Below are 109633 nucleotides of genomic sequence, written 5' to 3'. Positions count from 1 at the left end.
AACTTCATCATTACAAATGTATAATTACAAAATTATTTATTTAAATATGTGACTTAAAATTTTGATTAGAAATGATTAGAAAATTAAATAATTAATATAAATCCATGTATTACAATGATGTACTTAAGTTCTACTTAAGTGGGTCAGATAAATAACTCTAAATTCAGCTAATTACATTTAATGTTAATTTAAACCGTAATGTTTCATTTAATTGCAAATAACATGCAGTTAAGTGTCTGAAAACATTACATTCAGTTCACACTTAAGTATATTAAGTACTCTTTTTAAAAGTATGCTAACGTGTACTTCTTTTTCACAAGGGAAAATGTAATTTTATTGGCCACTTTTACTGAATTTTATCTTAGACTGCAATTCAGAGCTGTACCAGCGTTACTCAATATATGGTCTGCAATCTTTCAGACTGACCATCTGACTATCTAATGATTACTGTGATTAGATTACATAAACGCAGTAATGGTCATGGGTAATGATTATGGGAAGTGCAAAATGGGTCTTATGGATTTTGTGCATTGTCCTGATCTGCCAGTGAGCTAAAGTCCAATAAGTTAATTTCTGTGCCAAAGACTCAATAAAACATACAATTCATTAAGAAATAAGACATGTGTATACACATTGATGTTCTGAACTTGCACCCAATTGTTGAAAATGTATTATGATTGCATTAACATTTATATTACAGCTTAAAAATGTGTGTAACCTTCCACTGCAAATTCTGATATTGTCCAAAAATGATAACATTGAAAAGGGAGTAATTGTGTCCAATTGTGCAATACAATGCTTTCTGTACTGTATGTGTGCTGTGCATTTCTAAATGTCTCGTTTCTGTTCACTTTTTCAATATCGTAAAGCTCCTGGAACAAAGATGTGTAATTATTTTTGTTACATAGAGAATTAAATATGTGGACGTCTACTGAATTATCTCCGGCTGTGTTTTGTTTCTCGTGCTTACTGATTAGGTAAATGCAAAACTTATCACTTCTCTCTCTCTCTTTCTCTCTCTCATTGTAATGCACACAAATATTTCATATGCAGACCTGTGCAGTATGAGTCACCCTAGGGAGGTGATGTCATGATAAATGCTGTTGTCATGGCAGCAGGGCTGTAGCACATCTGAAGTGTGATGGGAGAATTGCATAAATGTAGACGTTCCATCAGGGACACACAATTCACATGCAATTTCCCAACAAAATGATACACTCCACCTTTTTAAACTAGCTCTTAGCCATCGGTCTCTTTCTGCCTACCTCATCTCACTCATTACAGCACTGCTGAAGTTGATTTCAACCAACCTAAGGATGGTGTGGTCTGGTCTGCTGATTTTACGACCATGTTTGAACGCAAATACATAATGTTCACATTACACAGACCCTAGAGAAATAAATGCTGGTAGTGGTAGCTTTTTTTTTTTATCATTCATGGTTGCTGAAATAAGTAAATAAAAGCAACATATTTTTACATACAAATACAAAATAAATATCAACAATACACACAATAGTCAAATACTCTTTGATCACGTCTTAACTCGGGTAGATTTTTTTTTTTCAGCGCATACCAGTAGAGCCACACATAACTGTTACTGTTCAAGGCCATTACTATATTAGCAGCTAACAACAGTCAAAGCGATTCGGTTGTGCATTCTAGAACAAAGCTAACGTTACATTATGAATAGCAGCAGAGGATATCTGGGTTAGACATGTAAATGATTAAACACCTTACTTTTAAGAGACAATTTTTTTTACAGTCTATGATCTATACTAGATGTCAGACTAATTGTCTCATGAATATTAATCCTGCGTTCGCCCACTGTGATTTGCTGAAATTAAAACGATAGGTTAGCTTGAGCCAATAACATTACAACTTTTACGTTAGCCCCGCCCACCGGTGAAAAAAAACAGCTGGCAAGGCTTCTATTTTGTTTTCCCTTGAATTTTCTGCAAATGAATCTGCTTAAATGTAATTGATTTTCCTAAAAGCGCAGGGACAAATTAAAAAATATATATGTCTCCCCAGTTTTGACGGTTGAGAGAGAGTAGGCAGATGAAAATAAACACCAGCAATATCTCTCCTTTACTGGTGATAGACTCATTAATTCATGTTTAACGTTATATCCAATACATTTTGTTCGTTTTGTCAACGTTTAAGAATAAATAATAAACCAAATAATAAATCAATACATTTAAATGGCAACAAACCAGGTCGATAATAGACGAACAAACAAATATATACACTTTCGGATTTAGATTTGTAGTTTTATTTTGAAATCGCAGTTTAGTTGCAGAACGTGACATCACTTCCTGCCAAAGCAACGTCTGGGATTAGCTAGCTGCTCAGCTAGCATGTCCCTATAGCTGTTGTGTAGGATAAAATTATAATTAAACACTTAAATCGCCGAACTGCCACAATTGTCTCTTAAAAGTAAGGTGTTTAATCTTTTACATTTCTAACCCAGATATACTCTGCTGCTATTCATAATGTAACGTTAGCTTTTTTCTAGAATGCACAACCGAGTCGCTTTGACTGTTAGCTGCTTATATAGTAATGGTCTTGAACAGTAAAAGTTGTGTGGCTCTACTGGTCATATATAGATCAGGCGTCGCTATTTTGTTTATACACGGTATTAAAATATGGCTTGTGTTTATTTTACGGTTGTTATGATGTCCGTTATCAGTACTGTTACCATAGACTGTATCAAACCCCAGCGTTACTATGGAGACAAAACGAGACGCTCGTGTTATAATGACAGAAGCAGCACTGCAACTATATTATGTTTCATAATACGCGGTAAAACTAGACTATTTTATTAAAATAAGGTCTGATTTATTTTTGCTGCCAGTGTAGATGATATAACTCATAGAGGTTAATTGCTAATACTAGTCCTTGTAATAATTTTTGGAAGCTTTCTAAATCTTCTCGCCTTTTTAAAGAAACTCTGGAGTCATGGAGGAACCAGGAGCCGTAGAGGTGACCGTGAAGACTCTGGACTCCCAGAGCAGGACGTTCACCGTCAGGGGAGAGGTGTGTGTCTGTGTGCTCTGTCATGATATTATCAGTCACATCATGTGAGGAATTTGTTTGTGCTTTGATTATTTTGTATGTAGCTAGCTAATTCAACAAAGTATAAACCAGACCACTATAACAAAAGGCTGTTAAATGTACTTTAAAATTGATAAACCAATTAAGTTTGTCTGTGTAATCTGATTGCCACCTCTTTTACTTTCACTCAGTGGACCGTGAAGCAGTTTAAAGAGCACATCGCTTCTGCTGTTGAGATCCCGGTGGACAAGCAGAGGTTGATCTACCAGGGTAAAGTGCTGCAGGATGAGAGGACACTCACAGATTACAGTGAGACACTTCTTTGTTTATGTTTTTTGGCACTGGGGGACTGTTAACTGTTTCTATATTACTCTGCATGTCAGTTTTTGGTGCATTCCAGCCAGGAGGTGGTGACGAGGGACTGTTTTTCTTAGTGAGTCATTGAAACGTTCACTCAACCGTTTTGTTCAAAACACAAATTCATTCAGGAACTGAACGAGTGGCTGTTGGTGAATTCGGAACAGCATGCTACTCTTTCTATGTTTGACCATATGTTTCTAAAGCCCCTTTCACACTGCGATTCAGGCAAATACACGGTGTCCTGGCAATTGTTCCCGGGTCGCTTGATTTTGCACTTTCACACTGCCAGTGATTACCCGGAATATGTGCGTGCGTTTCACACACAACCCGCAAAGGTCCCGTAATGACACAAGACATCAGGGCGTGACGTGTAATGTACGATTCGAAAAAGCTAGGCACTTTATACTTTCACTGAAGCTAGCAAATGATCTCAGTGTCAGTGTGGAAAGTGAGGAACTAACTGATCTCTGTTTCATTACAGTTTGCATATATCTGTTTCTTCTCAAACGTTGATCTGCCTTCAAAACACCTGGTAAAAGAGTCGCGCGATAACGTGCGTCATCTTGTTCACACAAAGCTCGTTCCGAGACTGAACCCGGCAATGTTACTAAGTCCCCGCCCCGGGACCAATCCCGGAATCAATCCCGGGATGTATTTGCTTTCACACAGAAGGTGACCCGGCAATGTTCCAGCAATTTTCCGGGTCCAACATGCAGTGTGAATAGTAAAAGCTGTATGCGGTTCTTAATTCAGAATGTCTAAATAAGTCATTGATTTATTAATTAGAATGCTGATTGATTCATGAATTAAAATTTGTAAATATTTTCATTGGCAAAAGTAAGACAAAGTATAATCCATGATTACTTGTACTTTAATCAGGATAAGGGCTGTCACTAACAATTATTTTGGTAATAGAGTAATTTTAAAACCACTTAAAATGAATGTATAATAACAATTAGGCAATAATAATTAATTCAAATAAAGTATCAAAAGCAAGTAATCTTAAAATTTTATTGAACAAAACTGTTAAAATACATAAGGTATTGCAAACAACAGTGCTAATGTTAGCGTAGGTTTATAAATGGTTACAGATCTTCATGCACCAAGAGCTTGTAACACTCCAAAGCGAAAGGAAAAATTTAAATCGCATCATATGAACAGTCTTTTTTGAGATCTGTCATAACTGTAGTCAAAAGTTTTTTGTTTTTTTGTTTGTTATTAATGATAAAAACATCTTCTTTTTTTTTCTTTTCAAACTTCTTTTCAAAACATGCTTTTTTTTTCAGATGTTGATGGGAAGGTCATTCATCTCGTGGAGCGAGCACCTCCCCAGAGCAGTCAGTCTGGGGGTGGAGGATGTGGAGTTTCAGGCTCCTCAGGTACAACGGATGGGGGATCCACCTCCTCTCAGTCCTCCACTTTTCCAGGAACTCCACATGACCGTAATGCCAACAACTATGTAATGCTGGGCACTTTTAACCTGCCTGTGAACATCATGGACCAACAGCAAATACAGGTTGCAGTGCTTTCCTAATGTGAAGAGACGGCTTAACCTCAGATGGCCATTGTAATTCATATGTTAAAGGTCTTGTTATTAAAGGAAATGTGCATTTCACCTCTCTAGATGTCAGTGCAGCAGATGCTGGCTGGTGTTGGAGAAATGGGGCGTAATGTCAGAGTGAGCACCAGCACAGGAGTGAGTCATCCTTGCGTCCTCTAACTTCACCAACCATACTTGCATAATTATGAACATTATAAGCAGTGTACTGAATGTTTGAATTAGAAGCACTTATGCTTTGTCTGGTCACAGTCTGTTGTTTAAAATGAAAGGTTATCTCTGGACACATCTACAGTAATTTATTTCCTCTCTCACAGAGCAGTGGCTCTGTGGATGTCGATATCAACGTGGAGCAATCAGTGCAGAGTGAGCCCAGGATGAGGCTCCAGCTGGCTGAAAGCCTCCTGCGAGAGACACAGACTCTAATCCACAGACTTGAGGTGCAGAACAAATATTTACATCCAACAAATAAAAATATCTTTCTGGATTTCTTATTTATATATCAAATGTCATTTGGCTTGATGCATTTTTCCAGGTAAAAGTAACTTTAACTTTTTGTTTCAGGGTCAGTCAAGTGAACCATCATCTCAGCAAGAGAACCCACATCCTCAGCCATCATCATCATCATTCTCAGCAGAACCAATGGACAGCTCCCCACCTCCAGCCTCCTCCTCATCCTCAGCTTCACAGACAGATGGAGCAACTCACTCTGGACCCAAGTAAGAGAAAATATTAGGATCTAAGACAAATAATATTGCCCATGATGTGGAAAAAGCTTTTAACAATCTAGGTAAAAAGCACGCACCAGGCTCTTAGAAATGTATTTCTGGTATTCATGTTGATTTTATATGCTTTATAGAAAATTGTCTACAATCTGCAAGGATATTTAGATTTAATAGCTCTAAAAATGTCATTTGGTGTAACCATTAAAGGGATAGTTCACACAAAAATGAAAAAAAATTACTCTTAAAGCTGCAGTAGGTAACTTTTGTAAAAATATATTTTTTACATATTTGTTAAACCTGTCATTATGTCCTGACAGTAGAATATGAGACAGATAATATGTGAAAAAATCAGGCTCCTCTGGCTCCTCCCAGTGGTCCTATTGCCATTTGCAGAAATTCATCCGCTCCCGGTAAGAAACAACCAATCAGAGCTGCGGTCCGTAACTTTGTTTGTGTTCAAAATGTAGAAAAATGTATATAATAAGGGAGTACATCATGAATCCATTTTCCAAATCGTGTTTTTAGCCTGTCCTGAATCACTACGGTGCACCTATAATAAGTGTTTATATTCGGACTATTTTAGATTGCTTCGGGGGTACCGCGGTGGAGTAACCCAGTACCTTTGTGATTCTTCATAGACATAAACAGAGAGAAGTAGTTCCGGCTACGATGTTCTTCCGCAAGACGCAAGCAGTTCTGTTTATTAACCGCTAGAGCGTCAAAAGTTCCCTACCGCAGCTTTAATTTACTCACACTCCATCCATTCTGGATGCACAATAAGTTATTTTATTTTTTCCCTAGTAGAACAATAAAAAATATTTTTATAGACGATATATTATGTCTTATGAAGTGAAATACCCGGACTGTGCTAGAAACTGAACCTTTCTTACATAATTACCTGAATTACCTGAACTACATTAAGAGCAAATTAACCATCCCTCTAAGTAAAAAGTCTATGTATTTTCCTTAAACCTTGAATACACGATACAAACTTCAATATTTTTCAAGATAAGTAATTAAAAATTTTTATATCATGATTATTCGTAATATTATTTTGGGGGAGACATTGATGTTTTATAACCTGAATCTTGCCTTGCCATAAAAATATAAAATCATGTTATATGCACTACCGTACAAGTTTGATGTAAGTTTTCATATTTTCGAATGTCTCTTATGATCATTAAGGCTTCATTTAGTTGATAAAAAGTACAGTAAAACGCTAATATTGTGGAATATTATTAAATTTTAATATACTTTTTAAAATATAATTTTAATACAAGTTTTACTGCTCAGGAAGTATTATTAAGTGTTGAAAACAGTTCAATATTGTATGTGGAAACCAAAATAAAAAAAAAAATCTGGATTCTTTGACGAATCTAAATTTTTTATACAAAAGTTTATAATGTCACTTTTGATATGTGTCCTTGCTAAAAAAAAAAAAACCTAATTGTCCCTGACCGTTGAACGGTAGTTTATCGTCATGTCTTTGGCCCATTAATTTTTTTTACATGTACAAGTCTAACTTCTTTCCATGTCTCAACAGTCACCCCAGCCCTTTGGAGTTGGTGGAGGTTTTGTCAGAGGTGCGAAGGGTGGAGGAGCGCCTCCGTCCATTCATGGAGAGAACACATTCCATCCTTGGGGCGGCCAGTTCTGCTGACTACAATAACAATGTATGCCCTAGATAGTTTAATGTTACATAATTGTCATACGTGCTGTAAGGCTTGTTCATTTTCTGAAAATGTATTTCTTGGACAGACTCAAGAACGAGAGGAGGATCAGCACACTCTCAATTTGATTGGAGAGTCACTCCATCTCCTTGGAAACACATTGGTGGCTCTGAGTGACCTCCGATGCAATTTATCATCTCAGCCACCCCGCCACTTACATGTGGTGCGGCCCATGTCACACTACACCTCCCCTGTTGTGCTGCAGAGTGGACCGCCCCATATTCCCATTCCAGTGAGCTAACCAACTACACATACAAAACTACTTTCATACTATTAGTATCAAACAGTCAGCCTCAAAATATATGTCATCTTCTAGATGAACCTGGGCTCCACTGTGACCATGATGGCAAACAGCAGACAGACAAGCGAGGGTCAGGCCCAAACCTCACAGTCCAGCAACCAATCAGAGCCTCAGGGTCAGGCACCTCCTCCTCCACCGAATGGAGTCAGTCAACAGATGGGTCACGGTCAGGGGTCTCCAAGAGTGATCAGAATCACTCACCAGACCATGGAGCCAGTGGTCATGATGCAGATGAACCTGGATGGTATGTCACCAATCTACCCAATCAGAAGCCCAGTGTTCTTAGCACTGTGATTTAGCCATGCTGCCCATTCCTGGTCTGCTGCACTTCACAATATTCCAAACACTTCTTCATCAAGATATGATTTTACAATTTAAAATAGTTGCTTTCAAAAAAGTAAACTGCCGACCACTGATTCAGACAGTGGAGCACAGGGCCAAAGGCAACAGAACCCCAGTGCTGCTGGAGAGACCGGTTAGTTTCCACCTGTCTCTAAAGCCAGTAAATCAGCCGTGCACACAGTAATGTGATAGTGTCTTAAAGAGAAAAATGTACTCAAAAAATACGCCCTCTTTACATGCACTCATGTGGTTCAAAACCAGTTTGACTTACTGTTTTACACTGAACACAAAACAATAAATGTTTTCCAGGTAACAAATTCACCATATACGTTATAGTCTTAAACGTGGGTTACCCATGGGCAGGGCTTAAAGTTCTCCGGCCCCATGCCGGATCTCCAGCGTGCAGTGTTTGGCTGCGGAAAAACAATAATCCTACCTAAAAAAATATTTTAACCGCAAATTAGCAAAAAAATACAGAGATATGAATTTTTGCCCATATTGCCCAGCCCTATACAGAAGTGTACTGGAGTTTTTTTTTTTTTCTTTCTTTTTTTTTTTTAATAGCATTAACAAAAAAATTGCAAAAATTAACTAAACAGTTATAGTAAACAATAAAAAAAAAATTGTAAATATATATATTTTTTGATATCGTTTTTATTTTAGTTAATGGTCATTGTAATACCTCAAATTAAAATTAATTTTAATTACCAAAAAGTTACATTTTACAGCAGTATTAGTAGTCAGCTTTCACTGACTTCTGTGCATCTGTTGTCTGAAGGCACCACAGCACCCATCCATGTACCAGGACTACCACCAGAGTTCATGCAGGCCATCATGCATCAGATCTCCCAGCAGGCTGTCGCCATGGCAACCGCAGCCTCTGCCGGACCCCAGGGGCAGCAGCAGGGCACTGCAGGCACAGGTGCCCAGAGTACAGACAGCCAGGCTCCTCCGCCACCTCAGGCCAGGGTGGTCATCACACGGCCCACATTATCTCCACGCATCCCCCAACCTATGAGCACCAGAGGGACCACCATCAACCTGCGGGCAGTGCCCCCCTCAGCAGGGCAACAGACTAACCAAGTATGAAGTTTTACGATAAAATATTGTGTTTTGGAGAGGCATAAAACCAAAGTCCCTTTCAAGGAAAGTTGGTGGCTATGTTTGCAACACCTCTCTAAAATCCTGAAATCTCAAAAACTGCTTGCCACATTCAAGATTTGTATTTGACAAATACACAGTTATATAGAGAATATAATTCATATTTAAATTACATATTTCAAATCAGTAACAAAAGCTGACATGAACTGTCCCCGTTAGTGTTGTTTCTTATGCTCAAATGTTGTTTAAAAAAGCTTATATTTCATTGATGTGATGGTTTTACCATTTACCATATCTAATCTCTTTGCATAAAACTAAATTTTTGTTCTTCGATCAAGGGCAACCCTATGACGTCCTCTCCTCTCACACAGATGGTCAGTGGTTTGGTAGGGCAGCTTTTGATGCCATTGCACACAGGTGAGTGGTCTTTACCTATTCGGTTCCTGTTCAAGATCCAACATTACACAGCTTATAAACCTTCCATGTTTTCCATCATCAGGCGCCCAGACGTCCACTACCTCATCGTCCCATTCCTTCTCTTTCTCTACCTCCACAGCTACCCCTTCCTCCTCCTCTATCTCCTCCTCCATCGCTCCTCCATCCTCAGCCAACACATCCGGTCAGACGTCCACCCACACCACCAGTACGGCGTCCGTGGGTCAGTCCCATGAGGGCGGCCCAGGAGATAACCTAGCTCAGCTGCTGGGCTCACTTTTGGGAGGTGCTGGTGGAGGGGTGTCCGGGGCTCCTCCCTCCATTACAGTGACTGTTCCAGGTGTCCCTGCATTTATCCAGGGCCTGTCTGAGTTCATTCAGGTTGGTGCCTTTCAAAAGCAAATGGGGTTTTGTAGTCTGATTTTACCAAATGTGTTCATTTCAACGTCCTGTTTTCTTTGCAGTCAGGCCAGCCTGTGTTTTCTCCACCAAACCAGCAGCCTCCACCCTCACAAGCCACGCCCTCTGCCCCTTCAGGAGCCGCCCACACTACCGCCCCTCAGCCTCCCGGTGGAGGCGGAGAGACCCTCAGCCCCGAGCTTTTCACAGGCATCGTGCAAGGCGTCCTGTCCACAATGATGGGCTCTCTGGGTGCTGGTCAAGGCAATACTGAGAGCATCGCCCAGTTTATTCAGAGACTTTCCCAGACCACCAACCTCTTCACTCCTGGAACTGGAGATGCAGTGGGTCAGTTTCTGAGTTTCATTGGCTCACCTCAAAGTTGCATTTGATGTACTTGTTAGGGATGCACAATAAAGATCGACTGATATATAATACACATCAGCCGATATTTATCGTGGATCCCTAGTACTTGTACTGACTCGCTGTCTGTGTTTGTTTGGCAGGGTTCTTTGGAGATCTGCTGTCTCTGGTGTGTCAGAGTTTCTCAATGGTAGACATGGTTTTGCTGCTACATGGTAATCCTCAGCCTCTGAGCCGCATCCAGCCCCAGCTCACGGCCTTCTTCGTTGAGCACTATCTGCGAGGCCGAGAGCCCACCGATGCCAACATAGCTGTGAGTCTGAGCTCACACTGCTTTCATACATGAGTTTCATCCTCAATTGACATACTCAGTAATTTGGTCCAATTATGAAATTATCGTTGACTATACATATTACACACTAGTGTTCATTTTGTCAGGCATTTTTAATGTAGTCTTGGTCCTGTGTCAAATGTACTTTTTAGTTATCATATTTATCAACCTTGGTCTGTTTTTATTTAGTGAAGTTTTATTCAACTAAATGTCTGAGCATTTTAGTCCAGTTTTAGTCAATTAAATCTTAGTCACACTTTCATCATGGTTAAACTGATTAAAAATCAGAAAGACCATAGCCAGAGATATTGTCAAAAACATCAGTTATTGGCAACATTATGCGTATTGCGTTGGGCTAACTCAGACTTATCATAGCACTTTTGTTTAATTGCTCTTTTGTTGATTTGATTGCTTCTTTTGTCCTCATTTGTAAGTCGCTTTGTATAAAAGCAACAGATAAATGACTAAATGTTAAGGTAAATACTGTCACTGTACTAGTGTTTGCTCATGATACTAATGGAATGGTTTTTGTTGTTTAGAGTGCTGCTGAGGATCTGATCAATGGACTAGAGGAGTACATTGCAGAGAGTTTTGTGAGTCTTGTTTGCACCTGATTTATCCTGTACCATCTGTTCATCATAGCCGCTAACTAAGTCTCTGTGCTGTATCTGTTTCAGTCCACTGTGACTGTTCGCGAGGGAGTGGACATCATCCAAACCAACATGTCCTTCCTGAGACAACAGTTTACTCGCATTGCTACGCACATTCTGCGCTGTACAGGTGACCACCATACTGTCCACGCAAACACAGAGCCAAAAACTGCTCTGACCCCAGTATTTCAATTACACATCTTTATTCCTTATTTGGGGCATTTTTATATTAATAAATTCAATCAAGAATTCAAAAGAGATGATACAAAGGGCAAATGGGAACTGTTTTGTGGAATGGAAACATTAACTTTTTTTTTTAAATAATAATAAAAGATCTATTTTCTATTGACTTTTTCAGTGTCATTTTATTAGTATTAATTTTTAGTATATTATCATTTGTAATATTTTTGTTAACATTTGCTCTGTTTTCTTGTGTCTTTCCAGATAACACATTTGGCCAGCGCTTGCTGTATATGTGCACCCAGGGTCTATTTGAGTGTTTGGCTCTCAATCTCTACTGCTTAAGAGGAGAGCAAAGAGCTTTAACCACGGTCATCAACCACCGAATTGTAAGATTCATTGACTCATCCTCATGAAGGTTGCTTGGTGATGCACTGAATGCATGTTTTGACACGTTCATGTTTTCCTCCTCACTCAGAGGAGGATGTCAGCTGAAGTGAACCCCAGTCTGGTGAACTGGTTGACCAGTATGATGTCTATGAGGCTGCATGTGATTTTAGAGCACAATCCAGTCACTGAAGAGCAGATCCAGCATTATGTCATCAATGCGCAGGTATTCACTCTCTCTTCAGGATTCACTCCCAAACTGAACCACAGAATACAGAAATGAATATGCTTCTATTATTCTTTTCACGTACAGAGCGGGTCGTCTCAAAGAACAGAGTCAGATGCACATGCAAGCCAGCAGTCCGATAACACGAGTGTTGAGGTGCGTTTTAACTGAACGATATTGAGTCTAGTTTACTGGGGCATAGAAGAATGATTATTTCTAAATGAGCTGATAAAAACATATCAGCTTAAAACATATCAGCACATAAGTTTATTCACTACCATTCAGAAGTTTTAGATTGGTAAGACTTTTTTTAAAAAAATGTTTTTAAAAGACACTTGTATTTTGCTCACCATAACTGTATTTATCCAAAATACAGCAAAAAGCAGGAACATTGTGAAATATTATAACAATAAAAAATGATTTGATATATTTTAAAATGCAATTTATTCCTGTGTTGGCAAAGCTGAATTCTCAGCTTCATTACTCCAGTATTCAGTGTGAGGAAAAAAAAAAAATTATAATAGAAAATTCAAAAGAGCAGAACTTATTTAGAAAATATAATAATGTTTATTGACCTGCAAACCAGCATATTGGAATGAAAATTCCAACACAGTAATAAAGTGCATTTTAAAATGTATTCAAATAGAAAAATTATTTTAAATTGTAATTATTCACTATATATATATATATATATATATATATATATATATATATATATATATATATATATATATATATATATATATATGTGTATATGTATTTCGGATCATATAAATACAGCCTTGGTGAGCAGAAAAGCCTTTAAACAAAAAGCATAACTTATCTAAAACTTATGAATTTTCTGTTTTATTTAAAAAAATCATTGTTATTTTTACTTATTTTTTGTGCTTTTCTTTTGATCATTATTAATAATATATATATATTTTTTTTTAGTTCTGTTATTTTTTTTTGTAGTCTTCATATTTCTTATAATTGCTATTAAAGTTTCAAAAATATATTAGTCTAGTTAACAATAACACACACACATCATAAGCAACTGGCCTTTGTGTACATCCTATCCCTTAGGCCTTGAACACATCTGGATGTTTGTCTGCACTATAAACTGTATGTCATAAGAGTAATAAGTGATTTTATATTACAGATGGAAGAGGGTCTGTCCCCTGCTCCTGCCACCACTGCAGAGGAAGTCATGGCATCCTCAGGAGACACTGCTGATGGTGATGAGCCACCTGGCAGGCCATCATTAGAGGAGACTCGAGGCGCAGTAGCCATGGCACCTGTAGACAGGGAGGAGTCTGCTGGAGAGGCGGAGCCATGGGCAGCAACTGTTCCACCTGTGAGACTCCATTGTCTGTTGTGATTTAGTGGATATGCTAATTGTTTATTTTATTAACTTTTTCTAGTACACTGACAAAGTTGACAGCAAAAATAAACGAACAACTGATATTGTGTATAGTAATAATGTGTGTTTTTTTAATATGTTAATCAGGAGTGGGTACCCATCATAAGACATGACATGTTGACCCAGAGGAAGATGAAAGCGCAGCCGCCTCTGTCTGATGCGTATCTGCATGGGATGCCAGCTAAGAGGAGGAAGGTCTGTGTGTCATCTACATTCACTTAAAACTAGAACGCTGCCAAAGATCACCAATGCAAAATGAACCATTCAGCTAGAACTGCTTTCCTCCCTTCACAGACCACACAGGGGGAGGGTCCTCACCTCTCTCTCGCTGAGGCTGTTAGTCGAGCTGCCAGGACATCTGGTGTGCATCCAGTTACTGCCCCTGATAGCCTACAGGGGGAGCTAGAGGCACCAGAGCTGCAGGAAGCTTACACACAACAGGTAAGAAACTAAAATCACACCTGATCTGCCCTGAGACACCTGCGTGGACCAGTGTTATTCAGGAGGCTTAAATAGTCCTTATTTGCCCTCGGGCGAGTGCGAGCCAGTGCTTTAAACGAGCCGGGTGGGGCTAATAGCCTGGGATCCATTCTATATTTTCTAAAAATACGATCTGAGTAGCAGAGGGAGCTCCCGAAAAAAAAAACATTAAAACATTATTATATTTTTATGACATATACTGAGCTAAAGTTGTAAGATGAGACTTATCAAATATGTTACTAAATAAATACACAGTTGTGATAGAAAATGAGAAGATGACGTCTGATTTCTTCAAGTGGTCGTATCTACAATGTTTACTATGGTAAAGTTAATGGCTAGCATGGTAGTCTTTTGCATCGCGTATAAATATTTTTGCCTGACCTGCTCCGTGTGTAGATAGAGGAGATGCCAAGATCGATGTTTACAATCTCCAGACATGTTGAACGTGATTAGATGTAAAGCTGTGGCATGAAACGTTGCATGATCAGCAAAAGAATGATATCTTCCACAGTATTTTTGTCTCATTTTCCAGTACAAATATCCTTAAATCAAGACACCAGATGCAGAATGAACATGAACCTTTCTTGTTCTCTTTTTTTATGAGATACATTTTTTGCAATTTTCAGATTTATCAGGATAGGACTGATCAGAACTGACAGGAAATGAAGTGTGAGAGAGATAGGGACGAGATCGGGAAAGGTCCCTGAGCTCGGGACACCCATAGTGCACGTTGACCCATAGGGCTATTGGTCCTGACAAGTTAATTTATTCTTACAACAACAAAATATCAGAACAAATATCTCTTGGTAGGGTATGAAAACTTGTTTTGCATTTTTATTGAGTTCATAATTCTAAGCTCATAAGCAGATTTTATTTCAATATTTGGAGTTGAAAACAAGACAAAATTACTAAAGAACATCATCGCTTTTTGCAGCGTGATCAAACGGTACAGTAACGGGTATTTCTAACTATTTTATATTCTTTTTGAGCTAATATGACTTTGAAGTGTTGCTAATACAACTCATTTTGTTCTCCCTAGACATTTACATTTTGACATTGTTTTCCATTTAATCTATTCGGTGCTTTTGCCTTTATTTATATTTAATAATTATATTTAACTTTATTTTTATTTTATTTAAGTACTTAGCAACTAACTTATTTTAATTGCCATGACAGCATGTATCTCTCTATATATATTTTCATGGAATATTTATATTTTATAATATTTCAGCTTTATTTCAGTTAAATAAAACAACTTAAAGTTTTCCACACTGTTCCTGTGAGTTTCAAAGTTTTCCCAACGAATTTGAATATGTACACCAGGGGTGGCTAACTCTGACCCTAGAGAGTCTGCAGAGCACGGCTCCAACCCTCATTAAAACTCACCTGCCTGGAACTTTTTTTTTGTAACCCTACAGACCTTGATTAGCTTATTTAGATGTTTGATTAGGAAGAAGCAAAACTCTGCAGTACTGTGTCTCTCCAGGAATGACATTAGCCACCCCATATACACACACTCAGCTTAGGTACTTATCTCCACAATCCCACATTATTATTGCATAATCATAGCTACAAATTTAGACCACACCACACAGACCACACAGATTGTGATCTTGCTCTCTGAATTGCATTGGACTTTTTGAAACCTTTTGCATCCTTCATTGTCTTCCAGGTGAAGAGTGATATAAAGAAACGACTGAGTGATGATCCAGACTACAACCACCAGCGGTTTCCCAACACGCACAGGGCTTTTTCTGAGGACTCCTAACACATCAGCTCTGTTTACTCTGTCATGTCATCTGTCAAACATAGTCATGACCATGACGTCTCGAAGGATCGGCCAATAGTGTCTCGTGCATTGAGGGGTTCCAGCTGTTTTGAAATCGGCGAATGACACACATCTCAGATGTCTGCCATTGTCAAATGTGTGGATAGTGGCTTAATATGGAGCCGGTGAACTAGACCGGCCATGAAGGCAGGAGAAACTAAACTTTCTTTCCACTACGTGGCATCCATTTGTCGAAAACAGCATCTTATAATCTTAGTAGATCTGTAGACTCTGACAGGATTCATATATATGCCCCTGTCCATTGTAAATTAGCTGTACATTGTTGTAATAAGTTGTTTTAATAATGACAGTAATAGCAGGCACATAAACATGAAGAAAACCTAAATTTGTTCCAGCTTGACCTGCTCCGTGTGTAGATAGAGGAGATGCCAAGATCGATGTTTACAAGCTCCAGACATGTTGAACGTGATTAGATGTACAGAGCTGCACATTCATCACTGAGGACTGGAAGAGTTCGTCATAGTCATGCCATACAGCTGTTATTTGTATTTCTTGCATGCCAAAAACATCTTGTTTGGCTCCATCATCTTGTTCATGAATGTTGCTGTTACAAAATAAAAGGATAAAGTCTAGAATTACTTCTAGTTTTAAAGAAACGGCTGCCTCTGCCTCCATGTGTTTGGCCATTTACATTAAAGAAACTCCTTTGCTATGGTTTAGTTTTTAAAACAAACACAATGACTTCCATGTGGTTACAAATTGGTATCTCATTACTTTAAGATAGAAAACTGCGATACCCAGGAAATTAAATAATTTGGAGAATGAAAAATGTAGCATTAATTAATATTGTTTCTTCCATGTTTAAAAAAAAAAAAAATCTATGTTGGTTTTTGTTATCAAGAACTATAAACCTGCATTTGTCCTAAGTGCTAGCTGAACAATGATTTAATTTATGATCAATTTCCAACCCTGCTACCCATATTTTACTGATATTATTTCATCTATATTCAGCTCAAACTTTGGTGAAATGGCTGAATTGTAAAAAATAAAACTAGTATAAAATAAATAGAACATTTTAATAAATATTTAAAAAATAATCATTTAAAAGTTTATGGTCAGTAAGATTATTTTTATGTTTTTGTCTCAAATGCTTACCAAGGCTCCATTAATTGATCAAAATTACATTTAAAACTCTATAAACATATAAAATGTTATTAACATCTTAAATAACTATTTTCTATTTTTTAAAAAAAATTCAAAATGTTATTTATTCCTGTGATGCAACGCTGCCATTACACCAGTTTTCAGTCTTACGATTTTTAGAAATATTTCTAATATGCAGCTTTGCATTTTTTGTATTATCAATGTTGAAAACAGTTGTGCTAATTAATGTGGAAACCATGGTACATTTTTTAAATATAAAGTTCAAAGAAACAGGATATGTGAAAAAAAAAGAAAAAAAAAATTATTAAGCCTTTATTATAACTGTTGATCAAAATAATGCATCTTTGCTGTTATAAAAAAAAAAAATATATATATATATATATATTTTGGAGACTATTCAAATACCTATATGAAAGTGGATAAATCAGAAGAACAGGGACCAAAAATATCAATGTCATTATGCATTTATTTGTCACACGACATGTTCAACACAGGTTTTTGGGTAATTAGCACAGAAATGATCACCAGAACAATTACTGAGCCATGTTTTATATGGATCTGCTTTTACAGGTTCTGACCTTTCAGCTTTGAAATGCAGACAGTGGAGTGATAGTGTTTCATGCTTTTACTGTCCATTTAAAAGCGCAAGCACTTGACACAGATGTGTTCTGACTACTTTGTGACACAGGAAGTCCATTAAAGTGTTCGGCCTATGTCTTCACCACAGGAAGCTGGAGCAGTTGTTCATATGGGTGGAGAGCATGTGCTATCACACTAAATTCACTGAGCTAAAATGACCCATTAAACTGCAGAAAAATAGCCCACGCTTTGCTCTGCAGATGAAAATATACTTCTGAATATACTTCAATGGGAAAGAATATGAAAGCTTGTGTCTTTCAAATAAGAGTGCTTAATTTACATGGACGGCGTGGCAAGACCAGTGCAGATTTGGCAATATAATTATGCAGGGAGCCATATTGGCTGATAACTTCTATGTGACTTGCACATTGAAAGCAATTCAAGCATGGAAAGTAAGGGCAAACAAGAACAAGTCCAGACAGAAAACTAAACTCTCCATGCTCAAAGGCAGTCTCTGACATCACTTTCCCTTAAAGATCACTCAAAAAGGCTGCAACCCTGCACTGCTACTAAATGAAACCGCTGGTTTTCACGTACCATTAAACCAATGCAACTGATGAGAACTCCAATTAATATAGAAATACAAAATTTAAGCTGATCAATATTTAAATATCATGACCAGTTCCTCTGCTGATTCAAATCTGTGAATGTGAGCTGAACCGTCTTCACCTTTTATCTGGCATGTGCTTTAAAAGCCAGTTTTACAGCTGAACTGCCTAAATGTATTTACACAGATAGAATTGAATGTACCTGTACGGTACTGGGTCATCAAAACCTGCCTGTTAACAGCTGTGTTAGTTAACTTCCTAGGCCTCATGTAATAGATAGTCTCTGAAACCAGTTTGGTGATATTCGAACAATGGAAATTAAAGACCGCACAAAGAAGTTTGTTTCAAGTGAGAACAGATTTCCGATTTCCCCCCAAAAAACTAGTTTTCATTATCTCATTCACTCAACCTACACAATACAGTGCTGCATCTTTTTCAGTCTTTTTAATGGCTCTGGTCCTGCTCTGCGGCCCAGGCTCGGGTCTGTCGGAGGGAGGACAGCAGGAGTGGGAGCAGGTTGAGAGCGGGCCGGTGCTCCTGAATGCCCAGCGCCACCAGAGCCCCGGCCAGCACTGAGGTCACTTTGGGCAGCAAGGGAGGACGAGCCTCCATAACCTACCAACAGAGACAAAACACTACGATTAAACCAGAGATGACACGGTAACATCTTGTTTTTGAATCAGAGGGTCTCAGGAGATATCCAAGGGGGCTGCAGGATGGCTTAAATGGACAGTTCACCAAAAAATGTACATTCTGTCATTTACTAACTCTCAGTTGTTGTTTTTTTTTTTTTCTTGGAACATAGAAGATATTCTGAAGAATGTTGGTAAACAAAGTTTCTGATATTATTGAATTTTTGTCCATATTATGGAAGTAAATGGGACCAAATCAACACTGAATTTTATGTTGGTCTTCCAAGTCAAAATGGTTGATAAATGCCACAATTAATTGACAAGCGTTAAAGTTATGATACTTGTTAACCCGACTTTAAATAAAGGGGGGTACTTCAAGTTTAGGGAACTTCCACTCACAATAATTTAAACAAATCATTTCAAATAATAAGAATGCACTGCAAAAAAAAATCCTTATTTGTCCGTTTAATTGAAAGAGCTGGACATTTTCCAACATTATCCATATTTATCTTCAGTGTCGGGGAGTAACTAGTTACATAAAAAGCAATTACGTAATTTAACTACAAAATAAATTTCACTGTAATCAGTTACAGTTACTCCGAAAAAATGTGTAATTAAATTACAGCTACTAATGAAAATGTTAACGATTACGAAGAGGGTTACATCTGAATATTTTCACACACACACATACACAGATTTAATTGATTTCTTTCCCAAATTGCACTGACTACTCTAAAATATAAGACACCAATGTTTCAGGAGGTTAGGACATGTTCATTCAATAACGGTTTTATTTGCTATTTTTTATTTGAGTTTATGTATATGCTTAATTTTTTTAAGATTGACTGTTTGATGCTTGTGTTTCCTGTCACAGCGATGCAAAAATCTGATTTCAAAAACAGTATCACAGCTATTAAACTATTTCTTGTTAGGGTGAATCTGTAAATAACCTCAGAATGATCTCAAAGTAAAACAGGTGCTAAAGTCGGATTTTGTAGGCTGTGCCTTAAAAATAAATGACAATCTTAATTCAAACGATGAAAGAATCTGGAAGTCTGACAGTAATCAGTGTTGAGTAAATATTTGAAAATTGTGACTGCTTTAAAACATTCATTAGAAATTTAGAAAAAAAAATCAAACGGTTACATTAAAGTAATTAAAATAATTATACAACTGATTAGATTTAAAATATTTTAAAATGGGGTGATTTGTAAGCTGTAACCTATTAGATTTCCAAAGTAACCTTCCCAACACTGTTTATCTGTCAGGAATATAATCTAAAGCTTGCTATCTTAATGCGACATTAGTTTTAACAGATTATCTGTTACAAAATCTATTTTTAGTCCTCTAGATGTGTGCTGTTCCCCCTGATTATTTTCTTTATCTTTGTATTTCACTATATTAATATGAAAAGACAACAGATACTGTGCAGATGTGGTCTACTACTATTATCTCCAAATCCTCACTCACATATCATTCTGGGTTTTTCCACACAGCTTTAAAACAAAACTGCCCCCCCCCCCCTTTTTTTTTTTTTTTTTTACGTCTAATCCCCTTTGTTTTACTCATAAATCTGGAAAATTCAGCTTTTTCTGCTCAAAATGAGGGAAATCACTCTGATATATCCATCAGTGTTCCAGTTAAGGAGGGAAAAGTTTCTATTAATAAAAATAAAATAAAAACATGCGGACACCGAACTTATAAACAGGAATGTAATATGACTCTGAAAAAAAAAAAAAAAGATTTAGTTGCAAGCAAACCTCACCTTTTCGACTTTATGCCGGTGTATCCGTCCATCAGAGCCAACATAGAAGGTGGAGAATGCATCATATGTTCTGAACAGAAAAAAATAATTAAGAATACACAAAGACGAGCACAGAGCAAGGTTTTGATGACCGGTCACAGCATGTCTCACCTGTAGAGGTGGCTCTTGTCTTTCTTGTAGAAGAAGATCAGAACGGAGTGGAAGGGCAGGCCTTTGACTCTCCAGCGAGCTTTGATGGAGCCGTCTTCTGGATGCTTGGTCAGCTTCAGCACTTCCAGCTGAGCCTCCGCATAGTAACACAGACACATCAATCGCCAAAGCGTCAGAGTCAGCTGGTACGCTACACGACCCCTTTAAAGATAGAAGAACAGGCTTTATAGCAGTCAGCCATGCAGTTTCAAATATACCGGTATTTTGGTAAAAAGCCAAAACCATCGTTTTGAAACATGAGGGTCACTACTTGTCACTGTGGAATTAGAAAAGCCACCAATCATTTGTTTTCCTCTAAACATACTAAGATCTAAAACATTTTGCTTGCCAATTTTTTTTTGCATTTGAAAACATTTTGCTTGGTAAAACTTTGCAAGCAAAATGTTTTGCAACAAAAGAAAAAGTTTTGAGATGCAACAAACATTGTTTATTTTGCCTGAAAACCTTTAATGTCTTTGAAAAAAAAAAACAAAGAAAAGAAAAAGATTGCAATCAAAAAGAAAGAAGAAAATTCAAAAAGAAAAGACAAAACGTAGCAATCAAAACATCTTGAGATAACAAAACTTGATAGTTTTGCTTGCAAAAACCTCAGCCAAAATTAAAATATTATTTTATTATTAGTTTTTTTTATTGTGTTGTTGACCTGTCTATCAGCTGTAAAGACAATTTGTTATCATTTTCTGAGTTTACCACACCCTTTTACTGGCAATGTGTGACCAGCGGAGTTTGAACAACAACAGTCTTAACCTACTTTGAGGCCTAAAAACCAGTATAACACGCACCTAGAAACCCTTTACCTTGTTTTGGTGTTCAGAAGACCATTTATGAACTCAACATCTTCAGAGTATATACTGTAGTCATGATTTTTCACAAAGAAACTGGGAAGCTGAAACACAATGCAGAACCTTAACAATGAAGCAAGATTACATTGCGATAACAGTAATCAAAAATACAATCTGACAACAAATCTATCATAAATGTAACGTATTTTTCGGACTATAAGTCTCACCCAAGTATAAGTTGCATCAGTCCAAAAATACGTCATAACGAGGAAAAAAAACATATAAGTCACGCTGGACTATAGGTCGCATTTATTTAGAACCAAGAACCAAGAGAAAACATTACCGTCTACAGCCGCGAGAGGGCGCTCTATGCTGCTCAGTGTAGACTACAGGAGCACTGAGCAGCATCTCTGGCAGCATTAGAGCGCCCTCTGGCGGCTGGAGATGGTAATGTTTTCTCTTGGTTCATTTCTCTCGGTTCATGTCAAATTAATTTTGATAAATAAGTCGCACCTGACTATAAGTCGCAGGACCAGCCAAACTATGAAAAAAATGTGAATTATAGTCCGGAAAGTACAGTAATATTTTTAGCTGGAGGCTGTAGGACTTCTTTTCCCACAGCCTCCATATTAAGCATTTTTTCTCCCATTCACTTTTCTACGAGTGGTCCATCCATCTTACCTCCACCCTCAGCTTTTCATGCATCAGGGCCAGTTTCTCCTCATCCTCCACGTCTCTCTGGCTGGAGCTCTTGTCCACTCTCTCAGTCTCAGCATGGCTATAATGTGTGACACTGAGGGCCGGACAGAAGCTCTGCTCGTCCTGTCCCTTTACTGCTTTATCCACAATCTCCGAAACAGACTCCATCCCGGGGCAGTGAAAGCAAAAGAAGCGAGATCCCAAAGTAAAAGGTGCAGGACATCCCTCTGTCTCAAACAGACTCCTGAAGGAGCCTCTCTCCATCAGCTGGTTTTCCTCAGTCCCTAACTTTCCGGTAATGCTAATATCATCCTCTCTGCTTCCATCAACAGTGGTTAAAGGAAAAAGCAAGTCAAAGGGTCTGTTGGCTCCCAAAGCAAGGAGCTCACTTAGTTTGGCCGGCCCGAGAAAGGGCACTTCCACCACAATGTGCTGCTCATCGGTCTCTCCAGGTTTGAGCAGGACAGGCAAACTGATGGCCTCCTCCCATTCCTCCTCCTCTAGGCTGGCCGCTGGGTTCGGCTGGCACGCGTGGTGGAAGGGATGGGACAGGGATGGCTGTTTAATGGACAGGTAATGCAGACTGTTCGGAGGAGCCAAGGCCCATGATGCACTGCTCAGGGTCCTACAGTTGTCATTCAAGTGAAATTCGGTTGTCTGCAAATCAGACAGAATCTGATTAGATATTAGACAAGTCTAATTGGTCAAAGCTTTTGATTTTGATTCATCGAAGAAAAAAAATGTACACTAGTGGATTTATTTACACTTTGAAAATATTTGGGTGTACAGATGTGAATGGGATAGGTTACCTAAAAATGAAAATTACCCCGTGATTTACTCACCCTTATGCCATCCTAGGTGTATATGACTTTCTTACTTAAGAAGAAAATAATCAGTTATATTAAAAAATATCCAAGCTTTATAATGGCAATAAATGGTGGTAGATTTTTCAAGTCCAATAAAGTGCGTCCATTCATCATAAAAAGTGCTCCACATGACCCCAGGGGGTGAATAAAAGCCTCCTGAAGTGAATCGATGCATTTGTGTACGAAAAATATTTATATTTAAAAATGTACAAGCCGTAATCTCCAGCTTTTGCTGAGTGTCATACACGTGTTCATGAGTCATCGTGTGGATGACATGGGCATTTTTATGATGGATTGATGCGCTTGTTAGGGCTTCAAAATCACGGCCCCCATTCACTGCCATCATAAAGCCTGAAGAGCCAGGACATTTTTTATAGTACTCCGAAGCCCCTTTCACACTGCACGTCGGACCCAGAAAATAGCTGGAAAATTGCCGGGTCACCTTCTGTGTGAAAGCAAACACGTCCCGGGATTGATCCTGGGCCTGATCCCTGGTCGGGGGAGCAGAGGTCACTTAGTTCCTCACTTCCCGCACTGATGCCGAGATCGTTCGCCCGCTTCAGTGAAAGTTAACGTGCCTAACATTTTCGACTCGTTCATTACGTCACGCCCTGATGTCTTGTGTCATTACAGGACCTTTGTGGGCTGTGTGTGAACGTACGCACATATTCCGGGTAATCACTGGCAGTGTGAAAGTGCAAAATCTAGTGACCCGGGAATCAATTTCCAGGACACTTTACCCCTGTATTTTATGGAATCGCAGTGTGAAAGAGGCTCGATTGTATTCGTCTGAAAGAAGAAAGTCATATACTCAAAGAATGGCTTGAGGGTGAGTAAATCATGGGCTAATTTTAATTTTTAGGTGAACTAACCCTTTAACCCTTATTTTCAAAATTATCTTTAAATACATTTTTCATGGTAAAAAGTGTCACAATGTGTACCTGGCATAAATTCCAGCACTGTTTCATCATCTGTTGCCTGCCGCCATGGTTCCTGACACACCCCACCCAAAGAGAGACACCCCCTCTACAGACAGCCATTCAAGTCAGGGTGCCGAGGTGACCTCGAAGGAGTCTCAGTAAGAGGACATCATCAAGCTGCTCAAAGAGGACGAAGCATGAACTCTCCCATCCACCGATGCCTCTGATTTATCACTCATCAGCAAAGAAACGTCTGTCCTTCAAAACCTAACCTGGGCCAGAAAAATAAAACTAAAAACATTTAAATCAATCTGTGATGAATAGAAGGTTCAAAAGAACAGCTTTTATTTGAAACATAGATCGTTTGTAATATTATAAATGTCTTTATTGTCATCATCCTTGCTGATAGTGATAGGAGTGTGCAACACATTTAGATGTCTGAGCAGACAGGTCACTAAAGAGTGTGTGGCAGCAACAAACGTGAGGCAGAAAAGGGGCAAAAACTGAACAAGACAGTGTCTCAAAACCTAGTGAATTACCAATATAAATAGCATTTTGGTACCTATGATGCATTTCTGGATGCACAAAAACTTTGAACAAGACCTTAATTCTTGTAATAAAAAAGAACGGGTTTTAGTGTTTAATAAATTGCTCAATCATCCGTTTGAATTTAAAAAATCCTCGTACCCATGTTTTAGAGCAGACAAGTATTGTATAGTAGTAGGGCAGTATTTACAGTGATCAGACACATGCACGTCACGCTTTGGTCACACTTTACAAATCAACATCACTTTCACTCTGAGCTGAAAAAAACTAACAAATACTACCAATTCTCTCCGAAACAAAGTAACGTTACACGATTAAAAAAAGATAGGGCTTCTACTGAAAGCGATTGGGAACCATAGGTGTCCTGTGTGATTAGGCAGGACAAATAAGTTAATAGTTTGTTAATTTTTCATATCTATACATGCAGTCAGTTGTTGGCTGTCCCGCTTGTGAGCCTGAAACGCATAACGTTACCCGTCCTCCGTGAGTCTGATGAAATGCTGTGGAGCGTCAGATGCGAGAGGGGATCCAAATCTGACTGACGCTAATTTCTGTGTGATTTAGAAAGAATGTGAATCCGTTGTCAACGTTACAGAAATGTCACTCTCCTTATGTCCTTGCCCAGTGGTAGTCTGCTCTGCGCCACTGCGCATGCGTCCGCCGCCTTCTAGAAGCGGCATCTGTCCGCTACAGCGGCATCTAGCGGCGAACACGACCTACTGCAAGACGCTCTCGCCCCTGGAGAGACATGAGGGCCTTCTCTTTACAAAATAAAAGTCTTAAACGCACGGTCTACAGCAGGGTTCCTCAAATCTTGCCCTGGAGGGCCAATGCGCTGCAGAGTTTGGCTCCAAACCTGGTCAAACTCATCTACCTGTGATTTTCAGATGATCCTGAAGACACTGATCAGCATGCTCAGGTGTGTTTGATTCGGGATAACGCTAAACTCTGCAGGAAATTGGATCTCGTAAGCCAGATTTGATCTACATTATCATGAAAGAGCCATGGATAGGGCTCAAATGTAATGTAATTTAAATTAATTGAATTCAATTTAATTACTCATATTTATTTATTAATATATTTATTATATACTTAATATATTTAGTATTTATCTAACACACACTTAGTCTACACTTCAAATTTGCTAATAATTTACCTGTACATACAAAACTATCTATTGGAATATACCTGCACATATGATTGAAAATTTGCAAATTGTTATTCCTGTTTTGTTTTTTTTGTTATTTACTCACATTCAACCTGTTTGCACATTCTCCTCTTGTACATTCCTGCTCATCTTAATATTTAGTGTATAGTATACTGTCCTGCCCATTTTATTTTATAAGCTTTTTATTTTATTCTTATTTTTTTCTTACTTTTTCCATATCTTATTATTTTGTATAATTGTCTTGTGTTTGTATTCTTTAATAATTGCACTGTCCATGCTCTCCATATAACAATGTAACGTTATGGGACAAATAAAAAGCTTGAATCTTGAATCTACTTGTACTCTCTATCTCTCTCTCTCTCTCTCTCTCTCTCTCTGTGTGTGTGGTTGTTTGTTCTGTCGCTGTCATACTGTTGCACTGTGGAAGCTTCTGTCATGAAAACAAATTAGGGATGCACGATATTGGATTTTGGCCGATATTCGATATGCCGATATTTTCAAAATAATTTTGGCCGATGCCGATACCGATATCGATATATATAAACAAATATATACTGATATATTTAAACTTTAATTTTACTGAAGAGAAATCCATGTATCTCTTCTGTACTGATTCTACCATAAATGTATTATTTTACAAGACATTCACATCTGAAAAACAGGTCAATTATTTCACTTGGAGAATATCGGTTTGGCTCATCGGCAGAAATATTAATATCGGCCGATACCGATGATGGTCATTTTAAGCTTTTATCGGCCGATACCGATGTTGTGCCGATATTATTGTGCATCCCTAAAACAAATTCCTCTTATGTGTAAACATACTTGTCAGTAAAGCTAATTCTGAATCTGATATATTATATTATATTATATTATATTATATTATATTATATTATATTATATTATATTAATCTACAGGTTCTACTGCTTTTTCTTTGAAGTCAGCGGTTTTAGGCAGCGCCAGTGCAGTACCTCGGGCGGCCTGAGTGAGGGTGTGGCGCTGTCGTGAACCGAGCTCCCGGCGTTTGTGCGTCCGTAGCAGTGCGGATGGGCCTCATGTGATCTTCCTGAGCTACAGTGTGCTCGTGTGCGTTGTCAGCTGAGTTGTGATACATCCCTGAGTCTCATTTAACTTACCGTGTTTTCATTCCTTGGCACAGAAAAGGTTTAGCAGAAAAATGCCAAAAAAATCAAAAGAAGTAGCTGAGTGGGAGGGTGATGACCCACAAACAACAGGTAAGATTATGCGTTTCTATTACACCACAATCTGTTAATACTACCCACATTAATATAATTATTGAACAAGTTTACATGATGACAACTCTTTATATATTGTATCTTTATTTATTATATCTTATCTTTATTTATTATATAGTTGTCATATTTTGATTAGCCTGCGACAGAAGCGAGTTTAGGCGCCTGCGGAGTTTGAATGTATTTATGTGTACAAAAGTGCTTAACATGATCATTTTTCTTTGTTTAGACAAACATGTCAAAAAAGGAAAGAAGGATAAGAGGGGGAAGAAGACCGTAAGTTTTTATTTGTGTTAATACATGACTGTGATCTGTGTTAACTTTCATTATAAACACCATTATGCTTGAAATCAAGAGTTCATTCAAGGTAGAAAATCGAAACTATTTTTTATCTTAGCATTATATGATGTTTTATTTCTAGTTACCCTTATAAATATTTAATTCATATTTGTTGAATATTATTTCCTGAGTTGCACCAGCTCTATCAGCTCTATCAACACAATTGCAAAAAAAGAATTTTATTTTAAAACCAATACATCTGAGTCTGACATATTTCTGCATTTTTACATTTTTATTTCAATCTTGACAGTTTTTCGAGGAGCTGACATCAGATGCTAAACCAGAAAAAGCAGAGCAGCCGCCAGTGAAAGAGGCACAGGGGAAACAGGTGCATTATTTTAATGATTTCCAATGTTTATAAATACATTATATAAAGTTAAAAAATATATATTTGGTTGCACTTTATTTTAAAGTGTCCTTGTTACAGTGTATATAATATTATACATTTCAGTACTGAGTACTAATTAACTACATGTACTTACTATATGGTTACTTGCATGTAATTATGCATAATTTATTGTTATTATAATAGTACATTTAATGTGTAACATGTAAACCTTAAAATGAAGTGTTACCATATATTTAAAAAAAATTGAAAGTACATTTAATTACGGTCAAATGTGTTATGTTTTCTGATTGTTTTTTTATTTGCTGTTAGCCTCAGAAGAAGAAGAAAGACAGGCGGAAGGGGAAACCAGGAGACGATGATGAGGATGATGATGATGAGGCAGAGGTCATGAAGCGCCTCAAGAAACTGTCAGTCCAGCCCAGTGATGAAGAGGAAGAAGAGGGTAATGTCAAAAACCTGGTTTGTGCCAGTATGCCACACATCACACCACGTATTTAACATCGTGGTTTATTTTTATTTTGCAGTAGTTGCACCAGTCAAAGGAGGAAAGAAAAACAAAGTGAGTTGCTTAGATATACTCTCTTCACTTGGATGCACTTTGTGGACAGAATAATTTTCCTCCTGCTGCACAGTGTATAGAAGAGTGCAGTTTAAGTCATGTGATCCAGTCCACAGAGCTTATTAATGCTGTACTTCTCTTTCTCTCAGGGTGGCAACATATTTGCTGCTCTGAGTCAGGGCCAAAGTGACGACGATGATGATGTTGATGATGATGATGATGATGATGATGATGTTGATGAGAAGCCCCAAAGCAAGAAGAGCTCAAAGGTACATGCTTCCAGTTTCACTGTCATTCACTATGTATCAGTTTTAGTTTATATGTATAGACTTATATACACGTTTATGTTTAGTTTTATGGGAAATTATTCTTTTTATACATTACAGTAGGGCTGTGCAAATTGTTTTTGTGTAGCTTGTCAGTGAACTATGGCTCTGTGTAGTAAAGGCCAACCAGTGTTGCCAAGTCTGCGGTTGTTTTTCATGTCTGCAGGTTGAAGCGACACCAATACAAATAATGTGATGTTTAGCCCCTAAAATGTGCTTTTTACCAAGGCAATTTTATTATATAATTTTATTTTATATAATAAAATTACGGGGTTTCCTCTTGATTCATTTCTCTTGGTTCATGTCAAATTAATTTTGATAAATAAGTCGCACCTGACTATAAGTCTCAGGACCACCCAAACTATGAAACAAAAGTGCTACTTATAGTCCGGAAAATACGGTAGTTAGTTTTAAAATAAAATTTTTTAAAAGTACAAATATAGTACGGAATGTAATAATTAATTTTAAGTCCTAAAAAGAATTTGTAGCAACTAGGAACTAATTTAATTGCCAAAATGCTGTTTAAAATAGGAGTACATATATGGAGTACAATAGTTTTTCTAAAAGTTTATAAGAATAAACATTTCAATTACTACTATAAACTGCTAAACTACTGCTATGGCATGCAATACTTTGTTTCAATACAAATTCATATTTGTATATGGTTTCAAAAGTTTAAGTGGCTATCTGTACTATCACTGCTCATGATATTATATTTACAGCATCATCAGATTTCATATACCTGACCATATACATATGCATCACACAACACATAACTCATAATATCAACTCTAATATTGTGTTTATTCCTCTTTCAGCCAGTCCATTGTGTCCTCTCTCTCTCTCTCTCTTCCAGTGGAATTCATCCCATTTGCATTCATTAACTTCTTTTCCCGATCAGTGCCAGCACAGTCATTGTTTCAGTCATTAAAAGTGAAGTATAGTTAAAGTGAAGTGAATCATGTACTATTGGCATTTGGCACTCATCCGTCATCCGTCTTAATTCAGGATATCATTTCAAATCATTCCAGTAATCAAGACTGCATGCAGTCACATTGTTTGTTATACAGAAGGGAGGATTTGGAATATCTCTACATTCATAAGCACATGTGCCTCTGTCTGTATGTGTATGTATGTGATTCAGGAAGTTGAGAAGGTAACCAAGGGCAAGAAAAAAGATAAGGCTAAACCTAAGTTAACGAAGGTGGGTACATGGGATTGTTTCTATGTATTCTTATTCACTTTTCTTCCAAATTCACATCTTCTGTCTTTCTCCCACCTTGCAGTTTTTTTCTTTATTGCTGCATGACGGAAGTGCGTCACTCATCACGGAAACTAACCCTTTTCTGTACATTCCTGTCTGTCTTACTAACACTATGTCTGATTGACGAGCGGCGCTCTGATTTTTCCCATAGGATCTTTGGTTTACTCTCTTCTCTCAAACACAGGAAGCCTCAGAGGATGAAGAGATGGAGAAGAAAGATGAGAATGAAAAGAAAGGAGTGAAGAAGGGCAAGAAAGTCGCTGCTAAACCACCTAAGGTGTGTGACTCAGGTTTTGATGGATCCGATTTGTTTTGAAAAGCCAGTAAAAAAAAAATCCAAGTGTATGCAACATAAAGAGCATTTAATGTTGACAGGAGGAAGATGAAATTGAAGAGAAAGAACCAGAGAAGAAAGGCAAGAAAGAACAGCCCAAGGTCAGTTTATTATATTTTTGCATTAAAATGTGCATACATACTCTTTTTGATCTGGAATCTCATAGTTGAGTAATATTACCATTTCAAATGTTTTCTATTTGAATATATTTTAAAATTTTATTTATTTCGGTGATGCAAAGCTGAATTTTCAGCATCATTGCTCCAGTCTTCAGTGTCACATGATCTTTCAGAAATTATCCGAAAATGTTGATTTGCTGCTCAAAAATGTTTTATATTATTATGTTATTGAAAGCTGTTGTGCTGCTTAATGTTTTTGTAGACTCCATGATCCTTTTTTTGATGAATAGAAAGTTTAAAATAACGGTGTTTATTTGAAATACAAATATTTTGCAACATTGTAAGGCACTTTTGATTTAAACAAGTATTAATTTCCTTACTAAAAAAGCCAACAACACTTAATGTAAAATGTTCCAAGTTAAATATGTTTGTCATAATCTTTTCTATAACTTTTAGAAAGGGAAGCCTGCTCGCCCTCCACCTAGTGATGATGATGATGATGAAGAGGAAAATAGTGATGGAAATGACACAATGATGGTACAAGAACTTTCTCTTTTTGTATTCCAAATATTCATGATTTCCAAGTGTTCATTCATCCACTTTCTATCTCTTTGTCCTTTATTTTCTTGATATTCTGCTTCATGTCCCGTAGAGTGCCGAGGATGTCCTCGCAGCTGAGCAGGCCAAAGAGAAACAAAAGGACGACTCTTCTGCAAACTTGACTAAAAAAGAGAAGAAGAAGGAAAAGAAAAGGGTAGCGTATGCACATTTTGAATACTATAATGTATGTTATAAAAGTGTTATTTTTATATATTGTTGTTGTATTTATTTATACATCGATAATGAACGCGGTATTGCGTAGCTTGTCAGTTATCCACAGCTCTGTCTATTAAATGGCACTCCATTTGAAAGTAGGTGATGGTGATTTAGAGGTAATCACTGAACCAGATTTACTGACTAGATTCACATGATCATATCATTAGATATATCACCCAGCCCTTGCAGTGACATTAATTTTGTGTTTTGCAAAGTTTTCTGCTTCAGTATTTGTAGATAATTTATGATCTAAATTTCATATCATGATATTTCACACTGCCCAGGAGATATCAATATTTTATTATGATATGAGGGAGAAAAAAAAAACAATTTTTTTATTGTGCCATTTTAGTTTTTCTCAAAAAGTGCAAATGTTCAACATGAGGTTGGACCGTATGAATTAAATTAAAAATACAATATTGTATGTTTGAGGAGTAGACGATTAGTGCTCTATAAATGTGGTCAGTTACGATGCTCAGGGTTTGATTACTAATGCCTGTGTAGTACGGCGTTGCACACAAGACAAAAATGTTCAGCCTCGATTCTTTATCGTCATTTGTGCTAAAATTTGCTAAGCTTATCAAACTGAACAAAACTATATAAATGGTAAATTTGACTTTCACGGTAAAGCTAAATCCATATCATGGAATAACATAATGCTGGTAGTCGCGTTCACCTCTAGTTAGGGATGGGCGATACCTCTTATTTTAAATCCGATACCTATATTCTCAAGCCCAGCATCGTCGAAACCAATACCTCTAAACTAAACTGATCTTTTAATTTAGTAAAATAATATAATCAGTAATTATACTCACTTAATATTAGATTTTAATGCCATGTTTTTAACTTTTCAAAAGCCTTTTTTTGTTTACATGGTCAGAAATAAAATATACTATAATTGTATTTAAGCCTTTTACTGGGGCAGTAACCTCAAAGATGCAACTGTACCCCTAAAAGGGGAGCATATTAGTACCATACAAGTATTCATGCTTGAAGGGTAGAAAAGATACAAAAGTGCAACTTTGAGGGTACCTCATGAAAAATAAATATTTTTTTACATAAAAGTACTAGAATGTATTATTATTATTACCATGGTAAAGTTGTGGTTACTGCAGTTTTACGACAAATACTGTGGTTACTTTAATAAAACCATTGTTAATTTTTGTAAAAGGCTGCCAGGCTGTTGTACCCCTAAAGGTGAAACTTTAGCTTTTTTTTTCTGACAGATTTATTAACAGCAATTACAGAACATAACACAATCCATTTGAACTTTTAACAACCAATTTAAATAAATGTACTTGCACAGACTAGCCAATTTAAATAAATATTATATGTATACAAAAGTTCGGTTATATTACAAAAGAGTACAAAGAAAAGACACAGTAAGATGAAATATTTGTTTTAAGTCTCATGCTCGCCAAGGCTGCACTTATTTGAAGAAAAAAGCAGTAAAAGCCGCAGTATTGTGAAATATAACAATTAAAAATAACTTTTCTATTTTAATATATTTTGAAATGTAATTTAAAAGTGCATCAGAGATCAAAGCTGAATTTTCAGCATCATTACTTCAGTCTTCAGTGTCACATGATCCTTCAGAGATCATTCTAATATAGTATTATTAATAAACATTTATTATTATAGCTGCTTCATAATTGTGTGGAATTGTGTTGATTTTTTTCATAATTAAGTTTATATATATTAACAATGTAATGTAATAATGTGGCAATGGTTTCTTGAGGTCTACTTATGCTTGTTATGCTTTTGGGAAACGCAGCCCTATTTGGAAAAACACTGATGCGTCTGCAGCAAACTCTGTCTGTGATCGATTGGTTCTGTCTTTCAGCATTTGCATGTTCCGATTGGAGAAATTGTTCTATCCATTCCATCCATTTAGGCTGGATTTTTTGATAAATAAATCAAATCAATTGTTAAAAAACTTCAGAATCTATATTTTTATGTGAGGATTGATCCTTTCACTACAACATCAGTGTCGAAAGTATCGATACTTAAGGCTCGATCCGCCCTGGTAGCTGACTCCTCTGAAAGAGACAGTCCTGCCGCTTGCTGGACACTCTGGGACGTCCTGAAGACTTCTTCACTGCAGTCGAACCTCTCTCCTTAAAGTTATTGGTGATCCGGTTAATGGTTCTGTTGGGTGCAATATTTTTTGTAGCAATTTCCTCGCATGTGAAGCCATTTTGATGCAATTATTTAAAATGCATCTGATCAGTCTACACAATAATCCAGAAACAATGTGAATGAACACCACAACTTCATAAGCAGCAAACTTTGTAAAACACAAAATGTATATCACTGCCAAAACTTTCGGCCATTTATATATATATTTTTTTACTAACCAAAGAATAGTTTTAGTGGACAATAACAACACTGATTGTAGACACTTCCTCTTGTGCTGTGCAGAAGGAGTATGAGCGGCAGGTGGCTAGTTTACGAGCTCAGGACGCCATCGAGGGAGACTTCTCCATCTCTCAGGCTGAGCTGTCCTCTCGACAGGCCATGCTGGAAAACGCTTCAGACATCAAGGTTAGATGATTGGGAGATGATTGAGACATTTGAAAATATTTTGTACTATGTACTTATTTCTATTTCATGTTTATAGTTGGAAAGATTCAGCATTTCAGCTCATGGTAAAGAGCTGTTTGTTAACGCAGACCTTCTGGTTGTTGCTGGGAGACGATATGGTCTGGTTGGACCAAATGGGTGGGTTGATGGTTTAAATTTAACATTACTACGTTGCACATAAGATTTTGTTCAGTTTGGAAATGTTATGATAGTGAAACCTGTTTCCATACCCCTGTTTGAATCAGGAAAGGGAAGACCACTTTACTAAAGCACATCGCCAACAGAGCTCTAAGCATTCCTCCCAATATTGATGTGCTGCTTTGTGAGCAAGGTACAGTACAACCCTGTGATATCTTAGTATAATCAAGATATTATTATAGGTTTTATTAATAAATATATATATATATATATATATATATATATATATATATACATATATATATATATATATATATATATATATATATATATATATATATATATATATATATACATATATATACATACATATAATATGTATATAATTATTATAATTGTTTTCATTTTAATGAGTTAATATTTTTGTAATTTTGTTGTTTGTAATTTTAAAAATTTTTTTTTTTTTACATGTTGAGATTTGGACTTACTCATTTTTGTTTCCTTTTTAGTTATGTTAGTACATCAGGTTATACTGAGCTATATCAAATAAGATAAGTTTACTTTTTTATATTTATTTCAGTTAAAGGGTTAGTTCACCCAAAAATGAAAATTAGCCCATAAATGACTCGCCTTAAAGTCATCCAGGGTGAATATGACTTTCTTCTTTCAGACGAATCCAGTCAGAGTTATTAAAAAAATTGTCTTTGATCTTTCAAGCAGTATAATGACACCCAGCTGGTGTTGAAGCGCTTCAGTCCAAAAGAAGTTAAATAAAAAGCGCCCATTCTTAATAGAAAGTGTCTCGCATGGCTCCATGGGGTGAAAAAGGCCTTCTGTTGCGGATCGATGTGTTTTTTTTAGAAAAATGCGCAGTTTAGTCTCGTGAAAACAAATGTTTGTTAACAGGAGCAAAGGAAGCAAAATGTCCTTACTTTAGCAAAGGGAAACCAGTCTCCTCTTTGCTTATATCGAAATCCTCTGACATTCTTCTTACATACGTCATTCCCCCCGAACTGTTTCGTTTACAGCTTTGAGCACAAGCTAGATATAACACCGACTGGATTCGTCTGAAAGAAAGTCATATATATATATATCTAGGATGCATTTAGGATGAGTAATTTATGGGTTGATTTTCATTTTTGGGTGAAATAACCCTTTAATGTTTCTTTTTTGTATTAAAGTTTTAGTAGCTGTAATAAACATTTTTTTTTCTCGATGGAAGTTGTGGTTCATGATTATGAAGAAAATACATTGGACAACTAAACAAAATCACACAAACAAAAAACAAAAAAAATGAAATTAATGCTTAAATGTCTCACTCAAGATGCACTTACTGGAATTACTGGAAGAATCTGCTTTCTCGAACGAATCTCTTGTATGATTCAAAGACAAAATACATTTCACCACCTAAAGGCGTAACAATGTAGTCAATAAATCTTCATTTGAAGTGTCAAATTACTTTCAAAAGGTAATTTACTCTATTTGCTGCCATACACATCACACACAGTTTATATCTTAACTATAAATTCTTATCCCAGTACTTCTGTGATTTGTATGTTTGTACACGAAATAATGATACTGTGTGGCTAAAAAGACTGAAGCTGTTTCATTGATGAAAGACAGCTACTCTCTTTAGGTCAGTGACAGTGTGAATGCAGATTTAAATGTTCAAATCAAACTGAGTGATCTTACTCTGCACCGATTAACCAAATGATCACAACATTGATTGCACACGTCAAAGTCTGAGGAATGAAACCGACCAATATTTGTGATTTAGGAATAGAATAACGTTGGTGTTTGAATCATGTCTTTAATGATCTATTAAATTAAAGTTCTTTGTCATGTTGGTGGTGACACCTCTCTTGCAACATGTTTAGCTATCACAGATATTATACTTCGCTTTTTTGGCTTTTGATCGCGAATGTAGCCAAATTTTGGAGCACTTAAATTAGCTATAAATCCAGCTGTACGGATCCCTGACTTCTCTCTCTGTGTCGCTCTTCAGAGGTGGTGGCGGACAACACTCCTGCAGTTCAGGCGGTGCTGAAGGCCGACACGCGCAGACTGAAGCTCCTGGAGGAGGAACGGCAGCTACAGAGTCAGCTGGAGAAAGGAGACGACGGCGTGTCTGAGAGACTGGACAAGGTCAGATGAGAGCAGCTCGCTGAGGTCCTCTTAATACACTGATCCATGGAGTAGAGGAGGATAACTCTGTGTGTGTGTTTGTGTGTAATTCGCAGGTTTATGAAGAGTTGAGGGCGATTGGAGCCGCGGCGGCGGAGGCAAAAGCTCGTAGGATCTTGGCTGGTCTGTCTTTTACCCCAGAGATGCAGAACAGACCCACTAAGAAGTTCTCTGGTGGTTGGAGGATGAGAGTGTCCCTGGCTAGGTGGGCACATTGAGGATGCATTAATTTCTGAGTTAATTTAATGAATGTAAAATAAAATTTGTTCTGACATGAGAAATGAGAAAAGTTGTCTTTCTTCCAGAGCATTGTTCATGGAGCCCACGCTGCTGATGTTGGATGAGCCCACAAACCACTTGGACCTTAACGCTGTCATCTGGCTTAACAAGTAATAACTTTTTCTTTAAGCAATGCTATTAAGGAAACAAACTCATGTAGTTGATGTATTTACATTTCAGGCAAATTATAAATGGCCTCCTTTGAAATGTTCCCAGTTGGTGGTATGTTTTGATTGTATTAAGTGGAGGTGGAGATTGTCAGGCTCCTGTGCTTTTAATCTTGTGTGTGCTACATTCTTCGGATGAATCACCATTTCATATTTTATTCTTTAGCTACTTACAGAGCTGGAAGAAAACGCTTCTAATTGTGTCCCACGACCAGAGTTTCTTAGATGACGTCTGTACAGATATCATTCACCTGGACAACCAGAAACTCTACTACTACAGGGGCAACTACCGTGAGTTCAATCTCTGAACAGCATCGCTGATGAAATCTTATGACAGACATTTAATCATCTTACTGTAGTTTATGTTTGCTTGATGTTTCTTAGTGACGTTTAAGAAGATGTACGTGCAGAAACAGAAGGAACTGCTGAAGCAGTACGAGAAACAAGAGAAAAAGCTCAAAGACCTGAAGGCTGGAGGAAAATCCACCAAACAAGCTGTAAGTCCTTGACTTTTTACTCGATTTCTTCACAGTCCTAGTCTTCTCAAACCCTTCCACTAATTCTCCATCATTCATTTCCAGGAGAAACAGACGAAAGAGGTCCTGACGAGGAAACAGCAGAAGGGGAAGAAGAGCCAACATGAAGAGGAGAGCCGTGAGGCCACAGAGCTCCTCAAGAGGCCGAGAGAATATACCGTCAAATTCACCTTCCCCAACCCTCCTCCACTCTCACCGCCGATTCTCGGCCTGCACAGTGAGGCTTTTAGTGGCGTTTTTTTTTTTTCTTTTTATCAGACTTGTTGGGTGGTTGATGACCAGCTTGGTTTCTTTTCTCTTTCTTAATCACAGGTGTTGACTTTGGTTATGAAAGCCAAAAGCCTCTGTTCAGAAATGTGGACTTTGGTATAGACATGGAGTCCAGAAGTAAGTCACACATGTCTGTAGAAATCATGACTAGTAGTTTAATTATAGTGAAAAATATACACAAGAGAATGTTGACCATTTTCTCTGTTTCAGTATGTATTGTTGGGCCCAATGGAGTTGGAAAAAGTACACTTCTACTGCTTTTGACTGGAAAATTAAATCCTGTAAGTACATGTTATCTTTATTAAGTATTACTATTTGCTAAAAAAAAAAAAAAAAAAAAAAAAAAGATTTTATATTAATACAAATCCTTGTGCACTCATTTTGTCCCCTGATGTTTGTTGATTTGTTTTTCCTTCATGGTGATAATTATGATGCTTTTTCATTTTAGACAAAAGGAGAGATGAGGAAGAACCATCGATTGGTATGGCAGATGTTTAAAATCATTGTTTTTGTTTTACCTTAACCTGACTTTGGCTAATTGGTTCATTTTCTGCCTGTAGAAAGTAGGTTTCTTCAACCAGCAGTATGCTGATCAGCTGAACATGGAGGAGTCCCCTACAGAGTACCTCCAGAGGAACTTCAACCTCCAGTACCAGGACGCCAGGAAGTGCCTGGGTCGATTCGGCTTGGAGAGCCACGCTCACACCATCCAGATCTCCAAACTGTCCGGTTAGCACTATAGGAATCCATTCATGCATGGTTTTCAAAGTCATCTGTTCTCCGTTGACTCTTTTTTTTTTTTTTTTTTTTCTCTGAATGTTTCAGGTGGTCAGAAAGCAAGAGTGGTATTTGCTGAACTTGCTTGTCGGCAACCTGATGTCCTCATTTTGGTAAGGAGTAAAGGTTTTAAATGTCTCAATTAAATGAAAATTAGTACTTTATAACATTTGTTTCCCCCCATACAAATGTACAGGATGAGCCCACAAATAACTTGGACATTGAGTCGATTGATGCATTGTCAGAAGCCATCAATGAATACAAAGGAGGTATGTTTTTTTCCATTCATTTTATGTTGTGCCGAATGATCTTGTGTGCATGTAAATACATTCAGATGTTTTTTAAACCATATACAATGATTGATACTAGTAGAAACCAGGGGTTAAGTCTTTTATTATAAATATTTTAGCTGTGATAATTGTGAGCCACGATGCCAGGCTGATCACGGAGACCCAGTGCCAGCTGTGGGTGGTTGAGGACCAGTCGATCAACAATATCGATGGAGACTTTGAAGACTACAAGAGAGAAGTGCTGGAGGCTCTCGGAGAAATCCTGGTCAACAAGCCTAAAGAATGAACAACAGCTGCTGTTCATAAGCGTGTCAAACTACATCACTGAAGGGCTTTAGGTTGCATATGCATTGCTCATTTTTAAAGCCTCAGTACTAAAATAAATTCTTCTTGGTAAATTGACAGATTGTGCTGAGCACCTGCATGCGAATTGTGTAGGATGATATACACAAACCCTAAAATACCAGGATGGGTTTTTCATGTCTTTTACTTTTAAAGCAGGTGAAGACCGATTAAAGATCTGTATTTTTACTTGCTGACAACTTGTACTGCAGGTACAGCTCTTGTTCTTTAGTCATGATGTCTGACATTCTTGTATTATGCTTAGCTTCTGGCCGTATCATTACCAACTCTGTTCATCCATGTGATGCAATGCTCTAAAACACACAATGTCACCATCAAATGTGAACAGATGGGGTTAAAAGGGTGCAGTTTGATGATGATGTCTGATGCATATATTTAGTATTAAACTGCCTTTGTAGAATGAGCGCTTGGGTTCAGGTCATTAAAGCTCACATTCAGAACAAGCTCCTAGTTGTTTAGCCTATGTAAATATTCATACAGTGATGCTTCCTGTAGCTCATCTGTGTTGAATAATGAAATAAACTATTGACTGACTTGATTTGAATATAAAGTATGCATCCAAAAAAATTTATTTTCTTTTTTTTTGCAACAGTTAACTTTATTAGAGATTTTGTATATTATGCTTGGACAAAATGTAACAACATGAATGGAAAATGCTCGTGAACGTACTATTATGGAAACATCATTTGGATCAAACTTCCAATTTAAATGTAGCTTAGTCGCGGTAACACAATATGTCATTTCTGACAGGAATGAAAATGAGTTTGTGAGGGAGAGAAGTACACTGCGTTTAATCAGTTCTGCTGTTTGACAAAATACAGATTTTTCATTTGATTAAATGTTTTTCCAAAAATTCTTACAGTAGACATAACGCCATAAATGAGTTTTAAAATTAAGGATCTGCCATTGTGGAAGTCTATTCCTAACTGCCTGTCTCTCATGTCAAATACACAGCAACTGCTCTGACTAAGGTCTTTTACAACAGGATTTAAATGTTTGGTTTCAGGTAGTCTTTGTAGATCCACTTCACCAAAGGAGGAGGAAAAAGAACATTACATTAAGTGCATGTGCAGCATATAACGAGTTAGATTTTTTTTTTTTTTTAATAGAAGGACCTGTTTATGCACATTGGCACTTAAACCAATAAAAAGAAGAAAAAAAGTGTCTGTTTACCACAATCTCTAGCAGTTTCAATGGCCTTGTTAAGTAGTTTCTGTTGTTTCATACACACCTGAAGAAACAATTAAAGGTGAAAAGAGCTAATCAGATTATGATCGTACCAGAAATGTGACTCTTTAATGTATTCAAAGTAAAGAAACGAATCACCGGTTTGAGTGGAATCATACACTATTCCTGTTTGAGGACTAATGAACTGCTGCAACAGGTTCACATTCTGCAGAGAAAAAGTATATTAAAGCAAACAAATTGTCCTCACACAATAAAAAAAAAGTCAGAATCAAAAAACAGACCTTTTAATGGACAATGATGTTTGGATCACGACAGATGGGACACGGCGGCATATATTACCACCTCTCTATGACAAGACACAAACTTAATGGACTGAGAAAAAAAATCATCTGAAAAATCAATTAAAATTAAAAACAAATGTGTCCTACTTAAGATACAGGTCTTTATTGTGTTTTGAGGAGGGACACCCCCCTTATGGTTCCTCCTTTAGTTAGACTACACAGGCTTTGATCCATATCGCTCAGTGTACTCTAAACAGAGATTTGAGCAACATTACACTCATGCAATCAACTCAATCATCTAATCAATCATATTTACCTTTAATTTCTATGTATTCCCATGGTCTGTCTGAATATCTAGACAGCACATCTGTGTCATCAGCAGATGATGAAGATGATAAAGCACGAACATTCAGACCCAGCACTGGAGCAGTTATTTTAAAATCACAGATCTCTGCAATATAAAACGAGTAATGTGTCCTTTATGTTGAGGATGTTTGGACGCGAAATGAGTGGACAACAGCATGTATGTTTACTTATACAGGATATATAAATTAAAATATTTTGTCTGCAACCAACCAACATGTGATTGAATATTTCGATGTAAGCAGATAATTATTTCAATGCGTTTTAAGGAGGCTGCCATTTCGTCTTTGTATCATAGGAAGTTGTTGAGAGAGGTTAAAGTGCAGTACTGTCACGGAAGTGCGCGTTCACGGGTCTCACTTTTTTCATTTTTAAAAGAGATCGTTTTAAATGAATTCATACAGTTTACCAAGTCAAACATTTCAAGACAGAAATCAATGTAAAATGTATTTTTATGGGAAACGTTTCCAGAAAGAAATGAACCCTCGTGTTGGCAGCTAGTTCTTGCATTGTGTCCCAATGTTTTGTATTTTTGTCATAGGTATATCACTTATTGTTCTATAAATGATCGTTTAAATGAATGAATGTTACATTTGAACCCACACTTTAAACATAACAGCGTGACAGTGATTTACATAAAGGCTGAATCTGTCTTACAATAACTAGTTCTTGAATTTGCATAAACGAATAGGGCTAGATTATTGTACAGTGATGTAGATGGAATTCTTACGTCATTTTCATTAAAAAAAATCCTATAGATTAATGATTAGCTTTGCATAGAAATCACGTAAAGTAACCGGAAACCGGAGTGGGGGATGGGCTCGTCCTTGAACACACACAAAAGGTCGTTTCTAGAAGACCGCGTGATCTTCAACTCCATTTTGTGTAAGTACACGCGCAAGCGCGAGCCCGAGGTGACGCGAAAAACGTCAGAACTATATAAACCGAGTCCCACCCTTTCCAGAGCATTCCTGGATTTGTCTGAGGTAAGTGTTATGTCGGAGGACGGTTCTCCACCTTTTTGCGATTTAAAAGCTACCACATCAGTTTTTATCGGCAGAAACAACTTTTTGCTCGTTGTCTGGATTTCCGCCGCCAAACAGTCACCTTTCTCTAACGTTTCTTTGTGCTGTTGTTTCGTTTCAGGTCTCATTGAAGATCTGGCGTCGAGGATTTTTCAACTGTGCGAAGATCAAAGCCCAAAAAACTCATTTTTTTCTACTCGAGTAACGGACATTCTCTTACTACTTTTTTGCTCCAGATTGTTCAAGAAGGAAAAGCTCAATTTCAGCCACCATAATCCCGCCCATTATGCCATTTTTCAGCCAATAATGCTAAAGTCATGACAGTTTACGTTCTTCTAAACTGTTAAAAAGCTGAAAATTAAGCACAATATATTAATAGCAGCCCGAGACGCAGAGGAGAGGTTTTAATAGTAAGTGTTCTTTCAAACCAATTTGAATCGAAACTGCGTAACAGTTGTCTGTTGAAAATGATTCCAGATATAAATAGAGATGAAAGATGAAAGATTCCTAGCTATATCGAGCCTGGCGAGCTAACTGCGCCACGGTGTCTAGAAGCAGACAGCATGCTGAGATAAAGCGAGACTAGAGTATGAGCTCACACCGCAAAGACCGAGCAGCGGCTCCAACGCCCTGCTTCTCTTTGTGTGTGAGACGGAGCAATCCTAATGATTTCTACAGAAGCGATAGATAAATCATCGAATAATAAGCTAGCCATCGCTAGTCATAAGCAATCTGTACATAAAGATTGCCATAGGCAGAGCCAGGAAGTGACTGCATTCAATTGGGGCTTTTTATAAACTGCATTCTTTTCAGAGGAGAGCTCACTGGAACAATCAACGCAATCTGCACATAAAGATTGCCAAGTGGCGCCTGTGGATTTAGCCGAACGGGAAAAAAAGACTGAAATGCAACATTTTGTTCATAATAATGTCGATAGGTGTTGTTAGTTTGCGGAACTTGATACCCGTTGAGCTAGTTTGGTTAAATAAACATCCCTAGGCAATTATAACTTATAAAAATGCATAGCAGTCTGAATATAAAGATTGCATTTTTTGTTTTGTGTGCTTGACGAGTGCGTAACGTTAGGTTAGGATATCTGTCTTGTCGATTTTGCTTTATAATGGCGGACGGGTTGTGCTTTGCTCGGATCACTCGAGGCAATGGTGGCTTTGTTTTTCTGACTGGATCTACGGGAAATGCTGTAGCTCGGAACGACTGTCTCGTGTCGCCATCATCCCCATATACGGCTCGAGGTATCGTCTTATATCCGTGGGTCGCTAGCGGGGTAAATATAGTAGCATTTTGTAAACGAGCGAGACTAATGCCAGGCGGAGGAGAACATAGCCGTTGTGTTTTTTTAAAGCTTGTTGGAATTCAAAGATGGCGACCGGGCAACTGTTCACGAAGACAAGCGGTTAAAGATAGAGGGCGTGGTGTACCGCAGACTTCAGCCAATCAGAGGAGGCGCTGTCAGCTGCTATATGAGAGAGGGAGACTTCTACAGATGAATCAAATCCCCCTGTGGCCACGAGCAGATGCATGAATTCATAAATACTGGCCTTTAGTCAGAACAACACTGGATGCTTTGTGTTGACGAGTTCCAACACAAAACCATCATGCTATTTGCTTAAAGATGCCAGCTGTCTATGCTACTCTCGATTAAAAAGTTAAAGTAGGTTACATGGGGTTGAACTTGATCTATAGTGCTGCAGTCTTATATAGGACAGGGTGTAATGTAACTGTAAAAGTTAAAACATTGTGTTTCTCCACATCTGCATTCCATCAGAAACCTGACATACAATGTTAAAAGCTTTTTTCTTTCCAGTGAATGTACACTCTTGTTGACTTTTTCTTGTTTGTTATGACAAACTGACGTTTCCAGGAGTTGTGTGTATTGTTCCGTGTAAAAGGAGTTCGCTTGTGACTATAAAAAGTTCTTCAACAACAGTGTTGCGGGTAAGACAAAACCTGATTTCTCACACGATCAAAATTGAGTAAGTTCTTTTTTTCGACATTAGTAACGTTAGACCTTTTTCACCTTGTCTTGGAAATGACGTAGAACATGAATTCAAACGTTGCTAAACACTTGCATGCTTAACAGTCGTAAAAATCTAGAGACAGTCGGTGTATATATTTCTCTTTGATGTGTAATTCACCTCGTTGTTCATTTTCAGCAGTAGTTAGTCAGCTGGTGTTGCCGGTGTACCGTCGAGTGTGCTGTAGTGAGAGGAACTGAAGGAGAAATACTCGCTGCTGCTCCGCGTGGGCGGGGCGAATCACGTGACTCTCTCTGTCTCTCTCTCTCTCTGTGTGTGACTCGCTCAGTCTCTCTCTCTCTTTGTGTCTCTCGCTCACACTCGGCCAGAAACACTGCCATCTCCCGAATTTTTTGTAATTAACTACGTCACTTCACATATTACACTTGTTTCTGTATTTTAATATATTTTGATCAAATTTGATAGTTGCATTTCTTATTGCTGCGTGACAGATACACTGTTTCTATATTTGTGTATATTTAGAAATAACCACATGGTGGCGACATACAACTCACAAAGTCTTGTGCTCAGTCGCACAAAACCCCTTAAGTTATGATAATACACTTATTTACTTAAGGAGTTTATTGCAACTGGATATTGATCCACAAGAGTAAAGTCTTGTCTTTCAGAGTCTAATTCCTTCATTATTTATTCCTGATTTTTTTTTTTTTTTTTAATTCACATTACATTATATAATTTTTTTTTTGTGGCCAAAATATGAAAAGATTGCCACAACTGGCAACATTATTGGGGTAATATGTATTTAATATGTAATATTGCAATTTTAAAATGTAGCTCAAATGCAGATACAATTCTAATGAGGAAATGGAAATAGTCTCTCAAAGCCCATAAGGAACTTAAAAAAAATCATTTTGTGTATTATTTCGCCCCACCTGGTTGTTCTAGACTTCTGTATGCATAAAACATACTGAATTCATGAAAACATAAATAAAATATCAATTTAATGTACTGAGATTTTAAAACCTGCAGTATTATTGGGATATATTTAAAAATTACTTTTTAATATTAGTATACATGTTGGTCACACTTTATATCTGGTGTGTTTAACTACTATGCACTTGCAGCAAAATATAAATATATATTATTATTTGTGCATTTATTTGGTGCATTGTACTTATTGTGTATTGCAATGCATTAAGGTGAGAAGGTTAGGTCAGGATGGGTTCGTGGGTAGGTTCTATTAAAAAATAATTACATGCAGGTATTTTAAAAATGTAAGTACAGTGTAAAAACAATTATGTACACAATAAGAGCATTGTATCAAGTTAGTATTTAAAGTTTTACAATTAAATTTAAAGACGCTAGAGTGGGTCCTACACATTTTATATCCATCAACCTCATAGCAGTGACAATTGTGGATATGGGTAAAGTCTGTTTTTTCATGTTTTCAGTTTTTATAATCAGTGTTACTTATTGTAAATGTTTTGGTTTGTAAGTGTCTACAATCATCTCATTTTACTATAGGATCTTTTATCTATTGATGTTAAGTTATAGACAGATGGATCACAGCAGTGTCTAACACGGAAATATGATATTAATGCTGGAGTCCCTGTGTGCTCTACAGCTGAGGTGTGACGATGCTTTTCTGATAAACAAGAAAATCCAGTCAATCATTTGAACACTTCTACTGTGCCCTCCCTAGTTTCTCTTGAAATGGTATTAGTTGTGCTACGATTGAACTTCTGGAGGATAACAAGGGTCATCCCTATAAAACTACTTTATTGCTAATAAAATAAATTGTAAAAACTATGTTTAACTCTTAAGTGCATTCTCAAATTTAATTTTGCATTTTTTTATTTCTTCTCTTGTATAATTCTTATTTAAATTATATGATAATCTGAATGCACATTACTGATCACAGCCATTATATTCTTTTACAAGTCCTTTGCACCTGTGATGTTTACTTTGGGTAATGTACAGTGTGTATAAAAAGCAGGTGGGTTTATGACAGTGACATGACACATGTAATATAACATTTAACTTTTATGCTTCTCTTTGATCATTTCGAATTATGAACTACATTATGCAGCGCTCACATAACCAGTCATCCAGTTTGAGTTTCTCGTATAATTAAATAAGTGACAGACTTATTCAATAATTCTAGAAGATTGGTTTACGTGAACGCTGTATAATTCAGTCTGAAGTCAGATGTTAAACTATAACAGTTGTAGCAGCTGCCCCTTTCTAGTAAGTCTAGTAAATATTGACTTCCCACCAGACATATTATATATTAAACACTGTATTTGACAGGAAGGATTCTTTGTAGACAGCTGGGAGTATTATATTTATTTATACTTGTTATCCCAACAGTTTTGGTACTCTAGAAATAATCTAAATCCCACCTTATTTTACAATAACATAATTTTCTAAAAGATGAAACCAACATGAATTTGAAAACCAACTGTTGTTTGAAGTAGTGATTTAATAATGAAGACAATTCTTTTACACACAGCTTGTTCTGTGGTCATGATTGCATTGTGAAGTGTGAGCCAGAAAACTGATAAGACATCCGCATCTGATTAAGTACAATATATAAAACATTCAGAAGTTTCTATCCGTTCTTTGAATGCATACATGCAGCGTTAAGCGCAGCTGTTCTGTGATGTCTTTGGTAGTCATGTGACCATTTTCGTTCCCACTGTCTTCAGAATTTGTTGTTTCGAGGTTATTTCAGATCCGCAGTCGCCTTCGTAAATGTACAATACTACAAACTTTGTCCTTGTGCTGTTCCAGTGAGCTCTCCTGAAGTGCCGTGATCTTATTATTTCAGTATTGACTGGGTGATTTCAGGCCATATCCCAGATTCTCTCCAGTGGCACAAGCACAAGAATAACCCGTGTTTTCTCTCCCTCTGTCAGTAAGCAGCTATGGCCGTGGGCCCGGTGGACCCCAGAGAGGTGCTGAAAGGAGTGGAAGCTATGCTGGGGAAAGATGGAGAGCTACGAAGCCTTGAGGGAGTTGCTAAAGTCTTCAGGTGAGAAACTGTACCTTTCAATTTCTTTAAAAAACAAACAAACATTCCTTTACCAATAGTATTTCTAACATATTTTCCTCTTTTCAAACAGTCTCATGAAGGCCTCGCATAAAATGGTCAGCAGATGCATGTATCTGAACATCTTACTGCAGACAAAGTCACATGATGTACTTAATCGGTAAGAATAATAGCCATCGGAAGAAACATTTCAAACCTTTTTGTTCTTAAGGTTATGTTTAACTCTTATCTCTTCTGCTCAGGTTTATTCGAGTCGGAGGCTACAAGTTGCTGAACTCTTGGCTCACCTACTCAAAGACCACCACCAACACCCCCCTGCTGCAGCTCATACTGCTCACCCTGCAGAAACTCCCCCTGACTGTGGACCACCTCAAACAGGTAGTGCACCACACCACGGCCCATAAAACTCACACACACGCAGGCCCTGCAGTCTTCTAACACCTGCTCTCTCTTCTGCTAGAACAACACAGCCAAGCTTGTGAAACATCTGAGCAAGAGCGGCGAGACAGAAGGTAAGAGCACGTGTTCCATGAATCAATGCTGGACAGACTGTCTTCCAGAGCTCAGGTTTAAACTCTCTCTCTCTCTCTCTCTCTCAGAGCTGAGGAAGCTGGCGTCTGTGCTGGTGGAAGGCTGGATGGCTATTATCCGCTCTCAGAGCGTCTCCAGTGGAGTGTCACCCAATGGTAGGGTTTCCAGTTTACATCGTCAACTATGTCAGTCTGTTTGTGTTAAAGTAGACTTAATGCACTTTTAACTTGAATTATTGGAAAGTGGGGTTCCTGCTATTGGCGCATAACCCAACTCTTTTTTTTTTTCATTAGACAAGAAACGGAAAAAGGAGGATGGAAAAGTGCGTCCAGATGTGAAGCCCCGAGAAAAAGTAGCAGAGGAGGAGAAGAAAGAAAAACCAAAAGCTTATGCCCCAAGTCATGCAAAGATCCGCTCTACAGGTTAGACACCAGTGCTATTTTAGTATAATTTATATATTATTAGAGTATTTAGTTATATTTGTGGTCTTAATAATTGTATGTTTCAAGTATTTATTCATTATTTAAAAAAAAAAGTTCCTAGTCAACTTTTTTTGTTTTGGTTCTAGTACTTCAAATTTATTTCAGTTAGTTGCCAAGAATGAAACATTTATATTTTTTACATATATATTTAAAATGCTATATGTATGTTTAATTTTATTAACTAAATCAAAAACCATTTTGTTTAAATTGTTTATGTCTCGGTAACACATTAAAAAAAATATTCTGTTTGCGTTAACTCTAAACATTGTGTCTTCAGGTTTGGAGGTAGAGAGTCCAGCTCCAGTTCCTGTAAAGAAACCCCCTCCTGCACCACAACTTGGAGACAAATACAACATCAAGCCTGCTCTTCTCAAAAGACCAAGGTAAGTGGACGCTCTATTTCCTTCTTGCAAGTAATGAACAGGTACATATAATCCAGGACTGGCCCCTTATCATCTGATTGAAGATTTGAATGAATTTGAAAGCAGTTTTACTTCGGTGGCTTTGAAAATGAATCATTAATCTCTGACCCTGCTGTTTATTCAGCACATCGCTGACTGACACACCACCAGTGGAGAAGAAGTACAAGCCCCTTAACACCACTCCCAACTCTACCAAAGAGATCAAAGTCAAAATTATACCTGCACAGCGTGAGTATGCCCATTCAGCACCTGCCATATGATTATGATCATCTGCAAAAAAGGAGAGTAGGGCTTCCTCTCCGATTGGTGTTTCATTTTCATTTCTCTTCCTTGTAGCGATGGAAGCCACTGGATTTTTGGATGCCCTCAACTCCGCTCCAGTGCCTGGCATCAAGATCAAGAAAAAGAAACCAAAAGCAGTTTCCCCTACCACTAACAAGGTGTGCCACATCAGACAACCATCATTTGTGTTTGTGCTTCATGGAGTTTAATTTCCCACAGACCCACTAACTGTGTTTTGTTCCTCTCATCTCTCATGTGCCCCACAGCCCTGTCCGTTTGACAGCAGGCCGCAGTCATACTCGGGCACACAGGCCAAACCCTCTTCCCCTGAGGCAGCCTCGTCTCAGACACCCCCTCATGAGAACCCAGACCTGGAGCAGCCCGGCACACCCGTGCCCACCGAGGACCCTGACGCAATGGAAACCGGTGAGTCCTGCTGCACAGAACAGGGCCACAGCCTCACTTTGAGAGCCGTATGAAAGAATGTGCTGAATTTAAAATGCCTTATTTCCTGTTTTAAGGTGAAAAACCCAATGCTCTGGCTGAACCTCGCGGTGAGGAGGAGGCTCTGACTAAGAAAGGAAAGAAAAAGAAAAGTGTTCGGTGGGCGGAAGAGGATCATCTCAAAGAGTACTTCTACTTTGATCTGGATGAGACTGAGAGAGGTAAAGCAGCACTTTCTTTACTTACACTGCGGTTTGTAAGGTTTTTCAGTTTGTAAGTCTAGTCAATTAAAAAATACAGTAAAATGAATCCTATTATTACAATATAAAACTATTAAAACCTGAAAATACTTGTGGGATTTGTTCAGTAATAATCCTCACTCCTTTTCTCTCTGTCTCAGTGAACGTTAATAAAATTAAGGACTTCGGCGAGGCGGCCAAACGGGAGCTGATGATGGACAGGCAGACGTTTGAAATGGCTCGTCGTCATTCTCACGATGCCATGGAGGAGAGGGTGCCCTGGACTCCTCCTCGACCTTTGACCCTCATAGGCAGTCTGGTCATTCCTGCTTCCAGCAGCAGAGAGAAGATGATCCAGAGAGACCGAGAGATGGGCATTCTGCAGGAGATCTTCCTCAGCAAAGAGAGGTAAGACAACGCATGAAACAACATTCGCAAGACATTTAATGACCACAATATAGTGTATATAGTCAAAAATAGGTTTATAATATTATATATTATTTTAGCTTTAACGAAAAAAGTTTTTAATAGATGCTTAAATAAAACCTTGCACGAATGAATGATCCACACTGGTGAATGAAGTAAACAGGGTTAATTGTGTTCAGGAGCTTTGAATGGACTTATATGGCTTGTTTCCTTTCTCTCTGCAGTGTTCCAGACAGTCCTCATGAGCCCGACCCTGAGCCGTATGAGCCCATGCCTCCTCGTCTCATCCCACTGGACGAAGTAAGACAGCCAGTGACCTTTTCATATGCTTTCCCCTTCCATTTCTTTCTTTCATTTGACCGTATCAGACGTGGTATGTTGATGAGCTCTTTCCTCTGTGGTTTTGTAGGACAGCAGTATGGAGGAGAGTTACATGGAGCCCGCTGACACCCTGGCCTCCGGCGGCTCTAATGAAAGCTCCAAGCTGCCTCCTGTTCTAGCTAACCTCATGGGAAGTCTGGGCAACAGCGGCCGCAGCCCTCAGGCGCAAGGCAACGCCCCAGCAGCCAGTAATAACCCCGCTGTCAATGTGCAGGAACTGCTCTCATCTATCATGGTAAGATTTAATGGATCTGTAATGTTATTTACCAGGAGAATGTGTAAAGGCTTTTATTTGAAGCGTCTCCTCTGGTTTTCAGGGTGCTCAGGGATCTAACCAGTCTCCAGAGGACCTGATCAAACAGCCGGATTTCTCTGATAAGATCAAGCAGCTTTTGGGCTCTCTGCAGCAAAACCAGAACCAGAATCCGAATCAGAACCAACCTCCCCATGCTCCGCCAAGTACGTCTTTGCTCTCTTTCATCTGTTTCAACACTATTTAGTGTTGTTCATATACAACTGTAATATTTATTCATATTTTAAATTACTCTTTTGTTTTTTCCTTTTTTGTTTAGTCACATTTAAGTTGTTAGCTTTTTTATGTATGTTTTTAAAATATTTTTTATTTAGGTTTATTTCAGCAGTAGTTGAATATAATTTTTTTCTTTTTACTATTTTTTTTCTAATTTCTAAGGTTTTAATTTTAGTAACTTTTTTTGTGATTTAAAAAAATATATATTTTATTGATTTTATTAGTTTATTCAGCTTTAATTTCAGTTTTAGTTTCAGTAACTTATTAGCCTTTTTTGTTTGTTTGTTTTCCATTTAATATCTTTAATTTTATTTCAGTAAACTAAAGCCTTTTATTATTAGTTTTAGTTCACCATAACACTGATGTGTTGAGGAATAACTGGATGGTGGTTCAGCAGCATCTTTAATGTTCTGTTTCCCTCACTTCATAGTGAACACGGGTCTGCTTGGCCATGGCCCCGGCATGAACAACATGAACAACATGCCGATGCCCATGAACGGTGGTTTCCCTCCAAACAAGCCCCCTGGACCACATTTCAACCATCCTCCTCCTCCTCCCCACGGCCACGGCCCACCCTTCAACCCCGGCGGCCCCCGCATGATGGGTCCTCCTCCCGGTCCGCCGGGCCGCGGGGCGGACAACGGCAACTACTGGGGCGACGACTCCATGAGAGGAGGCCCACACCGGGGAGGACACTTCCACCGGGGCAGAGGGAGAGGAGGAGACCCGGGCTTCAGAGGACGAGGGGGACGCGGAGGACCACGTGGGGGACACAACAACATGGGTGGTAAGGTTGACTGCCAAACTCTTTTAATTTTCCAGCATTTAAAACGAGCACGTAAATATGATTCTTTTTTGTTCGATTTCAGACATGTCAAAAAGGCCGGTTTGTCGTCACTTCATGATGAAGGGAAACTGTCGGTATGAAAACAACTGTGCGTTTTACCACCCCGGTGTAAACGGCCCACCTCTTCCTCCCCAGCACGGACACTAACACACTGACAACTGCTGTTCCTTGAACTCACCACTAGTGGGCAACAGGACTCAAAGTGAGCCTCGTAACTGAACCGCTCCATCCCTCCTGCTTCCTCTGACTGTACAGTTGCTTCATTGGATCTGAACAGTAATAGAACTTTCCCTCATCTGGAAAGCTGTGAGAAGATCCGAGATCCTCTGTGAAGAGACTACCTGTATATAGTGATTCCTGGATATGTCTATTTTTATTGTGAATCTGTGTACCACTGACCTGACTGCTAAAGATTGTACTACATAACTCTAGAACCACTAGGACGTGATGTAAATGATTGTCTTCAGCCAGTGGCCGACAGTTCCTTAAGCTTCTCCTGCTGGCAAGAACCCAAGATACTGGATGTGCAGTTCTCTAAATAATAATTCACACGTCAGTCATTCTTTGATCAATGAAATCGATACTTTTTGATAGTTTATTTTCAGGTTTCTTGCGAAGAGGGAGAAACCGTACTTCTATGAAATGTGTAGATGCCTCCCACACGGTCCTTGTATTATTATAATTTTTTTTTTTCATTCAATCTACGATTTTTAGTTTCTAAAAGATACTCCGCAGCACTGAAATGTATTTATGAATTGGCATTATGTTCCCCCGAAATTGGAAATAGTATGTACTCGAGGGGTCAGTTTGTCAGCATTTTTGAAGTCCCACTGAATACTTGAATCGATACTTTGTGATGGAAAGTGATCCTAGCCTGCTAAAGAAACATCCGCTGTTGTTCTGTGTAGCGTGACAATCAGGAGAATCAGTGATGTTGATGCTGTGGCTTGATTTGCTGTGTGTTCATGTTCTCGGATGTTCCCGTGCGGGTCTGTCCTGCTCTATCAGTGTTCAGCTGATCCTAACCCGGGCTGCAAACCACTATCATCAAGGCCAAACGTATTCAGGTGTTTTCTGTGAAAACAGTGGCCATTGTCTCTTGTGGGACTTGATTTTCTTTTTCTTTTTTTTGTTACGATTCGCTTTGTTCCCATGATTTTATTTTGATACAAGTCTGATGATTTTGCTTTTTCTATTGTTGTCGGAGAGATGTCTATGTGTCAGAGCGCCACATAAACACAATAAAAGGCACATTCAGAAATGTAAGGTGTTTTTCTACTTGTGAATTAATAAAGCTTACATGCCGTTTTCTCTCAAGTGAACTGTTCTTTTCGGAGCAAGTGTCAATATATAAGGAGCACTCTCTCTCAGTGCCTGTTTGCTTTTTTCACTTCTTAATGGCTGGTTGTTTGAATATGTCAAACAAGGTTACGTTAGGATCCTACGCAATCCCACTGAATTCTCCTCCCCCTCTTATGGCAGTGCGGTCAGATGGCTAACAGTCCTCTGCGGTGCGTTTGTCTTCCTGGCCGTCAGATCCGTGTTCTCAGGGCGGAGTCGGTGCAGATGGCTGCTGGAGTGTGTGATCAGGGGTGGTCTGTGCACCCAGCCCTCGAGGACAAATATTGACTTCAGCTTCAGAGAATTTCTGCCTGTGAGCGAGGTGCAGGAAGGATTAATTAGAGTTAAGGACACCTCAGCATTTCATTCATCCTATGTGGCGTTCATTTCATTTTTACAAGCTTTCAGTGTGTCCTCTTCAGCCACTGTACAGGAAAAATGCTACCGGAAATAAATCTAGGTCTGTGCTGTGTATAAAAAGATCCAAGCAGTTTTGTGATCGTGATGTAATGCTAGATTGCTGCTGACAAATGTTCTTTTACATTCTTTTATTTCCCAGGAAATAATTTGTTTAATGTTTATTTCAAGATAACCGGTAAATCAAACAAAATGTGTTCAGATAAGTAACTAATTTTGGTAACGGAGCTGCAATAAATGTAAGAATGGAAGTAAATGTAAATGCATGGATTCTATTTTTCGAACGTTTTGGGGTCAGTGAGAATTATTTTATTTTATAAGGACACATTAAACTGATCAAAAGTGACCGTAAAGATCGTTACAAAAAAAATATTCAAATTATATAGTTTTATTATTTAAATTATAAAAAATATATAATATTATATATTATAGAATATATTATTACAAACTGTTGAAATACAAAATATATTTATATTAGCATTTTATTAATATAAATGTTATATACAGTATATAAACATTGTGCATTGTTATATTCTTTTATACAAATATTGTTATTTCAAATATTTCTATTAATCAAAGAATCTTGATAAACGAATATATCAATAATCAATAGTGCATGGTTTCCACTGAAACATTAATCACAACTGCTTTCAACATTGATAATAATAAAAATGTTTCTTGAGCAGCATTTCGGAAAGATTTCGGGAGGATCGCGTGACACTGAAGACTGGAGTAATGGTGCTGAAAACACAATTTGTCACATTTAATTAGATAAGATACTAAGATTATATTATTAAAATACATTTTATTGTATTATTTAAAATTATTTTATTATGTATTTTGGGCTATTATTATACAGTATGTTCATTATTATTATTATTATTATTATATACATTTCCTGAAGGTTAAGCACCTTTTACTTTGTCATAAGGGTTAAAAAAATAATAATAGTTGTTGCCTTAGTTGAATCACATCCTCAGCTGTTTCGTTCGTGCCAAAGCTTTAGTTTGTGAGTGGGAGTAAGTCATACCCGTCATTTTCAGCACAATATAGGGGCAGTGAAACGTCCAGCTGAAGGACAGAGAGTGAAGTCATAAAGACTGGATTCATTGAGTCTTGAGTGGAGTTGTTTGTCGTGAAGGCCCTGACTCCATTCCACTCGGCACAAAGACACCATTGATCCTCCGCTGTCACATTATCCCACAGCCACTAGTGGAAAGAGGCTTTGCCAGGCCTTCGTTTCAGAGGAGATGAAATCAGTTAAACATGCACCTCTCCAGTTTACAGCAATGATTTGGTCCAGAAATGTTAACGCAGTCTGTATGTTTGAACAACTCGACAGAGGATGTTACACAATAACATTTACAACTGCCATGTAATAAACATATCAGCAAATTATTACACTAAAAGGTCACTGGTGATGCTTTTCCTTTATTAGAATTAATATGGAAAGGTGATAGAATAATAAAATAAAATGAAAAATGAAATAAAATACAATTTAGTTTAATTAAAATAAAACGTGGTGCTTTTCCCTTCATTATATTTAATGCAAATAAAAAAATAAAAATAAAATACTTTAAATATTATTAACATAAAAGGTGTTGATTTTCCTTTTAATAAAATAAAATATAAGAATATATATATATATATATATATATATATATATATATATATATATATATATATATATATATATATATATATATATATATATATATATATTAGAACCTTTATTAGAATTAGACTTTATTACAAAAGTGGTTGAAGTAATAAAATGAGAGAACTGAAAAAAATATTGAAAATAAAATGAATGATTTTTTTAAATAATAAAACAATAACGAATTAATAAAATAATGTAAAATAATAATAATGATAATAATAAACGGTTACACAGAAAAAGTTACACCAAAAGTCATCTTCATTCAGAATCAGTCATCTTAAGGACACGTCAGTCCTTTCGAAGGAACGGTGCTCAATAAACTTCCTTTTGAGCGCTTCATTAAGCAAATGTTTGCAAGGCAGGATTTCACCGGCAAACTACGCTTTGTATATGGACTCTTAAGAATCCTGTGTACAATACACACCCTATTATATTACAAAAAACAGGTTAGAATGCACTAGTACCTTATAATGTCAAAATATTCCTACAAATAGTAGATTTCCTTCAGATGCAATTATACACTGTTTACAAACATACTGCACAGTTAGATTATAATCTAATATAATATGATAAAAATATGCATCAAGATATTCCTGCGTAATAAAGAGATTTCTTTTTCTAGCACCACGTCATGCCTCAAATTACAAAAGCCCATTAATGTACCCCTCTGACATCACAGCTCCGAGCTCAGCCAATCCTAAAAAGCCCAATCATGCTTGTCTTCAATTGCGTATCACGACTATCTGCTGACCTGTCCTTGGCGCCGAGCCAAATAAAAGACTTAATGCAAAGTTTGCTTGCAAAATAAGAGGGAATAGATTAAAGCGCAGAATCAAATTCCAGAACAGAAGAGAGGTGGGCGGAGCCTCAGGTGAACAGGTATAAGAGCCGTACAGGTGAGAGACAGAGAGAGAGAGAGACGAGGAGTCTGAGTCTGAACACACTCAACAGTGAAGCCGAAAACAGGTGAGGATTCCACATCACAGGGACTTTGCTCTGCTATATCTCTCTGGAGGTCGCTTTCAAGCGTTCAACACCATTAACTGCTGGGACTGATGTTAAATCATGCTTTATCATTTCCTAACAGCTATATATCAAAATGTTTTGTTTTTTTTCAGCTTGTAAAGATGCTTAAAGGAATACTCTCAGTGCTCTTGGTCCTGGTGACCTTGTCTTCAGCCATCGGAAAGCCTGAGAAGACCACTCCCAAGAAAGAGAAGAGGATTCCTCAGACTCTCTCCAGAGGTCAGCTTCATGAAAGCATGCCAAAATATTGCTTTTTTGCAGCTTTTATAAAAGTTGCTTTGGTGAGCTGTTGGAATAGCATGACTGAAGCTAGATATGTACTATGTAGAAAGCGGTAAAGGGAAATGTTTCTAGTTCTTTGCTGTGTGAAATGCTGTCTCATACCTTTGTGCAGTATTGAGTAGATGTTGGTTTTTAGGATTCATATTCAGTTTTCTTTTCCTTTCAGGATGGGGCGATCAGCTAATTTGGGCACAGACGTACGAGGAAGCTCTGTTTTGGTCACGATCCAAGTGAGAAAAATGATTATATTATACAGAATTATAGAGTATGGTGTTAAAATTTAAGTACCTCTGTGTGTATAGAAGGTCTGTTGATGAACTTGTATGATGTGTTTAATTAGGAACAAGCCCCTCATGGTCATCTTTCATCTGGAGGACTGTCCCCACAGCCAGTGTAAGGACTGATTTTTATTTTGACATTTTCACTGTTGGTTAGTTTACAATTCTCCATTTTTTCTTCATGTTTGTATTATGATTTTAATTTTTACATGCTTCATATTATTTCGTCAGCTCTGAAGAAGGCCTTCGCTGAGGATAAAGACATCCAGAAGCTGGCCGATGAAGATTTTGTGATCTTGAACTTGGTGGTGAGTAAAAAATGTTCTACCATTTGTTAACAGTTAATTAGCCTACACTAGTTAAACATATTTCTAAAGCATTCATTAATCTCAGTTAATGTTAATTCCATTATCTACCAATACGAAATTCAACACTGTAAATGAACAGGCCTTTTACTATATACCTATTATTTTTATAAACATTTTTATTAGGCTAACTAACATAAAGATTTATGAATACTGCAACCACAGTATTGCTCATGGTTAATGTATAATGCAGTCTGTGTCTTAATCTGTAGGCTGTAGTCTGTCTGTTATGTGTATAAATGTCTGTAAAGGGAACTGTCTTGTCTTTTACAGTACGAAACCACAGATAAACACTTGTCTCCTGATGGCCAGTACGTTCCCAGAATCCTCTTCGTCGGTGAGTTGATTTAATCATGACTCATACATAAGTAATGCTACACATTATGAAGTATTGTGCATAAATGATTCAGTCCTTCTCGTTTGCCAGATCCCTCCATGACTGTTCGTGCAGATATCACTGGCCGCTATTCCAACCGTTTGTACGCCTATGAACCTGCGGATATGAAACTCTGTAAGTCTGAAAGCTGTTTTAATGCCAAAAATAAGTTACTCCCCGTCACCAGACTGACATCATCATTCGTCTGGTTTTATTTCCACAGTGTTGAGCAACATGCAAAGAGCCCTGAAGTTTCTGAAGACAGAGTTGTGAACACACAAGCCCAGCAGAAAGGATATTACTTCCCTGAGGGTCACTTTTATTCTGTCATTTGTTTACTGACGGCATGTAACGCACTGTAAAGCCCTGTACAAAATTACAATATGTTCTTTGAGTAGATTGTTACGGTAAACTTCAGGCTTTCTTTTCAGGTTTTTTTTTTTCCAATAAATGAAGTTGTTTGAAAATTTGTTTCTCCTGGTAATTTGCTTATGCTGTTATGTTCGCACCGTTTATTCAAAGCAGAGGTCATGTGGGTTTTCCAGTTAAAGGGACAGTTCACACAAAAATGAAAGTTCTGTCGTCATTTATAACCTTTATGGGTTTCTTTCTTCTGCTAAACAGTAATCCACACGACTCCAGTCCATCAATTAATGTCTAATGAAGCAAAAGGCAGTGTGTTTCTAACAAATCCATCAAGGCTTTTAATACTTCTAAGCTTCATTCAATAATCCATAATAACTTTCTCCAGAGAAAAGTGCATCCCCATGTCATTCCAAAACAATAATTTGATTCAGACAAGCTGACTTTTTCACTGGACATAGCATTATAATGGATAGAAGTGTCATGTTTTAGCCGGAAACAAGGGTTTTAAGCTAAACTTGTCTTAATGATTGATTTGTTTAGTAGAAAAACAGAGCTTTAAATTTTGAAAGATGAGATCTAAAGATTTTTGCAATGTTTTTATCAGCTGTTTTGACACTCATTCTGACGGCACCCATTCACTGCAGAGGATCCATTGGCGATGCTAAATTTCTCCAAAGTTCTGTCATCATTTAAAACCTTTATGGGGTTCTTTCTTCTGCTAAACACATATGAAGATATATATATATATATATAATGTTGGTAACCGAATAGTTGTTGGTAGCCATTGACTTCCACACTATGAAAAAAATAAATAATACAGTGGAAGTCAAAGGCTACCGCTAGACAGTGTGTGTAACTGTCCCTTTAACGGAGTCTCCTCCGGCTAGTATCCTGGTGGGAGGAGTTAGAGTAACTGGCAGCATGTTTTCCTGAGCCATACTGTTGCCTGGCTACTAGCTGCCTTTGTTATACACTGAGCTCTTGGCCTGAGCGTGTCAGTCTCTGATTGGTTTGAGTTTAAAGGAAGTTGCTCTACTGAAATACTCCTTAAAGGATTACAGACAATACAAGCATTAGCCCTAAGTAATGTGGAAACCCAACAATTAAGTTATACAAAGACAAAACTGGCCAAGGTACAATTGTGTCCTCAGGGTCTTTATTTTTTTTAGACAGCGTAGTTCACAGAACCATTGGATATAGGTGTACATTTCAATAAAGAATTCATGCACGAAGCCAAAACGATACACAAAATCTAATTGGTAAACTAAGTAACACACACATAATAGAAAATAAAACAAGCAGATAAATATGCAGTATGAGATCATTAAACAGGGCTCAAGAAAACTTCTATCAATTGTTTAATTTTCAAATAGCATTTTCATACTAATTATGAAGTCCAACAGTATATATAGCATTCTGACAGTTAGCCTATTTATTGCAACTTTATTGCATTAGCAATAACGGGCAACTTCAGTTTAATGCATTTTAATAATTCGTGCTAATTTGATAATGTGTGCATTTAATATAAGAAATTGATGTGGAATTGATATGGACACATTTTGATATAAGCATATATAAACTGTCGACATAAATAGTGTCATGCATGTTTTGATCACAGCAGCTCATTTTCTGTTAATATTTTCTTTTTTTTATATATCACATAAAACTGTTAACATAAAATCAAATGGTGTTTGTTGTTTAGCCCATTAGTGTAGGTACTGCAAACTGGGTTTTAGTGTTCTGTTCTTTCATTGAGAGGAATTCTTCAAGCATAAGTACAACCTCATAACGTATAGTACAGTGCTGTCACACTGTACTCTTGGAAAATCAAGCACATATAATAATATATAGCAGCAAGAACACGCAGGCTGGTCTCCTCTTCAGTAAAAGCAAACGCACACTCTCTTTAACAACTCCAGAAATCCAGTGGTCAGAAGACAAATCCAGAGAATTCAGCATAGGGATCAAACCTACAGGAAGGCGCTGGGATTCGCCCGCGGGTCCTTTTGGTTTCTGTATCTATAAGTCAGCCAAACTCCCAGGATCTGAAACAAGCAGGAAACTAAAAGTTAACCGCTGAAAAGTGTAGTTCACCTAAAATTTTTTTACTTGTAGATGAGGTTGTTTCTTCATCAGAAAAAATGTAGAGAAATTTAGCATTACATCACTTGCTCACCAATGGATTCTATGCAGTGAATGGGTGCCGTCAGAATGAGAGTCCAAACAGCTGATATAAATATCCCAATAAACCATAAGTAATCCACACGACTCCAGTCCATCAATTAATTTCTAATGAAACAAAAAGCAGTGTGTTTCTAACAAATCCATAAAGGCTTTTAACACTTCTAATCCATAATAACTTTCTCCAGAGAAAAGTGCATCCCAATGTCACCCCAAAACAATAAACACAATTATTTTGGACCATTTTCAATTGTAAACTGTGATTGATCTTTGCATATTTCATTCCTGATTCAGACGAGTTGACGTTTTCACTGGACATAGCAATATAATGGAAAGAAGTGTCATGTTTTAGCCGGAAGCAAGGGTTTTAAGCTAAACATGTCTTAATGACGGATTTGTTTAGTAGAAAAACAGAGCTTTAAATTTTAAAAGATGTGATCTAAAGATTTTTGTAATGTTTTTATCAGCTGTTTTGACGGCACCCATTCACTGCAGAGGATCCATTGGCGATTTCTTGGATGGCCTGAGGGTGAGTACATCTTCAGCAAGTATTCATTTTCTGGGTAAACCACTCCTTCAACATGTATTCCGTACTAGTCTTTCTTTTTTAAGATGCCTGACAATGAGGAAAGATCCAGAAAAAATTCTGGTTGTGAAGAATCTGAAAGAAGAGAAAGCCGGAGTTAGTTTTGCAGGCTGACCTCTGTGAAGCTGAAGAAGAGGCCGATCCCTCCGACGAAGCGCAGCACCTCACCGGCGTGCTCCTGGATCTTTGCTGCACATGTGGTGCAAGTGCCGTAACGAAAGCAGGGCTGCACAAGGGCAAAAAAAATAAACACATTGACAAGAGCACCAAGTTATTATAACAGAACAAATTATGTGTTTGTCTTCTTTGAACTTGTCACATACTTGCAGTTCATTATGTTTTCATTAGCATTCAAATTAGTAGCACAACTATTATCACCCACACAGGTGTCATTTATATCATTCAGCATATGCAGTGCTACAGGAACACTACAAAAGAACAATCAAACTTGTGTATCGGAGGAAATTACAGCGGCGCAGCTTCCATTGATATCCATGTGAGAGAAACCGCAGCAGTTCAGACTCTTCTCCACGTCCCTCTGAGTGCTCAGAGAGTTATTCCAGCCCACCTCCAACAGCTGATTCTACACACAGGGATGAAACACATGAGAACGCATGACAAAATACTATACAAAATACTAAACACTCGGTTTATACAGATCTGAGTTTGCAGGGGTCTAATTGGCAGGTGTAGAAAAAAAGTTAATTTAAAATATTTGGGGGGAGAATCTAAATTTTTTCTTTTTATATATATGCCATTCCATTGTTTAAGGACAGTGAGATTTTTTACGTCTACGTTCAAGTTCTTTATGCTCACCAAGGCTGCATTTATTTGATCAAAAATACAGTAAAAACAGCAATATTGTGAAATATTATTACCATTTGAAATAAATATTTTCTATTCCAAAACATTTTAAACCATATTTTTTTCCTGTGATCATTACTCCAGTCTTCAGTGTCACATGATCCTTCAGAAATCAATTTAATATGCTGCTCAAGAAACCTTTCTTCTTATTGATATTAAAAACAGTTGTGCTACTCAATATTTTTGTGGAAACCATGATACTATTTTCAGGATATATCTATATATTTATTTTATTTGTCATAGGCTCAATACTTATAAATACTTTTGATCAATATTATGCATCCAAGTTGAATTAAAGCATTAATTTTAGTAATTAATATTACTTTCAAAAATGTTATCTTACCTGTTGCTCCTCACTGATAGCCAGACATGCACTAGACACTGAAAACTGAACTACAAATACCAGCGACAGGATGATCATATACTATTGTCAATGAATTAAGGATTAAAACACAAACATACAATGCAGAAATATTAATAATGCCACTATTAACACCAAGTCTACCACTATCTTCAGTAGAAATTAAAAATCTGTATAAAATATCAGAACTTTCAATAAAACAAAATTAGATTCAACAAGACATAAAGGAAATTAAGGCACATTTGGTGGTTGTTTGTGGGTTTTCTATTGAAATCCAATAATAAATGGCAATGCAGAATTGTATTACGCTGTAAGCTATGCTTAAAATACAAACATGACTTATTTTATGTTTTATTGAGTATGAAATTTAATATACAGAAATAGTCTCCTATCCCTAAACAGACTACCAGAAGGATCATGCAATCATATATAAACTTCTTCCAGGGAATTTTTAGTAATGGCCCAAATTCATTTTGGGATTAGTTCATTTTATTTCGTTTGAGAGTTTTTTTTTTTTTTTTTTTTTTTTTTTTTTTTTTGTGCGCTGTCATTTGTCATGTTAACTGCACCACTCTATGGTCACAGAGTGAAGTGCATTACATGAGCACATCATAATCATGTCTCATCTCCAAAAGCAATGAAGAAAAACACAGAGCATCTCATGCAATGAAATGCAAACATACATTATTTAACACGCACTCTGTTTTGTTTGCATGAGGCCATTTCAAATAAATATGTGAAAATGTATACATTTTTGATACATTAGAAAGAAAATCAATATAATTATCTAAGCCATTTTATTCCAATTAATCATTTTTGACTGATTGCACAGTTTGACTCCAGCGGTGTCCAGTTTACCAGAAGAAACTGCACACTACAAGCATGGATACAACAAAAAAATTAGGATTACATCAGTAACTTTCACACCCTGGTATAATTATTGCAAAACAGTTACAATTATTTATTCATTCTGCATTTTTTCAAAACCCGAACAAATGAGATGTAGAGCACCAGATGATCACAGTAAAGGATACAAAGAACAGCAGAACCTGGTGGTGCTTCATGGCACCAATAAGTCCAGCTAGGGCAACAAAGAAGAGGAAGACCCCCACTCCAATGATGCCACCCACCACCTGGAAGCTCGACACCAACCCAAAACACTTGCCCCAGGCGGCGATGCCAATCATCAGCAAACTCACCATCTGAAGACCGGGAGGAACAGTGCTGTTAGTGTTAAAAAACGATTAAAAGACACTCATTAATGGAAATAAAGTGGATATGGAAAACTAAAATTGAAATAGGAGTATAGGTGAAATAAATAAGTTGACGTAATAAAGATACTAAATGTAAAGCTGAAATATAAATTAAAGCTAAATAGGAATAAAAATAAATAAATAAATAAAAAATAGCACCAAAACTGAAATTATAATGAAAGCCTGAATGAAAGCCAAATCAAAATATTAATAAAACTATTATAGTCATTCTCAGGAGATTCCACTTTATCTTATTATACATAAATGTTTTGATTTTCAATATTTTATATAATATGAATTACATTTTCCTGATTCAAAAAGAGACATGCCCTACAATATTCAGTTAAGTGGTCAACTTTTTCCAAAAATGTTTAATAATGATGACAGATTATTAAATATCTAGTTATAGCCTAGGAAAAACTAAAAAGTTACTAATTGATAGACTAATTAAATGAAACACACACACACACACACACGCACAGTTAAAGTGAAATCAGATATACAGTTAAAGTTAAATCTATAAAACAATGTGACTGGGTTCAGGTTTCTGTTAATTCTGTCAGTGGTGATTCATGGGAACACAAATGGCTCAGTTTTCTGTGAATGGCCCACCAAACAGCTGCGATGCCACTTGAGCAATAAAACACAAGCACACATTATAAAACTAAATGTTTCAGCCAATTCATCCCTTAAAGCTGAAATGAATATGTTGGGGTTAGTCCATTTTGCTCTCATTGACCAAGAAAGGGAAATGACCCCTGAGCTTCTGCTTCCATCTATTAATGATGCCAGCTGATAATAATGTTTTCTTGAATAGTGAGTACAGACAAGAGCTTATTCAGCACACAGTATCAGCTCCAGACTAATGAAGCAGGATATCTGCATAAGAAGAACAAAAGCAGGATGTGACTTTGCCCAAACAGACGAGTTGCGAGGAAACCGGGATGTTATTCTACAGGCTTGCGCGTGAAACCAGAACCGCTCGTCGGCCTCATTCCACACAAAGAATCTCTCTAAATAATTCACATGAATCCTGAGACACAGAGGACTGCAATACAGACACACAGACACAACATTTCTTGTATGAGTATTTGTAAAGCAGATGTGCTAATGTCATGATAAAGGCCGATGAAGATGCTCCATATGCTTGCTTCTATTCTCGCCTTGGTTACTCACCACATAGAGGATGTTGAGCGCGCACAGGGAGTTCTTGGAGCAGGTGAATCCAGCGCAACCCATCTTGAATGTTGTTTTTCCTTTCCACACAAAAGCTTTCACCCCTTGTTAATTTCTGCTTTTGGAAATATCAGTTACATGACAAGCAAATCGAACAATTTAAGAGACGAAATTGTAGCTGAGCACGAGAGAATAAGACGCGTGTGGTTCAGACCAATTCACAGTGAATGCTGATGCACGAGTGGTTGCCAGATCCCAAAAATAAAACCCATCCTTTTTTTTTTTTTTTTTTTTTTGTAAAGGATGAAGTTGAGCTGCTTAGTGTTGGAGTGAAGTGAAAGTGACATGCATTCCCATACATTGCATTGTTTGACTGCAAATGTAATAATATAATAGTTGTTTGTTCCCGTATTTAAAAATTACATGATTGCACACAGTTGAGGCACAGTAGATATGCTATAGTGATCCTTAGCTTTCTCCCCCTTGGACTGTAAATGAAAACACGTCTGCCACTAAACTAACAAATTGTACTTATATGATTTAACTTACATAATTTGTATAACTATAATGGTGTATAAAACAATATACAATACATTATATATTATTTGAATTAATATAATTAACTATTTTATAAAATGTACTTTAGAATTTATTTATTGTATAATGAATATGCTGCATAGATGATAAAAAAAAAAAAAAAAAAAAAAAAAAAAAACTACTGGTGCCCTCTCACTAAATAGGTTCCTCTGGCAGGCTCCTTTCAAATAACTAGGAGCAAATAAATAATAATACCAATACTACTACTAATAATGATAATAATAATAATTCTAACAACAACTCATTACTCATTTACACATTTTTTTTGACACGCTAAAAACTAAAATATTCTCATAAAATATTTGTACACATTTTATAAGCGCAAGTTACATATTCCAAGGGGGCTTTACTCCGACTTGGCAACCATGTACGGAGGCGGGACTGGCTGTGCGGGTCAGATTGATTGGTCGGTTTTTCTTGAATGATGATCACACAGACTCACTGACAGGACGTGGTTTGCACCACCTCCCCTTGGTAACAGATGCGAGGACAAGCATTTATTTGAGACTACGATTATGAAAATGTTGATTATAGTATGTGTACTAATATAATTAACTAAATGGGTTAGCAAATAATCCGTGATATTGCTACATATTGTGCATTTTCCAGTTTATGCCTACGTGTCTGTATTCGCAAAGTAAAGAAATGAAAGAAAATATTACATTAGGTTTAACATTTTCCATCCTTATTTATTTATTTGTTTACTTATTTATTTTTTAAAATCTTAATTAACGTGAAGTGTATTATAGGTGGGCCAGGACTTTTTGTCAGAATTTTTATATACAGTTGATTAAATACAAGTTTTGACATTTGTGACAAAATGCCGCATGTCAGTGGATGAAATAATATGTCACAATGGAAACTTGGCTACTATTAAACAGTCCATTACAAGTTTTTAAGTATTTAAACAGTCAAATATTTATGAAACACAACATCCTCATGTTACATCTAGCCCTGGTATCTGCTTTAGAGCTAAATAATGTAACATGCATTATAGATGACTTCAAGTAATAATAGGCTACTATAAATGCATAATCATATCTTTGACTGTCTATGATAATCACACCCCAGGAGCAAATGCATAAAAATGATTATGATTAAGTTTTAGATTCAGCATATTAACCTTTTCATTTTAATTGAAGGGATAGTTCACTTTTTCTTCTTCTGCTGAACATAAAAGAAGGTATTTCGAAGAATAATAACCAAACTTTTCATGGTAGCCACTGACGAAAAAAATACTATGGAAGTCAATGGCTACCATCAAAAGAAACTCTTTTTTTATTGTATTTTTTTTGGGATTAAACCTTTAGCAATGTGATCTGAAACATGTAATGTGAGTGTAAATTCCTCTTTAATAGATGTGCTGTTGCAGACACTAGAGGGCAGTCTGCTCCAGTCCAGATACACAGGTTTTCCTGAGGCACAGAGATAATAAGAGTAAAAGTTGACCCGCCAGTGAGAGAAGAGAACAGAAGCGGGCTGTGTTCACATCTCAAGGGCCTCTGGGCACTTACACAGTCCGAGTCTACGGGATGAGAAAGTGCCTTCTGCTAAATGAAAGATGATTGTACTGTATGAAAGGTATGATGTGAAGGTTTTCATGACTCTTTAATTATACTGTTATGCAAAGCAAATGTTCCGATCACGTTTTTCAGTCATACTGGTCAATATATAATAAAGTAAACAAAATGCACAATATTTGCAACACAAAGTAAATGCAATCTAATTGTTTTTATATACAAGTTTCTTGCATTTTTTCCAAAAGCGTTTTAATCCATTGACCACGAGGTGGCAGCAAAGTCTGTTTTTTAGTTTTACGACTTTTAATTGTTTTTTTATTTTTAGATTTTGTTTTTATTTTATTTTAATTTCTATGAAAATGTTCGTTATGTTTTAATTTTCTTGTGTTTTTTGTAATTTTTTTAAAAATATATCTATAAAATGTTATATTTAGTTTTTAGTTTTTGTTATTTTATATATCAAATTAAACTTAATGAAAACGTGATGTGAAATGACAAGTTATTTTGACAAATATCTTAAGTAAAAATAAGTCGATAAATACATACATTTTCGTAGATTTTATTTTATCTCCATTATTTTTTATTTTTATTAATTAACACACACACATTTTACACACAATTAACACACATTACTCATTTAATTGAGTGTATTCCCCTCTATTTGGCAGAAAATGGACATGACACCTGAGCAACTCCTGATGGTCTTGTCAATGTTGTTAATGGTGTTAAAAGCAGCGGATATTAGTCTGACTGGAGGCTTTTCTCTTCAAGATTCACCACACATTGCAGATGTCACATTATCTCAGCTTCTTGATTGTGATGCTGCTGTTGTGAACTCATTATCACCTTTTTATTTCTTCAGTTGTGCTGATATATGCATCTCACATTTGAACACAGAGAAAAAAAAAGTGATAAAACGTCCCTGTTTTCTGATCTCAATATTAAAGTGCGACGATCGCAGAGAACATTAGTTGCTGGTTTGCCCTTGAGAGGGTGATAAGTTCTAGATTTGGCACCCATACTTATTCAGCGTGTCCTATTTTAGCCACTATAAAGGGGTGCGGTAAAAAGAAATCACACTAACCGCCCTGAATCTGTCAAAATCTTGTCCACACTGCTGGCTCTAACAGAAAATCATAGCATAATCCTTGGAAATGGCCACTATTTTATTGCCTTCAAGGCAACAGAGGGAGAAAGCTTGTTCAGCAACTAGCTGAGATTAAAGCCTGAGAGTTATTTTGCCTGTCTCACAACATATAAAATGATGTCTTTCATGGCACGCACATAAGCAAAGTCTCTTTGATCAACCACTTTAAGTATATATAAGATAAGTATGATTTTTTAATAATTCAAATAGAAAACCATTCTTTTAAATTTTAATAATATTTCACAATGTTCTTACTGTATTTTTGATCAAATAAATGCAACATTGGTAAACAGTAAAAGACATAAAAAACATAAATCATTTATATTGCTAAATAGATATATTAAACCACTGATAACCATATGCAAAAACCTCAATAGTGCTGTCATCCAAGATCATATACTTACATTTCTGCCTAAATTACAGTGAATTGCCAATAAAGCAATTTCAAACAGTTAAGAGCATTTTTAAGAGACTCACAGTCTCCTGAAATAAGACCCCACTGACAGATCTGAGCCCCTGATGAAGATGAAGGATTACCCCGGTGCTTTCTGTGCACTTTATTCATGCTTTTTTGATGACATGCACTACAAGCACATTTGAAATGAACCTTCTATTACTACTGAATGAGTGTGAAATCTTTGGGATGTGCACCGCTCCATCTCTCCGGGGTCCTGTAGGTTTTTTTTTATCTGGTGATGGTACATTAACGCTCTCAGAAGTCCCCTGCCGGCACATTCTTTCAGTTATGTCACGGCCCCACAGATTTTTCACAGACCTGTTATATCAAGAGAGGACTTCAAAAGCTTTCAGAAGACAAGACACCATCCATTTACAATGAGCAGCACATTCCGGAGTCTTAAAAGCTCACCCTCGACCTCTCTTTCCCTCCTCTGCGCTAACATAGCTTTTGACTTGGGCCCGCTAGAGTGCAGGACGAGTTATTCACAATATCACACTCAGTTACAGCAGAAAAATGTATTGATACACAATATTATTAAGGGTGCTTGCTAAATTGGAATAAATATCCAACCTGAAGTATTAAACTTTGAACTGTAAACTTTGAACTTGTCCAGCGCTTGTTTGTGCATTAGACCTGAATGAAACCTCAAATCATATTTTGTTGAGGAGAGGAAGCACGTATTTCTTTCAAAGTATTTTACCTGGATTTTCACCATGTCACGACATAAAATTAATGAAAAATTTCATAGATTTATATTTACAGCAACCATGGGCTGTTGTGACTTGGGCCAGTCATGTCAATAAGTTTTGCACAGGTAAAATGCAAAAAAATAATAATAACTTGTTTAATGAAATATTATATATATATATATATATATATATATATATATATATATATATATATATATATATATATATATATATATATACATACATACATACATACATACATACTTATATATATACATATATATATATATATATATATATATATATATATATATATATATATATATATATATAAATAAATAAGATGCCATTTGTTTTTAACTTTAGATGCCAATATATTGTACAAAATGTACTTTAAAGGGCAAGAAAATATATTTACGATGTATATATATATATATATTTAATTTATATATTTATAAATTAAAATGTATGAATATAAACTTCTGTTCAAAAGATTTTATTTATTTATAAAGAAGTATCTTGCTCTCCTCTGCATTTATTTGATAAAAAATACACTAAAAACTGTAACATTTTTACAATTTCAAATAACTGTTTTCTATTTTAATATATTTTAAAATGTAATTCATTAAAACTGGTAAAATATTTGTTAAACTTATATAATTTAATAACATGTCTTTATGTCATTTTTAAATACATTTTATGTTATGCTGAAAAAAAAACTTGTATAATGGTAGTGTATTTATATAAAAAATATTTAAAATGGCCAAAAAATATCTGAACTTGTTAAAAAAATGTATTTATGTAAATATATTGTATCATATATAAAGCTTTTTTTCTAAATTTGTATATTTGAATTATTCACACATTATATGCACAATGGATGTGAAGCAAGCAGATGATTTGATATTCCGCTTCGCTCTTTGCTGTCTTTCAGCCCTCTGCTCTAAAAGGTCATTTACACCCTCCATCCTCCGAGTGTTTGTGTCTTTGGCAGGCAGTGAGCCCGCGCGGGGGTGTGCACATGTGCTGGTGAAACACGGTCAGCCTGACATTGAGACGGGACTCGAGGGTGATAACCGCACTCAAGGCCTCGCTGTCAAGTGCTGAGGGCTCTTGTTAATTCGTTGACAGGCGATTAGGATCAGACACAGTCTGGCCATGGTAAGTGTGGCATAGTTTACTCATGGCGCTCTCCTTCCTTTCTGTTCTGGTTAATCTCCACTGTAGGCCACTGATGATTTACATAAGGCTCATATTCAGCCTAGCTTTTGAATTATGCATATACACACACCCCAGCCCGTTCGCATCTCATCGCTGTCTGCACTTTGAAAATGCACCGTGTGTGAGAGGTAATTAGTACCTTTAGTGCCGGAGCCACAGAGGTTCCCTCAAAGGAACTACGCAACTATAATGTCACTGACCTTGCAGATACTTAAATGTCTACTTCGTTTCAATACATATAGATTGACTAAAGTCAGCGGGGATATGAGAAATCTGTTCAGATGCTAATCTTGATGCACAAGTAATTATAAAGTCTTTTAATGTGATGGCACGCTGCCCAATGAAGGCCTTCAGTGAATGACATGAATGACAAACACCACATGGAGGCCACCTTTAGCACAGAAGACATTTTAAGTAAAAAGAAAAGGAAATTACTGGCTATTAACCCTAATCTGGTTGGTTCGTTTGAGGATGTGTGGCTTTCAGAGCTTCTGGGATGCTCTGGATCATGGCTTGAGGTGCACATGGCTGGGCTTATGTGTGAAGGGCAAAGTAAAGTTGGCAGTACGCCGTTTACTGCAAATCATGCCCGCGGCTGCCTCAAACTGCTTGTCTAAATCGTGTGTTTCGAATCAGTCGGGTGGACAAGAGAAAGACAAGCGTTCACCCAAACAAAAGGTCAAGCCTGATGGATCTAGTTAGACAGTCAAATTCACCTGAGCAGACTTGAGATAACGCTTCATGAATATAGTAGCCAATCAAAAAACTAAAAGTGAAGTCACACATCATTTCCACAAAGGCACTGAAAGAAGCAATTGAAGCACTGTTTCAAAGTCGTTATGGAGGAAGGGTGTGTGTGGATACTTTTAGATAAAGACGAGTTTAGACAATTCAGTCTTCACACATTAACAAGCCAGTGATACAAAAACAGAGACGATGAGATTAAAACAATGCAACGCCTCATAAAGTTGCTCTTAGTGATGCTTCAATTAATTTTCATCATCGTCTCAGATGATAAAATAGAAAATGAGACAATTTTTGACATAAAGTAGGAGCATTTGGTTATTAAAATGAATACATTACATCAGTTTGTGTGTGTGTGTGTGTGTGTGTGTGTGTGTATGTGAGAGAGAGAGAGAGATAGAGAGATAGAAGGTGAGAGAGAGTGTGTGTAATATATTAGCTTTGTTTGAATTTAATGAAAACTTTTATTAAGCAAGGAGAAATAAAATGGATGACAAGTAATAGTAATGTTTATAACGTTCCACAAGACTTCTTTTGAACTTTTATTAGAAAATGTATTATGCAACCATAATATGTTAAAAATGTTTTACCGTTTCCAGAAATAATGAATGTTTCTTAAGCAGCAAATCAGCACATTTGAATGATGTCTGAAGGATCACTGAAAAATTAGTTAAATGCTGCTGAAATTTCAGCTTTGTATCACAGTAATAAATACCATTTAAAAAGAAACGCAAATACAAAGCCATTATTAATTGTAACAATTCACTATTTAATTAATTATTTCATAATGTAACCTCACACACGCATATGTAATCTCCATGTATTGCTGTCATGAAAAGTAAAGGTGGCCATTTCTTTCTTCTGGAGTTAGAATCACTTTCTTCTGCTTTGCTGGAATACCCTTGAAACTCCCTCTAACTTGAGCAAGAAGTGAACGTGCTAACTATAGTGATTTGAAATCACTGAGACTCTCACAGATGCCATTTATCACTACTTTTATTTGCTCATTATAATTTCATGGCACCATCTTTCATAATTTAGTGCTCATCATCTGGAGCAGCTTTCTTTTTAAAAACAGCCCTTTATTTTCCTGAGCTTCAAATAACCTGCACACAAGTTCAGCTCGACACGTCCAGTGTTCGTTGCACTTTAACCTCATGTACCGCAGTGACCAAAACTGAGAAATCACCAACCATTAATGAAACATTGAAACTGCAATTCAGACTCTGAACCTGCAGCGTACCCCCATCCCCCAAACTCTGTATCATTAGGTCTACTGGTGAAACCAGAGCTCCAATGTGCAGCGGATAAAGTGCCACTGGCATGCCGTCTTTATGGAAACTGATCAAAGAGAGAGCGGGAAAAGCACATTACACATGGCATTTCACTCTCAGCCGGTGCGTACATGTTTGTGTGCTTGCTTGGAAAAGCTTTGAAAATGTTGTTCGCTTGAAGTGATTATTCCAGCATCATTAGTGTATCTTATGCTTTTTTTGGTCTCTCAGGAAACAGATCTAGCTTGAGGCCCTTAAGCAGGTTAAAGGGAATCAAACCCTGTGCTGATTAATTATCAGAGCTCCTGTGAAGCTGTGACATGTGGAAAAGTGTGCTGTTACAGGCACCTTCTAAAAGCAGCGCTGTAGTTATTTCACATCAAACACACTGGAGAGCTAATTTTAACTTATTTTCTTGAAAATAATCCATTATTCAGCTTCCCTTTGGGTCAAATTGATTGCTTGGTTTGAAGTTATTTATAAAATCTTGATTTTTTACCTTACGAAACCCTTGTGGAGCTTTTTCAGTTTTATCCATGCAATTCATTTTAAGGGACACGGAGAGAGATTAAAATGATGAATGACCTCCGTTTGGGATGTCGAGTAACTGGGAGAAACAAGTCCAACAGTTCCTCACTGAGATCTGCCTCCTAAATTGGCTTGAAAAGTCACTATTCATTGGCTTCACAATGTGAAGTCAGAGCCTGATGTGCAGCTCCAACATCAGGAAAACAACACACCAGCAGTTAAACCATGGGAGCTGTTCTCATATCACTTGACTTACTCGCTCAGTGTGTTTATTGTGTTACTGTATGAGTAACAATTTAGATTATATCGCTAATGACTAACTACACATGAACAAAAGTTTACACAATATTACCATTCTATAGTAACTACTTTTAACTTACAAGAAACTCTGATTAATTAATCAGTAACAGTAACAGTTTCTTTTTCATACTGGAACTACTCAGAAACTACATACACTTATGTGTACAGCCACCCCCAAAACCTTACAAAAACCTCAAAAGCTTACAATGACCTGAGTCTTTGCAAATTGAGTTGTCCTGCTTTTCACTTTAGAATACATTTCCAAATAATGTGCAAATCCTTCCTGACAGATTTGGTAATACTTGAGTCCTTGCTAGTGGGTTTTCATGATCTAAACTTTAAAACGAATCATGCATTATTCACATTAATAATGTAACTGTAAATAGATTCATAGTTTACCGGAAGGTATGAAAAAACAGTAGTGTTATTGATTAGATAATGGTTATGTATCTGTGTTTCTAAAGCTGTGTTCTTCTGTAAATTTCAGTACAACTTGTCTTGGAAAGTAGGTTTTCTTAACATAATTAATGTGCCAATTGTCAGTTATCAACAGAACAGAAGGGATTTGTTAAATGTGTTGCTACACCAGCTTTTGAACGAAATTTCAAGTGTTTGCCTCATGTCACAAGATGTTTTATCATAAGTTTCCGGCTATAGCAGGTGCTGAGAAGATGAGAGAGAAATTTTAAGGGAACACAGTGAGCTACAAAACAACTCACCTGATTATATTCAAACGCTTTTTAAATTACAAGATATAAAAGAAACATCAAGGAAATAAACAAACGAATATCATTATAAAGTAATAGAAGTTAAAAAATAAGTAAAAGCAAATAGCAATCTGCCACACCACATTAACTCTGTGGAGTCCTTTATGGTGTAGTCTGCTGTAACTATTTATCCTGGGAATTTAATCGATGGCCTTGTTAAGAGAAAGAGTGAGGCAAAGCACAAAAGCAGCAGAGAAGAAAAAGTGAGGAATATACGCTAGCCAATCTCAAAGGCCACAGCGGTCAGCAGCCACTTCGTTATGAGTTTGAATAGTCTGACATGCTCGAACAGAGTGTGTTAACCTTGAGCGAGGCTGAGGGGAGAAGGGGAGCGGAGGCTGGTGCAAGTGGTGCTAAAGGCCTAAGCAGGTGTGACAGTTCTGAAAGCTTTCACTGGACAAAAAGGTTTCACTGGCCTCCTAGCAATGCTGAGCAATGGTTGACCTCACTGCTCTCCAGCGCTGGCAGAGAGGAGCTGTGTTTGTAGTAGAAGAAGTGAAGGAAAACAAGCACACTTGTGTTTACATGAAAGATGCATATAAAATAATAATAGTGTAAAAGTGCAGCATATGTTCTCTAATTCAAAACAGATTAGAGATCATGAGACTGTGGCAGAATTGTCTTGTAAGTGTGACTAATTAATAAGCATGTAAATTAACTATAATTTATAAATCAAAGGATATGCAACCGATCAAGTTTACTATTTTTATAGAATTAAATGTTTCACCACCGACGCTTGAAAGTAAATCATTTTCCATTTTCATCCAGTGGGGGGCAGCAAACATTATATTATGCACTGTGCTCCCTCCCTTCACAATTTACCACATTGATGAGTCCAGAAGCTTATGCAAACGTCTGTGGATGCCTCCAAGAACCAGACAGCATAACAGCATATTAATTCATGCATAACAGATTTATATTTACTGGAAGAACACAGATAATTTTTGTATGAGGAGTGCACCACTTATATAGTGTATCTGAAGAAATATGTGTATGTGTGTGTGTGTATGAAGAGTTCAGATACACAAGGCTCTAAGTGCCATTTGAACATTTCTTGTAAAATGAGCCAGCTCCTGTGTGTAAGGTTCAGTAATTTCACTTTAATGCCAGTTAATAGGTTCTTTTTATTGCCATTAAAGTGAAATAACTGAACGTAAACAAAGGAGCCTCAGGAAATTTCTAATTTTAGAGGAAGATTTCAGATGGCACTTAGAACATTTTGCAAATGAGATCTGCACACACACACACACACACACACACACACACACACACACACACATATATATATATATATATATATATATATATATATATGTGTGTGTGTGTGTGTGTGTGTGATATATATATATATATATATATATATATATATATATATATATATATATATATGTGTGTGTGTGTGTGTGTGTGTGTGTGTGTGTGTGTGTGTGTGCGTGTGTTATTAAATGGGACTGGCAGCGTTTTCCCAAAGCAAATGCAATTTTGTATAGACAATCCAAAAACTTTCAAAGTGGGCGGTCCCATACGTCTCGTTTCGTGACGTAATTTCCGGTAGCTCAAGTCACTTGCGCTCGTCTCCAGCTTTTGTTCATCTGTCTGTGACCGCGAGCCGGAGAACAGGAGCCATTGCCTCTCAGTAACGTTACAACAGCAGCAGCACAGCAGCCGCTCGTGTGTTCGGACCTCAGAGGTGGAAGTGGATACAGAAGTAGTTTCGCCATCAGACATTTGGTGTTGAAACCTCCTTTAACTCAGAAGCTGAACATGGAGACTGAGAACAAATACCTCCCGCAGCTGCTGGCGGAGCGCGACAGCCTGGACGCGTCGTTCACGCACGCGATGAAACTTCTAACCGCAGGTAAACGCCGTTGTTTTGTGAAAACGAAGGAGAGGAGGCTAAACCGGGAACGTGTTGCTATGTAGAGAAATCGTAATTTTATTTAGAGAAACGCTGTGAATCTACGGTAGTCTTTCACGGGACGCAGGGCGACCGTTACAAAGTCTCGCTTCAGCGCGCGCGCGGCACGTGCAACCGTTTCAGTGATTATTTTATGCTTTTCTCGGCGGGACAAAATCCACTTTAACCGGGTGATAAAATTTATTTTTACCCTTCTCCATTAAAACCCGTGGTGGTGTAGAGTTGTTCTCCCCTCATTCACCGGGCAGCAGTCCCGTGTCCGCGCCAGTGCGATGTTTGAGCCGCGTGTTGGATTCGGTTTAACGTTAACCGCTGTGCGTTCTTCGAAGTGGAAACTTTTGAACCAGATTACGCGTTTTATACAACTCTACCACAGCAAACTAGTATTGTAATGTTATAAGAATTATAGTAAATTTCAGTGAGATATAAAAAAATGACTGTCGTATTATAACTATTTATTATTTGTTTAATATAAATATTTGTTGCCCTTTGTTTGCTTGTAAGGAGGGCTCTGTATCTAAGGGGGTCAACGTGGCGTTTCTTTGTAACGTTACGCGTCAAGTCCCAGCCTTACATTCACTTATCTTTCATGTCTAGACGGAAAGATCTGGAAAGCTTTAGATGAAAACCTTCCAAGTTTGATCAAATGCAATTGAAGTCGGCTGAATGTCTTAAGTTTGAGATTAGTCGTAGTAATAAAAACCATGTTCCGGACCATATGTGCCTTTAGTGCGGGAAGTGTTACATCTGGAGATGAAATGGTTTTTTGGTGTAGGAAATGTCTTTTCCTGGCCTCATTTCACCACGTCTTATATCATCAGTCTAGTGGGAGGTTAACCGTATCTTGTGGCTTATATTAGCAGATCAGTTCCTTAAGTTACCTTTGCAGAGGCATGCAAGTGTTGGTTTTTAGCATCACACTTGCAGTAAAAAGCAGGCTATTGATTGATGGCTTTTGCTGCCAGTGAGGCAAGCACTTTTCTTTGCAACCTGAAGCAAACACTTAAATCTCAGAAGCACATGTGGGATTGATGTAAAATGACCTAGAGATGGCTAGAGAAAATCTTCCAGGCCTGTAAACACAAATTTCTAATCCAGTCATATTTAAATGAGGGTGATATAACCAAGTATGTTAATATCACTCCTGATTATTGATGGCCATTTTTAAGGGTTAAACCTTGATTCTTGAAACAGAATATATTAATGATCTTGTTATCTGATTGAAGTTAAAACGCAATGTGCGCAAATGTTTCTGGTGTTTGAGTTTTGTAATGCAAGTAATATCTGGTTAAGCAATGACTTGTAAAGTAACTTCAAATATATAGAGATGGTCTAATTTTTGCGTTTAAATGTTCAAATCTGGTGCCAGATATTTTTTTTTTTTTTTGTGGCTTTTTAGAAATCGAGAGGGTTGAGAAAGGAGAAACCGAGAAAGATACAGAAAGCTACCTGGACATCTTCACCCAGAAAAACATTAAACTGAAGGAAAGGGTTCTCATACCAGTCAAACAGTACCCTAAGGTGAGTGTCACTGTGGTATTCAGGAACATGTATGCTGTGCTGGTTTGCTCGATTACATGTGCGCTGCTTCAGATCTGGTGTTGAATGAATGTGTAACACCTCAGTGGAAGGAAAGGTTACCTAAGGATTCTTGAGGGGTACAAAAAATTAAAGGAAAGTAGAACCTATTTCTTGATAAGTATTGCATTCGTATTGGAAAGAACCATTAAATAGTGGAATAGTAGTTCTGGTCTCACCAAAAGCATTTTTTTTTTACAATTTTGCAAACATTTAATACTGCAAAAGACCTTAAATCTGTCATGAAGAGACTTTAGTTATTTTCTAAATGCATGTTTTTTTTTGGTATACGTCCTGTGATATCTTACCTGCCAGAGGCGATCAGACCGTTTGATTGAGTCTTCTGCTGTTTTAGAGGCAGTAGCAGTATTTTTTTTTTTGACCTTGCAAGTTTGCTTTGTAGATAAGTTGGGATGAGATGAAAGTAACATTTTATTTTTCTCCACCTCTTCCCAGAATCCAATCTTGAGCGCTTTTTTCCCTTCTTTTAGTATTACATGAATATCAGATTGGTATGCAAGAAAATGATTGACTGATTATGCTGCTCAAGTCCAATTGAAAAAATGCTGTTTCTCTTTAGAACAGCTTGTTATATTAAGCTTTTGCTTAGATTTGATAAAAAAAAAAACGGATAGTCATGAGGATGTGCCATGTGTGGACCGTGTTTGAGGCAGCAAATTATGTTAGGTCTTTGCTTATGACTTGCCTCAAACTTGTCAGCTGGACACAATATAATGATTTTAATGTGCTGAGACATATTAATATAACTGAGTGATGGGAGTTATTAACATAACTGTCTGTTGATTACGATAAACTGCTCATAAGGTTAGTACATTTCCATTTAAGAAATTGAGCATGAACATGAATAACAATTTAAAAAAAAATCAAAAGTTTGATTAATTCATCCATGAAGATTATCTCAAGCCATAATGACGCTCTAAATGCATTAAAACATTGTGAACAACCTGAATGAAGGTGCTTATGTGAACTTTAATTTGAACTTCTAGGGTTGCAAAGGGGTGGAAAATTTCTTGGAATATTCCAAAAATCCTGGAAGCAAGTTAACAATTTATGGAATGTTTCCGAAATTTACTAGAAATGTTCCATCTTTTTGCAACTCGACATATTTTTTCATAACAATAATCTATTTTAGGGGTGGCCGATATGACTAAAATCTTATCACAATATGAGAAAGTTTATATCACAATAAGATATATCTTGATATAGTTATTTTTTTCTTTTAATAAGATTTTTTTATGATTAAGATTTGATACCATAGAATTTTCATAATCCTTGTCACCAATGTCAATATCAAACTAATACAAGAAAAAAAAGAAAAAACTCAAGCTCACTGGAGATACATAAACAGTCAGTGATGAAATAAGAACAAGAAACTAATTACACGACAATAGGAATAAAACTACTATCGATAAGAAATACAGTGTGTAAAGGAATTAGTTATCTATACACACACACACGCACACACACATATTTATAGAATTTATCTCATTAGCTTTACTTTTTCTTATTCTTGTTACATGAATGGCAGACAGGATAAATATTGGACAGCTTCCCCTTTAAGACTGAAGTCAGGATAACATATACTTTTACACATGTGCTTTCTCTCGCAATTGTTTACATTCCCTTAAGACCTAAACGACTGTGATTGAGGATACTTGTATTTGGATGCATATGTGTTTATGCAACCGTTCAAAGCCAATAAAGCGGCAAAAATGCTCACAAGCTCTATTAGCAGCTGATGTGTGACTTACTCACTCTGACACAGAAACAGGCCTAAAATCAGTTGTTTTAAACGGCAGTGCTTAAAAGCGCAGACAATCAATAAGTTTTCGTGGCCACGCGCAGAGCAACGTCACATGAGCGCGCGCATGCTGTTATTCATGTGTCTGCCTGCATCTGTGTAATACATGTAAGACTACCGTCATTCAAATAATGAAAACCATATTGCCGTAAACAATGTATTTTGCGGCACCACGAAATAAATGATAGAGCACAATATGAATCGATAGACTTAATTTCGTCCATCTGATTTATATCGTCATGTCGCCCAGCCCTAATCTCAATTTTTTTTTTTTTCAAAAACTGAGCATGTCCATGTGTTAGTGAATAGATTGCCCTCCACTCTTCATCCAGATTGTAGTATGGATGCAGAGAAAGCCCATATGGAAGCACATTTGGGTCGATTCTGGCTGAAATGTGGCACTGTTGGTTCAGCCTTGGCTAAGGTTGGGCCGATGGATGATGCTATCGTCCATCGCTGATGGCTGATAGATAATACAATGTTGCACTGGCATCCAGATCCCCCACCCCTTTTTAAAAAATGCACAATTGCTTTTTAGTCTCTATATCACTTTCGAGATTAGTTATAGCACAGACTCTATTCATGCTATGGAGCTACAGTATTTGCCGCACATTTTACAAGATCATATGTTTGTCAGTGGTGCTAAGGATCTGCAAATCATTTGCCATCGTCCTCAGTCATCTCTCCTTACTAGTGTCAACACCGAGATGCGGCAGTTGTCATGTTGCGCCGCATCAGCTAAAGACTTCTACACTGGACACGAAAAGCAACTGTTGAAAATAATTTGAAATGTCAACTCTTCATAAATAGAATGCAGCAGCAGTTTACTTTCAGGGATTTGTGGCGTCGTTTCGCATCCAATGTAGACTGCATCATAGAACATTTATACAAAATAAATCAAATTAAAAAAAAATATATAAAGAATATTTACAACTATTTACATGCAGGTATAAAAGGGATCTTGCTTGGAAGAGGGAAGAGTGAGAGCCAAAGTGAAGGAGTGGAGACTCATTTGTTTCTATAAAAGTACGAAGATGTAGCGTACAGCTCTGGGTATCCCCATACAGTGATGGCGATTTGTTTTTGGATTTCTGCCTCTGCTCGCTTAGTCATAATCATGTCACTACTAAAGCAAGCTCCTGATTGGTTAACTTGGTGTGAATTATCGTTCATATTTTCATATTTTTCAACTTGAGCAAATCACGCGTTACGCACTTCAAACGCCCGAAATGCTCAATTTGCGCTACAGGATGTCTATCGCATCTTTGCATTGACTTAACGCTTCATTTGCAAGTCTGATGTGAATGCACCATAACAGCTGAGTTGAGGCTACAAAACACTTCTGGCTGACAAACAGCTTTTCTCAATGGATAGTTTAGGCTGAAAGCTGTTGTAAGTACAGCAGGTCCGCACTCAGTGTAGTTGTGCTCATTTTTTTCATGGGTGGGGTGCTGCTAGAATTAAGGAAATCGGCCACTGAGAATTTTTTGGTGGTTTAATCTTGACTTAAATCTACAGTATGCGCATGAGACAATGTTGTTGTTCTGTTGTCTTTGACATCAGAACTATTGTGCTACTGGCAGCGCCACCCTCTGCTCGCATGAATGCGTCATCAGCACCAAAAACATGGAGAATTATTGTCTAAAAAACAATTTGCAAAGCCTATTTGATATTCTATTAAAAAACCAACAAATTGAATATAAAAAATTAGGGCTGTACTAGAATAATCGAATATTCGAATATTCGTTTGGTGGGATGGCATTCGATTTTCAGTTTTGAGATTCGAATATTCTTTTTTTTTTTTTTTCAACACGTGACTTCCGTCGCGGATTCATTCTCACTCATGCTTGAACCGCCCGTTGGTGAACGTAGTGATTTATTTCATCTCATACTGAATAGGTACAAAATGCCCAAGACCTCAGCTGTTTGTGAGCACTTTAAATTAAGTGAGGATGACAAGACAAAGGCAGTGTGTCAAATATGCGATTTGAAACTGGCCTACCACAACAGCACCACAAGTTTGAAAAATCACCTGAGTTCTGTAAGTAGCACGCGGCAAAAACAAACAAACTGCTTTTATGCGCTTAATTTGCTATCATAAATAGGCTAATTGCAACATGCTTTCAATAAAAGCATTGCGCATTTTAAAGCTTTAAATTAACAAAAAGTCAGAATAAGACAAAATAAATCTCTTATATAGAATAAAACTAATTGTAATAGATATAATATTTTGTGTCATTTTAAAAACAATTCATTTATTCTTATTCAGCTGTTTATAAGCATGCTACCGTGTTCTTTATTTATTACAGTTCGTTGAAATCACTGCGTGTTACTAATTTAATTTCTGTTTTGGGATTCGTTTTAAAGAAATGTTCGTTATTAATACCTTATTAAAGTTCTTGCTCTCAACAGACTTTGTGTTTTGTATCACCCGTGTAATGCGTACCGGAAACTGTTCTAATTAAAAGATTATTAAATGTTTATTAATATTTAAAAAATGTGTGCCACCTGATCATATTGCACCAAATGCAACACTGCACTCCACTGGGTCTGCCGCAACACATTTACGATGCCGAAGAGTGAAACGTGAAGTCGTGAAAGATGATACAAATGCAAACCCACACTATTATTATATATTTAGCCCCACCCACCGAAGCTTCGAATATTCGATATTGATTGCCACCTAAGCTTCGAAGCTCAAAAAATGGCATTCGAAACAGCCCTATAAAAAATTGTGACCCATCCCTGAGATTTATTCAGCAGCAGACTCTTTGATTCTCTCTGCTGAAAGTTCCTTTAATTTTAAATGTTGGACCTAGCTCTTAGTTTTTTTTTTTTCGAGTGTTTTTGCAAAGAAACATGTTTTTTTTGTCTTCCAAGTGTGATTTATAAAAAAAAAAAAAAAAAAAAACATTTTTTGCTGAGTGTCCTAATTCTTGTGTTCCCAGACTGCCTAATGTTACCCTTTGCTTTCGTGTCAAGCAGTGCACGACTCTGGCCTTTGATCTCTGTGCATTGCATTTAGTCTGGTCCTCTTCAGGAAGATCAAAACTATTGAGTTTTTAGTCCTTGAAAACAACTTCAGTCAGTCTAAGTGAGGCACTGTAGAATTCTTCTAACGATGTGGGTTTAATATTTAAGTTTTTGTTTCTTTGTGCAGTTTAACTTTGTTGGGAAGATCCTTGGACCTCAGGGGAACACAATCAAGAGACTGCAGGAGGAGACTGGCGCTAAGATCTCTGTACTGGGGAAAGGATCCATGAGGGACAAAACCAAGGTAAAGTGTTATTGAGGTTCTTTTTAAAAGTTTGAATTAATTTGCAAGAACGATTTACCAGGGGCACCTACTTTTGTTGTTGGAATTCTAAGATGGCACTAAAATCTCTAAAGGAATAAAAGGATGATTCTAGGCTATTTGATGCATCACATTCTGGTTGTCTGTCTTTGTGAATGAAGGTTAAATGAAAAACTAAGGGTAAACTGGATCTGCTGAACTGCTTTGTGTTTTTTAGGAGGAAGGCTTGAGGAAAAGTGGAGAACCAAAGTATGCACATTTGTCCATGGAGCTTCATGTGTTTATTGAGGTGTTTGCTCCTGTTCCTGAGGCATATGTGCGCATGGCTCATGCCATGGAGGAGATCAAAAAGTTCTTGTTCCCTGTAAGTACTCAGAAATCTGCTCTAGATTCAAGAAGGGCAGCAGATCATGTTCTTTGCAGTGAAGTGCTGATATTGTGTTTTGTCTAAGCTTTCCGTTTATAGTGCTGTGATTTATAGCGCTGTGATTTATGAATTCCAAATGGGCCATTGTTTAAGTCCAAACCGCCTGCGTTGTTGGATTGTAACTCCACTTGCTCTGCCTGTGGCAGCAGATTAATATTTAATGATAAATTGGTTGTTTTCAAGCTCATTTCTGTGCCTAAACTAAGTGACCGAAAGGTTTCACTAAACAGTGTGTGCGTTTCCACTACAAATCACTTTAACCTTTGTACATTGTGCTAATGGCCTCATGAGTTATGCAAGTCTAGGTTTCACCTGCTGTTCAACTCTTTAAGCATCTGAATTTATGGAAAGATACAATGTCCTGATGTGATGAAAGTGTAATTTTACTAAGCTATGTGCCTGTCTCCCAGGACATGATGGATGAGATTTGCCAGGAGCAATTCATGGAGATGAAGTTTCTAAACGGTGGCCAGGAACATGGGGGCAGAGGCCGAGGAGGGCCACCAATCAGAGGACGTGGAGGTCTTCCTCCTCCTGGAGTACCCAGGTACCCACACTAATGAATGCATCTTTTTAAAAGATTAATTGTGACTTGGTTTGAGCTGGATTTGCATTTAGATTCTAAAACTGGTTTTAATGCAGAGAGAACCTAACGCTTTTAATCTTTGCAGGGGTCGTGGTATGCCCCCACGTGGTGGTCGTGGTGGACCCCCTCGAGGTGGAGCCACAAGGGGAGCACCTGCAGGAAGAGGAGGACCATCAGCCCAGCCGCCCAGGGGAGCAGCTTCTAACCGTGCCCGTCCACCCGCCCCTGCGTCTCAGAGGATGCCCCCTCCACCACCCTCGCACCCTACTGCTCAAGAGTCATACGAAGAATATGTATGTTTTTTTTTTTTTTGCTTATAGATTTTATGATTTTGCTTTGAAGATATTGAGTGCACTAGTATCTTCAAAGTTTATGCTGCTGTGGATTGATTTCTTTTTTTCTTTATTTCTTCAGCCTTATGACGAGAGCTACACAGAGGCAGGCTATGAATCCTATGACAGCTACTACAGTCAGCCACAAGCGTAAGTTAATAGTACAATTTATTATTAATATTATTTTTGGTTTGAGACCTGGAAAGTGCAGGTTTCCTCACCAAGATGAACTTATCTTATAATTACTGTGGTTTTTGGAGAAAGGGCGATGTTCTTGGCTTAGTTCAGCACTTCTCAAAGTCCAGACTCTGATCTGGACCCGGAGGGAATTCAATCAGGGCCCTCCATATCGTATTTCAAGTGACTAATTATATTTCCTACTTTGTGTATTTTTGGAGATGGTCCGAAATGGAAGCGAAGGCAGGATGTTTAAAGATTTCGTGTGACATTCTGTTGTCATGATATGCAGTGAGCTTAAGTTTTATGTAATCGGGCAACACTTCACCGCTGGATAATGAGTTAAATATTTACACTTATATTATGCCCAGTTGACTTAATGGCAGTGTCCAGTATTTTCATTACATTGATTTATTTTCACAATATCAAAACTGACAGAAATAGATTTCCCCAAAGACTTAGTTGAATAAACTGAGCACTGCACATTTCAAAAAATTTTTAATTAATGTATCTTTGAAAAGACCCTCTTCAGAAACCCTTTGATGTCATTTTCATTTAGTCTTTCCTGTAATGCCTGATAAAGTGGTGTTTGAGCGCTCAGTGCTTATTTGATTACAGCTGTTACCGGGGAAACGCTGGTGTCTGTCAACAAACATAAACAAACTGTTTTGAGAAAGTGCTTAAGTTTTGAGCCATGTATTATTACTATAAATGAGGCTGCTACCACTACTATTACTGTCTTGTGCCCTGCAATAAACATTAACTCAAACTGTCTTTTATAATTTTATAAAAAAATAATCTGCCAAAAAAGAACGCTTTAAATATTGGCCATCCTCTGCCCTGATTTCTAAATATCAGCATCAGCCAGAGAAAAACACTTATCAGTCGAGCTCTGTTGCTGACACTTAAATTGTTTTGCCACTTTGGCAATTAATGTATTTTGAATGCAAAAGGCTTTTTTTATTATGCATGTTTTGTAATAACCAATTGTTCCGGACCTTTGACATTGATGAAAATTCAGATTTGGACCTTTTGAATGTAGATTTGAGAACCCCTGGCTTAGTTTATTTGAGGAAATTCAGGCCAGGTTGTCTTGTGTAAGAGTTGTTCATTTGAACAGTGTTTGTGCTTGCTTATTTTTATTTCAGAGAACCAGAATACTATGACTATGGACATGGAGAGACACAGGAGGGCTATGAAAACTATGGTAAGTTTAGTTTACTAGTCATTTAATACACAAACCTTCATCTGTTGCTGATGGTTTCAAACATTTATTATCGTTACTTCAAGGGTGTGGACAATGTTACAGTTGATAACACTGGTGTTACTGGACAGAACAGTTCCTGTATTTCAAGTTGGTTACAGAAGTATTACTACCTACTGAGTCCTGGCCAATGTTATTTATATATTTGGAAATAAAGCCCGTCACACAGGCAGTCTGAAATCGCATACCGTCTACCATTACTGTTGAAGTACATTTATATTTGGTATGAATATGACTTTTTGAATACTATGAATTTGGAAAAACTATACTTGTCAGGGTACTCTGACCTATTGTGTATTATGAAGTAGCTATATCTGGATGAAGCACACATCCAGTTTACTTTATACTTATTTTATAGCAAGTGCCCTACCAGCAATGTTTTGAATGACTTTTAAATAGGCCTGCACGATTAATTGCATGTGATCATCATGCGTGTCTCGTCAGTAAAGCCGGTTCTGTGATTAGCAGTAAATATCCATCACTTGCTTTCAAATGAAACTACACTTACTACACAGAGTCGTAGTTCGCTGACAAGCTGTGCAATACCGCGTCATAATCGAAGATGTATCACATTCGGTTATGAATGCAATATTGCGTAGCTTTTCAGCGAACTACGACTCTGGGTAGTAAGTGTAGTTTCATTTGAAAGCAGGTGATGGATATTTACTGCTCATCACAGAACCAGCTTTAGTAAAGAGACAATCGCATGCGATTAATCGTACAGAGCTACTTTTAAACAATTCTTGTACATTTTCATTTATAACCATTCTAATACAAATTTGTTTGGGGCTTAGTGGAGATGATTTATTTACATGATATCTTTTGGTGAGCTATAGATTGCTTGCTGTTGTTTCACCCACTTGCAACTGTGTTTGCTCCCGCAGCTCAAGATGACTGGAACGGGACACAGCGCGCTGCTGGCGGTGGAAAAGCTACCACTCAGAGACAGACTAAGCCTGGGTTAAGGGAACACCCATATGGACGATACTAAGTCTGATTAGTGGAACGTCACCCAACGCTTCGCCATGACAACTGTCTCCCATGGCAGCTCACGCTTTAAGCAACCCGACAAAAGTAATTGTCCGTTTGTTTTTTTTGTTTTTGTTTTTTACTCTGGACTTTTTTAAAGAAACTCGACAGAATGGCATTTGATTGCCTCAAGAATCAACATAACCTTTAGAAGGATTAGTTTAAACATGGCTGTTTTTTTATTTTTATTTTTATTTTATTTTTGTTTTTGCCAATATCTCTTCCTCTGCTCATACCTACCCTTGCTTTTTTTGCATTTGTCCATGGTAAACGTTTGTTCCAATGATTGGAAAAAGTATTTAGCTGAAAGGTAAAGCATAACAACTGTACAGCCACTTTTTATGTGTCTCAGGACACCACTTTAATTTTGTGTTACCTTAAAAACTCTGCTGAGGTGCAGTTGCAGATTCCCATGTAGGCTACATTTCAAAATTCTGTTTAATACTAGCAAATCAAAAATACCCTAAACGTAATGTCTGTTTTGTAATAAGGAGTATAAATTACTGAAATGCAAAATGTCTTTAATGGTATTTCCAACAGCCATTGATTATTCCTAATTTGATTTAAATAGTCTTAAAAGCTGTAAATGTTAATTTAGGCCTCAATATTTTTCCTTGTATCTTTAGAGTTTTGAAATATAGCCCAATTAGACGCTGTTGAGATGGAATGTCCTCAAATCCTTAATTTGTTAAAATAAAATGTTACTTTTCAAAACTGTTCTGTAGAATAACCCATGTTTGGCTGCTTATGTTTAAAGGGGGAAAAATAGTCAGATTATCATGGATGACACCATGCTATATAAACTGCATGCACAAACTGCTTAAAAAAGGATTTGGACAACAATCTCCACAAGGGTCATCTCTTTCTTATGTAAAGGGATCCTGCAGCTAAAACTGACTCTTATTGTACATAATTTAAAGAAAAAAAACAACCCATATCCAAACTGTTCTTTACTGCCATTTAGTATTTGTATCCTCTCCATAAAATGCAGAATGACTTGTGTAAGCTTGCCTAAATAGGTAACTAAATCTGTCCAAAACATGTTTTGCAGCATATGTCAATAAAGCCTAGATTGTTTTTTATGAAACTTTAACCTGGTTTATTTTTCTTTGTCTTCATAAAATCTGAAATGGCCTTTTAAATAACTCATAACCTTCGGATCGATTTTAAATTTAAAACCATGCATGTAGTCTGAAGACGTAAACTACACTAAAGGAGTCTGTTTAAAGTGTTTGATTTGACAATTAAAAGCACACCTTTAATGTTTCTCTCTCTTTTTATACTTAAAAAGGACCCTAGAGGTAAGACCTGTGCTCTTTAAAATAACCTGGATAGCTTCCTAATGTCTATAGAGAGAACTAAAGCATTCGATGCTTGGGTATGTATTAAACTTTTCTTGAATGACATTTTATTTTTGGTCTCAGAATGGGAAATGTATTACAGCCTGAAATAATTTGAATTTAAAAGTTAAGTTATGCAGGGGCCATATTTGTCAAGACTGATGCAAAGACAAGTTGGCTGCTTTTAGTAAAGAGGACAGGAGAGGACTGTTAAACTTAAGTGCAGCATTGTAAAGGTAACCCTAACCCTAAATTTGTACGTGAGTAGTGTTACATTTATATACTTAAAACTGTTTGGTAACAGCGTGCAATGTTTTAAAAGATTCAATCGTTTAAAAATATAAAAGTAAAGTGGAAAAATATACATATACAAACACGCAGTAATAGATTTTGCTTATAATAATATTTCTGTACTAACATTTCAGAGCAGAATTATAATGCAACTCATGCTAAAAGTGCTCAGTGTCAAATCTTGATCCATCTATGTTTGTAATGCTGCTCCTGTTTCTTTTTTTTTTCTTTTTTCTTTTGCGATTTAATTGTTTAACGTATTGAAAAACTCAAATGTCCTACCTGAAAAAGTTACCTGGAAAAGCTTGAGTTGCATGACTCAAACTTGGCAGATTGCATGAGCTTCGTCAATACAAAATAGTTTATCATAGCAATGTTTGGCTGTTCGCTCATAGCATTCTCTCTTCCTTAGGTTGTGATGCCAAGCAATTCCTGGAAATGGAACATTTCATCGAGTGTCAGACCTCTCCTCAGGTCAGTTATCTTTTCCACTGAAACTGAAAGCTGCATCAATGCAAGTCCATTAAAAAAAGTTTTGTTACTATGTTTGTTTTCTGTAGTTTTAGTCCATCTTAATTCTGATGAGTCAAAGCTTTCCAAATCTGCGTGTTCTGCAAGAAGAGCTAAATGGCACAAAGTTGCACTGCCCTAATGGGCTTGCTTCCGGTTTCCACTATATACTCAGCTCTGTAATTACTGGTAGCTCCAGTGGCTAAATGTGATGAATGGACTACTGGCAGATTTAGATTTCTCAGTGTTGTGTGTGTGTGTGTGCTCCTTCATCTTGCTTGCTTTGCTGATCAACTTGTAATTCTCCTACAGGAAAAGACAAGCGTTTGTTCGCAGTGTAAGAGCAATCTTACCTTTGAACACCAGCTGCCTTTAAGGAATCATGGACAGTCTGACTGAACAGCTTCTGAACAGTGTGGAATGGCAGAAATCGATGGTCCTGTCGGCTAACATTTGATCCAGCATCCTCGTAATGTGTTAAAGCAGAAAAGTCTTAAGCTCTTGGTGCGGTTTATATTGGCTCTCCAGTCATTATGCAAGGTCATTTTCTTTGTACTGAAAGTTTCTTTATACTTGTTCACCTCATCAAGTGCTTTCTAAGCACACTTTATTTGCAGTTTTCATCTTTTAAATTGACTACTACAGCTCATGTTGGCCAAGAAATAATTTTAACAAGCTCAAAAAATTCTGTCTGGGCTCTCCAGACGTCTACCTCTGACAATACTCCAGTGCTTTATTCTGCAAGACGAGCATTTCTTCCCTGGTTCCTTGCTCGAGGAACGTACATGCTAATTTGGAGCTGTCCAGCCCCTATCTCTTAGCACAGACTTTGTCCGTTAATTGCCATGGTAATTTTAATCTTTCTCTTGAGTAGATATGTTTGAATGGGTTTATGCTGGCGGTGCTCTCTTGCAGTTGTATGAATCACAAATGAATCTTGTGTCTGATGAACCAAGCACAAAAAGCTCCAGGTTTTTGCAGTGTAGCGTAACGGTTGATCTAAATCATACCAATGTTTTTTACCTTCTGGATAAAGGTCTTACTTGGCCTATTTGAGAGCTTTCCATAAATTCCATAAAAGTGTTGTTGTTTTTTTTTAAATCCTTGCTGTGTTTTGCACTGTGCATGTGTATGTGGTGTTGTCAGTGTATATCGCTGTAGCTTCCATCTCTTGAACCCAACCCCCCCCCCCCCCAGCACACACAGGATCTGTGCCTGTCATTCTGACCAATTACCACCGCTAACAGTGTGTCCTCCCCCGCAGAGCCACCACTGGTTGCTGACTGGCTAACATGACTAATGCATTATTGCATTAGAGACAAATCAGTCCTCAACAAAGATTTTAATAAGCATCAGCCACTGCTCAAGTTTCATCAAACAATTGGAAATGGGTACGTGTGTGTGTGTAGAGGATTGACTGGTTTGTATGCAGACTTCACCGTTATGAAAAATTGCAAAAGCAGACAGATGCTTAGGGGTTAAAGAAAACTACTCTCAAAAAGACCGAAATTTTCAAACCCACTGTGAGCACTTAATGGGTCTCTGTTGACATGGTCATATCTGTTTCCATTGGACATGCGTGGCCTTACAGCTGCTGGGGGAATGCCTCTGGGGTAATATGCAAGGCATGTGTGGTGGTCTGAAACTGGGGGATTGTGGCTTGGCAGCTCTTTCCTTTTTAACACACATTGTGCATGCCGAAAACAGGAAGCATGGCTTTGTGAATGCAAATGGAATTGAAAAATGCTTACACTACTGACTGTCCATATTCCTGCATGGTTATTTTGCTAGATTCACACCTAACCAGTTCACACACACTCCAGGGAGTCAGGGTTTTGAGTGCACGGGGAGGAGTTGTGACGGTTTCTGGCTCGCGTCCTGGAGAACAGTGGCCGCTGGCCACCTCCTTTAGTGTGAAATGCGGGTAATAACTGAGCCTCCTAAAGGTCTCTCTCAATGTGCTGTGATGAAAATGAATTGAATCCATCCATGTGGAATCTGGCTCGAGTTATCCGTAGCCCTCCAGGACTAAAAGTTGGACCCCTCCACCTTGGCTGTCGCTGAAGTAAAATTCCATTGCATGTTTTCCAACATCCACATAAGCAGACACACCTAACATAATGTCGGGAAACCATGGGAATTGCTTGGGATTAGTGATGAAATACAAGTGCCAGGAGTCTGAATTCTTTTGTTTTCCTAAGGAGATTGATGAGCCTGTATTTACAGTGCAACTAAACTGGATTTGAGCTTATTGAAGTGCCTAGCTGTTGGCCTTATCTCAGTAGAAGCAAACTAAAGCCTTTGGGGTCAGAGAAACTGTTTGGTGTCTTGGGGGATCGGACAGAATTTTTCTTTACATTTGAAAGTCATTCAGACTTGTTTGGTGGTTGGTGAATCCAAGGGCACTCCCACACAGCCTGCATATTATTATGTTCGACTGTACAATGAGAATACTTTTATTCACAGATGTTTTTAACTGTTTTGTATTGTCAAAAATAAAAAGAAACTGGATTAAAGAAGTGGCTCCTATGTGTCTATTTCAAAGCTTGTCTTCGTGTCTCTTGATAGCTTGTTCTCTTTAGGGTTTAAGAATGGACTACATCTGACACAAATATAACAATGGTTTACAGTAAAATCATTCAGTGAAAAATATACAGTGCAATAACTTGGCTGCTAAAGAATGAAGCAATGCACTCAATCAGCTACCATCTTTATCAAATGCTACTGTAATTTGACTTCATTTTCATGTTTAGGTGTCAGTGGCTCCCTTGTCCATATATATATATATATATATATATATATAATTTCTTTTTTTGTTTTAAGCCATGCAACCCTTGTGCTATAAAGCCAAGGTCTCCAACCCTGTTTTTGGAGAACCACTGGCCTGCAAAGTTTAGCTTCAACCCTATTCAAACACCTGAACCAGCTAATAAAGGTATTTTAGGATCACTTTAGAATCATAGGCAGGTGTGTTGAAGCAGGTTGCAGACCGACTTTGCAGGATTGTAGGGCTGTCCAAGCTCCAACCCCAATTAAACACACCTGAACCAGCTAATCAAGCTTTTATTAGGCATATTTGAAACTTCCAGGTAGGTGTGTTGAGGCAAGTTGGAGTTAAAATCTGTAGGGCAGTGACCCAAGACTGAGTCTGAACACCCCTTCCCTATACTCTCATTCAGAATTCACTAGATTGCATCACTAACATAGTCCCTCGAATGAAAACAAGTGAGTTGGGCAGTTTAACTAAATTGAACTGTTAATACAATAAGAGTTCATGGGTGTTCTCTCTTGGCCAGCTATTAAGTGTACGTTGGTTGTACACTTGTAAATGAGGTGCATTATGACATTGAATGAGTACACTCGAAAATGTCCACAATGGTTTTGGACATCACTATATATAAATGGATGTCCCCTTAACTAGCTCACTATGAAAGGTTATTGTAGTTATGAGGAGCAGGGTTGAAGACTTATGATTAGAAAGAACCTTTATGGTTATGCTTCATGAATAACATATGTTGCATGCCTATTACCACAGAAAATCATGCTGGCTCATACCTCAGATTGTAAAATCAGCAGAAATGTGTTCGTAGTGGATGTCCGTGAGGCAGCTGTTGTACGGATTCCCCATAGACTTCCATTGTAAGTGCAAGCAACATTCAGACAGTCTGTGTAATAACTACTTGTCCTGCTGGTTGCTGTGCTGAGCATGTTTTGAAACCAATAAGGATGGATAAGATGTACATCATGTGGCCCTCGTGAATAATTGAAGACTCCCATTTAGTCTTGAATACTTTTAATGCACAACGAGGATGTGCTTTCACAAGCTGGGCACTTAGAAAACTATGTTTAGAAAAAACCTTGATGTAAGCAGGGTCTGTTGAGCAATTGTGGTGTTTTTAATGGAATGTGTGTTAAATGCCAGTGCGCTCAGGTATCTGGTGCAACAGATGAGAATCAATGAGACATGCAGAGCACTACACAGCTTGAAGGGAAGTGGGCGCCAGTCTGCCCTTTGGCTGTGCTCAACAAGGATTAAGTTCAAGAGCAAGTATCATGTCTTAAGGTATCTTCACACAGCCAAGTTAAGGCTGATCTGTGCCTGCTCAGTATAAAGATTCAATGCTGCATACAATCCCAGCTATATTATGCTTGCTTCATCCCACCTCAGCCACCTTAGTATCAAGGTATACAATTGTAATTTTTCATGTAAATGCATTCATGCCACCTCCGATCTGTATAAAACCGTCTGTGTAAATGCCACTTCAGAAACCCTTCTGTGCAACATTGTGTACATTTTGCATTATTGCCGATAAACTCTTGGTGTTGCATCTTTGCATCGCATCTTCATCTATTTATAGATGAGTAATTGCTTCCATCCTTGTGTTTTCAGAGCATAGTTTGGCAAAGCTAAATGACTAAAAAGGAAACTGTTCTCATTTTGACCTACAACCCACGCTGACTGTACAAAACCGCCCGCTCTCATCCTTCCTCTTCACTGGTCTGCTGCCAATATGTTCTCTCTGAGTGAGACTGAAATGGCAGCAAAGCCCCAGGAGCATTTTCATGTGGAAAGTTCTTGCAGTTGATGCCGTTTATATTTTTTATCGTTAGTGATTCCAAGCAAATCCACCTTCTCAAGCTAACCCCAGGATCACATTTTAAAGATCGCTTCTTGTTGGGAATGTAGTTTAAACCCAACGGTCTGTCACAGGTCACTGCTGCGGTCTTCGTTGACGTGTCCGTGCATGCTGCTTCTCTTCTGTCCTGTTCACATGGAAACCCTGGGCCTCATTAGCTCACACACTTGACTCCAGACCCCTGTCTGCGCTTCCACGGGAGTGAATCCCTCGGAAGCAATTTAGGGCTCGATATAAATCAATTTTTATGTTAAATAGTTGCCTTGGAAGGAGGTGTGTGGGGGTGGGAAAGTGTGCGCTTTACTGAGCCGTAGGCTTCCCACACATCCCTTGTGCTTTAGTCACAACACTGACCACCACAGACTGTCTCTGCCTTCCTCTCTCTTGCTCTCTACGGGTCTTAGCAATTCACCTTGCTTGCTCGTAGTCTCCTGCCAACCTGCAGTTTTCCTTCTCTTCCTCTCTCTGGTCTCATGTTTGACCCTCTGCAGTTGATGTGCCTTGCCTTTGGCTCAGCTCTAATTTTAGTAGGATTGAAGAAAGCCTAGCAGGGGAAGGGCAAAGGGTCTTTCTGCGAGACTCAGACTTCCAACCTAATTACCCATCCTGTTACCTTAGTATCAGCCTCCCTGCAGCAAACCCAGCCAGCAGATGCAGCGGTGACTCAGTCACCTCTCCATAGATCAGAGCTTTTCACTGAGAATAAGGGTCGGATTCCAGTGCAATTTTGGTATTGGAGTGTCAATTGAAAACATAATTTGGGTAAATTGGAGGTATGATGGATATTTTATTGCATACACAACAAAAATTTAAACGGAGACTAATAGAAAGTGAATAGATGTATTTTAGATGCATTCAAGAAAACAGCGATCTATACACATAATTGGCATCACAATGACAGCATTTTGTAGTGACTGAAAATTCATTCCAATAAGAGCTGCCAATTTGTGGCTATGTGCAATAGAGACTATGCTTGATGCCGCAAAATTACATACCTCTGACAGTACAGAATGACGCCAGTGAAACCAAGGTCATGGGTTCGATTCAATAAATATACAAATAGCTTGAATGCAGTGTAAATTGCTTTGGATAAAAGCATCTGGCAAATGCAAAAAATGTTACATTAGATTAGAATAGATGATTAATCAAACAATGGTCAACATATAAGTAAGTCAATAAACCTTACATCACATTATACTCAATTTGTCATCAGGGAGAATATTGGTGTAGCAATTTGAGCCTTATTTTCCCTTTTGCCTAAGGAGTACCAGGATACAAGCTTTTAAAACCGAATTTATCATTCCCGTCAATCTAGATGAGCAGCCCTAGTGGTTAAATAGTTTATGTCTGGGGGTTTTGAGTTCAAAACTGATAAGAGAGCTGCTAATTTGAGTAATTTGCATTTATACAGTAGGTAGCAGCAACTTTATTTCATTTTAGTCTGGAATCATCCACAGTGTGCTTTTAAATGGTGCTTTTTTTTTTTTTAAGACAAGCATTACTATTGCTCATACTTTGAGCTTGGGATTTGAACCAATGTGTATTGCAATGAAGTATTAAACATTGGTACGTAAATGTTAGACTTGGCGATGAGATGTGTACGTTCCTAATGGTGCCTATTTTAGCTCAGATTTTCCACTTCCAGACCGAATTAATGGAGATCATGACAAAAACCCAATATTGGAGGCAAATCTGTTTTCATTTACATCAGTTATCCCTTATACGCTAAAACATTATTAGCATCAGCCTTTGGTTGTGCCACTAAAACTCTTCCTTTGAAGCTAGCCTTAAGTTTAATATGCTTTGCCTTTCACAATGAGAACTTGTATATGGATACTGTACTTCAGTTCTTTGGACACGGCTAATGTGTTGTTTCACCTTAATTTAACTGAATACATTCCCCTGGAAGACTGAGCATGGAAACAGTGCCCTGCTTTCACATGACTTGGCTGCGGCGACCCTTTTAATCAATGCTTGGAGCGTGCTAAGACACCTCAAGCGTCGTCCTCCTCCACCGCCAAGGCTAGCGAGAAAGAGGTTTGAAGAATGTACTCTTGGAAATATTCCTACTTTAGGTAATAGAATGTGTCGACTGTTGCTGCCTTGCTTTCTCCCACCCTCTCGAGCTGTCAAACCGAATTGAGTCACATCTGCTCTCTTCATTCCTTTGAAGCCGAAGAGATGAGTTTGGCAAATCAACCAGCTGCCTGTGGGGAAAGCCAGCACCTGTCACGAGGGATGTCATTAGCCACCGACTAGACAATCCTGTCTGCATCTTAGCCTCCATCCGTAGCATCCCTCACCGCGGATACCTGACCCATCATTCTCGGCATCCCACTCTCGGTTTTAAGCTCTTTTGCTGGCTCTGCTGTCTCTATCTGTTTTGTCTCCATTTAGCCCTCTCTATCTCTCTTTGTGCAGCGCTCTGTCTGACAGGCTGCCTATTTCTGAGTCGCAACATGGCCAGGCTCACACTCCTGTGGCCTGCTCATTTTATTGATCTCTCTCTCGTCTTTTCTGTCCTCGTTAGAGAGAGAGAGCCGGTCGAGGGCATTAAGTTCTGTAGTTGTTGTAGTACCGCAAGCTTTTCTTCGGCTGGTAGAGAATCCAGTCCTTGTTGTGATTGATGATCTCAGTGATTCTGCTGGCGCTCATTGGGTTGGTACCCCTGCCCCAGGGTTTCATTCAAGATTCTGGTGCGGGGACATTGTAGAATTAAAACCGTTTTGCTGTTTCTCTTGCTTGGCTAACAGTCGGTCTGTCAGATAAAGTGGTCTATTGTGGAAGATAAAGCTCCTTTGATGATAAAATGGCTGCCGGGCTTGTGAGCAGAAGGCCAGGCTTTTGCCTCTGTAGGGATTCTGCCACACGTTCCACGGGTCATGTGTCTGAAACGGGCTTGACCGGAGGGAGGTCCGCCACAATTGTGCAGTGACCTGAATGGAGAGTGTGATTCAATAGGGGAAGAGCATCACAAGTTTGCGAAGAGCTGGACTTTGAATTCTCTCTTATTCCCTGTCTGAATAAAAGAATTTGAAGGATATGGCTCACATAGAAATATCATACTACACTCCAGAATGTAAAAAAACAGCCTTTTATGCATTGACTTTATTTTCATGACAATATACAAATATAATGGATATTATTTCATATTCAAAGAGTTTATTTGCAAAGACGGGTAACTCCATTGGTTTAAAAGTTCAGAAATACAGTTTTTAATTATTATCATATTTTAATGAATGCTCAAAAACATTCTTTTGGAATTTTTTTTAAAACGGAGTTATCTGTTTTTTTGTAAATGAACTGATTACTACTAGACACTTATCAATTAAATTACATAAGCATCCATTCGAGTTTATTAATGTAATTCACTTTTCTGTTAAATTACACAAATTAGCATTCACACTTCAAAAAGTTGTCTTGCACAATATTTCACTAAATTTCATGAAAATGCTAGTATTTTTTTTTGAGAAAAAAAAAAACTGAATGGTTAATCATTGTGAAAGAATAACAGAGTTTCATGAATGAATCATTCAGACCAGTTTTATGAACCGAATCATTCCAATTCACAGAAATAGCAGTATTTATCCCATGATCTACACAAGCCCTAGGATGAAAGCCAGTACTTTTAGTGAATAATGTATTTAAAACTAGCTTCGGAAGATTTAGAATAGCACCCAAGTTGATACTTTCATAGTGCTTTTTTATCCTTTTCTATTTGATTACTTTAGGGTGCACTAAACCTTAATGGTCCTTTTAAGTGTATTTATGTATTTTACTCAAAATATGATTTATTTTCACTATTTCTGTTGTTTTTGGGGTTTCAATATATCCAGGCTATTACTTTTGACAGTGTTTATGAGTTTCACTTGAGTATACTTGACTTATCGTCATCCTTTCACTCTTTTTTAATGCCTCTTTGCTCTTTTTGTCCCCTACTTTCCCTGTCCTCCATAAATAGTGCAGCAGCATGCTGTCGTGCTATGTCTTCTAGCGTCGCTGTCTGTGTGGGCCTCAGGCTGAGTCTGTTCTGTGGCCCATAGTGGCATTAACACTTCCTCTGAGCTGAACACACACTCTGCAGCAGCACTAGCACAGCTGGCACTTTACACTCAAACTCCTGACAAGACCAACCATGGAAATAAACACGTACATTGTTCTCTGGATGTCTGTGTGTTTTGTTTCTTCTCATTTTTTTTTTTCCTCTTTCAGATTGTCTGACAGGATGACAAGGCGATACGCCGCACTAAGGGGGGAGGTCTCCGCTTACCTGCCTACTAATGAGATGGCTCTCTCTATCTCTCTTGTGTCCTTCCCTCTGAAACCCCTCCAGGCTGGGTTTTAATCTTTCGTAAAGGAATCTTGGCATCAGTCCTTCCTTTGTAGTTTCTGGAACTGGGTGTGCAATATATTTCACTGTCATAAACAGAATACACTCCCATCCATGGTTTTGTTAACTAACTTGTTTCTACTGGTTTCATTTCAGATCCCAAATCTGTGGCAAATCTATCACAGTACTAGTATATATAGATATAGATATTATAGACTTGTTTTTATAGTTTTATAGTTAGATTTCTAAGCACGAAGTTGGTTTTCATGCTCCTTACAGCCAATAATTCATAGCTGTTGTGCCAATGCTGCATTGTTTGGAAACGAAAACCATTTAGCATTTTTCTCCCCTGAATTCTAAATATTTTATATTTATGGTTTTCTCCACTTGATTATGTATAGTTCAGCACTCATCCTGCAGTATGCTGTGACTGACCAATCAGATTTATTGATTTATAGATATATGTGTTTATAATATATTCTTTGAGCAAGTTAATCACTGTCTCTACCCTTCATCATGCGCCCTATTAATTTGACAGTTAGAATAATGAATGCTCAAATATTACCAAGACAATATTAGCGCCGCATGGTAATTATCACTTGTCAATGTTAGAACTTGTCAGTGTCAGGAATATTACACAATAATCTTGTCTGGCTTCAATATACCTCTTGAGAAAGCAATACTGCATGGTGTAGTCGAGTAGGTCTGCAGAGTCATGTCTGTAGCACCATCAAAATAGTCCTTTTGAGATTCAGTTTGTCATTTTACGAACGCACCAGCTTACATTGCAAAAAAAATCAATACAACCAGTTTTCATTGTTTCAAGCTCTCCACACATTTATATATAGCAATTGATATAAACTCTTGAATATAGAATATATATATTTTTTTAAAAACCCTCCGTGCCTGAGATTTTCTCTCTTCCACTTTCTCTCTCCCTCCACCTTTTAGCAGCAGCTTGCACAATCGATCAGTTTGAAATTGCTGCCCCTCAATTATGCAGCGTGTATGTTTGGAAAAGTAAACATCCAATTTGTGAGCGGTTTTACTCGACCTCACAGTTGATGTGGCCGCTTTTGACCGTTGATCTCTGACATTTTCTATTGCTTTTTATTGGATGCTCTAGGTTATTTTTAAGGAGCACTGAAAGCTTGAATTCATCTGTGTGTAGCTTAAATACTGAGATGCCAGGTGATGCAATTCTGCTACAAGCACAGCTGCTCTTCTTTCTCTGGCAGTCTGCTGTAATATAAGAATAGTTATTTTAGTATTGAATGAAATAAAAATTTGCAGCCAATTAACACAGCTAACAACACTCTGGACTTTGTCACTTTTAGCACTGCACATAAACCATCTTGCCTCTTGATGATGCTGGTCTATTAGGTTTAAAAAATCTGAAATCACATTTTATCCTGGAAATAACGTTTTAGGATTTGAACATTTTTAAAGCAAATAATACGTTAGAAACATTGACAGCCAAGAATTATGCAAAATTCACTTTTTACATGTTTATATAATTTACATGCCAACAGAAGCAGCACAGATTACAGTTTTAGCATAGAGGAGAGGCCATTTTAGCTCTATTACCCTGTAAAGGCATACCTGTCTGTCCTTATTAACTAGCTGTTTTAAATAAAATGTCAATATTTGGGGTCCTCAAACACTCAGAAGAGAATGGCAGGTGTGAGTGATTCTTCCAGATGGGGCGATATGAGGGACACATCCAGGTTCTGGAGTTGAACAGGTGGGTGTACTGCAGGGCTGGAGACTGGGTCCTGTTTGAGGGTGAATCTCATGGATGCTTCTTTTGTAATGATGTATTGATGCAGCGGTGCTGAGAAAAAGGCAGGTGATAATTGGATTCTGTTCTGGGCCCCGCTGCACACCCCAGCAACACGTGTTTTTAATGAGCCCCCCCCCCTCTCTTTCTCTCTCTCTCTCTCTCTTTCCCCCTCTCTCTCTCTCTCTAGGCCTCCCACCTTTGTCTGTCTCTCATCAATGGATGTGTTATAAGCAGCTCTGTTCTGTCTCTCTCTCCATCAGCACCGAGCTGGATGTGGCGGCGCCTTGCGAGTGTTTAGGTAGGGTGGTGTGAGGAGCTCGAGGGAAGAGTGAGTCACAGTGAGGCCTAATTTCACTTGCTTGTTCTCACTTGTCCAAAGCAGCTTTAGAAATGGCTGCTCATCTAGATGGTACTGTAACTTGTCTAAAAGGTTCAATTTGTAAGATATTTGCAGTAAAATATCCAAAAACCACTAGGCTAGTGTTATATATTTTGTCCATCTGATAACTAACAATATCTCTAATTTTTTCAACTACTAGTAAATCATGAGAAAATTCCCATTTTAAACAGTGACACGGGGCAGTGCAGTCGCGTGTCAATGACGTTAGTTACTCTTTGTTACTGCCCTTACTGACGTAGAAACCACATGACAAAAGTATCGTGGACAAATGCGGAAGTAGTTTCTAGCATCCAGCAAAACACTAGCTTGCTTCAAGCAGTTCCTTATTTACTTCTTCTATTCACGATTTATGATGGATTGTGTTACTTATTTATGGAACATAATTACTGTTTACCGTCTGCCGCTGGTTTTGTCGACAAGGACAACTCCCATGAACGTAAGTGTACGGGCCAACCAAACGACCCAAGAAGAGTTTGGGACAAGAGGAGAGAAAGAGCAAGAATCAATATCGGAGTTGCATTTTCTAGATGGAGAGAGCTTCGCGACAAACTTCAACTAGAAAGGGATGCCGATCTCCCTTGTGTTTTACTTGATATGTGAGTTGTTTTGATTCGTATATTTACAGAAAACGTTTGCTATTGTAACGATCAACAAGATTAGTATTATGGGGCGTACACGTCAAACACGGGACATCGCATCGCTAGACCCACGCAAGGACGCGTCTGATCCATATTCTGATCGTGTCTTTGCATCCTTTAAGTCCATGATTTATCTTTCCGTCTGATTGATGGCCATCAGTGGTTGAGTAGAAGTAAACAAATCCCATCATTCAATGCTCCTTCTTAGCATCATCAAATCACGCGATTGTTATTGTTTTTGTAGTGCGTCCTCTAGTGGCAGGTCATACAACCTGTACCTTTAAGCAGAGCTCTAATGACACCTTGATCCATATTTCATCATTCATTATTTGGAATCAAAATTGATTATATTTATTTAATACACCTTTTATTCTAAGTTTTTTTTTGTTTCTTTAATTCAGTTCATTACATTTCGAATTTCGTTCTCAGATAACATTACCAAGCCCTTGTTGAACCTCTCCCTTTTAACTAGTTTCACCATACAATCAAATGTTCAAAGATTAATTGTTTGTTTTTTTCAACCGTTGCATAAGTTTTGTCACCTGGAAATGTATCATATTACAGATACAAAATAGTTTGTAATCAATCATTCCTTGTTGACTTTGAAAATAATTATTAAACGGTTATTTTTGGCTTCAAACTGGTTTGACTGCTAGGCGTTCCAAGTGTGCTAATATATAGTTTAACAGCACAGTGACTTTTCACTGCTTGTTTCTCCTTGCTTGTCAGTGAATGCACTATTTCAGACCAGAGTGCGTACTGTGTGTATACTGTTGTTTTAGAAATATTTTCACTTAAAAAAATTCACAAACTGGCTAAATTTGATCTGAAACATACACTTCTGTTCAAATTTTGTGGTTGGTAAGATTTTTTAAATGTTGTGCTGCTTGATATAAAATTTATACATTTGTGGAAACTGATATTTTTTTTTTTTCAGGATTCTTTGATGAAAAGAAGGGCATTTATTATAACATTTGAAATGTTTTTACTGTGATGTTTGGTCAAAGTAACGCATCCTTGTTAAATAAAAGTGTGTGTGTATATATATATATATATATATATATATATATAGTCTAGTCTTTGGTTCTTTTAATTGTGATGATTTTGGCTCACATTTAACAAAACCGCACTAATTCACGATTTCAACAAATTAGAATACTTCATATGACCAATAAAAAAAAGTGAATTTTTAGTGAATTGTTGGCATTCTGGAAAGTATGTTAATTTGCTGTACATTTAATCAGTACTTGGTAGAGGCTCCTTTTGCTTTAATTACTGCCTCAATTCAGCGTGGCATTGAGGTGATCAGTTTGTGGCACTGCTGAGTTGGTCTGGAAGCCCAGGTTTCTTTGACAGTGGCCTTCAGCTCATCTGCATTGTTTGGTCTCTTATTTCTCATTTTCCTCTTGACAATAGCCCATCAATTCTCTCTGGAGTTCACGTCTGGCGAGTTTACTGGCCAGTCAAGCACACCAACACCATGGTCATTTAACCAACTTTTGGTGCTTTTGGCAGTGTGGGCAGGTGCCAAATCCTGCTGAAAAATTAAATCAGCATCTTCAAAAAGCTGTTCAGCAGAAGGAAGCATGAAGTGTTCCAAAATGTCCTGGTAAATGGTTCAGTGACTTTGGTTTTCAAAAAACACAATGGACCAACACCAGCAGATGACATTGCACCCCAAATCATCACACACTGAGGAAACTTAACACTGGACTTCAAGAAACTCTGGCTATGAGCTTCTCCACCCTTCCTCCAGACTTTAGGACCTTGGTTTCCAAATGAAAAATAAAACTTGCTCTCATCTGAAAAGAGGGCTTTGGACCACTGGGCAACAGTCCAGTTCTTCTCCTTAGCCCCGGTAAGATGCTTCTGACGTTGTCTGTGGTTCAGGAGTGGCTTAACAAGAGGAATACGACAACTGTAGCCTCAGTCCATTCCTTGTGAAGTTCACTCTCATTCTTGAATTGATTTTGCTTGACAATACTCATAAGGCTCCGGTTCTCTCTTTTGGTTGTGCATCTTTTTCTTCCACACTTTTTCCTTTCTCTCAACTTTCTGTTAACATGTTTGGATACAGCACTCTGTGAACAACTAGCTTCTTTGGCAATGAATGCGTGTGGCTTACCTTCCTTGTGAAGGGTGTCAGTAACTGTCTTCTGGACAACTGTCAGATCAGCAGTCTTCCCCGTGATTGTGTATCCTAGTGAACCAATCTGAGAGACCATTTTGAAGGCTCAGGAAACCTGTTGAGATTTTTGTTAAGTGTGAGCCAAAATCATCACAATTAAAAGAACCAAAGACGAAAACTACTTCAGTTTGTGTGCACTGAATTTTGTTTAATTCAAGATTTTCACAATTTGAGTTGAATTACTGAAATAAATGAACTTTTCATTCTAATTTATTGGGATGCACCTGAATATCACTAAGCCCTTCCATGTCCATGTAAATATTAACTACACTGGCTAATTTAACGTTGGAATTGTGAAAAAAGCTCAGTAGAGTGCATCTGGGCCTGCCTGCGGGGCTGTGTGACCTTCTGTGAACATACATTATCCTAAGACTGCCTTTATTCAAAGAGACTGTGAGTGCTTAACAGTTAACGCTACAGTAGAGCGTCTTTTCATCTCCTCAAGAGCGCTATGCCACAGAGGGGATGCTTTTTCTTCAAGGCTTATATTGTCTTAATCCCCAGGCTTAATCCGACTTGTGTCAAGACGCCGTGGTCGTCGTGAGTCCAGGCTTGGCTGAACCGAAGGATTTACTACATTAGTATTAGACTCCCTATTCTCTTGAATCACTCTCTCAGTGCAACTGGGGTGGGAAAACCAGCAGCAGGCCGAGACACGGAAATGTAAAAGCCAGTGAAAATGAATGCCAAGCAGCATGTAATGGTTGTGAATTTTCATTTGAAAGCTCAGGAATATGATTATACACTTCTAAATGGGTTTAAGACACATCTAGAACAAGTTTGAAAAAAGCATAACGCTATAAATGGGCATCTGGAGAACTGTGTAAGGCTGAATGGACAGTTAAACCAAGGACGTCTGTTTTCACTCTGGGACAAGACTGCTGTAAAGGATCTGGTTCTTATGTATATATGATGATAGTCTTGTTATAGAGACAGTGGAGTCCTACTCTTTTTAGTTTTCCAGTATTTGAGAATATGATTGACAGTAGGTATCTGCTATAAAAAAAAAATATATAGGCTCTGATAAACCATTAAATACAGAATAAAACTGTTCAGACTTCATTTTAAAATAAATAAATAAATTTATGTTCCAATTTTCTGCCTTTAAGTTATCTGAAATGCTCTTTAACCGAATATTGCATTTTTATTATACGGGATTGGAAAGTAATAAACTGTAAATTACAGTCCACAGCCCCATAAACTCTAATGGTCTTAATAAATGAATTAGATTCAGGATTCGTAAAATTCACATTTCAGTGACTGTAACAGGACCACTTTGAGACTGTCTTTTACTTTTCCTTGAAAGCAAAATTCAGTTTTCCCGCAAATAGAATTGACATCATTTATTCACCTTCATGCTGTTCTATACTGGACCAATAAAGGAGACATTTGAACAATTTTCACACTGCTTTTCATTCAAACTTCCATATAACATTTACATATATTTTGTTATATTGTGTTTTTCTAAGAAATTGTAATAAATGCAGTTTATTAATATTTTACATTTTATATTTTACATTTATTATATAAATAAATATACCCTTTAAAGGCAGATTAAATGAACATTTTGCAAAACATTAAAATTTTGATTATTTTTCTGTTTATTTATTGCCTCGTTAAGAGAAACACCCGGTATTTTTTTTTTCACAACATCTGAGATCCTATAAATACCTCGTGCACTTTGTCATTTGCTCTCTGGATGTTATTTAAGCAGTGCAAGCTTGACAGAACTGAGAGAACCGGAATGAAAAATAGAGGATAGGAAAAATACAAGTACTAGCTTACTTTACTATTCTTCTCTACCTTTCAGTACGCTGAGTCACTTCATGCACACATTCTTCCTTTTTGTCTGTGGCCTGTTGATCTTCTCCACTTAAAAAAAGAAGCATTGCTTGGACACCCCACCCCTCATGCTGTATTCAGATTTGCATTTCTGCATTTCACAAGTATGCTTTTGTCAGTGAATCATCAGTGACAGCGGTGGGGTTAGCTTTAGCCCGATGAGTATCACAGCATATTTGCTCTGCTGATTGAGCGTGGCGAGCCTGTGAGGAGATCCCTATGGTATTATAAAAGTTACAAGTCATGGTAGATGCACAGACATAACACAGGATAAAGATGTTGATGGTGTGTGAAAACAAACTAAAGGGATTGTTATTATGAGCTGAGAAGAAGCAGAGAGAAGGCTTTATGCGCTGGTAATAAATAGAAGGTAAAATGAAACACAAGGGAAAACGTGTTTTGTGTGATTCATGAAACATTCAGTATCATCAAAGAAAACATCTCATCACTCACTCAACACATCAGTTAACATCTTCAGGTATTGGTAATTATGTATGCAAAGATGCAAATTGAAGTATGCTGATATTCAGAAAATTGTTCCAATTATTGTCAGTGCTGGTCAACAGTCAAAATGATGAGACCAACAATACCGTTGCAAGCGTGACATTGCTTTTATACAGCATTTTAGTAAAAAAATAACTTTGTATTGATTAAAATATAGAGTAGACATAATATTTCCAGTTACTAAGTGGTATTGTTTGGACATACTACTCTTTTTTTAGTATGTGATTTCATATACAGCATTATTGTTTTTAAAGAGCCAGTAAGATGAAAATTCTAAGATTTCTATCACTGTTTATAAGTCCTGTACAACAGGTTTAAATCCATGCAAGGTTAAAAAGCATTGTCATTTTGTCAAAATATCTTTTTAAAATTACCTCAATTCTCAGAGATCCCCAAACGGTTCGCTCGAAGCTGTTCAAAAGATTCAGTTTCCTTAAACACCACCTTTCGGTAGCATACTGTGCTCTGATTGGTCAACTGACATCGTCAGTTTTGATTGGTTGTTCCGCACACAACTTCACAGTAAACAATGCGTTAGCATCTGTTTGGGGTGTATTATGTCTTATTCCTCTCATCGCGAAGCAAACAGTAAAATAAAAAAACATGAAGAACAGTCTCGCTGCTTTTTCTTCTGTGTGGGCGTATTCAAGCCGCGCGCTTCAGTTTGAATCTGAATAGCGAGTTCAGCGCGGGGGCGTGGTCACATTAGATATAATGAAGGGAGACGTGAAAAACAGACATCGCGTTGTTTTTACATATGGATTACTTTATCACAGAATATCTGTTTTCGGCAGCACTTGTTTAGTTTTAAAGTAGACATGTCAAGCTTTCTATAGATATCTCTCTCATGTCTTTTCGTTGAGTATTCACGGAGTTACACTTCATTTTAATGACGTGTTTGTAAAAGAAGATCAGTGCAGACAAAGGCTGCAGACAGCACAACTGGTTTGTTATCTTTATTTTATAAGTGCACAAAGTTTTGTTGTTATTGTGTCTGTATCCAAAAAAAAAGTAGACCCTTTACAGATTCGATTGATGTATTGCTCTTATCTGTACGATTAAAACTGAAAGTGTAATTTCAGTTATTTTCGTGGGTTATCAGGGGAAAATGACTCATAACGCGCATCCGCGTTAATCAACTCCAGAGGGTTAACATATAGTGCTAGCACCACATACTGATTAGATACTCGGGAGAAAACAAACACATAACTTCATAATCATACTTACAGGTTGTGATTCGGAGATGCTTGTTGGTCCAAATAAAGTTGGTAATGAACCATCTTTTATGGCCAAACGCTTTGAAAATCCCACATTGAACTCATCGAGATTAGAAAAGCACTCATCAGTGAAATGTTGTGAACACAAAAGGGATTTGTTGTACTGCTCTGGTATTGTGGTGAAAATGAATTTTAGCCATTGGTTCTTCTGATCTTCATTCTTTGGCAGTGAAAATAAAACAAACTTGCCTTTACAATTAAAAACACACTGTCTCCTCGACATGATGCTCTCACACCAACCAGAGCGTCTGTGTGGGGGGTGGCAGAACCTGATTTTACCAAGTGAGACATGTTCCTGGGACAACATCGTTGTTGACCCTGGAACTACATTGTGATTAACCAATCAGATTTGAAGAACCAGTTTATAGATTTTGTGAAGTTTATGCTTAAAATCAGTGTTTGGTGCTTTTACATCAGTGTCATTCATCTATCATTTCCTCTAGTTTTAGGGATTACTCATGGTTAAGGTTAGGTTTAGGTGTAGGGATATGGTTAAGAATATATTTTTGGAGTAAAATGTTGTTCCAGGGTCAACAAAATATGTTGACCTAGGAACACATCGAACTTGGCAAAATCAGGACGTGCGTGGGGGGTGGGGCAGGTCAGAGTTTTGTTTTCTCCCAATACGGTAACCGGAGATTATTATGCAAAGTGCTCCTAGTGTCGTACATAGAGATGGGCAAAAGATTTGAAATCTATAACGACTCGTTACTTTAGAAGCCAATAACTTTATAAATCGTGTACTTTTTGGTTTAATTACTTTGCACATTGTTTACACAGATGGACAGCTACATCATACACTGTAATACAGGTAATTTTTGATTTCCCATCTGTGTGGCTCTTTAAATAAATCAGTAGAATGAGTGATTCAGTGACTCACTAATTAAGCTGACTTATTGAATCATTCACTCAACCAATTTCTTTGGAAAAAATAAAAATAAAATACTGACTCATTCAGGAACCCATTTGTCGCCACCTACTGTAACCTGTTGAAAGAATCACTGAAAAATCTGTACCGCTTACACAGGCTAAGGCTAACCTTATTGTTACATTATTATGGTCACAGTTGAAATAGGTCCTTTATCCGCAATGTGTCATGCCAAGAATAATGGTAATTTGATCATTATGCAGATTGGCCTAACAGTTCTAACCTTTTCTTTTGAAAATCTCTTATGCGTGTTCACTGTGCGACAGAATCCACGTAGTGTGACTGTGCATACTGAGCAGTAAGTGGATGTTATAGCAGATGAGATTAGGGTCAGTGCCCTTCTTTCAGGTGCTATTTGATTTTGAGAGCTTTTATATTCCATAATCCCTTTCACATATAATCAGAGCTGTCATTTAATGAGAAACGTTGAGACTTCATGAAGATATATAATGTTAATAAAAGCGATCTATGCATTCTGGCACCTCTGTCCTTAGGCAGCAAACATGCAGCATTTCTGGTCTCCACTCACGTTCCACCTGACACTCCTCACTCTCCAGATTGAATATTTATTTCCCACCTACTTAAAGGAGCATGCTTTAAACTCTCCATCTGAGCAGTTATCACACTCAGAGAGTCCAGAGGTATCAAAGGCGATTGGTTGGCTCCATCATGAAGAGCTCTCCTTGTGAAGTGCTGACTCAGTGCACCTGAGTCTATAGGCACTTGATTGAGTCCAGCTATTATGTTACACACTCTCAAAGAAAGACCTCCATCCCACTAAGGACACACCCGTTTGGAGATAAATTCACTGTCTGCTATCATGTTTTATTCCAGCTGGACTGAATTAGAGAATAAAATGACTATTTATAATGTAAATGGGAAGGCTGTAAAAAATGACCTTAAATGTATAGTTCCCCCCCCCCCACAAAAAATAATGCATTCATCATTTACTTATTTTCATTTAGTTCTGAATCCATATGTTTTTTCATTTACATTGTTGCACAGACTGAGAATGGAGTCTTTTGAAAATTGTATTCACTACCCTCATGTCATTCTGACCCGTATGATTTTCTTCTGTGAAACACAAAAGAGAATATTTAGAAGAATGAAAGATGTTGGTAACCAAACAAATGTTGATGACCATTGTATAGGTGCAGCTACAGGTAGTCTACAGTGCAGCTGTTAGAGTTCTTACCAGGTCAAGTATGATCTACACTGGCTACCTTTTAAGTTCCAAATCATTTACAAAATATTACTTCTTACATATAAGGCCCTTAAAGGGTTAGATCACCAAAAAAAATTAAATTAGCCCGTAAATTACTCTCCCTTAAGGCATCCTAGGTGTATATGAAACAACATACAAAACTACCACACTTTTTGATCATTTAATCATTGCTGTTAATAGTGTTCACTGTCTGTTTGATTACATGACATTAACTAACTGAATGATATTGATATCAACTTGACAGTCACCACTGGTAAGCTCCTAAATATAATGTTGAAACTTACATTTTCTGTAAAGCTCCTTTGCAAAGATTTGTATTGTAAAAATTGCTATGCAAATAAACCTGAATTGAATTGAATATAAAGTCAAATTATGACATAAAAATCAATTTATGACAATGTGGACACAAATTATCAAAACAGACATAAACTCTAAATTATTCGATTAAAAGGCCGGTAATGACATAAAAGTTGAAACTTGAAAAGTTGAAAATTTTTATATCAGCATTATCACATTTTAATAATACTTATTTTTTTTCTCATAATTGTGATATGCTTCCATATGATGATAAGTAAATTATGACAAAATTGTCATTTTAGGGTGAAGTGTCCCTTTAAGTCTTTATTCTGAAGATCTTCCTAGGTTCTCAAATCTCATTTATAGTGAAATTACATAATGATATATTTTTATTGTCATTTTAATAGACTAGAGCGGTATGAACATTTTGCTAAAATTAAAGAGAAAGATCATTGTAGTTTGGAACAATATGACATGAGGGTGAGTAAATAATGTCAGAATTTTCTTTTGGGCAAAACTTATTCTCATTGTGTCATTGTCTCATTCATTTATAGCCTTTTATGTGAAAACAAGTAATTTGGAGGGTTTTTTTCACGCATTTCAAAACTGCTGCCTGATGGGAGTGTGTCATGTACTGTGAATTTTACAGCACTGTTTGATGGCTCAGTCTAAACTAGATCAGTCTGGAAGAAAATTAAACATGGCATTATTTATAAAAGCCAAATGACTGTGTTGTTAAATGTTTTACCTGGTGAGAGTCTTTAATCTACTCTTGAGAACCTTGAATCTTGAGAACATTTCTTTATAGACATGTTTAGCACCCTGTACCAGAGAAGCAGAGAGCAGGAGAGTGTGTGATAATGGACTTCTTGTGTTCCCTTGGCTTGCAGTACTTTGACAGGCATGTTGAAGTATTTAAACTGCCTTCCTCAAGTCCTTACTTCATCACGGCTGGCAACAACCCCCTGTTGCCATGGTGACAGATGTAGTAATGAAGCCAGCTTTGGTGTGGAGTCCTCATGTCTCCCTCCAGGCCTGATTCTGGTGATACTGATGTCTCTAGCTATGTGCCAAATCCTGCCTTGATGTGTGCTGCGTACATAGGCAGCTGCCTTCTAAGGCAGCATTGTAACTGAAATAAAACCTTGTGTTTTATTTAGAACCAGAAAAACACAAAGACTGCATCTCTTGCACCAGCAGTCTCTTGAAATAGAGATATTCGAAAATAGCTAAGATGTTGCTAAGATAACTATATGCTATGATGTTTTTCTAGTTTTCCTTTGTTAGTATTTTCCCTCCAATAGATTTCTATGGTGACTGAAATTATTTCCTGCCCTAGTTCCCTTTTAGGTGTCTGTAGTTATTATTTGTTACACACCTGTTTCGGTTCTTGCTGATTATGTTCCCTCTAGTATTTAATCCTGAATTCTCCCCTGGTTCTTTGTCCGGTATTGTTGTTGTCTGAAGTTTAGCGGTTGTGTTTGTTTGTTCCTGTGTTCTCCAGGGTTCTCTTTGTAGAATATTGATTAACGGATTTTGTTTTTGGTCTCTACTCCTTCGTAGTGTGCTTTAGTTTTACAATAACCCATAACAGAATATAAGACCCTCAAAATGATTATTAAGCATGTCCGTCCAACTCCTCCTTGCTGGAGCAGGTGGATCGCTCCGTCGAGAACCACACCGGGGACTTTTTAGATCTGGCATGCCTTACCTGCTACCCCTTTTGCATTATTTTGACTCAGTGAGTGGCTGAAGGCATGCCTTCCAATGGATGGTCCTCGAGGGAGTCTTGCTGAGTGGGTGCTGGCTTTTTTCGGATTGCCTTTCACTGACAGATATGTGAATGAAGACCCAGCCCATGCTCAACCACTGAAGATGGAGAGCCAGAGGCCAAAGCCTGCCGTGTCAGAGGAGCCATCACTAGACAGAGCGACTGAGCCATATTTTGCCTAAGAGTCAGAGGAGGATCTCTACCAGCCTCCCACTCTCTCATCCTCTGTCAGCAAGTCCATCAGCCCAAGCTCTGCTGGCTCCTGTAAGTCCATCAG

At 37.5% G+C, this 109633-nt stretch overlaps 7 protein-coding genes and 1 long non-coding RNA gene across 18 annotated transcripts; 5 read left to right on the top strand and 3 right to left on the bottom strand.

The window, feature by feature from the left end:
• The first annotated feature begins 2306 nt into the window (after positions 1–2306).
• LOC113119568 (large proline-rich protein BAG6) lies at positions 2307–16465 on the top strand. Of its 2 annotated transcripts, none has more exons than XM_026289135.1 (24): positions 2307–2436; positions 2946–3036; positions 3246–3363; positions 4701–4930; positions 5039–5110; positions 5290–5412; positions 5537–5691; positions 7241–7370; positions 7456–7659; positions 7744–7972; positions 8849–9153; positions 9510–9588; positions 9728–9987; positions 10071–10353; positions 10512–10681; positions 11239–11292; positions 11377–11479; positions 11794–11918; positions 12008–12142; positions 12230–12298; positions 13284–13478; positions 13632–13739; positions 13839–13985; positions 15697–16465. In XM_026289135.1, exons 2-24 carry the CDS (start codon positions 2959–2961, stop codon positions 15790–15792), a joined length of 3468 nt encoding a protein of 1155 aa, XP_026144920.1. In that variant the 5' UTR covers positions 2307–2436; positions 2946–2958; the 3' UTR covers positions 15793–16465. The 2 variants fall into 2 exon arrangements, with proteins under 2 accessions (XP_026144920.1, XP_026144919.1); XM_026289134.1 differs by having other exon boundaries at positions 9671–9987.
• Positions 16466–17425: 960 nt separating this feature from the next.
• LOC113119566 (uncharacterized) lies at positions 17426–25239 on the bottom strand. 2 transcript variants are annotated; one of them, XM_026289132.1, is made up of 7 exons: positions 25059–25239; positions 24060–24310; positions 22235–22909; positions 21569–21657; positions 20712–20912; positions 20562–20631; positions 17426–18779 (listed from the first exon to the last, which is right to left on the bottom strand). In XM_026289132.1, the coding sequence occupies exons 2-7, from the start codon at positions 24156–24158 to the stop codon at positions 18609–18611; spliced, it is 1305 nt and encodes a 434-aa protein (XP_026144917.1). In that variant the 5' UTR covers positions 24159–24310; positions 25059–25239; the 3' UTR covers positions 17426–18608. The 2 variants fall into 2 exon arrangements, with proteins under 2 accessions (XP_026144917.1, XP_026144918.1); XM_026289133.1 differs by having other exon boundaries at positions 24060–24305.
• Positions 25240–26773: 1534 nt separating this feature from the next.
• Positions 26774–39237, top strand: LOC113119563 (ATP-binding cassette sub-family F member 1-like). 4 transcript variants are annotated; one of them, XM_026289126.1, is made up of 27 exons: positions 26775–26988; positions 27236–27282; positions 27596–27673; positions 28004–28136; positions 28222–28253; positions 28403–28522; positions 29724–29783; positions 30028–30120; positions 30219–30278; positions 30753–30833; positions 30949–31050; positions 33534–33656; positions 33733–33833; positions 33941–34026; positions 35839–35978; positions 36074–36222; positions 36323–36406; positions 36630–36754; positions 36848–36960; positions 37045–37216; positions 37312–37386; positions 37480–37550; positions 37718–37750; positions 37830–37998; positions 38095–38159; positions 38243–38315; positions 38456–39237. In XM_026289126.1, exons 1-27 carry the CDS (start codon positions 26931–26933, stop codon positions 38620–38622), a joined length of 2610 nt encoding a protein of 869 aa, XP_026144911.1. In that variant the 5' UTR covers positions 26775–26930; the 3' UTR covers positions 38623–39237. The 4 variants fall into 4 exon arrangements, with proteins under 4 accessions (XP_026144913.1, XP_026144911.1, XP_026144909.1 ...); XM_026289124.1 differs by having other exon boundaries at positions 28219–28253; XM_026289128.1 differs by lacking the exon at positions 29724–29783 and having other exon boundaries at positions 26774–26988.
• On the bottom strand, positions 38827–41285 carry LOC113119565 (uncharacterized). Of its 3 annotated transcripts, none has more exons than XR_003294472.1 (4): positions 40485–41285; positions 40169–40417; positions 39873–40092; positions 38827–39723 (listed from the first exon to the last, which is right to left on the bottom strand). It is a non-coding gene; the product is annotated as an uncharacterized LOC113119565 (long non-coding RNA). The 3 variants fall into 3 exon arrangements; XR_003294471.1 differs by having other exon boundaries at positions 38827–40092; positions 40169–40233; positions 40316–40417; XR_003294470.1 differs by having other exon boundaries at positions 38827–40092.
• A 106-nt stretch (positions 41286–41391) lies between these two features.
• Positions 41392–52505, top strand: LOC113119564 (serine/threonine-protein phosphatase 1 regulatory subunit 10-like). Of its 3 annotated transcripts, XM_026289129.1 has the most exons (19): positions 41392–41517; positions 41678–41966; positions 46472–46587; positions 46679–46765; positions 46848–46983; positions 47066–47117; positions 47205–47291; positions 47430–47558; positions 47896–48001; positions 48165–48268; positions 48377–48480; positions 48589–48748; positions 48844–48987; positions 49167–49413; positions 49656–49731; positions 49841–50047; positions 50130–50271; positions 50772–51128; positions 51211–51335. In XM_026289129.1, exons 3-19 carry the CDS (start codon positions 46481–46483, stop codon positions 51333–51335), a joined length of 2370 nt encoding a protein of 789 aa, XP_026144914.1. In that variant the 5' UTR covers positions 41392–41517; positions 41678–41966; positions 46472–46480. The 3 variants fall into 3 exon arrangements, with proteins under 3 accessions (XP_026144914.1, XP_026144915.1, XP_026144916.1); XM_026289130.1 differs by lacking the exon at positions 41392–41517 and having other exon boundaries at positions 41524–41966; positions 51211–52505; XM_026289131.1 differs by lacking the exon at positions 41392–41517 and having other exon boundaries at positions 41524–43512.
• Positions 52506–55413: 2908 nt separating this feature from the next.
• Positions 55414–57400, top strand: LOC113120275 (anterior gradient protein 2 homolog). Its single transcript, XM_026290190.1, has 8 exons — positions 55414–55572; positions 55725–55851; positions 56081–56144; positions 56255–56307; positions 56424–56500; positions 56831–56894; positions 56985–57068; positions 57157–57400. The coding sequence occupies exons 2-8, from the start codon at positions 55734–55736 to the stop codon at positions 57204–57206; spliced, it is 510 nt and encodes a 169-aa protein (XP_026145975.1). The 5' UTR covers positions 55414–55572; positions 55725–55733; the 3' UTR covers positions 57207–57400.
• Positions 57401–58428: 1028 nt separating this feature from the next.
• On the bottom strand, positions 58429–63963 carry LOC113119562 (tetraspanin-13-like). Its single transcript, XM_026289123.1, has 6 exons — positions 63721–63963; positions 62326–62493; positions 61274–61354; positions 60536–60649; positions 60182–60292; positions 58429–59344 (listed from the first exon to the last, which is right to left on the bottom strand). The coding sequence occupies exons 1-6, from the start codon at positions 63781–63783 to the stop codon at positions 59270–59272; spliced, it is 612 nt and encodes a 203-aa protein (XP_026144908.1). The 5' UTR covers positions 63784–63963; the 3' UTR covers positions 58429–59269.
• A 10553-nt stretch (positions 63964–74516) lies between these two features.
• On the top strand, positions 74517–90055 carry LOC113119561 (KH domain-containing, RNA-binding, signal transduction-associated protein 1-like). 2 transcript variants are annotated; one of them, XR_003294469.1, is made up of 11 exons: positions 74517–74825; positions 76285–76406; positions 81446–81562; positions 81798–81944; positions 82418–82554; positions 82679–82886; positions 83008–83075; positions 84251–84309; positions 85251–85440; positions 87439–87500; positions 87849–90055. XR_003294469.1 is itself a non-coding variant. In XM_026289122.1 (9 exons), exons 1-9 carry the CDS (start codon positions 74732–74734, stop codon positions 85355–85357), a joined length of 1059 nt encoding a protein of 352 aa, XP_026144907.1. In that variant the 5' UTR covers positions 74517–74731; the 3' UTR covers positions 85358–86488. The 2 variants fall into 2 exon arrangements, 1 of the variants encoding a protein (XP_026144907.1); XM_026289122.1 differs by lacking the exons at positions 87439–87500; positions 87849–90055 and having other exon boundaries at positions 85251–86488.
• The last annotated feature ends 19578 nt before the right edge of the window (positions 90056–109633 follow it).

The sequence above is a fragment of the Carassius auratus genome, chromosome 19, assembly GCF_003368295.1.
Source record: "Carassius auratus strain Wakin chromosome 19, ASM336829v1, whole genome shotgun sequence".
NCBI classification, from domain to species: domain Eukaryota; kingdom Metazoa; phylum Chordata; class Actinopteri; order Cypriniformes; family Cyprinidae; genus Carassius; species Carassius auratus.
The sequence above is the reverse complement of the archived record's forward strand: the minus strand, read 5'-3'. Positions and strand labels throughout refer to the sequence as shown.

Coding starts and splice junctions, on each gene's coding strand:
- LOC113119568 (XM_026289134.1), top strand. CDS start 2,959: ATGGAGGAACCAGGAGCCGTAGAGGTGACCGTGAAGACTCTGGACTCC. Junction 5,413..5,536: donor CTCTAATCCACAGACTTGAG/GTGCAGAACAAA, acceptor TTTTTGTTTCAG/GGTCAGTCAAGTGAACCATC. Junction 10,682..11,238: donor CCACCGATGCCAACATAGCT/GTGAGTCTGAGC, acceptor TTTGTTGTTTAG/AGTGCTGCTGAGGATCTGAT.
- LOC113119566 (XM_026289132.1), bottom strand. CDS start 24,158: ATGGCTGTCTGTAGAGGGGGTGTCTCTCTTTGGGTGGGGTGTGTCAGG. Junction 22,910..24,059: donor AGTGCTGGAATTTATGCCAG/GTACACATTGTG, acceptor TCTGATTTGCAG/ACAACCGAATTTCACTTGAA. Junction 20,632..20,711: donor GACAAGAGCCACCTCTACAG/GTGAGACATGCT, acceptor TTTTCTGTTCAG/AACATATGATGCATTCTCCA.
- LOC113119562 (XM_026289123.1), bottom strand. CDS start 63,783: ATGGGTTGCGCTGGATTCACCTGCTCCAAGAACTCCCTGTGCGCGCTC. Junction 62,494..63,720: donor CGCTCAACATCCTCTATGTG/GTGAGTAACCAA, acceptor CCCGGTCTTCAG/ATGGTGAGTTTGCTGATGAT. Junction 60,293..60,535: donor TCAATGGAAGCTGCGCCGCT/GTAATTTCCTCC, acceptor GCCCTTGTGCAG/CCCTGCTTTCGTTACGGCAC.
- LOC113119561 (XM_026289122.1), top strand. CDS start 74,732: ATGGAGACTGAGAACAAATACCTCCCGCAGCTGCTGGCGGAGCGCGAC. Junction 76,407..81,445: donor CAGTCAAACAGTACCCTAAG/GTGAGTGTCACT, acceptor TTCTTTGTGCAG/TTTAACTTTGTTGGGAAGAT. Junction 82,887..83,007: donor AAGAGTCATACGAAGAATAT/GTATGTTTTTTT, acceptor TTATTTCTTCAG/CCTTATGACGAGAGCTACAC.
- LOC113119563 (XM_026289124.1), top strand. CDS start 26,931: ATGCCAAAAAAATCAAAAGAAGTAGCTGAGTGGGAGGGTGATGACCCA. Junction 28,137..28,218: donor TGATGAAGAGGAAGAAGAGG/GTAATGTCAAAA, acceptor TTTATTTTGCAG/TAGTTGCACCAGTCAAAGGA. Junction 37,751..37,829: donor TGAGGAAGAACCATCGATTG/GTATGGCAGATG, acceptor TTCTGCCTGTAG/AAAGTAGGTTTCTTCAACCA.
- LOC113119564 (XM_026289130.1), top strand. CDS start 46,481: ATGGCCGTGGGCCCGGTGGACCCCAGAGAGGTGCTGAAAGGAGTGGAA. Junction 46,588..46,678: donor GGAGTTGCTAAAGTCTTCAG/GTGAGAAACTGT, acceptor CTTTTCAAACAG/TCTCATGAAGGCCTCGCATA. Junction 46,766..46,847: donor TCACATGATGTACTTAATCG/GTAAGAATAATA, acceptor TCTTCTGCTCAG/GTTTATTCGAGTCGGAGGCT.
- LOC113120275 (XM_026290190.1), top strand. CDS start 55,734: ATGCTTAAAGGAATACTCTCAGTGCTCTTGGTCCTGGTGACCTTGTCT. Junction 55,852..56,080: donor TCCTCAGACTCTCTCCAGAG/GTCAGCTTCATG, acceptor TTTTCCTTTCAG/GATGGGGCGATCAGCTAATT. Junction 56,145..56,254: donor CTGTTTTGGTCACGATCCAA/GTGAGAAAAATG, acceptor GTGTTTAATTAG/GAACAAGCCCCTCATGGTCA.